Source organism: Capricornis sumatraensis, chromosome 2 (genome assembly GCF_032405125.1).
Source record: "Capricornis sumatraensis isolate serow.1 chromosome 2, serow.2, whole genome shotgun sequence".
Lineage (NCBI taxonomy): Eukaryota > Metazoa > Chordata > Mammalia > Artiodactyla > Bovidae > Capricornis > Capricornis sumatraensis.
Window position 1 is genome coordinate 33,824,767 of NC_091070.1, and position 144,179 is coordinate 33,968,945.

The 144,179-nt window shown below is 39.5% G+C and overlaps 1 protein-coding gene across 1 annotated transcript; it reads right to left on the minus strand.

Moving 5' to 3' along the window:
• Window positions 1-18,259: 18,259 nt before the first annotated feature.
• TMEM260 (transmembrane protein 260) lies at window positions 18,260-87,421 on the minus strand. The gene is given in 17 exon segments (XM_068965088.1): window positions 18,260-19,015; window positions 22,896-22,986; window positions 24,486-24,539; window positions 26,270-26,446; window positions 31,326-31,474; window positions 34,563-34,734; window positions 36,957-37,126; window positions 39,950-40,064; window positions 41,561-41,644; window positions 47,238-47,278; window positions 48,815-48,994; window positions 52,096-52,209; window positions 53,242-53,419; window positions 76,518-76,669; window positions 77,402-77,433; window positions 87,261-87,387; window positions 87,389-87,421. Coding segments are annotated over 17 exon segments (2,124 nt in total). The 3' UTR covers window positions 18,260-18,760.
• Between the last annotated feature and the right edge of the window lie 56,758 nt (window positions 87,422-144,179).

Genomic DNA, 144,179 nt, shown 5'->3' on the forward strand with positions numbered 1-144,179 from the left:
TGTGAACTCTCCATGCCCACCCCCAGGGCAGCATTTATTGCATTGCAATTACCCATCGCCCCATCTGTTTATGTACTCCGCTGGAGACTCGGCAGGGGCAGCACTCTCCCAGGTTTCCAATAGGCACGCAACTCCTGGTAGGAGGCCAATCACATATTAGTTGGTTGACAAATGAAGGCTGAAAAGAGCAAACATTTGCTTAGTAAATGTGTAAACAAGACGTATTCATAATTCCAGTCACTATATTTAAGTTCCTATGTAATTAAGTTTTTGTTGTTGTTGTTGTTGTTTGATTGGGCTACACCGGGTCTTAGTTGCAGCATGCATGATCTTTTTTAAAATAAAATTTTAAATTTAATTAATTTATTTTTGACTCTGCTGTGTCTCTGTTGCTGCATAGACTTTTCTCTAGTTGTGGCGCACGGGTTTCCTTATTGCAGTGGCTTCTCTTGGTTACAGAGCATGGGCTCTCGGGCACACGGGCTACAGGCGTATTTGACCATATTGACTCCAGCAATCATCCTGTCTCTTCTCAGTCTGATTTCTTGGAGACTTGTCCAAATCATCTGCTGAACTCCTGTCTGCATATCCTCCCTCTGACTCATTCTTCCACACTGAAATTGGACTGTCACCTCTACCATCTCAAGGCTACCATTCTTTGTCCGCTTCCTCTCAGTCGTGTTTGACTGTGGATCACTCCTGTGGAATGCTCTGTACCCTTGGTGGTTTGACACCATACCAGCTGTTGCCTCCTAGTCTCCTTTGAGGATACCACTTTCTTTGTCCTTCTCTTGAAGGTTCATGGGACTTGGTCCTAACCCCCTTTCTCACTCACTTTATGCCCTGCTCATGGGAGATCACATCCATTCCAGGAGCTCTGTATATCTATTATCTATCTATCTACCTAACTATCTGTCAGTGGCTTCCAATCCTCATCAGCCCAGAACTCACTCCTTAGTGCCAGACCCATAATCTGAAGTCTTAATGGAATCTTATTCCTTTGTCCAACAAACATTTTACTGAGCACCTCTTATCTGCCAGACTGTTGCAGGTGCTGGATATATATATAGTGAACAGAACAGACAGAAAGTCCTGCCCTCATGAAACACATATCTTACTAGAGAAATCAGAGAGTAAATTAACCAGGAAAATAAACAGTATGTGGAAACCACAGGCTTCCCTGGTGTCTCAGTAGTTAGGAATCTGCCTGCCAATGCAAGTGATATGGTTTTGATCGCTGATTCAGGAAGATCCCCTGAAGAAGGGAATGGCAATCCACTCCAGCATTCTTGCCTGGGAAATCCTATGGAACCTAGTGGGTTACAGTCCATGGGGTTGCAACGAGTTGGACACGACTGAGCAGCTAACACATACACACACATGAGGGCCACCGGAATGTGGTAAGCAGAGAAGGGATGTCAGCTGCTCAAGTATCAAAAGGCTCAACCTGGCTGCTGTGTTACAAACAGACTGGGGGAGGTGGAGAGGCAGAAACAGGGGTGCCAGTTAGCTGGCCTCTACTTTTGAATGACGCACAGGCTCCTCAGACTCAGAAATCCAAAAGCTAACATTCCCTAGACTTGCTCTTCCTCCCGTGCTCTGCAGTTCAGTGAATCCACCAAGGACCGGGGTGGGAACCAGGAATCCCTGACCACTCCAGCCCCTTCCCCTCATACCTAACTAGTTACAAATCCTCTTTTTTCTAGCTTATGAGCACTTCATTCCTTCGTTCATTATTTCACTCGGTTACCATGTATTTACTGAAACTTATGCTTCAGGCCAGTAAGGGGAGGTAAAGTGAAAGTGAAAATGAAGTCGCTCGGTCATGTCCGACTCTTTGCAACCCCGTGGACTGTAGCCCATCAGGTTCCTCCGTCCATGGGATTCTCCAGGCAAGAATACTGGAGTGGGTTGCCATTTCCTTCTCCAAGGGAATCTTCCCGACCCAGGGATTGAACCCAGGTCTCCTGTATTGTGGGAGACGCTTTAATATCTGAGCCACCAGGGAAGGTAAGCAATCAGATACGTTCCCTGCCCTCTTGGAGCTTTGAGTTTACTATGGGAAATAAATAGTACAAACAAAAGTAAGCCAATACTCACATGACTTCCTCTCATGATAAGGACTATAAAAAAATAAACTTGTTTCAACAAAGAAGAAGGTGGCCAGTGAAGAGCCCCACAGGGAAGGCTCTGGGCTAAGAAGGGATGGGTCATGTGAGAATGGGGCTGTAGCAAAAGGCACAGACTAGAGACTGAAAACAACAGAATTTTATTCTCTCCAAGTTCTGGAGGCTAGAGGTCAGAAACCAAGGCATCAGCAGGGCCGTGCTCCCTCCAAAGGCTCTAGGGAAGAGTTTTCCTTGCCTCTTCCTGTTGCTTTTGTCCACAGTTCTTGGCTTATTGACACACCACTCCAACTTCTGCCTCCATCTTCACAGGGTCCCATTCCCTCCATATCTGTATCTTTATATGCCTCTTCTTATAAGAAACCAGTCACTGGATGTAGGGCCCACTTTTACCCAGTATGACTTAATCTCAGTTAATTACATCTACAAAGACCCTATTTCCAAACAAGGTTACATCTTGAAATTCTGGGTGGACATGAATTTTACAGCCCAAAATTTGGGGCCATGATTCAACCCAATACAAATGGTGAGATCTTTTCCAGGCAGGTGGAATAGCTTTCACACAGGCCCTGCATGGAGAAAGATGCTTGGAGTGTTTGGAGCTGGTGTGGCTGAAGTAGGCATAAAGAGCAGAATAGACCCAGAGAAGCTTGGAGTAAAAGGCAAAGCTAGATCACAGATGAAAGGAGGGCGGGGAAAGGGAGAGAGAGAGGGAAAGCCTGAGGCACCAATGGTATGGAAAAGAAGTCCAAAGGATCAGCATCCTGGACAAGGTGGCCAGCACAGGATGTCACAGTTGGGACAGGGTTGGTTTGTGATAGCAGGAAGGTTCAAAAGTGGAGAAGGGGAAGATGGGCAGAGGCAGGTGAGTGAGATGGTGAGGAAAAGAGAAATCCTTTCTAATGGCTCCTTTTTGCTCAACTAAATAGGAGATAGCTAGAAGGTGGAGGAAAGGGAGCTGGAGTTTGGAGGAGAGAAGAAACTTGTGATGGTTATCTTGGGGAGAGGGAGATCAAGCTTACCAGGATGGGTAGGCAGAGTTAAGGGCCTTTTCCAGGTTCAAGGTTCTCTAGTATATGCCCATTTCCCTGCCTTTCCACAGTCACTCCCCCAGCTTATGCCGCGTTGTCGCCACTACGTGACTGTGACCACACCCATCTGACAGGTTTCTATCTCCTACCTTGCCCCTACTCCAGTCTGTTCCCAACATCGCTGTCACTCTGATCATGCTACGCTCACATGGCATCATGCCCCAGGGTGGACTTCTTTCAATAGTTTCCCATCACCCTAACATACAACCTTAACTCCTCCATCTGAGTCTTCAGCTCCTTCATGGACTGGTCCACTCTTGGTTTACATTCATCTTGCCACTTTCATTTCAAATTCTGCATTTCAAATATCCAGAATTACTATAAATCCCTTGAATGTGCTACACACTCCGAGACTTTGCACTCACCATTCCTTCTTCCTGAAATTCTCTTTCCCCTCTGCTCTCCCCTCCTCTCCTGTTTGCCTGGCTAACTCTTCTCCCCTTTCAGTGGTGCCCTCCTCATGCAGCTTTCATCTGTCATTCACCCACTCTGGGTTTGGGTAGGTTCCTCCATAACCCTCTACGCTTCCCTTTTCTTTTTTTTCAAAAGCAGGTACCATATAACAATGTAATTGCTTCCTTATTTCTATTTGGCTCTCATAAAACAACCTCCCTAAAGTACCATGCCTGTTTTTCATGTTGCTTCCTACATAGTATTTTTTTTAACTATTAAAAAGGTAAATAAATGAAAAGATTAAGATGAATTAACGTTTGTGCTGAAGGTTGTGAGTAACTCAAAGCTTTCGAGCAGATGACTGCTTCCCCTCAAGGCACGACAACGCAACTGGACTGTATGCTGGTGACATCAGGGAACCGCACTCTGCACGGCCATTGCAGCTCAGCTTCCTGTCTCACGCTCTGGTTCTCAGTTGGACTCCTGACTTTCCATCACAAATTGCACGCGGCTTTGTAAGGGTTCCCCACAGGATAATCTCTACTGTGTCTTTTTGCTCTTTCCATCTCCTCCTGCAATCTGAGGTCTCTGTTATTTGGTTATAGGTTATGCTTTTCTTTATAAGTGGTCTTCCGGCTTCTTAAAGCCTTGGGACAGTGTGTGTATTGTAGTCTCTTGGGTCATTGGATTTTGAGTTCTCAGAAATTCTTTTTTTAAGCTGCTTTTTTCTTGTAGCAAAAACAGCTTTGTCCTCGTTCTAACTCTTGAGTAGTACTTCCTGCCCTGCCTCCCAGCAGTGGCCCAAGGATATACTCCTACTCATGCCCAAGTTGTCCTCAGATGGCTTCTCAAGTGACAATGGAAAAGAAATACAACGTGTGTTTCTCTGTGATCGGCAGGCTTTCTGATCTTGTTGGAGGCATGTTGATTCCACTCCTGCGTGCAGATGGACCATGACCAGTTTACATCTTTAACCCACTCCACTGATGGTGCAATAGTTTCCTTTCTCAGCTGTAGACGTCACAACAGGGGCGTCTATACCAGTCCCTGTGCCATTACTCGGTGAATTGGCTACTATTTGCCCTTCTGCCCCGTCTGCTAATAATGCACTGCTTACCATGTTCCAGATATCACATAAACAGATACAGTGTACTGACCTTTGTGGATTCCTCTATTGGTAGGATAGAGGAAATAAAAGAATTCCCATCCCCTCTTTCTTTGTGTTGACCTCAATACCTGTACATTCTTGTTGGGACAATCCTGCTTTATGAATTTGTCCATTTCAGAATGCACATTTAATTTGGCTCAGAAGAAACCATTTTCTCTTGTGTAGAGTTTGTAAATAAGCCTTTTCCAAAAAAGCACTGTAGTCTGTTTGAAATGTAGTAGACATAGCGTATTGATGTTTGACATTTACTCCATTGCCTTCTGGAATGCCCTCCATACTGCAGAGGCTGGGAAATGAGACCTATGTTTCCAGACACCAACCTTGCAGCTGGGGTTCTGGGACAGCTCTGTCCAGCCATTCAGATGCATGAGGTTTGGAAGGCAGGAGTGAGACACAGCCCTCACTTCTGCCCTTTTCACTCACATTCAGTTTCACTGTGTCTGATCGCTGCTCTGTGTGTTGAAAGCTATGGTGGGTCAGCTCTTTCTGGTATGGATTCTAGTGGACACTTGGGTGGTTCTGGTTGCAGCAGATGCACGGGCTTCCTAACCACGATGGCTCCCCAAAGGCAGCAGTGGTGTTATGGTTCTGGGGTTGGGGCAAGACGTAGCTCGCTGCTTTGCCGGAGAGCTTCCTGGTGGTAGAGGCTGCAGCTCTGCTGGTGACTGAGCTCTGCAGAGCAGTGTTGAAGTCATCCTAGAAACGATCAACCTAGAGACCCAGGTTCGATTCCTGGGTCGGGAAGATCCCCTGGAGAAGGAAATGGCAATCCACTCCAGCACTCTTGCCTGGAAAATCCCATGGATGGAAGAGCCTGATGGGCTACAGTCCATGGGGTTGCAGAGTCGAACACGGCTGAGCAACTTCACTTTCACTTTCAGAGGTTGTCTCTACTAATTCGTGAGCCATTTAATGTCATGTACTAAGTCCTTTTCTGCTGAAGCTAGTTGGAATGGATTCTGGATTTTGCAAGGGGACTCTGACTGATATACAAATGGGAGTAGTTATTTGCAATATTAAACATAGCTTCTGCTTAGAAAGATTTTAGGGCAAGAGAAGCAGCTAAGGAGAGAGGCAAGAATCAAGCTTTTTGTTGGCAGCTACAGCTATGTAGGAACCAAATCGAGGCTCTTGCTGTTTGAGGTTTGTATATATCTCTCTGTGCCAATAGGATTTTGAATGATGGATGGGTGGGGTGCAGAGCTCTGGAGACCCTAACTTTCACATTAAGTTGAATTTATCCTGAAACTCACCCCCAAATGTATAAGCTTTCAGGTCAAATTCTCCTGCCACAACCTTTCTAATGATAAGCAGCCCCTCCCCATTCTCTCCCAGTCATCTCTCTCTTTCCTCCTCTCCCATCTTGCAGGAGTTCTTCAGCGCCTCCACCTAGTCACACACACACAAGGGAGGAGTCCATTTGTAAAGAAACAGATGATATAAACGACAAAGTTTCCGAAGACAAATGATACAAGATCTGCAGTAGAGTTTGCTCCTGGGAGAAAGGATCATTCTTCCTAAGTGAAAAGCACGAGGACGGGGAGGAAGTAAATGATGTGGCAAAGAGAGAGTTAACAAGAGCAGGTCTAGGAGCAGGCAAGCTCATCTATCTTAGGTTCAGGTTCTGTTTCTCTGCAATTTTAAGATTAGGCAATACCTGCTCAGGGTACAAAATTCAAAGTGAAAAATAAAAAAAGGGCACATAACAAGTCTCCTGCCAGCCTGGAGCCCAGACTCCTGGTTCCCCACTCAGAGGCCAGCTCTGTGGTTTCTTCTCAATGGGCACCTCAGATCTGGGGGTGGCACGGAAACCTCCAAAATGGTGCGGGAAAGCTCTGGAGTCAGGGAGGTGAGGAGGAAGCTCTGGGTTGGAGGCAAGGAGGGGTGATGACAACCAGGATTCCACACCCAGCCGACTGGTGCCTGGCCTAGATCTGATCCCACAGTGTGGACGGGACACCTGCGGTTGCCCCCTCCCAGCCGCCCGATCCTCAGGAAATAGCCAATTCGCTGGCAGGAGGCTGGCCTGGGACTTTTTCTTTTTAGCGTTATTGTCTGTTAGGCTTATGTTGTGGTTTATTCCCACAGCTTTCCCTTCAACTGAAAATTAGAGTGCTTCTGGATGAATGTTTGTTTATATATGTCATGTTGCTGTCCTTTCAGGGCCAGGTACGTGCATCTGAGGCAGGAGACCATGTTTGTTTTTTAAACTAAGTGGAACTGCCAAGCACCCTCCCCTAGATTATGGAAAGTTACCCTACTAGGAGTTTACAGAAGAAGAATCTCTGCCAGTTACAGCAGGTATTGAGAAAGAAGGAGGGAGGGAATGAGACAGAGACAGAAAACCTGAATAATCCTTGGCAATTCTGAGTGTGACACAGGATTCTCTTCTTTCTTAGCAATTCTGTGCCTCATTCCTGATAATTTTAGGGTCTGCTATGTCTCTTGCTATGAGAATTAGCATCAGCAGCTTTCAAAATGACTTACCAGTTAACCCCTCCAGAAATCTTAAGACATTATTCTTTTCTTCTCCAAATTTCCCATCCCTAAGCCTTCTAATTCTCCTTCAAATTTCCATCTGTAAAGTTAATACAATCCAATAAGAAAATAATGTGCTCTTGAGACGCTGACATGCTCAGAGCCATTTTATCCTGCCCTAAAGCCTGGAAAGTTTGAATTTTCCTTAGGATAAAAAAGTAAGAAATAATAGAATAATTCACTGTACTGTAACAATTAAATCCAGCAATTTAACATTATGCATTGGTAAATATAATGCTCGCTACGACCTGAAGTCTCCCATGTATTGACAGACAAAAACAAAGTTATAAATCTAAACCTCCTATTCCGAACCACATTCCTAAATGTAAATAAGCATCCAAGCATGCTGCTACATATCTTTACAGAAGCAATTACAAACAAGCCTTATCAGTCGCTAAGTCACCAACGCACACAACGCTTATCTGCTATGCCCTCTACTGGATAGAGTACACAAAGCAAGTCACGTTATTTCCAATTAATTTTTGGCATCCTCTCTCCGCATCTGCTTTAGGAATGCAAGGCGTGAAATTTATAGTAGCAGGTTTAATATTCCAGCCAGCCAAAATTATTTTGCTACAAGGACTTACCTTCGGTAGAATATTTTGGGTTGGCACATTTTTTTTAAATGCATAGATTGCTTCTCCTCTTCTTGCAACCCACTGTCCCAACTCTCAAGCTGTCACCAAACTCAGTACGTGGCAGGAATAATTTCATGCTGAGTAAAATGTGTTTAATTTCACATCCTGTAAGAATAATTACTTAGCATAATGCCACTTAAAATGTATTTCTATCTGCAAATGCTAATGAAGCTACAAAAACCTGAATCATTTTTGGAAAGAATTAGGGAATTAAGGGTGCTTCGCTTTCAGTCCCTCTTCTCCCGGAGAAGGACTGCCTGAAGAGAGAAACCCGGACCACAGCAGTAATCCGAGGCGAGACCCTGCTGTCTTCAAACTGGGTTTGAGTCCAGTGGCTTTTCGGGGAAATTAATCTCACAGACCTCTCCTGAGCTCCCCCAAGGTGCGGAACCAGAGCTGCAGGCTCCCTGTTGATGCCCAGTCCTCACCGAGGTTCCAGTGGATGGCCTCTAGAAGGGGGCTCAGGCTCAGGGCCAGTGAGGACCACCTGCCCAAATGGCAGGTCTGCGGTCTTTGCCCTTAAAAATCTTGTCCCTTTGATCATCGGTGCACCCAAGTAGTAAAGAACATGGTGTTAGCTATCGCATGTCTTGAGGTTTAAAGCTTTCAACAAGGAACGAAATGACAAGGACTAAAATAAAAAGGAGGACGTTGCATTAAAAATGTTCTTTAAACTGTTTTATTGAGAAATCATCTTAGAATTATAGAAAAGTTGCAAAAATAGCTCAGAGAGTTCCTGAGTACCCTTCCCTCAACTTCACCTAATTTAATATCTAACATGATTTCAGGGGCTTCCCTGGTGGCTCAGTGGTAAAGAATCTGCTTGCAATGCAGGAGCCAGGAAACATGCTGGTTCGATCGCTGGATCAGGAAGATCCCCTGGGGGAGGGTATGGCAACCCACTCCAGTATTCTTGCCTGGAGAATTCCATGGACAAAAGAGCCTGGTGGGCTACAGTCCATAGGGTCCCAAAGAATCGGACACAGCTGAAGCAACTTAGCACACGTGACTGCAGTACAACAAAACCAAAAAACTGACATTAGTGTAATATTATTAACTACACGGCAGACTTGGATTCCGATTCACTAGTGTTTCCACTAACACTTCTGTTCTAGAATCCAACCCAGGATCCCATATTCCATTTAGTTGTCACAGCTCCTTAGTCCTTTCAATCTGTATCATTCTCTTGCTGTGACACTTCTGAAGTGTCCTGGTCAGGTATTTTGCAGAGTGTCCTTCCATTTGGGCTTGGGTGCTGTTTTCTTGTGACTACGCTGAGGTTATACATTTTTGGCAAAACTGCCATGGAAGTGCTGGTTCCTTCCCATGGCTTTGTGGATGAGGGGCCTGTTCTCTTCCAGCAATGGAGTGAAGCAATAGCATGTGCTGAGGGCCTAAGGGAGCCACTGAACCTCTTAGAACCTGGGTGGTGGGTCCCAGAGAGTCAGGCATTGAGTCCAAAAGCACTCAGCATACTTCTGTTACCTGACTTCTCCCCTCTTGGTTACCAAGCTAGCAATGCAGAAGTGAGGTTTCTTTTGTGTAGGCAGATAGCACTAGTGTTTTTTTTTTTTTAATCCAGTACTGTTGAGACCGGCAGAAAAACAAGGTGTGGCCAAGGAAGGCAGAGCATTCTGGACTCAAGGGGGAAAAGAGGTGTGGGGAAGGAGGACCAAGGGGAAGTGTGGGGAGAGGGACTGCTCTGCAGTCCCGTGCAGCCATGTCTGGGTTCATCAGGGCTCTCTATGTCCTAAGAGTGAGACTTGGACATCTAAATGGGTGGGAAGCCTGTTCAACTAGCAGTGGCGGTGAACACTTTTCAATCAGCATTTGTTAACAATGAGAGACTTTCTCCGTGGGGCTAAATGCAGTGGTGGTGCGAAAGGAGCCTCCGTAGATTTTCAGTGCTTGCATTTGGTTTTCTCCCTGTAGATGGGAAGCTCCCTAGGGGACAGGCTCCTGTCTCTCTGGTTCCTACCTCTCCCTACCCCTCACCCCTCACCCCGCCCCCGGCCCCTCTGGAAACCTATTATCCAGGCCTGGAACACAGCAGGAACTCAAAAAGTGACTATTGATGAAATGAATTTTTAAAAATGAGTTGTAAAGCAGTGAGTGGATGAGGTCCTCATTTAGGAATCACCCTGATGGGCACTCCACTCCTTCCTTATTGGAAGTCTGTGGCCCTGCCCCCAGGATTCATTTCTTCATCCATCCAGCACTTCTTGATTACACTCTTAAAATTGCCAGGTTTCCTTATAATTTAAATGACATATTTATAATTATTGTAAAATGACACATTGTAATTTAAATGGAATTGCTTTTCAGATGCATGTTTAGTGAGAACTTTTTAATTATTCTGGAGAGAAGCAAAGCAACGGGAGGCTTTGAAGACTTGTCCTTGGTGTGTAGAGTGGATGAGCTCTGCTATTCCCGTGCATTAATGAGGACAGGCAGCACCGTGAGCAGTTGCTGTGCGCCGGGTCCTCTTCAGAGCACGCCGTCTACATCAGCTCATTTCGTCCTCACAGACGCACCATGCGGTAAGTGTGCTATAACCTTCTACAGATGAGGACGATAAGGCATGCAGACACTTGCACCAAGTTATCCAGCTACAGAGTGTAGAGCTGGGAGTCCAGCGCTATCCACTGGGTGTTCTAGTGCTGTCTAAAACAGGCCTGTGCTTTCTGGAATAGCCTGTCTCCTGGACATGTGAATGCAAGAGTTGGGAAAGATTAAGTTTCTGCTCTTTCAGGCACAAGTGTGCCCATGTGTGTGTATGCCCGTGTATGTGTGCGTGAGTGCTGCTTCATGCAGGCAAGGAGATCTTGAGTTGTCCCTCCCTCTATGGGAGGTCCTAGAGAGTTCCTGCAGAGTTTGCACACCACTGGGAGAGCTTTCAGATGAGAGGAAGGTGTTTGTTAAGGTATTTCTTTAATGCAGCAGCACCATAATAAAAAAGAACACAAAGTATCTATCTTACAAAATTTCAAGCAGGTCACATTTTTCACAAGATAGTTATTATTAGTAAGCACAATTATTATGAAATCTTATGAAATTGCTTTAAAATAAAGTTCTAGTTTTGATTCTTATATAGGCTCCCATATTTACCTTTGGACTTCCCTGGTAGCACAGCTGGTAAAGAATCTGCCTGCAATGCAGGAGACCCCGGTTGGATTCCTGGGTCGGGAAGATCTCATGGAGAAGGGACAGGCTACCCATTCCAGTATTCTGGCCTGGAGAATTCTATGGACTGTATAGTCCGTGGGGTCTCAAAGAGTCAGACACGACTGAGCGACTTTCACTTTCACATTTATCTTGTACAAATTAGCTCATAGTTTTCGACAAGTTTAGGCTCTGTAGATGAACTATTTCATTGTTCACAAGGGGATATGTGAAAGGAGAAAAGTATTGTCACGTAAATTCGTGCAGAGTGGCTTGTGTGGTCACATCAGGAGTCTTTGTCTTATGAGCACCACTAAATGTCTTTGCCTCCCAAAGGTGAAAAGCCAGACTACTTCCAATACTGACAGTAAATGCAGAAATGAAGCCATTCAATGGATAGTCAATGGACTTACCTGTTATGACAATAATTATTGTTATCATTTTTACAAATCACATACATGACTTCAGAGCCAAATTTGAAATAAATCATTATCATCTAGACACTGAATTGGTAAGGCTCATATTTAGGAAACCAGATATTTAGTTCTTCAAGAGGCCTCTGACCTCATGGACACTGGTTTTTAATAGCGTGGCTGAACCAAATAGAATAATCATGAACACTGGCTCTAGCTGGTTTTAGTTTCTGGGAGGCAAAGTATAATTCCCAATGAACACTCCAGTGGAGCTAGGACATAGTTCCTCCTGCAAAACATAGAAATACTATTATGTTTTGAACCCTGCATATGAGTGGGAAGGAATATATAAACTACTGGGGCATTTTTCAAATGGAACTTTTGTAGCTGATTCAGCTGGAATGTAATTTATGCTAATAAGTTCCTGGGTTTCAAAGTGACTTTTTCTTATCACACTAAAACCTTTTAATTTGGATATATATTCCTAAGTCCAGAATGGTAGAAAAATTCTCTATCAAAAGCCAGGGATACAACTGGCCCTGTGTAAAAAGAAAGGAAAAAAAAATGAAATTATATTCCACAATTTTGGAGGAGGGCAAGAAAGAAGTTCGGTGTATGGCTTTTAAACAATTTCTTATGACATAGTTCTTGATTTCACACACCATTTACTGCAGGAAAAGTTATCATAATTTTAATATGACTGCATAATTTGGGGATTTCAGTGTGACACAGAGTTGAGAGTAGAATGTAACTAGTTTCATTTAACTGTGATGGAAGAAGGGAAAGTATACCAGATTGAGCCAAGAAGCTTGTGCTCTGGTTCCTAGCTAGGTTAGTTGCACTAGTTACATTAGATGATCCCTTCACCAATCTTTTTGGCATTAACATTCAATGAATTTGGATAAATTCTCTGAGTCCAGTGGTTTTCAGATTTATTCTTTACTGTGATCCACAATAAGAAGTACATTTTATATTATGACCTAATTTACCTACCTTTTTAGATTTATATGTAAATGTTATATCTACATCTCTGTATATTAATATCACTCATTTTAAGATATGCTGGACATAAACCACACATACATATATGGGAAATGAAACAAAGTTTTATAAAACAATAGTTTACCCTCCTTACCTCTGGTGCATTATGATATCTTTTATTCTATTTCACTAAGAAAAAGCATGTCAGTTTCCACTAAACTGACTTTATGACCCAGTTTGACAGTCACCTTAACACACACAATTGGTGACAGTCATAATCTCCTTAACTAGGCAGTCTTGCACTCTGAAGAACTGCCTCCAGTTGAATGCAGGTAACTGATTACTGAAAGAGAAATTTTAAAATTATGTAAATACAAGTCTACATATTGAAGGAATATGCTCTAATTTTAGTGAAAAATTATGACACACTAAATAAAAACAATGCCTTAACTACAAGTACTCTCTATTAAGCTCTGCAGAACTGAACTTTGGTTTCTCATTTTTCTATAAGTGAAATTATTTTTGAAACTTCTTTTCACCTGTTAGATTGGCTTTTAACTCCTCAAGCAAAGGAATCTAGTGTTTTGATAAATGAATCATATTTTTTAAATTAATTTTTATTGGAGTAGAGTTGCTTTACAATATGGTGTTTATCATCTTGTTTATAAACAACGCTTTTAAAAGTTCCTGTGGCTTTAAAACAGCCTTTGATTTTTTCTTTAATATTAACTTTTAAAGGCACTGTTAATAATAAAGCAATTGTAGGGAATTCCCTGGTGGTCCCATGGTTAAGACTCTGTGCTTCTACTGCAGGGGGGCCTGAGTTCGATTCTTGGTCTGAGAGCTAAAATTCTGCAAGCTATGTGGTGCAGCCAAAAAAACTTAATACAATGCTTTCCTTCTACTTTCAACACCCATTTGGGGGAAGATACCATAACAAGATTTTAGTCCTTGCATCTTTTACCCTGTCCTCTAATCCTCTGTTGCAGTTTTTGAGTTCAAGTGTTAGAATGCCAGGGATTTCTTGTGTTTCAGACAGTACACAAGGATGTAGGGTAATAAGTGATTTATTTAGGTTCCTTCACACTACAGTCTAAGGGAGGGAAAATTGAGTCTAACTTCCCAAGCATTGTTCCCTTTGTGGCTTTAGTCACACATTAGTTATTTAGTTGCTAAGTTGTGTGCGACTCTTCGAAACCCCATGGACTGTAGCCCTTCAGGCTCCTCTGTCCATGGGATTTCCCAGGCAAGAATACTGGAGTAGCTTGCCATTTCCTTCTCCAGGGGATCTTCCTGACCCAGGGTTTGAAACTGTCTCCTGAATTAGCAGGCAGATTCTTTACCACGGAGCCACGAGGGAAGCCCCTTTAGTCACACATACTTATGCATGTAAGTGACAACCACAGGTATTAAGGGTATTTCCAATGGTTCAACCATTAGGGAATATTTTATTTATATGCGAAAAGCTCCAAAAAGATTTTCTTTAAAAGGTTACATTATTTTAAAACACTCCTTAAACATTTATTTATTTGGCCGTGTTGGGTCAGTTGCGACACTCAAGATCTTCCGTTGTGTCATGTCAGCTTCTCTAGGTGTGGCACCTGGGCTAAGTTGTCCTGCAGCATGTGGGAATCTTAGTTCCTCCACCAGCGATTGAACTTGCGTCCCCTGCATTGGAAAGTGGATTCTTAACCACTAGACTACCAGGGAAGTCCCCAAATAACTCCATTTCAGATAACATTTCTAAAATAGAAGATGGTGATGGTTTGCATATTTTAAAAAAGGACAATCTCCATTTATTAGTTTATCATATATAATATATAAAGAACTTGCCAATATAAGAATTATACTTCATCTATTCTTACCATCTCATACTACTTATAACAAATTCTAAACAACATTCTGAATGGGTTAAAACTTAGACATGGCTTATTTCTATTTATCTATTAGACCTTTGTTTAACATAAACCTCATCTAATGGCACCAAAAAGACCTGTGACTACTTGGGTGCTCCGTGAAATTGGAGCACGTGGATGGCAGCATGGTCCATTTATTTGCCTTTGTGTTCGATCTATATTTTGAAACTTTCCTAATCTTATCAACTTAAAAAAAAATCATCACATTATCTGTGCTATTGAAAATCAACCCTCACCAATAACACTTGGGATTGGCGGAAGAGATCCAGATAATTCCATTTACAGGGCAACAATTTCAGGCTCTATGTTTACAGTTTTGGAACCTCTACCTGTCTTTCCCCACCATCTTTTTTTTTGTTGCAATATGATATAAGCTAATCTTTCCAGTATATGCAAATATATATTACATTGTTGAAGAGCAATCAGAATTTTTTCTTCAGAAAAATCCCTTTCTCAAGATATATTCCTATTAGTTTACTTTCCAATATCCAGGTAAGCACATCGTGCTATTCCTGAGGCTTTTTTTATATCGTCCACACTGATCCAGATCAAACAGACCTTTAGAGAGCACTGACAATGACGTCTTCATTGAATATGATCGCTGCTAGGCTTCAGCTCCCTGTTTGCTCTGTAAGGCTGTGCCAAGATCTTGGCCTTTAGATGTTCCCAGAATCCCTGGAAACATTAGTTATTTGTTTGTAAGTGTAAGTCTTAGGATGGGCTTGCATCCACAACAAGATATGAGGATGAACAAAGCAGTGTGAATCTCCTACTGGGTTAGAATTTCTTTACCGTTTTACCATAGGGCTCGGAGCCAGTTAGAAGAACAGAATTTTAAGTATTACTCCTCACTGGTGCTTTCATAAAATATACCAGAATTAAAACAGAATAAAAGGATTTGCTTTAATAGGATCCATTTTTTTCAATCTTTGATATTAACTTTTTTCTTAAATATTTAAAGTATTAATATTTCTAAATTCTGAAAGATATTGATGGGAACTCTGAAAAATGACTCACATTGTTTAACTTTCAAAATATGAATTTAAAAAACTACTCTTCATATCCTAGTCTGATGTCTTAAAGAAATCAGCAGAGTATCATACAATAATCCTAACACTCAAAAAGAGCTTTATTTAAGTATCATAATGGGTATAAACATCCTGGTTCTATCATTAGAAAGTACTAAGAATGCAGGCAGAAATAACATTTCGCTTCTATTAGAAGACTTCAAAATAGGACACAAGTCATTGATTCCCTTCTATTTTGGCTACATTTTGAATCATAGAACAAAGGCATTAAAAAAACAACAAAAAAGGATCCTTTGGAAAAACAAAGAGCAAAGTCAACAGCAAGAAGCAAGTATATCTCCGATCAGCGGGAAAAGGGCTGGGGAGGTTTGTTAGGGAACATGGAAGCCACTACCCCCTTCTCCACTGGCCCTCTGGTGTGTGCCAGCCTTAGTGCTGGGCATGAGGGCACTGCAGCCTGTGGAGAGGCAGACAGTGCTTCTGGCTCCAACTTGCTCCTTAGGCCAAAGTCCAGGCAGAAGTTGGCCTTGTGGGGTTCCTGTCATTCTGCCAACCCATGGCACTCTAGGGACACTGCTAGGGGAATGCTGGCCAAATCCTGCATGAGAAGTCACCTCCTTCACATTCTCTTCCATGTCAGGGGTTAGACTGAAGGAAACCCCTTCTGTCAGATTTTATGGTGTTTGTGCACTAGCCCAGGAGAAGGAAGGGAAAGAAAAGACAGCAAATGGTTTTAACTTCACAAAATAGAAAGGAAATAATTCTTCAAAGTAGTTGATCTTGGAATGAAGCCCAACATCCCCAAATCTCAGCTCAGTTTGCTCTTTTTCCATTCACTGCTGGTTTTTAGAAATTCAAATAATTATGACCCCATCTACAGTGGGCCACCGTTATCACTGCTTTCTCAAAGAGAGTGGTCCAAAGTCACTGTTGCACAAATACCGAATAATCTATGCACCATCTGACAACAGTCAATATGCAAAGCATATTCAGATGTATATGAGGCATCATAGCATAGACAGACATTTAAAATGCAGATATTTTTTAAAAAGAGGCCTTCATTTGCCATACTTATGGCCATAAGTCGGAAATTACTCTAAAACAAGATGTGTAGGTAGATGCTGAAATGAATATTTACATATCATTCTCTATACAGAATATAGATTTCAAAACCCAACATGATCATCTCACACACACACATAGTCTCTTCTGAAAAAATAAAGACAGTGCATTTCCAGGCAATGAGTATATGAATTTTATTGCACTGTTTAAAAAGAAAAGTAGAAATCATAATCTTACATAATTCTTTCAGATGGATCAACTGAGACAATTTCTCAACGCTTCCTTAAATTTTTACACCACACTGAACTCCAACAGGTTTTTTGTTTTAAGGTAAACCAGGTTTTTGGTTCTTCCCTGTGGAGAAGTTACTTTCAAGTCAGTGAAAGTTCTTGGCCCATGATTAAAAGTCTTTGCCAATTAGTACTCAACAACTTCAATTCATTTTTTTCTGGTTCAAGATGAGTAGGAGCCTAATAAGGCTGTGATAAAAGGGCAAAAGGCACTGAGAGCCAAAAGCGGATTAATGAGCTCCTCCATTTATTTGTCTTCCTAACAGCTGAACTGTTACAACTATTGACACTCTTCAAAAGGTTCCGCTCTGAACCCTGTCCAGGCACTGCAGGCTCCGATGGACATCTTCAAATCCAGAGAATGGAGGGGCAAGGGCTTCCCCTGTGTGGTGCCAAAACCAACAAAGCCCCATGGATCAGGTAATGAAACTTCAGCTTTTCCCCCTTTGAGATTTATTTACTGGCAGCTGACAAGGGGCAAATTCAGCTCGAATTGTGCAGTCAAGGCCCTGTCAAGCTTTTAGAGGCACCCTTGTCTTGAAGCACCTTCATGACTGGCATTTCACTCAAAAGCCCTCGGCACTGGTCCTTAACAGCTTATGACATCACAAAGGACACTCCAGACAGATGCCTACATGGCATCCTGCAGCATTTTAAAAGAGAATTAGTGGTTTTAATTATGGTCGTAGTATGAAAGGGAACCATGCAAGCTCCACAGGAGACCTTTGATCAGACCCTTTCGCTAGTACAATGCCACGGAACTGTGACTATTCCTGGTAAGGGGCCTTTTCTTGCTGAATGACTCACCAGTGATCTTTGAATGCAGACAAGCTTCTAGCCCTCCCTCTTCATTAGTGAGCATTTCTATACAGGGGCCTATATAGTGCTTGGAGTTTAGGAGCTATACAATTGGGGGGAAAAGAATCCCTACAGATTCAGGCCTCTACTTAGGAAGTGCTGAAGGACTCTGAGTGACTTTATTCATTAAAACAGGTTGCTATTAATTAACTGTCATAATAAAATAAAGAACTATTATTTGCATTTCTTACTATGTTCTCTTTAGTAATATGTATAAAAGATGCTTGTAACAGAAATGAATTTATTGAGCCACTTCCCCACACCCCTGAACCCCCCTTGCCCCCCTTTTTGGCAGCAGGAAGCCTCCTAATTATTGGGTCCAGATTTATGAGCCCAAATAGAAGTAAAACATGAATATAAAATTAATTAAGGAAAGACAAAATCCTTTTTACTTGTCAGTTTAAGCAACTGGAAAAAAAAAAGCAAACAACAATTCGCTTACTTTTTTAGTGATTTCAGAGAATGATCGAACACAATAAAACCTTAACTTCTTTCCAAAATATCATCTGGTTGCTATTTAGTTTGAAGTGTGAGATTATGTAACAACTACAGCTACTCAAAAAAAAAAAAAAAAAAAAAGAAAGAAAACCAATGCCCCCCCATCCCCCGCACCCCAAACTCTAGCTTGAAGTGTAACAAGATTCATTAAAAAAAATAATAATAATTTCATTTCTGGGAGCCAGAGAATGTCTTTGGTCTGGTATTAACATTTTAAGAATTTAATTTTAATACCAATCCCAATAAGCAGGTCCCTTAAGATTCATGGTCTATATTTTAAGTATATGAAAATAGTTCATTCTCTTCTAGAATTTAATCAAGCAAGTCATTTGATGAAAGGTTGTGGAAGTAGGAAGATTTTTCAAAATATTCTCACTGAAATGCTAATTCGGTAACACAGGCTAAATAGAATTTGTGGAAATAGCACATCTCAGTTTCTAACTCTGCCATAAAACAGTACCATGACACCATGTTACTTCTATCTGGGAGATGACCTAGTCTTCCATTTTTTAATGGCATTTCTTTTCTTGGAGGAAAGCTTCTGGACTTGGGAATTTTGGAAGCTGAAAGCCGAGCCAGTTTTTCACAGTTTGCTGTCTCAGCCATTTTTCATGTTTCTCAGACTTTGTAGTTCCTTTCTTAGGTGCTTTAGAGCAACTGAAATATCGGCCAGCTGGGGATCATTCTGGGCCTTGCGAGTGTAGAGACGGAAGTGTCTGATGGTTTCAGATAACAAGACTTCAGGGTCTGCACTTCTTTCCTGAAGGCGCAGCATCCGTTCACAGGAGATGGCATAGTTCTTGTGCCAATTCACCGGGTGTTCCTTTCGTAAATAGACAATCTCTTTATAAAGCTGGAAGACAGCAAAAACATTGGCATTCCATTGTTATCCCTTGACTTTTTAAAAAAGACTAGAAAACACAGAGGAATTAATAACACAAGGGAAAAAATAATGCAAGCAGCCTGTAGTAAAAATCTAATCGTTGCTAGGCCATGCAGAAAATGCAAGGATGATACTGTAATCATTACAGTAGCAGGAGGCAAACGCACTTCATATAAAACTGTTTCTGGGGTTTTTTGGATGTTGCGGAGGAAACTTAAGACACACTATGTCAGGACAGAATGCTCTTCCTCCATAAAGATGTTCTGGGAAAGGGATTTGGTTCTAATTCATGGAAAGCTATTTATGCAACAGGCAGAAAGGGTGAAACTCTAAATTTAGCTATTAAAGAAAAAAAAAGTAACTTTCTTTAGAAAACTGCATGGAAAAAGAACTTGAAGAAATTTAAATTTTGTCCCTCATTTTTACATAAAATTCTCTCTACATTATAAACAACAGTATGAACAATAGCAGCAATAGAAAACCTCTAACAAACCCAGCATCCAACAGGCTGGGCATAATATAATTTAAGAGACATCCTTAAAGTGAGATGTTGAAAATCTCCAGTGTCCTGAAATAACAATTTTCATAGTTAAAACTCTGCCCCCAGGAATTCAGAATTTTGTTTTTCAATATCAGAGATAGTGTTGATTGGACAGAATTAGAATCTTTAATATTGTGTTTTCTAGAGGAAAAAGATAAAAATTTAACAAATAAACCAAAAAAGTAGATGCAAGTCACAAAACAATATTACACTTGCTTACTGGGGACTTTCACAGCCTTCTTGGGGATTATCAAATTGAAGTCGAATCCACAGGCACTTGAGTTAGCCGGCAGCTCCCGCCATGAGAGCACAGGACAAGTAATGATGCTTTCTCCAGGGACAAGGGCTTTTTGAATTAGAACTATGCTTATTACATCATTCAGTTGAAAGGGACCCAATTATATTATCTATTTCCCCAGCTCCTACTCTAGAGTAGACAAACGCATACCCAATCTTTTTCAAAACAACATCCCCATGAAAAGTTCCCCAATCTGTATTTTTTATGTCATTTTGATATTTAATAACCCTTAGTCCTGAAGCTGCCTTTTAAAGCTCTTTTCCCCTTGCCTTCACTCCATAAAATAGGAAAGAGTCACCTCGTACTTTTCATAGACTTCAAAGCTATTAAGTCAGCATTTTATTTTCTAGGTAAAATGTTCAAAGCTTCTCTACTTTTTCTCATAGTCTTTTTTATTTTCCCTATCTGCTGCTCCTCTTCTTGAGCCTCCTTCCAATGAGGGACATGCGTAAAATGCATGGCAGGCTGCCCTGCACAAAGTCAGTGCTCAAGAACTGCTCAGGTTCTTTTCTTAGCCGTTTTCAAAATCCTGATTAGATTTTGGAGTGCAAGATGGATGCCAGTAGCTCAGTAAGCACTTTCCAATGGCTCAAGAGAATAAAAGGCTCCTTCATGACCTCCCTGCTACGTCTTTGGACATCAGAACAGCCATACTACCCTTTTCTAAAACATTCTGATCCTGATGTCTTATCAGCTCATTCTGGATGGCCCATTAGTCACCTGTGCTGAATCTTAAGAAGCTGTTATCTTATCATTTTTCGTCATGTGGGAACTGTATTTCCTCCTCTAAGCGTGAATTTTTGTGACATTAAGTTTAGTGAAACTTAGTCTAGTTTGGGGGGACATCTTCAGTGTATCAACTGTATTCCTAAAGATAACAGATCATTCTTGCTTTCCCAGTACACCTGAACTTAAATGTTCTGGATAACTATTGAGCAGGACAATGTAAATAATAACAAAAATATCTTCTATACCTAACAAGAATGTTCTCAAAAAACCTGTACAAGGAGGTGATTTGTGTTGACCCATCAAGTATTTGAGCTGCTTTGTCTTGCAAATGATGTCACACACCTGGAGACATACGTGAAGGAGATACCTATAGACTATGTATAGATTTGTGTTCACTGAACAGAGTAATGCCTGCAGGCCCCAAGGGACAATAAATCCATGAACTGGCTTTAGTGGTGGCCTAAAGACTGACCATGGAACGGATCACTGATGAGAACATAAAATATTACTAAGTCTCAGACTCCTCCCAACTAAATACAACTTGTTTTTCACAGAATCACAGGGTATTAGAGATGAAATGGATCTGACGTGGCCAGGATATGAGAGATAATCTATAAAGTTTACAATCCACTATTTTTTTTTTGGAAAAAAAAAATAGAAAGGTTAATTGGCCCACAGTTAACAATGAATGGTGGAGCAGGCCTTGAACCGGGACTCCCTGACTGCCAGTCAGAACTCCAGAACACTGCTTCCTGTATCTAGTCCCTGGCTGTCCTTGATGGGCACCTCAGAGGTGTGTACCTTTATCCCTGTGGTCTCCTGCACCACATGTGTCTGGCTGGCTTCCTCTGATCTTTCAAGATGACACTGCAGTGACACCTCCTCTGGCAGCTTTCCCTCCTTCCATGCCACCTCTCCCCGGGAGGCTGTGCTCATATGCCTCTCTCTGTCCTGGCACCTCTGCACACCTCCTGTATCTCTCACTACTAGCTGAGGACTTTATCTTCTAACTCCCTCTCTGGTGTGTGCCCATTTGACAGCAGGGCCAATGCCTGATTATCTCCATCACAGTATTTGGTACAGACTGGGTGCTCCATAAATGCTCTGTGAGTAAATGCATACATGAGTAAACCATGGGCCAATAAGCATACAATTGAGGAGTGAAATCTGTCACACTAATTGGTCACCATGCTATTTTGACTCAGTCCCAAACAAACGCCCTGGCTCAGCAGATCCACAGCAGCCCAGAGGCAGCATAAACAACCACTTGCTTAGACATACAGCTCCTGGCTCATTGGCTTTTCCCAGGAAGTCTGTTTCCTATACTGCAGGCTCCAAGACTATCTCAGAAGGTGGGGAAGAGTCCAGTGCTATAAATCACAGAAAAGCAGGGCCTTGTTAACACAGTGCTACAGCAAAGCAAGCCTCTGGTCTGTACCCTCGTTTCCATCCAGAGGACCAGCTAAGCAAGAGCCTTAGCATGGCTGGATGTGAAGGCTGTCTGGCTTCCTGGGGTTATTCTCCACGACCCTTTATCTCTCTCATGAAATCTCAACCAGCCAAGGTCCAATCGTTTCAAGTGTTGCCAGGGTCATGACTTCTGTATAGAGGGCGACCCATCAGAACTGCTTTTTAAGAAAATAAAGCCATCGTTATTAGTTTCCTATTACTGTTGTAACAAATCACCACAAATGTAGTGGTTAAAACATAGCAGTTAAAACAATATAAATGTATTATCATATATTTCTAGAGGATCTAGAATCTGTTTTTTTTTTTGCCTTTTCTAGCTTTCAGAGGCTGCCTGCACTTCCTAACTTGTGGCCCCTTCCTCCATCTTTCAGGCCAGCTACCTGGCAATCTTCAAATCTCTTTCTGACCTCTGCTTGCAATGCCACATCTCCTTCTCTGACTCTGACCTTCCTACCTCCTTCTTCTAGGGACCCTTGTGATTACATTAGGCCCGCCTGGATAATCTAGGATAATCTCCCCACCTCAGGATCCTTAATCACATCTGCAACGTGCCCTTTGCCATGTAAGGCCACATATTCACAAGTTCTGGAGATGAGGACATGGACTTCTTACATTATTTTGTCAACCACGGTCATTTACTTTAAATATTATTTGAGAGACACATGACTCTTTTTCCATTTGTATTGTTTTATAATGCCAAATAAAGCTGGAAACAAAAAAGTAAAAACTCTGTGATACACTCTCTTTACATCCCCAAAAGTCACCACTACCCTCCCACCAAATGTATTTATATATGTAAAAGTGCAACATACGTTATAGGCGTGAGTGTAGAGTTGAGCTTTCACATTTGAAGGCAAACTTGCACTTTCTGCCAGGTTGAAGATGAAGAACGGTGTTTTCATCCTGGGAGTGGGAGGGTGTTCGCGTCAATTTCACATTCAAAACTAAATCAGCCAGACTCTTCCATTGATGAGGATCATACAGAATCCTTTATTATACTCTTTTCACTTCTTTCATATTCACACAAGTTTACTCTGAACCAACAGTAACCCTCCCCCCACCCCAAGACACTGCATTCTGTTCATCACCACTATTGTGCATCACCTTCCCTCTAGATCTTCACTGTGCAAGAGCAGCTGGGAACGGGGCCATGGTGGGGGGGGGGGGAGGGTGGCGGGGAGACTTGCTGAGTCTGTCAGCACATCCCTGAAGATACCCATCACGACGGCTCATGCCGTGTGACCAGCTCTTCAGAGGTGGCTGGACTCTTTGACCACATGAACTCATCCCAATTGTATTCAGCACTCCAATTAAATCAATACCTGCCCGAATAATGACCTGCTTTCTTCCTTTATGTGATTTCTCCCCCAGCTTTCCCACACTGTCACACTCAAGAATCGTGTAAACATTTGGTATATCTTTGATTAGTCCCTCAAAGCAAGTATTTGTTCTTATAACAAATTTTCTGACATTTCCAATGTCAGAAATGCAATTTTCTGACATTTCCAAAACACTACTACAAAGACTATCTTTTTTGTAATTGTTATTTTGTCAAGAACCATATTTCTTGACAATTAAAACAAAAACCCTCTTTAAATGTATTACACCCTAACTCAATTCCTGGTGCACTCAGCCCCTGGCCCAGAGTGGGCATCAATCCATTTTTCCTGGAGGAAGTACTTCATACTTGGTACCCCTGTCTGCATCACTTAGGCCTTTTACATTTTAGGCCAAAGTCTGTTAGTGTTAGATATTTTGAATATTTTAAAATAATGGCAGGAACACAGAGAGACAAGAGCATCACTGTGAAGTGTTCATTTCATATAGGAACAGGGAAGTCCAGCATTCAGCACATGAACAGTCAAATCTCTTGGAATATGTCTGTCTACTCCACTGACAACAGGAACTGTGTCATATTCCTATGTGTAGCCAACAAGCCTGGCACGGTGCCTGGTCTCTAGGAAGTTTTCAATAAGTGCTTAAATAACTAGCTAGCACATTACACATGGGTCAGGGTGGTAACTATCAATTTCTCCTCAATCAATTACACTGACTTTGGTTCAGTGGAGGCAGGAGAGCACAGGAGTCAGGGAGATGGGAGTCAGAGAGATGGGAATTTTGGACTCTACTGGTAGAGCTATGTGGCCTTGGACAAGTAACCCCTCTGCTTTCATTTTGTTCTTTGTGTAAAATGGGGTAAGACTGACTTCTTCACAGGTTGTTGTATGGATGAGACGAGATTATGCCTTAGTAACAATTAGTACAATGCCCCAAACAAAATAATTGCTCACAAATATTGCTTTTATTGTCACCATGCCCCCCTGCTCCCCAAATGAAAAGTGCCACAAGCTACTTCTACTACATTAAAAATAAACTGCAAACCGAAAGCATAAATTAGTCACCTTGCTTGCCACATCTCTTCATTGGCCACAGATTCCCAGGAAGAAGGATCAAACCTGTAGTTAGAAGAAAACGGTAACATTTTCCTGCCAGTTACCTTTATTGTTATGGACATGTCATTTTTCTTTTATAATCTTACAAGGCAAATAAAATATGTTGCATCTTGAAGTACGGATAGAGACCAAAATAACAAACTTATTCCCCTAGAAATATTTGATGGTTAGGAATTTGAGGTTTTGGTAAATGTATTCTTAATCTGCATAATGAGCCCCACTGCCTCACAGGAGCACACGAAAGCTCAGTGGGAAGAGGCTGGAGGCTTCCCAAGGTCTGTCAGGTGGGCAGTGGGGTGCGGGTGAGGCCTGGGCCCCTCTGTGGGCACAGCTGAAAGCCACAGAGCTGTGAGGACAGGGGACTCCTGGCTTTGATGAATCGTTGTTGGAGCTAGGATGCTGCTCAAAGAGCACTGGCTAAACCATTCACTGATTTTTTTCCCACTTAATTAAAATTTCTCTTAGCATGTATCTACTTTGATAAAATGGAGGCAGTGAGTGATGCTGTGTACTGTATCAGCTGTTGGGAGAACAGGGGATTTTCCAGCTTTTCCTCACAATGGTCACAGAGTACTTCGATACACAACTACTTATCCAGCTCTGGCTGGAGCACAGCAGCGGGGCCTGTTTGCTCACATTAACTCAGACAACTTTGGCAGTATTTGTTCATTTGATTTTGAGTGTTGCTCTTGAATTATAGGCTTCCCTGATAGCTCAGTTGGTAAAGAAACTGCCTGCAATGCAGGGGACCCCAGTTTGATTCCTGAGTCAGGAAGATCCTCTGGAGAAGGGAAAGGCTACCCACTCCAGTAGTCTTGGGCTTCCCTTGTGGCTCAGCTGGCAAAGAATCTGCCTGCAATGCAGGAGACCTGGGTTCGATCCTCGAGTTGGGAAGATTCTCTGGAGAAGGGAACGCTTACCCACTTGAATTATAAGCAGTAATGCTCTAATCTTTCCATAATTCATAATTTAATTTTAAAAATGGGCAATAGAGAGCCTATCTTCAGATGGTGATTCATTTTCCATATGGGAGAGAGTCAACTATAGGTAGAGATGCTTCTAGGAAGACTAATCAAAACAACAGAACGAGGCTAACGCCAAACAGTTGTGAAGAAAAAGTTACTTAAATCCCAGTCTTCCTATAGAGAAGTGATCCGCCATTCTTTTTTTTTTTTTTTTCTTGTTTTGGTCACACCATGTGGCATGTGGGATCTTAGTTCTCTGACCAGGGATGGAACCTGAGCCCTTTGCTATGGAAGTGGGGAGTCTTAACCACTGGACCACCAGGGAGGTCCCTGATCAGCCATTCTTGAAGAAGAAAAAAAAAAAAGTGACAAGTTTATGTGGTTGGGGACTATTAGGGACAACAGAGTGAGTTTTAAAGCTCTGCTTCAGTTCATGAATCTCTCCCACTTTTAGGGTCTAAGATACAGGATGATGGACCATGTAGCATTACAAGAGCTGGACGTGGATGGTGGCACATATCTAACTACATGGTGCCCGCTGAACCATCACTGCCTTTCCTCCACCTCTCCATTGTTCTTCAAGCCTGAGCACAAGAAATATATGTTTTCCTTCTCTATCACGATATTCTGTGGGCAGCAAATAGCAATATTAACTACTAATAAAAAACAAAAAAAAATCAAAAAAATTAAAAGGCATTTCAAAATTTAGTAAGTGTTTTAGGCAAACAAAACAGCTACACACTGATGGGGAACAACTGCCCTCCATACCTTCCATAGTCTTCAGTCCAGTTATAAATATTTCTCGTAAGTTTAATCCACTCCTCAGGGTTGAATACAATCTCTGAAGAAACTAATTTGTCACAAGAACCCCATGGCCAAAGTGAATAATTCTTTTTCCAGGTTGGGTCGCCTTCGTGAATTCCTATGCAAACAAATGTTTCTTTTCTATTGAAGACAGAAAAATATGTATTATCAGCTTAAAGTTCTAAAGGCCAAATACATATAACTCAGGAAGGGTCATTTTTGACTCTAAACCTCAGTTACCAATAAACCATTTGTGAACACTTTGGTTTCTTTAAATCTCTGCCAACAGGTTGCTTTAAATTTATATTAGTGGGGAAAAAAGCTGTCTGGGGATTGAAGGGAAGCACACAGACATAAATAATAAAACCTACCTGTTTGTGACATGGTAAGAAATCAGTTGGGGATAAACACAAGGAAAGAGTCTGTGGTTCTGTCTCATGTGTAAATATACATATTTGCTACCTTCTAAATTTTATAGGTGGAAACATGTCTTCATATTAGTAGTACTACTAATACTAGTAGTCTTTCTGTCCTCCAATTTCCATTGCATTTTACTTTTAATCTCTTTTAGCATTATTTTATTGAACCTACTGTTTTCATTTACAAATCCATCTGAGTAGCCCAGAAGTATCCTGAGGATAGGCACTTTATCTCTAAATTAATTCTGAAATCTAAACATGGAAAAACTATCTGAAGATTCTGAACAGTAAATGGTAGAAAGAAGACTGAGGGAAGAAAGCAGAACTCTGCTGCTGCTGCTGCTGCTAAGTCGCTTCAGTCTTGTCCGACTCTGTGGGACCCCAGAGATGGCAGCCCACCAGCCGTCCCTGGGATTCTCCAGGTAAGAACACTGGAGTGGGTTGCCACTGCCTTCTCCAATGCATGAAAGTGGAAAGTGAAAGTGAAGTCGCTCAGTCGTGTCCAACTCTTCCCGACCCCATGGACTGCAGCCTACCAGGCTCCTCCGCCCATGGGATTTTCCAGGCAAGAGGACTGGAGTGGGTTGCTATTGCCTTCTCCGAAAGCAGAATTCTGTGTTCCACCAAATCTGTGGTGAGTTTACTACTTTTCATCTTCCAGGATTACCTGGCCTGAACTCAAAGGAAGCCTGAAACCCAAAATACATACCAAGTGAGAACAAAACGATCTCAAGAGAAGCCTTCCCCTCGCTTTTTCCCCGAGTCCAAGGAGCAGGAACAGGAAATTGTAAGGATTAGAAGAGCAGAGGAAATCCCCAGAACTTTTTCCCTTGTCTCCTTCCCTGGGCACCAGGCAACACTGTGTCAGCAGCAGAAGCAGCAGCACAGGGGCAGCTGGGCAGGTTCCTGTACCTCTGTGGAAGTGGACACTTCTCGCTAACCAGAGGAGCCGTGGTTCCAAGAACTGGGAGCAAATTCCCATTACTCCTCCACTGGATGGGCTTCATATAATTTTAGAAAGAGAGAATGTGTGTCAATGAGCTTGAAGCTAGATCAGGAGAAACTGTATAATTTAAACAAAGAGGAAAAAATATTGAAAGTATAGAGTCTTAGGTACCTGTGGAACAATATCAAAAGGTCTAACACTGGAGTCATCAGAATCCCAGGAGAAGAGAAAAAAGGTGGAGCAGGAAAAGTACTTAAAGAAATAACATCAGAAAACTTCCAACTTTTGTGAAAGACATAATCTTTCAGATTCACGAAACTTAGTAAATCCCAAGCAGGTTAAACTCAAAGAAATTCATGCCCAGATATATCATAATCAAATTGCTTAAAATTAAAGACAAAAAATCTTGAAAGCAGTCAGAAAAAAATAACACATTTCACACAAGATAAACAATGATTTGAATAACTGCAGATTTCTCAACAGAAGCCATGCATGGCAAAAGGATATAAAATAACACTGTTAAAGTGGTGAGAGAAAAAAAAGAACTATCCAACCCAGAATTCCATATCCAGAAATATCCTTCAAAAATGAAGGTGAAATAAAGACATTTTTGGGTAATTAAGAGAATTCACTGCTAACAGTCTTGCTCTCAAAGAAATGCTAAAGGACTAACTTCAGAAGGGAGAAAAATGATACAAGATGGAAAGCTGGAACACCAGGATTGAAGGAAGAGTAACAGATCTGGTAAATATCTGAACAAATATCTAAGACTACTTTTTCTCTTAAATTTAAAAAACATGTTGAAAACAACAATTATCATATGTCTAATATAACATGTTTGACAACACAATCAAAAGTGGAGTAAAGGAACTAACATGCCACTAAGATTTCTACAGTTCACTTGAAGTAGTAAATTGGTTTAGTCACTAAGTGATATCCGACTCTTGTGACCCATGGACTATTGCCCGCCAGGCTTCTCTGTCCGTGGGATTTTCCAGGCAAGAGTACTGGAGTGGTTTGTCATTTCCTTTTCCAAAAGTAGTAAATAGATTGTGAAAGTTAAATATGTCTGTATACTGTAATTCTAAGAGCAACCACTGAAAAAATTTACCAAGAGACACCGTAACATGGAATGCTAAAAAAAAATCAAATTTCCAAAAGAAAGCAGGAAGGGAAACAGTGGAATGAGAAACAGAAGAACAAACAGAAAACAAATAATAAAATGATAGCTGTACATCTAAAACATGTCAATATTTACATTAAATGCAAATAGTCTGGATATAAATGAAATGGTAGACAAATTGTCAGAATGGATAATAAAACAAGAGTCAAATATGTGCTATCTACAAGAAACCCACTTTAAACATGACATAGGTGGCTAAAAGCAAAAGGAAAAAAAAAAAAAGATATGCCATGAAAACACTAATCAAATTAAAACCAGTAAAAAACCCCAGAAGTATTTTTTTTGGTAAATACAGAAAAAGGTGCAAATGCAATTAAATGAAGAAAGAATAAATGTTTCTAAGCAACCCCCTTGCAAAAATTAACTCAAAATTGATTTTTGATCTGAAATATAAAACATAAAACTGTAAAACTCTTAGAAGAAAACACGAGATAATCTTTGTGACCTGGCATTAGGCAAGAGTTGTTTGACCAGAGATCAAAAAGTATGATCCATAAAAGAGAATATGATAATTGGATTTCATCAAAATAAAAAAAAATTACCTGCAAAAGACACTCTGAAGAGAGCAAAAAGACTGGGAGAAAATATCACATATTTAATAAAAGATTTGAATCTAGAATATACACGGAACTCTCAAAACTCAATAGTAAGAAAACAAACAATCCAATAAATCCAATAATCCCATTCCTAGGTATGAAAACACATTCATACACAAACCTGTACATGAATGTTTATAGCAGCTCTATTCACAAATAACTGGAAACAGCCCAAATGTCCTTGAATAGATGAATGGATAAACTGCAGTACATCCATACAAAGGAATACTACTCAGTAACAAAAAGGAATAAACTATTGATACACAACAATAACTTGGAAGGATCTCAGAGGCATTTTGCTAAAGTAAGGTATGCTAGTATCAAAAAGTCACATACTTTATGAGTCCATTTATATGACATTCTGGAAAAGGTAAAACTATAGTAACAGAGGATAGATCCGTGGTTGTGAGGGTTAGGGGTCTGGGGACAGTACAACAAAGGAACAGAAAAAGGGAGTTTCTGGGGTCGTGGATTTGTTCTGTATCCGAACTGTTCTATCTACTTGGCAAATTCTTTCTTAGTCTTTAAGTCTCCAAATTTCATCCATACCAGTATTATCATGCTTACCAGCTGATACTATAACTTATCTGTTTCACATTTAAGGCATCACTTGACATCTGTCTCAAAGATGGTAACAGCAGGGATCACACCCGTCCATCTGCAGCTAGTACAGGTGTTGGGACATTTTGAATACCCAATATTTATTAAATAAATGCTGAATGAATGCCCCTCAGCAGAATTAATTGCTTCCTCATCCATGGTCCCAGAACATTTGGCTTATACTATCAATTAAGTCATCCATTTAGTAAACACACATTGAACATTTACTGTGTCTCAAACTTTACAAGGCTTTGTTAGTACAGAGCTTACACCATTATGGCCAACTGTATTCATATCTATGTATATATACAACTAGATTGTAGTCTACTTAAATCTGGAACTGAGTCTCACTTTATTGCCTAATACAAATTGGTACATAGTAGGTTCAATTAATGTTTAAGAGGTTCAATTAAATAAACTGCACCAAAAATGCCTATTTGGAGATGTTAATATTTTATTCCAAAATAGAACAATTAATTATTACTCTCACAGCACGTTTATACCTATTACCTTCATATTACTTCATGAGCCACAGTAAACTTCAGGCTCTGAACACCAAAGTACCACTTAATTATGTTCTTAGTCAGGGACAGTTTAACTTTGGAATTTACAAAAATTTCTGAAATCCCCTTTATAAGAGAATAGAAATTATGAAATAAGTTTTCTTCTTCAGGCTCTGGACAATCCCAAGTACTTCACGGACAGGAAAAATATTCAACAGTATACCACTGAAGGAGTTATTTATTCTTGACCTTAACTATGAATAATTTTATGTTCTGAAGTATAGAATTCACAATTCTCATATGTTATCTCAGTCAGCATAACTGTAGGTGTTTTTCTTATTTATAAAAATGCCTTATCCTTTAGAAAAAAATCCTTAAGCTATTTTTATATAGTGATTATTCCCAGAAAACATTTGCATTAAACTTAAAAGGGGGCCATGGTGTTGATCAGGGGGAAACTATAATTGCTTGCGATCTACCTGCAATGATTTCAAGTAGGCAGGCACATCTCCAATTTCTCTGAATTGTACTAAGATCTTATTTGCTATTCTTGCTAATCTGTCTTTATTTTTCTTTTACCCAGAACAATAACATTTATTTTTGCCTGGTATCATTTATGCACAGATATTCCATTTAATTACAAAGATAATCTCACTGGTGACAGGGAAATAGGTGTAGAAAATTGGTCTTTTGGATGAAGCACAGCTGCTACATAAACAATTTTAGAAAAGCTTAAGATTTTAGAAAAGCTATTATATGAAAAGAATGCTTACTGTTTATTTACTTCAAGAAAATGATAAAGATTAAATGTGACCATTCCACTAGGTAATATTCCTTCCACAGGATTCCACCGGTTCCCAGGAAACTTGACGCCTGGTAAATGCTTTGCCATCTTGGGTAGATACCACTCATAAGTCATCATCTGCCAGAAAGATAACATGTGACATCATGCTTTTAATATGTTTCTTTAAAAAGAACCAAGTTTATCAAGGATGATGAAAAAGTTACCAAATGTGGAGTTACTCATTAAATATAAACATAATTGAAAAATACATACAAATGCAACCAAGGTATGTGCCACTATTCTAAAGATCTTAGATTTTATGTCTTAAGTTATAATTATCAGCTATCAATACAATCAGCACCTAGTTTATGACCAGAAGGACCTCCTGTTCTTATACCTAGGGAGTGTACTGAACACTTAAGCATCACTTCCTCTAGGATGCCCTCCCCAGTTTTCACAGCAGAACAAGATGCTCCTGTAGCACTATGTACCTACCTTGATTATGGCTTCTAGCCTATTCCTCACTAGACTGAGAGCTCCTATAGGAAAGGGACTGTATCTTTTCACCTCATTGCCTCTGCACCTAGCACAATGCCTGGCACAGAATAGTTCCCTAACTATGTTTGCTGAAGCTGAAATGCCTTTTTGATAGCCAGACTAGGCAACCTAGGCAAAATAAAGAGATGTGTCATTACTCTGTTCTTTCATTCATTTATTCAGAAAACAAAAACAAGTAGTGCTTAACCTATAGTGAAGAAGATATAATCCCTGCCCTTGAGAAGTTCAATCACATAACCTAGGTGTCAAAGTTAAACACCCCTTGGCTAAATAATCTGAATTTATTAATAGCTCCAAATTAATTACATGTCCTTACATATTCTTTTGGTTAAAATAAATCATTAGTATTAAATTTTTTCTTAATTCTACACTTAATATATACTTCATTCTACAATTTTATATGTACAGATTTCATTTTTAAAAGACTTCATTAAAGTTTGGATATTATCACTTGAGCAATTATGTTTATGTTTTACCTGTCTCTACAAGTCATTTAACTAGAAGTAACAAATTAATTTTAATCTAAGTATGTAGAGGGTGCTTCCCTGGTGGCTCAGTGGTAAAAAAATCCACCTGCAGTGCAGGAGATGTGGGTTTGATCCCTGCATTGGGAATATCCCCGGGAGAAGGGCATGGCAACCCACTTCAGTATTCTTGCCTGGAGAATTCTATGGACCGAGGAGCCTGGCAGGAAGCAATCCACAGTGCTGAAAAGAATCGGACATGACTTAGCTACTGAACAACAACAACATATTGGAAATACTAAAAAAATACTTATTGAATTAGAGTTTATTTCCCAATAGTTTCAGTATTTGAGAATCAAAAGTCAAAGTCGCTCAGTCATGTCCGACCCTTTGTGACCCCATGGACTATACAGTCCACGGAATTCTCCAGGTCAGAATACTGGAGTGGATTCCCTTCTCCAGGGGATCTTCCCAACCCAGGAATCAAACTGGGATCTCCTGCATTGTAGGCAGATTTTTTACCAACTGAGCTATGAGGGAAGCCCCTATTTGGGAATAGTAACATTCATTAAATAACCACTTTGTACTAGGACCTTAATGTTTCTCACTCAATTCTCATAATAACCTTATGTAAGAATAATTATTTCTGATACTGTTGATTGCCCACTCAACAGCCAATCCTTCTTTCAACTAACACAATCCTGGTTTTAATCAGGGAGTTACAGTCATTCTCCTTTGCTAGTGAGTAGTTTTTGGAGGAATTATATGACCCAATACTGGTTAGTGCGGCCTGAATCGGGTCTGGTGGGGGCATCTGGGGCGCATGTTATTCCCAATACAGAAAGAGAGAGAGAGAGAACTCAGAAGAAGCACTTTGCATGCAATGTTTGGAACCAGGCATCCTTCAATTCAAGAGACCGGCAGAAAAGCTGCCCTAGAACACGGCCATCATGGAACTGCTTGTGTTATCAATCCTAAAAGCTCCTTTCTCCAGACTACTTGTTTTGTGAGATTAAAAATTCCATAGTTTAAGCTACTCTTAGTCAGGGATTTTGTTTCTTACATTCAAAAGCATCCTAACTTACTTATCTAATGATTATTTCCATTTTATAGACAGGGAAACAGAAGTTCTGAAAGGAAAACTCTTAAGCCCTAAGTCACACATCCAGGAAGTGAGAGGATAAGGATGTGAATTCAGGATGAATTAACTTTGAAATCCAAGCTTCTCAAACATAGTACCTGTATTTAAAATCATGGTATACCATATCATTAACAAATGATCTACCTTTTGTCAGATTCTAGATCATTATAATCAAGACCAAATGAATCATCAGTGTACATGACATAAATGCAAACTGCTTATAAAAATATGTATGATTTTCAAATTTCCCTATATTTGCAAATCTGTTTAAAGTGTTCTCAAAATTTTTCATTATTTATTAATTGAATGAAATTTATTAAATAAGTATTGTTTCTGCAAAAAATTTTAAAAATCAGTATTGTGCCTATAATTTGCTCAATCAAACTAACAGTACTTTTTAGAGGTTAAGAATTTCTCTTTTCCAGATGACGGTTCTAAAAAGACCAGAGATAGATTTGTTCCCTTTAACTATTTATGGCTTAAATGATAAATCCTATAGTTTAAATATATTTTTTTTAGTTCCAGAAGATTGTTTTAATAGACCTTGAAATTTTCACAAGTCCTTTCCCAACATACTTTTGTTATAAGATCTAAAAAATTTACAAATTCTATAACAGAATTGTGGTTAATAATTTCTATTTTGAGTGAAATGTTTACTTACTTGCAGTATGACTTATTTTATAGTCAGCCTAATTTATTTTAATCCCGGGACCAGTGAGCAGTGTTAATTTGAATGGCTGAGCTGACTGGATGTAAAAGAACAGTTTAAAAATAAATTTACAACACAGTATTGTCATGGTCTACCATGTGAACTAGAGACCTAGGATGTTGTTTGAATCTGAGACATATTAATTCTTAAAACACTCAGTTTAAAAAAGAAAGAAGAAACACATGACTTATCCTATTAGTTACAGTAAAGGAAAGAATGTGATTTATATTTTATCTCAGAGTGATCATGAAAACTGTACCCATGCACCGTTAAAAAAAAGAAATAGTTCTTTAAAATACACGTTTTAAAACAATTGCTACTACTATATTTTAAGTTTCTTTCTCACATACTTACTTCCTGATCCACTAATGAAATATCTGGCCTCAGTCCCTCACAATAATGCATGTAACGGAGAGAATTCCCTGGTAGATCTCCTCTGAGTAAGATAATTGCATCACGAGGCATGGAGGATAGAAGGTTCTTTGCAAATTTATCAATCACATAGTTGGTCCTTTGGTCACAAATGCTAAATAAAAGGATTTAAAAATATTATAATAGCAACACATTGTTTTGGTTTTAATAAGACTAGGCTTATTCCCCACTCCATTCCTTTCCCATTATACAATCTACACTTAGTGTTTTAAATAGTCTAACATATCTTCTAAGAGGACACATATATTTCAAAGGGAACACTACCAACTGGGGAAAAAAATGTAGAACTAATTGTGTGAGTGAAAAAAAGCAGCGTACTGCTTTACTTCTGGAATTTATAATCATTTCCATAAAAAGGGAACCAGTTAGTACTCAATAATGAGTACATGTTACCCCTAAAAAACATATCCAATTTCACTAAAAAGAAGTAAGGTTTCTGATTCCACTTGGAGTATAAGGTAATTTCATGTTAATTCCATTTGGTTCAAACGGATTTTCAGAAACTCAAAAGGAAATTTGCCAGTTTCTGGCACAAATTTGCACATTTGTCTGACTCTCTTGCATGTAGAGGTTGATCCTTTCTACCACTTCCCTGGATCACTGGCTCTGTGTTCCTCTCTCCCTTCTAGACTGAAGTTGATTATCACTAGGGGATGAACCCAATGAGAAAGAAGGGAAGGAATAATTTGTTGAGATATTTACTTCTCTTCAGGCATTATTTACTGTTGCCAACAACAGCAGTATAGCTCTTTTCAATGATGAAGTGGACTTTATAACTTCAAAGGAAAAACTGGCATGAATTCTCAGAGCCTTCCACACAAAAAGAAAACGAATACAAGAGAGAAAAAGCATCAAAAAACTGAACAAGCAATGTCCTTCCTCTTATTATCAGGTCCATTACATGTAATGGTGATAAGAAACACAGCCTAAAGCTGAATGACTGAGTTAGCATCACAAAGCAAATTAATACTTCCAGGAACAAAATACTATCCCTGCCTTTGTAATTGATGATGCAAATGTTTCCTACTGTGATTCCCTACTTTGCAGGGTGATGCCTCACCTTTTGCCACCCAGCAAAGTTCCATTCACCTGGGGGCAAAAATAATCCAAACCAAACCAAGCTACCCAGTCTGTGCAGGCATCCCTGGTGTGGAAACTGAGTTGCCCTAAAGACCTGAGCCAGAAGAATGGGATAAAAGAGGGGTGGGAAACACACTATGGGCCTGGAAAACCCTTCTTGACCTAGGTATGGAGTTGTATCAGGAATTTGCCTCCCCTTCCCACAAGGCCCCTAACATGGCTGCTCCTTGGCATTATGAAGTACATTGGCTTTTAAAGTACCAATCAAATCTCACTATAACAAAACTCCAGCGGACTCTTCCACTTCTATAAAGTTTATTCAATATTACTGCAAATAAATGAACTATCATCCAAGCCTTTACATCTTTTACGTTTGACTGACATTTACATTATAATGGTCATTAAGCAGATTTTGAAAAATACAAACAACACTAATAATGCATAAGGGTTAAGAAACTTGCAGAACTTTGAGTATTCAAAATATTTAATATATACTACTACACAGTATACTAGATAAGGGCCAAGGATTACTCAAAAGATAAATTCTTTGAAGCACAAAGTGAATTATTTTAGGGCATACAAAAAAAGCCCAAATTGGGACTTCCCTGCCAGTCCATGAGATGGTTGGATGGCATCAATGACTCCATGGACATGAGTTTGAGCAAGCTCCGGGAGTTGGTGATGGACAGGGATGCCTTGCCTGCTGCAGTCCATGGGGTCACAAAGAGTCAGACATGACTAAGTGACTGAACTTAACTGCCAGTGCATTGGTTAAGACTCTGTGCTTCTACACAGGGAGTGCAGGTTCGATCCCTGGTTGGGGAACTAAGATCCCACAAGCCTAGTGGTATGGCAAAAACAAACAAAAGCAAAACTTCAAATGTCTTTAGTCTTCATCTAAGTGGTATTTTAGATCATGGAATTTTACATATACTCCACAGAGCTTGCTCAAACTCATGTCCATGGAGTCACTGATGCCATCCAAGATTCTACAAAGTAGCTCTAGGATCCAGATAGTTTACAAGCACCACTTGAACCCCTGTTTGCAATGCCCTGAAACTACACACCACTCATGCCGAGATTCTTGTTCAAAGGTTTAACATCCACTGCATTCAGATCAAGCTATCTCACTTTGAAAGCTAGTGGAAGGTAAAGATAAAACAAAGCCCTAGAATCTAAATATCCCAAATGTCTCTGGCTAGAAAGCTACTTTTCATAAAAATAACCATGTATTACCTATAGTTAGAATATATTTGGCAAGTTACAAAAAGAATTGCTGAAAGCCATTCCAGATACTGAAGCCCGTTGGTGTTGAGCAATCGGTTGCTCTCAGATGCAAGGGCAGCCAAACCGATGCCAGCAAGGACAGCCACCACTGCATTGCTCTGCATCCAGAATCGTTCCACCTGTGAACGAGGCATGGGAACAGTGCATCCAACTGTTTTATGTAATCAATCAGGTATTTAAATATTTTAAAAATATACTGCATGCATCTAGTTGCTTATGCCTGTGTCATTTATGTCTTCTTAACTGACTTCCCCAACTCAACTCCATGTCACTTGATTTTTCCATTTTCAAGCATTCTTCCTTCCCTGTTTGACATGTGGATCTCCCTTTTTGGATCCACAAAGTCTTTTCTATACTGCATATTTAACCTTGAATTCTTTATCCTAACGTGCAAAGTTGAAGAGGTAGAGAAATGCTTTTGCTTAACTCCTGATGTTTCCTTCCATGAGAGTGAAGTCGCTCAGTCGTGTCTGACTCTTCGCGACCTGTGGACTGTAGACCACCAAGCTCCTCCGTCCATGGGATTCCCCAGGCAAGAATACTGGAGTGGGTTGCCATTTCCTTCTCCAGGGGACCTTCCCGACCCAGGGATCAAACCCAGGTCTCCCACATTGCAGGCAGACGCTTTAACCTCTGCGCCACCAGGGAAGCCCACCAGTACAACACTCTTTCCCATCACTTTATTTCTTCTGGAAGGATTGTAGGGACTGAGCTTACTAGAGAGTTTGGGAGTTGGGCCTGAAGAGCTCTCCTCTTTCCTCTCTCTTTCTCTTGGAAGTGAGTTGCCCACAGGAAGTACTTGTCCAGGGGCAGACTCTGGGGTGAGGTGAACTGGGGAGGGAAGAGGCCTGTCCTGAGCAGCACTGCTTGTGACTAGATTGTTTAGGGATACAGGATGAGGAGGCTCCATTGCCCACAGATATTAACCACATTCTCCAGCCCCATCGTTATTGGTAACAAAGGTGATTCTCCCACCCAATGTACTGGTTTATCTAGTTCTCAACTGATTCAGAACTCAGGTACTCAAATAAGGTATTATTCATCAGGTCTCTTGGAAATACACACACACAGTTGGTTTCAGCTGCTATCTACATTTACATAGTTTCTCTTATAAGGAGAAGAAATACTTTAATTTCAGATATCGTAGTCAGGGAAAATTGAAATATACTTCCTGTTTCATGCAAGTGTGGACCGGTGAGGTAAGAAAATAAGGGAATATGTTGCTAGAGACCCTAAGTACAACCCATATTTCTTTGCTATTTAAAAAAGTTCCAGAAGAAATGTGAAAAAGAAAGGGAAAGTGTTAGTCACTCAGTGGTGTCTGACTCTTTGTGATCCCATGGACTGTAGGCCACCAGACTCCTCTGTCCATGGGATTCTCTAAGCAAGAATACTGGATTGCGTGCCATGCCCTCCTCCAGGGGATCTTCCCAACCCAGGGATTGAACCCGTGTCTACTGCATTGCAGGCACATTCTTTACCAGCTGAGCCACCATGGAGGCGCAATCCCCTAAAACATTAAATTTAAATACAATTTCCAACTTCTCATCCTTCAATGTGAAAAAACCATTGAAAACACTATAATTAAATCAGAAAGGAATATTCCTAAGACAGTCTTACAGGATACTGCTCAGAAGCCATAGCCATTGTATAACCAAATACTACCAACATCCCCCACTAAAAAAATTAAAAACACCATTAATCCTAAAAAAGAACCACCAAAATTTAATACAATACCACAACTAACACCGCCACTTACAATTAACATGAGCCCCCCATAAATAGGTGAAGGTTTTGAAGAAAACCCCACAAAACCAATCACAAAAATAGTACTTAAATATGAGGGATGTTATCATTATTCTTACATGGAATTTACCACAAGTAACCAATCCATTCTGAAGGAGATCAGTCATGGGTGTTCTTTGGAAGGAATGATACTAAAGCTGAAACTCCAGTACTTTGGCCACCTCATGTGAAGAGTTGACTCATTGGAAAAGACTCTGATGCTGGGAGGGATTGGGGGCAGGAGGAGAAGGGGACGACAGAGGATGAGATAGCTGGATGGCATCACTGACTCGATGGACGTGAGTCTGAGTGAACTCCGGGAGTTGGTGATGGACAGCGAGGCCTGGTGTGCTGCGATTCATGGGGTCGCAAAGAGTTGGACACGACTGAGCGACTGAACTGAACTGAACTGAATGATATGAAAAGCCATCATTGTTATTCAACTATAAGAACACTAATGACCAACATTTGGAATCACACCCACTAATAAAAATCATCAACAATGCATTCATTGATCTCCCCACACCATTAAACATTTTCATCAAGCTATTTAGAAAAATTCCAGAAGAAATGTAGTGGTTCCTATTAACATATCTGCAAGCACACATATAAAATGACTAACTTAAATCTACCTTACATTTATTTTCCTATTTAACTATTGTGCTAATGAAACAATTCTTCTTTCCACCCCCAAAAGAGGCCTTAGCCTTACTTATTCAATAATTTAATTTTGATTTGTGATCATGTATACACAATATCAGGGCTTCACTGATAGCTCAGTTGGTAAAGAATCTGCCTGCAATCCGGGAGACCCTGGTTCAATTCCTGGGTCATGAACATCCCCTGGAAAAGTGACAGGTTACCCACTCCAGTATTCTTGGGCTTTCCTTGTGGCTCACCTGGTAAAGAATCCACCTATAATGCTGGAGATCTGGGTTCGATCCCTGGGTTGGGAAGATCCTCTGGAGAAGAGAAAGACTACCAACTCCAACATTCCAAAGAGTTGGACATGACTGAGTGACTTTCACTTCACTTCACTTCATGTACAATTTTAACTATTTCTGAGACAGCTTGCCCTTCTACAAGATTCATGAAAGACAGATTTGTACATTCTTCACAAACTTTCTGGTCAAAGGATATATCTAGGCAAAACTTACCACACCCATGAAAAGCGGTTTTGAAATATCTAAATTTGCCCTCCAGGCAAAGAACAATGAATAAATGCAAAACATTCCAGTAAAAAGCCATATTAATGATGGGCTTTGTCTGTCCCTATAAAAAAATTAAAATATGTCCAAAATTACTTATGTGACATGAATATTAATAATATTAACAGTTACAAGCTATAGGAAAAATATTTGAAACTAAAAACCTTTCCATTTTTAAATAGGAACAAAGAAAGACCTTAAGCTTAAAAATGTGAGTTGGAATAGATAACCAGAACATAGTAATATGCCACACTGCACTACATATTATAAGCATAACTTGGAACTATGCAGCAAAAAATATGAGATTAAAATCTGCAGAAGAAATATAAATTAGTAATCCTATTAAATTTAAGCTTAATTAAACATATGTAAAACAAAAGAATAATTTCATGCATCAAAATAATAAAAAATTAAAAAATGACAAATCTCAATGCAAAGTTGGATGAGAATGTATGTTAGTACAATGTTCAAGAAAAATTAATTTGATAATATATCAATATATCAAGAGCCTTAAAAAATATCCACATTCATTGACCCAGTAATTTGATATGTGGGCATAAATCTTTAAGTAAGAACCAGAAATACTGGATAAGAATTAATCTATAACAATGCCTTGGTATTTATTTACAGTAGTGGAAAAAGTAGAAGCAATCTAAGACTCTTAAACAGGAAAACATTTAAATTAATTATCCCAGGTTTTAGAATGGACTATTATACAGAAATTTAAATGATCCTAAGTATTTGTTATGGTATGGAAATATGCTCACTATAATGTTAAGGGTTAAGGAAATAAAATAATAAGTATATATTCAAATATACATTTATATAAGAATATACTCAACAGACTAGAAAGTCAGTAAACGAGAAATTAACAGAGGTTCAGTTCAGTTCAGTTGCTCAGTCGACTCTTTGCGACCCCATGAATCGTGGCACGCCAGGCCTCCTTGTCCATCACCAACTCCCAGAGTTTACCCAAACCCATGTCCATTGAGTCAGTGATGCTATCCAACCATCTCATCCTCTGTCGTCCCTTTCTCCTCCTGCCCTCAATCTTTCCCAGCATCAGGATCTTTTCAAATGAGTCAGCTCTTCACATCAGGTGACCAAAGTATTGGAGTTTCAGCTTCAACATCAGTCCTTCCAGTGAACACCCAAGACTGATCTCTTTAGGATAGACTGGTTGGATCTCCTTGCAGTCCAAGGGACTCGCAAGAGTCTTCTCCAACACCACAGTTCAAAAGCATCAATTTTCTTTATGGTCCAACTCTCACATCCATACATGATCACTGGAAAAACCATAGCCTTGACTAGACGGACCTTTGTTGACAAAGTAATGTCTCTGCTTTTTAATATGCTGTCTAGGTTGGTCGTAACTTTCCTTCCAAGGAGTAAGTGTCTTTTAATTTCATGGCTGCAATCACCATCTGCAGTGACTTTGGAGCCCAAAAAGACAAAGTCAGCCACTGTTTCCCCATCTATTTGCCATAATGATATAGTGACTATATTAATTCAATTAATGAACATGCAAAAAATAACAGAAAAAGGAACTACTTTACTCACTTTCTTGTTAAACATATATTTGCCCAAACTGCAAGGGCTTGAATGTTGAATGAGAGTTGGGTCCTCATATTTGTCACTTGAGAACTGTAAGAGACAATTTAATTTATTATTGGCAGAAAACAAATTTGCTAGTTCCAAACACAGCATTCTTTACATACTACACCTAATTATGCAGTAAATAATTTTAAGACTGGGAGTCAGATTTTAAATTATTTTGTGTTCTTTTAAATTTGGGAGAAAAAGTACCACAAGAAAGAGCTAAACAGTTATAAGATGTTTTTCAGTTGTAACACTGAATTACCAACTTATACTATTTGAGCTAAGAACAAATAATTATTTGGTGTTTTTGATATTGGTCTACTATAATGATTTATAAACCAATTTGTATCTCAGATTAGTTTGATAAGAAGTCATGTGAAACTGAAAACAAAACTAATTCAAATAATTTTCTGGAGATCCAATCATGGAGAAAAAAGGAAAGAGAATTGATCTCCAACCATGCTTTTCGAGGTTATCTCCTTTCTTAAAAGTCTTCCTTGTTTTCTGTATTATTTGGTACAAAAGTGTTTAAGCAATCTCCAAGAAATGTATTTCCCCTTTATAATTAAATTCTTTCATTAACTAATAAACATTTTCCAAGTATTATCTGAGTTTTCAAATAGCTCTGGCAATCTCCAACTTTTAATGAAAAAATGACTCTAAACACTATCTCAAAGAACTTTCTTTGCCCTACTGGCAATTTTATTGGAGAAAATGTAATGCCATAATTATGGAAACCACACAATGTGTATTTTACTAATGGAGACTCATCTACTATGAGAAGATAGCCTTACTCATTTTCAAATACACTTGAAAAATTGATTCCAGCATGAGGCCCATTTCAAACTATCCTTCAAAAGGACCGAAGTCAGTCTCAAAATCAATTTGTAGAGATCTGTTGCTTAAATGTAAGCTTTTGAACATGGTCACTGCCTAGGGTTAGACTAAATAATTTCCATTATGTAATCCAACAGGATAGCAATTTAAAGATACGCATGGAGAAAGAACACAATTTGCTTGACTGGAAGAGGGTAGATGATTAGGTTATATCATGTTCAAGAATTTTTTAGTAGGTTAATTATGAGTTGCCTTTCTTAACACTCCTGTCCACCGAAACAATTAAAGACTAGGAATTCTCTCCCTCAGAGAGTGCTAGGATTATATCCCCATTCCACATATGACTTCATTGGAACAAACAGTGTGGGTGTGCGTGGGCAACACTTTGGTCAAGCCTTTTTTTCTGAGTATGTGACCTAACTGCTATTACTTCAATGTAAAGGAGACCTTTGAGTTCTCCCATAGATGACTTTTACATGCAGCTAATGAAAGTTAGATGTATGGTCTAGGATTACTCTTGAGGCATCTCTGGAGTTCATGTGAGGTTTGTTAAGACAAAATATATCAATGATCCTGAATGTGAAGACAGTTTTGGAAGGTAGGTAGAAAACAGCAGGCTGGGAGTCTTGGCATGGAGAAAATCCCCAAACGAAAAGCCGACAGACACTGATAAAGCTGTCTTTATCTTTAAAAGGGGAACTGAGCTTCTTGCTACCTTCTCCCCGACAGAAAAGAAAAAGAAGCCACAAGTCTTCATCAGACATAAACAGAAATATTTAAAGTCAATTGTAAGAATCCTAAAAGGTTATACAAGAATAAATGGTGGCAGGGAGGTATTTTCAAGATATAGTATTAAGTGAAAAACAGCAGGCTAACAAAACAGAGTGTATATTATGATTCCATTTTTAAAAACAAGCAAAAATATTAAAAATATTGGAAGGATATAGACAAGAATGTTAATGGATTAAGAACAGTAGTTATCTCTGCATGCTGGAATTATAGGTAATTTTAATTTTCTTGGTTTTCTTACCTGTATTTTCTAAATTTTCTATAATAATTATGTATCATTTATTTAGAGTAGAAAGAAAGTAATTTAGAACTTCCCTGGTGGCACAGAGGATAAGGATTTGCCTGCCAACGCAGGGGACACGGGTTTGATCCCTGGTCTAGGAAGATTTCCTATGTCTTGGAGCAAATAAGCCCATGCACCACAACTACTGAGCCCAAGCTCTAGAGCCCAGAAGCCACAACTACTGAGCCCATGAGCCGCGACCACTGAAGCCTGTGCTAGAGCCTGTTTTCTGCAACGAGAGAAGCCAATGCAATGAAAAGCCCGTGCACCACAATGAAGAGTAGCCCTCACTCACTGAAACCGGAGCACGCTCACACAAAGCAACAAAAACCTACCACAGTCAAAAAATTTAATAAAAGTAATTTAAAAAGAAAAGATCAGAGTATGGAAGGAAGCAAGAAAATCAGCAAATGAACAAGATAGAAACTGCGAGAACATGTCAGCTACCTCACATATAGATTTAAAATATTTTCCCCATATTTTTAAAAGTTTGCAAGTTGTCCTGTGAATCCCATATTAATACTGAGATCACTTTAGTGTCAGGTAAACCTATTCATACTTAATTTTATATTGAAATACTGTAATATTATAAAACTGCTATAGATAATTTTGTTATCTTAAACTCCATAGGTTTTAAAGCAAATATTAACCCATTTTTCAAAGAACACCGAGAGATAATATAGATGAAAATATATTAAGCTGGTTCTAATAAGGCTGGATTTTTAAAAATGTGTAAGTCAAAAACAGAGCTTAAGGACAGCTTACAGGAAGTCTTAAAACATTAAATAAATAAATATTTGAAGAATTAAATGAATATTGTTGTTCAGTCGTTCAGTTGTGTCTGACTCTTTGTGACCCCATGACTGTAGCACACCAGGCTTCCGTGTCCTTCACCAACTCCTGGAGTTTGTTCAAATTCATGTTTATTGAGTTGGTGATGCCATTCAACCATCTTATCCTCTTTCATCTCCCTCTCCTTCTGTCTTCAACTCTTCCCAGCATCAAGGTCTTTTTCAATGAGTAGGGTCTTTTCCAATGAGTCGGCTCTTTGCATCAGGTGGCCACAGTACTGGAGTTTCAGCTTCAGCATCAATCCTTCCAATGGATATTCAGGACTGATTTCCTTTAGGATTGACTGGTTTGATCTCCTTGCAGTCTAAGGGACTGTCAAGAGTTTTTTCCAGCACCACAATTCAAAAGCATCAGTTCTTCAGTGCTCAGCCTTCTTTATGGTCCAACTCTCACATCCATTCATGACCACTGGAAAAACCATCAGTTCAGTTCAGCTCAGTTGCTCATTCATACCTGACTCTATGATCCCATGGACTGCAGCATGCCAGGCTTCCCTGTCCATCACCAACTCCTGCAGCTTGCTCAAACTCATGTCCATCGAGTCGGTGATGCCATACAACCATCTCATCCTCTGTCATCCCCTTCTCTCCCTGCCTTGAATCTTTCCCAGCATCAGGGTCTTTTCCAATGAGTCAGTTCTTCACATCAGGTGACCAAAGTATTGGACATTCAGCTTCAACATCAGTCCTTCCAGTGAACATCCAGTACTAGTCTCCTTTAGGATGGACTGGGTGGATCTCCTTCAGTCCAAGGGACTCTCAAGAGTCTTCTCCAACACCACAGTTTAAAAGCATCAATTCTTTGGCACTCAGCTTTCTTTATGGTCCAACTCTCACATCCATACATGACTACTGGAAAAACCATAGCTTTGACTGACAGACCTTTGTCAGCAAAGTAATGTTTCTGCTTTTTAGTATTCTGTCTAGGTTGGTCATAGCTTTTCTTCCAAGGAGTAAGCATCAGCTAATTTCATGGCTGCAGTCACCAAATGCAGTGATTTTGGAGCCCCCCAAAATAAAGTCTCTCACTATTTCCATTGTTTCCCCATTATTTGCCATGAAGTGATGTGACCAGATGCCACGATCTTAATTTTTTTAGTTAGTTTTTTGAATGTTGAGTTTTAAGTCAGCGTTTTCACTGCCTTCTTTCACTTTCATCAAGAGGTTCTTTAGTTCTTTGCTCTCTGCCATAAGGGTGGTATCATCTGCATATCTGAGGTTATTGATATTTCTCCCAGCAATCTTGATTCTAGCTTGTGCTTCATCCAGTCCGGCATTTCACATGATGTACTCTGCATATAAGTTAAATAAGCAGGGTGACAATATACAGCCCTGATGTACTCCTTTTCCAAGCTGGAATCAGTCTGTTTTTCCATGTCCAGTTCTAACTGTTGCTCCTTGACCTGCATACAGATTTCTCAGGAGGCAGGTCAGGTGCCTGGTAATTCCATCTCTTGAAGAATTTTCCACAGTTTGTTGTGATCCACACAGTCAAAGGCTTTGGCATAGTCAATAAAGCAGAAGTAGATGTTTTTCTGGAACTCTCTTGCTTTTTCTATGATCCAGTGGTGTTGGCAACTTGATCTCTGGTTCCTCTGCCTTTTCTAAATCCAGCTTGAACATCTGGAAATTCATGGTTCATGTACTGTTGAAGCCTGGCTTGAAGAATTTTGAGCATTACTTTGCTAGCATGTGAGATGAGTGCAATTGTGTGGTAGTTTGAACATTCTTTGGCATTGCCTTTTTTGGGTTGGAATGAAAACTGACCTTTTCCAGTCCTGTGGCCACTGCTGAGTTCTCTAAATTTGCTGGCATACTGAGTGCAGCATTTTAACAGCATCATCTTTTAGGATTTGAAATAGCTCCACTCTAATTCCATCACCTCCACTAACTTTGTTTGTAGTGATGCTTCCTAAGGCCCAGTTGACCTCACATTCCAGGATGTCTGGCTCTAGGTGAGTGATCACACCATCATGGTTATCTGGGTCATGAAGAACTCTTGTATAGTTCTTCTGTGTATTCTTGCCACCTCTTCTTAATATCTTCTGCTTCTGTTAGGTCAGTACCTCTTCTGTCCTTTATTGTGTCCATTATTGCATGAAATAAAAACCACAGCTTTGGCTAGATGGACTTTTCTAGGCAAAGGCAAAGTAGTATCTCTGCTTTTTAATATGCTGTCTAGGTTTGTCATTGCTTTTCCTCCAAGGAGCAAGCATCTTTTAATTTCATGGCTGCAGTCACTGTCCACAGTGATTTTGGATCCCAAGTAAATATAGTCTTTCACTGTTCCCACTGTTTCCCCACCTATTTGCCATGAAGTGATGAGACTGGATGCCATGATCTTTGTTTTCTGAATGTTGAGTTTTAAGCCAGCTTTTTCACCTTCATCAAGAGGCTCTTTAATTCCTCTTTGCTGTCTGTCATAAGGGTGCTGTCATCTGCCTATCTGATGTTATTGATATTTCTCCCCACATTATAGTTCAAAGCAAAATAACAAGAAAATGATTGTTTAAACTGTGCTAAATGCAATGTTCTAAAATGTCTCCAAAAGCAAGAAGATATAAACAAAGAAAAAGTTATTTATAAAGCCACAATATATTGGGTAATTTTGTATTCAACTGAAAGTTGAAACATTTTCATTTTATTAGTCTCCTAATAGTCTTATTCACTGTTGTATTTAGTGCTCATTTCAAGCTTTATGTTATTGATGGGATGCTAGAATATTTGACATTATACACAAAAACTGTTAACCACAGAGGTGAGAACTACTTCTCAGATGTACTGCTTCACAAAGTGATAAATTCAGAAATCCCTAAAATCATTTAAAGGAATTAATAAAGAATTCATTTAAAAATAGTTTAAAATATTTCATACTCACAGCAATATTTCAGACATACTGGATCCTATTTCAGATTTGGCCTGAACATAAAAGAGAAAAGTTTATTTGCACAAGTGTTAAACTGAAACTTTGGAAGGCTATTGTATTTTAACTACCCTGATTTAAAAGATACATGTTTTAAATATATGATGCAACTCCTCTTCATTCAAAGTGTTTATTTCAGAGTCTATTTGGATTTTTTAAGAGAAGTCAATGAAAACTAAACACAGACATCCCTTAGGAATCATTTCAGAAATAATAATTGGCTAAAAATCAGTTAAACTCTTCCAGCAGGAATGATTAACACATTAATGAATTAACAGACTTTACACTTTCATTACAAAGTCTCTTTAAGCTCTTTTTTGGGCACTTTGATTAGAGCTCATTATCACCTGCCTATAATTTCACAATTATGTGTGAATTATACACGTTTTCAAATCTGCAATGGCCCTCAAGCAATATTTCAATGGAATAACCAATGTAAGTAAACCAGAGTATAAATTTAAAGCACCAAACCTTCTCAGTCAAAGAATAATAATTATCCTTTTATTAAATGATTTTTAGGAAATATCTCTCATATATAAAAACATATATAATCTATATTTAGGGGATAGTTTTAAAAAAACCTATAGACTCACCATTCATTGAAGAAACAGAACTGCACAAATACCATATTTCACAGAGCCCTTGAAAGGGGCTTTCTTATCCCCTAGTGGTAACTATTACCTTGAATTCTGTGTTAGTTATTACCCTATATTCTAAAACTATATAGGTTCACTACCTTTTATGTATTATTGAGTAATAGATCATTAGTTTTGGCATGGTTTAAAATTTTGTATAAATGGTATGCTTTAATATTATAGTCATCTGAGATTTGCCTAATTCAAGTAAGACACAAAAAGCACAAATCATGAAAGAAAAATCGGATATAACTGTCTATTTAAAAATAAAAACCCATCTGTATATCCTTTTACTTTTCAGATAACCATTACTCACAAGCGCATTTAGCGTTTTACCCTAAACTATGTCTTAGGGAAAGCAAAGTCTTTTGAAATTCTCTGGAACATACTGTTTCCATTGAGTGAGATCATATTTTATGAAGCATTAACATATTTAGGTCTCCTACTAAATACTAACATGAACACTGTTCATCAAATATTTGAAAAAAAAAAAAGAGATGTTTTGGTCAAGGCATATTAAAATTTTTGAAGCGTTTTTCCTCTAATTGTTTCCAGATATTTTTAATCATAGACCAAGGGCCCAAAATGATACCCGATGATAAAAAGACTGAAAAGCTTTCAGCTCCTGGGAGCAGAGGCTTTTGACTGCTTGTTATCTTGAAAAATATATTCAGGATACACAAAAGGATGATGTCAGATTAAGTGAGTCAGTTTTTTAAGTGAGTTTTTTCAAACTCATGTGAAAGACTACATTCCAAGGGGCAAATCTGCTAGATAAATAACAAAAGAAAATTCCACATGCTGTCATGTGTCATTTTTTTTTTCCACTCATGGTCCATGCAGAACACTGAAGTTTTGCCACTTATTTCCTTAAAAGTATTTGAAATATAAATTTACCAGACTGAATGTTCCATATTCTTCCCTGAGAAAATGTGTCAAAAATCCTAGCAATGTTGTCTGGTCTCCCCAGGTCCAACGAGCTTGACTGAGGTAGGATGAGACAGGCAAGTAGATATAGGGCAGCAGACCAGCAGAGAAGCACAGACTCAACTTCAACAGGGAGCCTGGGGAGAGTTCCTGCATTAGAGCACAGGGAGTCACATGTATCACAGTGTTTATTTTAGTCAGATTCATCCTGGAACTTCAAGAATATATTGAGGAAAACATCAAATATGTTTACTCAGAGCTGATCTCTCAATTTATATCAAGTCACCACGGAAGATGATGTTAAACCTTCTGATTACTGTGGATTACTGGGAAATTGCATCAGCCTGAACTCTTTTGCATGGCAAGTGAAATCTGAGTGAAGCAAATAATATTAGCAAAGACATGATTTTCATGTTTATTGCATCCTCTACACTTAAAACCATGTCATGACATGCAGCACTGCACAGCTGAGACTACCCACTTGGAAGTGATTAGTGTTGATTATGGTGTTTGACTGTTTTCAAAACTGCCCAAGATATTGTTCTAATACTGATTCACTTCATTATCATCATCAGGAGCAGGCTTTAACTATATATTATATTATGACTGCACATTAATAACATATTGTTTCTACAAGGGTTTTGGACATTTCATGGAAATCAGCACAAATGAAGCTAGTTTTTAAGTAACACTCAAGTTCATCCAAATGCTATTTTTTTTCTCAATTTACAAAGGAAGAAGGAAATCTGTTGTTGAATGCAACAATCTTGCCTCAAACAGAATATATTTCTCATCTGCAAGTTTCTTCTTTGCTTTTTTCTTTCTTGGCATGTCATGTGGTATGCAATTTTAGTTCCCCTACCAAGGAGCAAGCCTTGAAGTAACTGAAGCACAGAGTCTTAACCACTGTACTGCCAGGGAACTCCCGCTTCTGCACATTTCTAAAACCAAGGGAAACTGCCAAATTTTTACAAAGATTGAGGCCAAAAGATTTCTATGGTTTCTTTAGTAATTGGAAATGTCATCTCCTACAAATATCATGATTGGAAACTGCCAATTTTTTCTTTACAAAAAAGGGAAATTGATAGGTGACAATGAATATGAGAACCAAGATTTCCATTCATCAGAAGTAGAAAAGTAGTTGACTTACACTAGCATTTTCAAGTAAGCATTCTTCATTGAAAATGGAGTGTTTTTATTACAGTAGATTTTGTTTGACATTTCTAAAGTGGTAATGAGATTCATACAAAATGATGGGATGAAAAAAATGGAAGAAATAACTAATCGAAGAATATGCCTTTGCTATTCTTAAAAGTAGCTTTAAAGAAAATAAATGTTTAGATTTTAGCAGTTTCTGCACACTATAAAGTTCAGTTTAGAATGGCAAGATATAGTTGCTGCAGAATTTTCCTTTTGTGTGGGAAATAGAGAAATCAACACATGAGAACTATTTCGGAGAGTGCAGGAGAGTGGCTCTGAGTCCTAGCTGCATCTACACTGGAATCACCTGGGGAACTTTTAAATCTATCAGTCCTAGGGCCTCACACCCAATCAAATAAATCAGAATTATTTTAGGGTAGTGAGAGCACACAAAGGTATACACACACACAAACACCCATTTACTTTCTTAAATCTTTCTAGATAATTTAAGTAAGCAGTTGGGATTGCAACCAACTAATTTCGCCTTAGATCACCTGAGCAGTCAGATCCAATTCCCTATCACTTCACTGGTAGATCTTATTTTCTAGACTCTGCTCTTTAAATAATAAAAATAAAAGGTGCTCTGAAGAGTCACACTTTCCCAAATTTCATCATTCATCAGAGGCTGATCTAAGTACAGGGTAACAGGCTCTCAGATCAGGTTCCTAACTTGTCAGCTCTGGGTCTTGTATGTTTTACATGAGAATATGGCTCTCCCTCCAAAGACTTAAAATAAAAGATTTGCTTTTTAAGTTCATGCCAGAGAATGTATATCTAGCTGCACCTTCTCTGCTATCAGAAGCCTGGCTAAGAGTGACACCATCAAGATGGCAACATAAGTAATCCCAACTTCAGCCAGCAACTACCTGTAGACAAGATACTGTTGTGCAAATCCCAGACAATGGGGTTGAGGCTTAAGTCCTGGACCACAGAGACCAAGAAGGACTGCACTTGAAGTTTTGAGGGGCACTCTGACTATTTCACTCCTCCCCTAGGCCAGCACAGCGGTACATTAGAGGACTCCCCTTGGGGTACACTTTTTCCAGTGGGAAAAGAGCCCCCAGGGTGGAAATCCAGCTCCCCAGGCATTGCAGGATGCTCCCCAGGAGACTCACTCAGTTCTCACTCACGGGGACCACTGCGGCAGGGGAGGGGGTGGGTAGCAGTAGATCTCTGGGGCTCAACCACTGGGGATCAGACAGAGATGGAGAAGGGAAGCAGGGCTTATAGCGACCGGTCTCCAGTCTTGGGAGAACACATTCCTGTTTGCAGCAGTGCCAGAGCAAAGATTGATCAGCCAGCAGTTCTGAGCATCTACAGAGCTGAGCCAGTGGCTGATCCTACTCGAAAATAATTTTGATTTAATTGATGTGGGGCATATATTAACATGATGAAAGTCACATATGACAAGGCCACAGCTAACACAGTACTCAATGGTGACAGACTGAAAGCTTCTCCTCTAAGATCAGGAATAAGACAAGCATGCCCACTCTCACCTCTCACATTCAACATAGTACTGGAAGTCCTACTCAGGGTAATTAGGCAAAAAAAGAAATAAAAGGAATCCAAACTAGAAAGGAAGTGAAATCGTCTCTGTTTGCAAATTACATGATCTTAAATAGGAAATCCTAAAGATTCTATCAAAAAGCTGTAAAACTTAACAAATTTAGGAAAGTTACAGGATACAAAATTAGTTGTGCTTCTATATACTAACAATGAACTATCTTAAAAAGAAAACTATTTCATTTACAATCGCATAGCATCAAATATAAAAAATTGCTTAGGAATATATTTAACTGAGGAGGTATTAATGAAATATCTGTATACTGAAAACTGTAAGACATTGATGAAAGAAATTGAAGAAGACACATATGAAAAGATGTCTCACATTCATGGATTAAAATAATTAATATTGTTAAAATGTTCATACTACCTAAAACCATCTATAGATTTTACAATATCCCTATTAAGCCTGTATGAAACTAATAAATAAACCTCATGTTTTCTGATGCCATAAATGTCATATTGGGCTTTTTTTCTCAAAAACCTACCTTCTCTTTTAAAAGTCGAAAGAGAATCCATGGTATTATGCACAGAACATAGAGTACTATTGTGTGCTGATTACATAAGCTAAGGCCACAGCATAAAGCACCAATTTTAGCTATCTGAAAAATAATAAAAGAAAATAATCCAAGTTAAAAATTCACTGAAAACTAAGAAAGCACAATAGTAAAAAGCTATTCTTTTTACTAAAACTAAGCATTTATACAGTAAGCCAGGCTAACATCAAACTTTTAATGCAAACAATCAGCTTTAATACTCACTAATATCTATCACCATTATTTTATTAATATTAAAGTTCAGCAATTCTTTGTTTTAGATTTTCTTCTATTAAATTAATTAAATATAACACTTTTATTTAGAAACCTGGTTCCCTATGGTGGTCTTTTTGCTATTTTTGAACATGTGTTATTTTCATAATCATAAAAGGGTTTATGTTAAACAAAAAATAAACTCTAATATCATCACAGGTTTGTTTATGGAAACCACAGATAAACCTTGATGTTCTTTTGTTTCTAAATTCTTTAATACCACAAGCTGCCCAAATATTAAGATAATCTGGCACTCTTCAATGTGTAGATGGTAAGCCCTTAGAAGACAGGGTTCCCCAACACTGCAAATTATTTTGATGATTAGTCATTATAATCTCTTCAGAACTACTTCATTTTACATCTGATTACTTTCCTTTTAGTGAAAAAAAAGTTCAAATTATTTGATCTTTTGTGAAATTAGAGAATAAGCTAATGCACCATAATGGTAAATAATTTAAGGTGGTCACCCTAGAGCTTGGCATCTTAAGATCACACACACATACGTACACACATATATGACAGTGGATTAGCTAACAAGCCTTTCTTTCCCAGTAAGACTCAAAGGGGATTTTGTAACACCCTCATTCTCCAAAAAACTTTTGAACTCTGAGACAGAAAAAAAAATTCTCATGTTTTATAAAGGCTCTCATAGTTTACAGTAAAAAAACAGAGTGTTTGGAGAGTGCTTTTTCTCTCAACATGCCTAGATTACTTTGACAGTAATCAGAATAGATAAACAGTATCTAAACCAAAGTTAAAAAGAAATAGAGCATCTGTCTAAAAATTAAAACAAAAAGTGATTTCACTTTGATCAAAATAGGTTACCTTTGATCTTTCTTGCGCAGTTGCTGCCTCCTCAAAATGTACAGTAAGAGCCATAAGCAGGCCCACAAACAGATTGTTTAAGCTAAAAACCTCTGCTGCAATGGACCACTGCCATGTTAGACGAGAAAATGAAAACACCCCCGCAGCAAGGATTCCTCCAGCATATGAGCCAGAAAGCCTGCAAATACAGATAACATGAAATCTTCTTTCTCAACAAAAAGAACTGACTTTATTTTCCTTTTTATAAACTGTAGCAGCAGAAATTATGACAGCCGCCCAGCACTATCCCAACACATTAGATGGTTAATACATTACTTCGTGTAATAATTCCTTTCAACAGATTTTAATTACAAAGTCCATATATTAACCTATTACGAAACAAATGAACAAACCTGCTTGGTATCTTATGAACTGAATGAGGTTTAGTTCTCCAATGTACTCGTTAGGATTCAAGCCATTTCAGAAAGCCTGAAGAGACCGAGACTAGAGAGATAACAAACCTGGGCCACTTTTCTTGCTATATCTAAGAAGAAAAACGATCAGGACTGATTAAGACTGAAAAATTAATAAAATGGCAGAGTATCTGCTTGGTAGAAACAGCCTTACAGACTTAGAGAATGAACTTATGGTTGCCAGTGAGGAAGGATGCGGTAAAGGGATAGTTACGGAGTTTGGGATGGACATGTACACACTGCTATAATTAAAATGGATAACCAATAAGGACCTACTGTATAGCACAGGGTACTCTGCTCAATGTTATGTGTCAGCCTGGATGGGAGGGGAGTCGGGGGGAGAAGATACATGAATGTGTATGGCTGAGTCCCTTTGCTGTTCACCTGAAACTATCAAAATATCACAACATTGTTAATCACCTATATCGTAATACAAAATAAAAAGCTTTTAAAAATGAATAAAAGAATAAACAGGAATATCTGTTCAGGAACACTCACTCTCACTCCTTGTGGAATGTGTGGGTCTAGGTACTTTCTACATTTATCTCCCAACATATGGCAAAGTATGTCTTGGTCACAATATTTGGTGATTTTAAGATCTTGTAAGCTAAATTCTTAGTTTCTAATGATTTCTTCTTCACACAAAGTCAAAGTTAAAAATGATATTTTTTTTTTAAAGAGAAGGGTGAAAGTGTGAATTTTAGTAACACAGAAGAATCAAATGCTATACTTGGAAACAAATTCCTCACTCCCAATGCCAACAGAAGCCCATATTTCAAATTAATTGAGGAATCTGGATCTCAATTTAGAGATATGATTTGAGAGGTCAAATCATAGGTCATTACTTTTTAGCTGTATTGTTTTGCATAAAAATTATGGAGTAACTGTATAATCAACCTTAGTAGGAAAAAAAGCTAACAAATTTCAATATCACCAAACCTGTTTTTCTCTGAATTTCTGTTTACAATTTTCCTGTTCTCTTTCCCTTATAAAAATCATCAGTTTCCTATTTCCTGCAGAATACTCCATTCTCCCAGTTTTCCTGATTCAAGAACCTAAAGTTATTTCTTCCTTCCAAATTCCTTTTCAGATTCCTTTCCATTTGTATTCCTTTTGCCTTAGATTCAAAGTAATAGTTTCCTAACTTGCCTTACATTTTCTAATTCTTCTGCAATATAACATCAGATTAAACTTTCTAAAGCATACTCTTTGTGAATACTCTTTATTCCTACAGGATGAATTAGAGTCAACCTGGAATCCAGGCTCCCAATAAACTGGGCCCTCTAAACACTAATTACCAACATGACCTCCTACCAAGTAGTCAAGCTCCTTAAAATTCCCTAATAAGACTCTCCTATTCCTAGCTCCGTACGTTTGCTCCCTGAATTGAAGGTCCTCCCTGCTCCTTTATTAAAACTCTACTCTTCTCTCAATTTTCTCTTCAATTCCCAGGTTTTTAGCCCATCTCTGCATATCAATGATTTTTACATTGTTTTTGGAAATGTGAACTGTAGCTAAACTTCACTTAATTGGAAGCATCTGGCCCCAAGCACAGAAAGGAAACTTAACAAATAAAAGAATGAATTAATCTTAAAGTATTAGTAACAATTTAAAGAAACTTCTAAGTTCCAGCTGTCAATATGACTTTGGAAAGTCAGCAAAAGATACAAGATTCCTTCTTCTACTTAAAACATAAATTAGCACCCTTGGAGAAATGGCTGATTCCAGGGTTGGGAAAGCTCAAGCAGCAAAAGAATTAGAAACATTTTGGGACACAAAGTAAGGAAATGTTCAAATGGAGACATTAACAAAGAGCATATTAGCCAGCTTACAGGACTCTTATTGGCCAAATTGGGGAAAACTTGAGCATAAAAATAATTAGAGTAACAGACTGTAACCCAATGAATAAACAAGAATCTATGAATGTAGAAAAAGAAAAGCTATGGATCTGCAGTGATATAAAAAACTGGGTGAGAAGGAAAAGTCCATGGAAAGTCAACTAATAACTATAGAAGAAATTAGAAGAATTAGAAATCCCCACTTGACAATTCATAATAATAATCAATGGATACCAAAGTAGAGGGTAAAGTTCGGAGTAACAGAAATATGTACACTGTCTAAAGGCATTTCCCTGTAAATAATTACAAAAGAAGAAACTGTAATTACAGTGGCAAACTGGACCAACAGTCTTAATCACATCATCAAAGTTAACGCCCAGTAATGGGACAAAAAATCATCATATGCTTCTTTATCTATTGCAAAAAAAAAAAAAAAAAAAGAATACAGCATCATTTCTGTGGTATTCCTACCAAAAATGCATTACCTGAATTTAACCAAGAGGACAGACAAACTCAGACTGAAGGACATTCTACAGAATAACTGACCTGTATGTATCAAGAAATGTCAAAGTCTTGAGAATAAACAAAATCACCATGAGAACTGTCCCAGATTAGAGACCAAAAGGATGACAATAGAATAAAAGGCATGATCTAGGACTTCTACTATAGTTCAGTTCAGTTGCTCAGTCGTGTCCGACTCTTTGCGACCCCATGAATCACAACATGCAAGGCCTCCCTGTCTATCGCCAACTCCTGGAGTTTACTCAAACTCATGTCCATCGAGTCGGTGATGCCATCCAGCCATCCCATTCTCTGTTGTCCCCTTTTCCTCCTGCCCCTAATCCCTCCCAGTATCAGGGCCTTTTCCAATGAGTCAACTCTTCATATGAGGTGGCCAAAGTATTGGAGTTTCAGCTTTAGCATCAGTCCTTTCAATGAACACCCAGGACTGATCTCCTTTAGGATGGACTGGGTGGATCTCCTTGCAGTCCAAGGGACTCTCAAGAGTCTTCTCCAACACCACAGTTCAAAAGCATCAATTCTTCGGTGCTCAGCTTTCTTCACAGTCCAACTCTCACATCCATACATGACCACAGGAAAAACCATAGCCTTGACTAGACAGACCTTTGTTGCCAAAGTAATGTCTCTGCTTTTTAATATGCTACCTAGGTTGGTCATAACTTTTCTTCTTAGGAGTGTCTTTTAATTTCATGGCTGCAATCACCATCTGCAGTGATTTTGGAGCCCCAATAAATAAAGTCTGACACTGTTTCCACTGTTTTCCCATCTATTTCTCATGAAGTGATGGGACCAGATGCCATGATCTTCGTTTTCTGAATGTTGAGCTTTAAGCCAACTTTTTAACTCTTTCACTTTCATCAAGAGGCTTTTTAGTTCCTCTTTACTTTCTGCCATAAGGGTGGTATCATCTACTATAAGCATGTGGAAAAAATTGGATCAAGTCTGAAGATTAGGTAACAGCGTTGTATCATTGATAATTTGTTTTGAGACCTACACTGTGTATATGTAAGACAATGTTGGTTTAAACATATCTTGAAGCATTTAAGGGTAAAAGGACATCATGACTGCAGCTTATTCTTAATTGGTTAAAAAGCAAAATAATACATACATATCCACTGAGTCAAGGATAAAGCAAATGTGGTAAAATATTAATATTTGGGAACCTGAGTAAAGGGCAAACAGTGAACCATTTGTGCCACTTTTTTATAAATCTGAAATTGCATCAAGATAAAAAGTTTAAAGAAATCAGCAAATTTCCAAGATAAGTTAGTTGCTGACATTTGTTGAGTTTCTTGTTAGCCATGTTTCAGGTATTGTTCTATGGCCTTCTTTATATTCATCTAATTTTCACAATAACCCTAGGAGTAGATGGTGGTTTGTCTCCTTTTCTCAAATGAAGAAAATGAGGCTCAGGGAGGCCAAATAATTTTTCCAAGGTCCTATGGTAGGTAATTAAGTGGCAGAACCAGGATTAAAATTGTTAGTCTGGCTATTTAAAATAATTACATTATGGGTAAGAGATGGCTATTTTAATGTCAAATCGTTTATCCCAGACTAATGATATACTTCCCTGGTGGCTCAGATGGTAAAACGTCTGCCTACAATGCGGGAGACCAGTATATGATCCATGGGTTGGCAAGATCCTCTGGAGAAGGAAATGGCAACCCACTCTAGTACTTTTGCCTGGAAAATCCCATGGACGGAGGAGTGTGGTAGGCTACAGTCCATGGGGTCGCAAAGAGTCAGAAATAACTGAGCGATTTCACTTTCAATGATATATTGTACATTTATTTAGTTAAATATGCACCTCTTTGAGTGAAGAACATAAGTTTTGTCAATTATTAGAATTGTATTTATGTCTATGTGTTATCTAAACAACACACTACCAACTTGAATTGTACATACCTCTCAAGACTGATATTAACCTTTTTTTTTTTTTTTTGAAAGGGCAGTTAAAGTTTAAAACCAGCAAACAGTTAATTAAAGAGAACTGATATGTACAAATCCTCAGGAAGAAAACTCAAGACTCACTAATCTACAATGATTTTTAGCACATTATTATGCTCAGGAAGACATCCTAAAGCGTTTGAATTATTGACATTATTGGAATTATGAACTATGTTAACTACCTTTTCAAATATTTCATAAGGTTTTAGAAATTGAAGACAGTATAAGTAAAATTATCAGTGGTAAAATTTATCCAGTCACCTTAGACTATTACAGATACTTATGTACATTAGCATTTTATTAAAGACTAATCCTACATCAGAAAGGTCTAAAATCTGAATTTTTCCCACCTCACTTCTGTCCCATATCACCCCCCCACCCACCCCCGCCAAGGACAAGATTGTTTTACAATGAATAATCCATATACTCTTTCACCTGATTTTTCTGGGTATAAGGTTATAGAAGAGAAGGTAACTGATTATAAAGCCAGTAAAGAAAATCAAACCTATAATCTTGATCTTTTCAGCATCTCAAAACAGCTTGCTTAAAAATCAACTCAGTCTATAGACTGAAAACAAGAGTATTGGACCTTCTCTTTTCTTTTGCTACTCAACATCTAAAATCCTTTCATATGCCTGAGGGATACAAGCTTATGAGGCAAAGCTCTTCTTATTACACACACTGAAATACAGAATATTTTTCTAGTCTCCAAGCAGTTAGAGAATGGGTATATGACCTAGGCTCTGCCTGTCAGAATCACCTGCTCCATTCTTTGAACTGGAAATTCATGAGGTCAAAAAGCAGGTATGGAGACAGAATCAGACATGGTGGGTGGGATTTGTGCATCATTTTCACAGACAATAATGGCAGCACTTTCAGGGTTAGTGCTCAGAATCCAGGTCAGTGTCAATGATGTGAGCCGGGGTGCCTGGGGCCCACGGATGGCAGCCACAGTGGTTTCACCAATACATACGTGACTGGGACTCTGAATATTTTGGGATCAGAGCCTGCTAATCCAGCCTTCCCAGAAATTCTGCAAGCTTTCCAACTTCCTTCTCTCTCTTTTTTAAATTCTAGATTTGAATATTTCCTCTTTTAAAAAGCTTTCCGTTCAACTCAGTTCAGTCGCTCAGTTGGGTCTGACTCTTTGCGACCCCATGGCTGGCAGGCGTGGCAGGCCTCCGTGTCCATCACCAACTCCTGGAGATTACTCAAACTCATGTCCATTGAGTTGGTGATGCCATCCAATCATCTCATCCTCTGTTGTCCCCTTCTCCCCCTGCTTTCAATCTTTCCTAGCATCAGGGTCTTTTCAAAAGAATTATTTCTTCAAATCAGGTGGCCAAAGTATTGGAGTTTCAGCTTCAGCATCAGTTCCTCCAATGAATATTCAGGATTGCTTTCCTTTAGGATGGACTGGTTGGATCTCCTTGCAGTCCAAGGGACTCTCAAGAGTCTTCTGCAACACTACAGTTCAAAAGCATCAATTCTTCGGGCTCAGCTTTCCTTATAGTCCAAATCTCACATCCATACATGACTACTGGAAAAAACATAGCTTTGACTATATGGACCTTTGTTGGCCAAGTAATGTCTCTGCTTTTTAATATGCTGTCTAGGTTGGTCCAGAAATAAAGTCTGTCACTGTTTCCATTGCTTCCCCATCTATTTGCCATGAAGTGATGGGACCAGATGCCATCATCTTAGTTTTCTGAATGTTGAGTTTTATGCCAACGTTTTTGCTCTCCTCTTTCACCTTCATCAAGAGGCTCTTTAGTTTTTCTTCACTTTCTGACATAAGGATGGTATCATCTGCAGACCTGAGGTTATTGATATTTCTTCTGGCATTCTTTTTTTTTTTTAAATAAATTTATTTTAATTGGAGGTTAATTACTTTACAATATTGTATTGGTTTTGCCATACATCAGCATGAATCACCACAGGTATACACGTGTTCCCCATCCTGAACCCCTCTCCCTCCTCCCTCTCCATACCATCCCTCTGGGTCATCTCAGTGCACCAGCCCCAAGCATCCAGTATCATGCATCAAACCTGGACTGGTGATTCATTTCATATATGATATTACACGTTTCAATGTCATTCTCCCAAATCATCCCATCCTCTCCCTCTCCCACAGAGTCCAGAAGACTGTTCTATACATCTGTGTCTCTTTTGCTGTCTCACATACAGGGTTATCGTTACCATCTTTCTAAATTCCATATATATGTGTTAGTATACTGTATTGGTGTTTTTCTTTCTGGCTTACTTCACTCTGTATAATAGGCTCCAGTTTCATCCACCTCATTAGAACTGATTCAAATGTATTCTTTTAATGGCTGAGTAATACTCCATTGTGTATATGTACCACAGCTTTCTTATCCATTTATCTGCTGATGGACATCTAGGTTGTTTCCATGTCCTGGCTATTATAAACAGTGCTGTGATAACATTGGGGTACACGTGTCTCTTTCAATTCTGATTTCCTCGGTGTGTATGCTTAGCAGTGGGACTGCTGGGTCATAAGGCAGTTCTATTTGCAGTTTTTAAAGGAATCTCCACACTGTTCTCCATAGTGGCTGTACTAGTTTGCATTCCCACCAACAGTGTAAGAGGGTTCCCTTTTCTCCACACCCTCTCCACCATTTATTGCTTGTAGACTTTTGGAACACAGCCATTCTGACTGGCGTAAAATGGTACCTCATTGTGGCTTTGATTTGCATTTCTCTGATAATGAGTGATGTTGAGCATCTTTTCATGTGTTTGTTAGCCATCTGTATGTCTTCTCTGGAGAAATGTCTAGTTAGTTCTTTGGCCCATTTTTTGATTGGGTCATTTATTTTTCTGGAATTGAGCTGCAGGAGCTGCTTGTATATTTTTGAGATTAATTCTTTGTCAGTTGCTTCATTTGCTATTATTTTCTCCCATTCTGAAGGCTGTCTCTTCACCTTGTTTATAGTTTCCTTTGTTGTGCAGAAGCTTTTAAGTTTAATTAGGTCCCACTTGTTTATTTTTGCTTTTATTTCCATTACTCTGGGAGGTGGGTCATAGAGGATCCTGCTGTGATTTATGTCAGAGAGTGTTTTGCCTATGTTCTCCTCTAGGAATTTTATAGTTTCTGGTCTTACGTTTAGATCTTTAATCCATTTTGAGTTTATTTTTGTGTATGGTGTTACAAAGTGTTCTAGTTTCTTTCTTTTACAAGTGGTTGGCCAGTTTTGCCAGCACCACTTGTTAAAGAGATTGTCTTTAATCCATTGTATATTCTTGCCTCCTTTGTAAAAGATAAGGTGTCCATAGGTGTGTGGATTTATCTCTCAGCTTTCTATTTTGTTCCATTGATCTATATTTCTGTCTTTGTGCCAGTACCATACTGTCTTGATGACTGTGGCTTTGTAGTAGAGCCTGTTTCCTGGCATTCTTGATTCCAGCTTGTGCTTCTTCCAGTCCTGCGTTTCTCATGATGTACTCTGCATAGAAGTTAAATAAGCACGGTGACAATATACAGCCTCGACATACTCCTTTCCCTATTTGAAACCAGTCTGTTGTTCCATGTACAGTTCTAACTGCTGCTTCCTGACCTGCATACAGATTTCTCAAAAGGCAGGTCAGGTATCTGGTATTCCCATCTCTTTAAGAATTCTCCACAGTTTGTTGTGATCCACACAGTCAAAGGCTTTGCCATAGTCAATAAAGCAGATGTTTTTCTGGAACTCTCTTGTTTTTTGTATGATCCAATGGATGTTGGCAATTTGATCTCTGGTTTCTCTGCCTTTCCTAAATCCAGCTTGAACATCTGCAAGTTCACAGTTCACATACTGTTGAAGCCTGGCTTGGATAATTTTGAGCATTACTTTGCTAGCGTTTGAGATGAGTGCAATTGTGTGGTTGTTTGAGCATTCTTTGGCATTGGCTTTCTTTGGAATTGGAATGAAAACTGACCTTTTCTAGTCCTGTGACCTAGTCCTGCTGTTTTCTAAATTTGCTGGCATGTTGAGTGCAGCACTTTCACAGCATCATCTTTTAGGATTTGAAATAGCTCAACTGGAATTCCATCATTTCCACTAGCTTTGTTCATAATGATGTTTCCTAAGGCCGTTGACTTTGGATTCCAGGATGTCTGGCTCTAGGTGAGTGACCATATCATCGTGATTATCTTGGTCATGAAGATCTTTTTTGTACAGTTCTTCTGTGTATTCTTGCCACCTCTTCTTAATATCTTCTGCTTCTCTTAGGTCCATACCATTTCTGTCCTTTACTGAGCCCTACTTTGCATGAAATGTTCCCTCAGTATCTCTAATTTTCTTGACAAGCTCTCTAGTCCTTCCCATTCTATTGTTTTCCTCGATTTCTTTGCACTGATCACTGAGGAAGGCTTTCTTATCTCTCCTGGCTATTCTTTGGAACTCTGCATTCAAATGGGTATATCTTTCCTTTTCTCCTTGCCTTTCACTTCTCTTCTTTTCTCAGTTATTTGTAAGGCCTCCTCAGACAACCATTTTGTCTTTTTGCATTTCTTTTTCTTGGGTGATGGTCTTGATCCCTGCCTCCTGTACAATGTCATGAACCTCCGTCCACAGTTCTTTAGGCACTCTGTCTATCAGATCTAATCTCTTGAATCTATTTCTCAGTTCTACTGTACAATCATAAGGGATTTGATTATAGGTCATACATGAATGGTCTAGTGGTTTTCCCTACTTTCTTGAATTTAAAAGTAAAAAGCTTTATTGAGATATAATTCATATACTATATAATTCATTTATTTAAAATGTACAATTAAAGATTTTCAGTATATTTAGAAATATGCAACTATCATTATAGTCAATCTTATAACATTTTCATCACCTAAAAAGAAACTCTATCTCCTTTAACTATCTCTCCAATCTCACTGCCAGACTTAAGTAACCACCAATCTACCTTCTGTCTGTGAATTTCCCTCTTCTGGGTTTTCATATAAGTAAAATCATATAATACACGGACTTTTATGTCTGACTTATTTCACTTAACATGATGTGTTCAAGGTTCATTCAACTTGTAGTATGTATCAGTATTTCACTTCTTTGTACAGCTGAATTAATATTCCACTACATATCTATTCCACATTTTGCTTATTCATTATTCCATTGATGGACATCTAGACTGTTTCCATCTTTTGCCTACTACAAATAGTGCTTCTGTAAGTATCTGTGTACAAGATTTTGTGTGGACATGTTTTCATTTCTCTAGGGTATATACCTAGCAGTGGAATTGCTGGATCCTAAAACAACCAATTTAATCATTTGAAACTGCTAAACTGTTTTCCAAAGTGGTTACATAATTTTACGTTCCCACCAGCAATGGATGAGGGTTCTGATTTTTCCACAACCCAGTGAACACTTGTTATCTTTTTGATTCTAGTCATCCCATTGGGTGTAAAAGGGTATCTCACTGAGATTTTGATTTGCATTTCCTTAATGGCTAACAATGCTGAGCACCTTTGCAATTGCTCATGGGTCATTTCTACATCTTCCTTGGAGAAATGTCTTTTCAAATATTTTGCCCATTTAAAAAATTGCTGTATCTTTCTTATTACTGAGTTGTAGCATTCTTCCCAACTTCCTTTCAATATTCTTCTTTTCTGCTAAACATAGCCAATCACTTGCCACTGAGAATCCTGACTAAAACTATCTGCCTTCCTTCTTTATTATTTCTATTGTCTTCAAGAAACACTGTGTGAGGAAATTCTGAAAATAAATGCTGCAGTTGTCAAAGCTTTGTGGAACATAGAAAAGAAGGCAATATGCCTAAGGGCAAAAAGTTATGCATGCATTCATATAGAGAATATAAAACATTTTGGAGGCCTCATTTTATTAATACTATCTCTGATTTCCATAAAATGATGTATATAGGCTATACTTTTGAGAGTCTCTTTGTTTCCAACAGCCTTTTATATATCAAACTGTTCATGTTCCTTCAAACGCACAGGTTTGAACACACTGCGTTTAAAAGCTTGTTTCGTGCTAAGACTCAGAATCAGTCAACATTTACTGACCATGTAACATGTACAGTCTAGTGGATTAAGAAAAGTGGAGATAATCTGAATCGTCTGCTGTGAGAAAACTCTGCAAGCTAAGGAGGGCTACAGAACAAGGACTTGTAGATAGCAAATGTGTAATAATAAGCACTCAGCTGAGGCTGGAGACTGTAGAAGCTGTGGATGTGGGGTGGCAGCCTTGGTCCACATGGCTGTGGCAAGGTCTGTGGCAGCCTGACCTGGGCTGGGGAAGGCTGTAAGGAGCCAGGTTGAGTTTTACTAGGTAGGTAGGGCAGAAGGACAAGAGGAAAAGGTGTTAAAGCCATGAACTACAGGGTCTACACTTTATGGGGAAGGAAGCAGAGCCAGCAGGGGGCTGATGGAGGAGATCAAAAGGATGAGCAAAGGGATCTAGGTCTCAGTTCAATGGAAGACAAGTGTGGGGGCACCAAGAAATTGAGCAAACTGAAAGCTCAAATCAGGCAGGGAGTGGGAAGGGAGATGGAGGAGTTTAATAAAGCTGTTCTCAAAATCATAAGATACCCATTAAAATTAAGCATTTGTCTCAAAAGACAAGCAGTACATGGTATATTAGTAAGTCTGCAGGGTGAGTGCAATGTAGGAAGAGAAGTGTGTGGTCTAGTGCCACAATGTCACAAGCAGGCAAACAAGCAGATGTGACATCCCACATCAGCCTACAGCAAGCTGGGTCTGTGACTGGCTGACAGGTCAAAGGATAATGCCAGCAATGGTGAGGATGAAGAGCTTCTGAAGACTTCAGAGATGGTCTCCAGTTCATTCACTGGCTCTGCAGGTCGGCAGTCTTATTACATTGTTCACGGTATATGACGATATCTGTGCATGCTTTGTTTCTACTTACTGAGATGGAAATAAAAATGACTGGCGGGCAAGCTGATGTCGAGAACACTTTCCTGAGGGCAATTTTCAGGGTCACAGTGACGTTCAGGATTGGCCTCACATTGTCCACATCTGCAGCATCCATCCTCTGTTCTCACCCTAGTTCTCTATTGGAATTGTTCTCACTGGGGTCTCCAGTGACTGTCTAACCACCTAACAGGGCAGGCTCGAGAAACCTCTCTACTGTGTTGATCGCTGCCCCAGCCACACTCTACCTACCAAGTTGACCATGTGGACTTCACATCCTCTGGTTTTCCTTTTATGGCTCTGTGTCTTCCTTCTGTGTTTTCTCCAAATGGCTCCTCTTCTTGCATTTAAACACCTTTCAAGCCAGTGTTTCTCAAAGATTTCATTCTCAGGAAATTGTTCTCACTCTACTTTGCCTGGGGGACTTTATTCACTATCTTGACTTCACGCGCCAGCGACAAACTAAAGAAAACAAATCTGTCTCCAGCACCGCCTCTCCCTTAGTTTTGAACTTAATCTTATCCCCAACTTACTGTTGTACCCTCACCACAAAGCCACCCCAACTCTGGATGTCCCACAGAACCTCAGGGTCAGTACATGCAAAATTAATTTCTCATCCTCTTCCCTGAAATAATTTCTTGTGTTCCCTTAGTGAATTTCATTATCTTCCTTGTTTAGTTATCTAAATTAAGAGCCCTAGGAGTCATCATCAGAGCTCCTCTCCCTTTCCAACATCCTGCCAATTGGACTTCATCAACAGTTTATAAAATCATACTCTTCTCTCTACCCACACTCACTTCCCCAGGCCAGCCCATCTGACTCGCCACCTCAGGCTCACACAATGTTGTAGGTTTATGTGCTGCCTGCTTCCAGCCCTGGGCCCACCACTGCCACCAGAGAGAGGGATCTAAGGCATACCTGACGTTGTGCTTTTGTTTCCAACCCTTCAAGGGTTCCTCTTTGATTATAAAACATACTCTAAGTGTCCCATGACAACAGACACGAATTTTCATGATCTGGTCTCAGCCCACCTGTAGCTTCATTTTCGATACAACCTATTTTGAACTGTGTTCCAGCAACACTGAATGACTTGTCCCTGTGCTTACAGGCTGTTTCTCTTTCACCTCAGAGTTTCTTAGCACAAGAGATTCTCTGTATCTGGAACACAGCTTTGCCTTCACTTGGCCACTCCCACTGACTGATTGTTTACAACTCAGCACAGGCTTCACCTTTTCAAGAAGTTTTCCCAGAAGTACTTTTGTGCAAAGACTAGGGTAGCCGCCCCTTCTCCAGACTCTCATTAAATTAAACATATTAATAATCTTTTTTATTATTAATGATTATTAATTAAATGTATTAATAAATCTGAATAGGGAGATTTTTCTATATTTCTTAGTAAAAACAATCTGAGGAATAAAATATTTTAACTGTAACTTAATCAAAACATAGTTAAGAAACCAAATGTGAGGAACTTAAAACTCTCTAAATAAAGTATTAACAAAGCCAATAGAATTTTTTGGACTACTGATACCACTAGATAGCTGTGTCAGTATATTAGCACATTTAAAAAAGAATATCTCATTTTAGAAATATTTGCATGATCTCCTGGAGGTGAAAATGGCAACCCACTCTAGTATTCTTGCCTGGAGAATCCCATGGACAGAGGAGTCTGGAGGGCTACAGTCCATGGGATTGCAAAGAGTCAGACATGACTGAGTGACTGAACACACATACACAGAACAAAGCTATGCAACTTTTGGAAACTAAATGTTTATATAATATATATATAATTTCAGACATACTTTACCTTCACTTTTTATTGTTGTTTTTCTTTATTCATATTGCCTTTCACACTGATGTGTAAATGGGATTCCTTGTATTTTCTCAAATTTTTGTAAATCTCAAACAAAATACCTCAAAGTTTCCACTTTTTATGTCTTTTTGAGCCAAATATCAATGAATCTTTCATATGGATAAGCCACTGTGAATTCTGGACAAAGACATTAAATGTGCAAAAGACTTATCTAAGTGATGCTGCAAAAATCACACTGACAAATATGTCTGAAGGTGAATCTGGTCTTAGACTTGTTAAATAAGATGACTTAGCAAGCACTTTTATTGTCTGTTTATCAGTTGTTGTTTTTTTTTAAGGCATGAATTCTATGCATCTGCTGACTTCTGAAAAACTCCAATTAATCCATTATCTGTTTTGATTGCTAGGGTCTTTGTTATTTTATGAGTTTGACCAATAATATTCCCAATGTGGGTGACTGAACAAATTAGTTATAATTTGCTCTTCTGGGCAATAATTCTATCCAGAACACACACTCTACAATTTTTTTCCCCTGAAAAGGCTACAACATACCTTTGCAATTTTTTGGCAGAATTAGATTATATAAGCATAGTGAAACACTATGCATGAATGCTGGTAAATGAACTGTAGTCCAAATTTCTGGCTAAGCAATATTTCTTTAAAAAATATAGGGAAGGAATATTTAATCTGACCTTGTTATTTAAACATGAGTGTTAAGTGAAAATGTTGTTCTGAACCCACAAAACAAGCTGTTTGGTATCATCCATAAAGTCAAATGAATAGATGGAGAGTAAATATAAATAACTCTCAAATAAGACAAAACAACTGTCTTCTGCTGCTGCTGCTACTGCTAAGTCGCCTCAGTCGTGTCCGACTCTGTGTGACCCCAGAGATGGCAGCCCACCAGGCTCCCCCGTCCCTGGGATTCTCCAGGCAAGAACACTGGAGTGGGTTGCCATTTCCTTCTCCAGTGCATGAAAGTGAAAAGTAAAAGTGAAGTCGCTCAGTCGTGTCCGACTCCTAGCGACCCCATGGACTGTAGCCTACCAGGCTCCTCCATCCATGGGATTTTCCAAGCAAGAGTACTGGAGTCCTAGAGACTAAGCCTGACTTTTTTTCAAAGAAAAATGACATAATCAAAAAACACCAAGGTGTTTTCACTTGGCAATCAAGGAGGCCTACTTTTAATTTTCATTTCATTCTTTTAAATAAATATGCTTGTACACCCATGGCAGATTCATGTCAATGTATGGCAAAACCAATACAATATTGTAAAGTAATTACCCTCCAATTAAAATAAATAAATTTATATTAAAAAAATAAATATGCTTAAGTAGTTATTTTTTATAAAGCAACTGAAGAACTGATATATTCATTTACATTTAATGTGCTAAAAGTGGTATCTTAAAATTAGCTCATTTAAATTTAAAAGACAAACAGCTTTCTACTGAAATTGATGAACCTGCTACTAATAGGAACCTGGAGGAAAAAAAGAAATTCAATTGAAGTTGTGAATAAAATGAGAACTGTTTTCTGCACAACTCACTAATAAATTGCAAATAATCTAAAATATTTTCCACTTTAATTAAAGAGTGACTTATGATAAATTTTATATATATATGAGACAAATGTTTTCTATTCTCAATCTAGAGGCTCACAGAGCCTCACAGAAGGATATCAAGGGAGCTATTTCTTCAAGTAAAATATGTATTTTACAATCTAACATGACTTATAGAAAGATAACATCTTATGAGGCCATATAAAGAACACACACTTACTATGAAATTTCAGTAAGACAGCCATTGTATTTTAAAAGATAGTCACATGTCAACAATCAAAATCAAGTTTTTACACTATTAGGGAGGCATGCTTAATTTTCAAGGTCTCAAACTAACAGAATAATATAATAATACAGATGATTCAAAATAACAAATAATCTAAAAGTTACTGAAGTTTGTTTTGTATAAATAAATATGCATTACATATATGTGACACCTAAAATGTATTTTGCAGTATATTTGCAATAAATAAATTTTCCTCATTGCCTTTTACTTGGGCTAAGGCTAAAACCATGGAGTTCACATTCCAGGGGATCACAGTGGTCAGTCACTGAGGAAAGATATTCCAGGAGTATGACAGATAGGATAAGAAGGGTTGCCAAGTATTTAAAATTTCACCCAGAGAATGGAAAAATTCTCTTCTAGGGTGAGAAATATGTGATGCTTCTCAGAGAATCCTAACAAATGTGAGGCTCAGAATTCTATGAGACCTAAACGAGATTCCTAAGAAAGGTACTGATTGTGCCATGGTTTTCTCACTGATGGAATGCTATTCATCTGTTGACACAATGGATAAATTGGTGGGGGGGTTACAATTTACACCACTGACACAGGTTTGCTACTGATGATAAGGTATATTTTTCTTTCTGCTACACAGTATTTGATTTTCTTGTGTAGTCACGTTTGTCTAACCCGCAATCAAAAGACAAATAACAGAAAACTGAAATTCTTTCAGAACATATATTTGGCGTGCTTCATAAAATTCATGAATGTATTTGTCTTCACTGTGCAAAGAACCCAACATGGAGGGTACACTATGCTCCTTGAACATATAAAACTCCTACTTGAAGTAAGTACAATAGAATCAAGTAGGAAGGCCACAATGCATCTGAGCATTCTTGTTAAAAAAAATTATTTTTAGTGTCAACTCATATTGATGACTTAAAATGTAGCAGATTACAGGGAAGAGATACAGTAAAGCAGCGTACAATCAGTGGCAAATCTACTGCCCCCATCCTCCCAAGCTCTTATCTTTCTGAGTCTTGTTCATGGAGAATAGACAAATGTTACCTCTGGCTCTCATTCGCAAAATCATCACCCATAGATTTCTCTCTTCAATGTAGCTGGAGATGTCAAACTGGGAAATTAAGCTATTGACAGGAAAGATATTCAGTTTCAGCTGAACTTCTCTCATTCAGTGGCAGTTCACTCAACACTCTCAACAAATATGTACTAAGTATCTAATATGTGCCTGGTGCTCTATGGGCAGATTATGCACACATGTGCTAAGTCGCTTTAGTCATGTCTGACTCTTTTCCACCCTATGGACTGTAGCCTGCCAGGTTCCCCTGGCTTTGGGATTCTCCAGGTAAGAATACTTGAGTGGGTTGCCATGCCCTCCTCCAGGGGATCTTCCCAATCCAGGAATAGAACCCACATCTTTTATATCTCCTGGCAGGCGGGTTCTTTACCATTAGTGCCATCGGGGAAGCCAGGGCAAATTATAGTCAGTGGGTATTTGGAGAGCAGTAGAATCTAAATGTTTTTCTTGTCATTTTCAAGTTTAGATCTAATGAATATCAATCAATAATTTAGGGTCTGGTATATTAAAGTTCTATCTCTAAAGCCACCACCACCATAAGTAAAAAAATGTAAAACATTTGCATCTTTAATAAATTTGTAAATAAGTCCATTTTCTCATATTTTATAAAAATTTACTTTCACTCTGGGTGAAATCCTACCAAGATTTATTCTATTCCATGAGACTCTACCAATAGGAAAAAGACTGTTCTACCCCGAATTTTCAGCTACATAAATATCAACTACCAGTACGCTGAAAGGAAAATTACAAAGTATTAGTCTTGATTTTAAAACCACTAAATAAAGTTGGGAAAAAAATGGGAAAGCTTTCATAAAGGAAAAGGGCACAAGTTAAACAGAGGGAACAAGAGATGAATAGTTCTTGTAAATAAAATACAATCATGCAATTCCCATTAGAATTAAAATTTGTAAACTAACTAATAAATGATGAAGCTATTCGAGGCTTAGAACAACTCATCTCATCAATTTATACCTAAATACCTAAAAGAAAAACACTGAACTGAGCCTTATAGGAATCACCATCATTTACTTTACATTTGACCAAGTGTCCATAGTATGCCAAATAACTTGCACTATGCAAGGCAATATCCTCTTAAGGTACAACCTAGCTTAAAATAACTCCCAAACTACAGATTTTCAGCAATTTTGCTTGAAATCTTTAAAACCATGCAAGGCCTCAAGATGAGCTTATTACTCAATCTTGATAGTATATTTTGTATTCGGTAGCAAAACTGAAATTGGTTAAGGGTATAGTTCAGAATTATTATCCTCAAAGTTCTTTTAAACCGAAAGCTTAGAAGTTTTAAAATGTTAAGATTCTAAAGGTAAATGAAGTAAACTTAAAAGATCCAAATAACTAAGATCAACAGAGTGGGGATATTCAACTATTTTCACTAGAAACACTAACCAACTTACTAAACAATAGAGATTTAATACAAAGTTGTCTTATTATGCAAAGTTATAAAGTATATAGTAATATTTCAATTTGTTGAGTGTTTTCTACTTTTTATGGCTTTGAAAAGCAGGAAATCTATGAGTTATGATTTATCATTTTATTTGCAGCTTTAAGAAATGTATACATTTATTATTATAGCCATAAAGACAGATGACTAGTTCCAGTGGCAAAAATCTCGGCAGGAAACAGATTTAGCAATCTAAATGTTTTATAAGTTTTTGTAATTGGGGAAACTTTTCATAATCTGACATTTGTTAAAACCACTTATTAGAAATTATGCAGCACAGTAGCTGTGGAAATATGAGCTAGCTTCACAATTATAAAGTCAGCCTATGTAGCCCTTTCCTATTGTATATAGTGGCATAAACCCCACGGCGGCCTATCAGCTAACTGGCAGGCAGGGGGCTGCTCTATTCAAAGTGAGAGATACAAGCTGCAGGGCAAAAACCTGGCAGCTCCCATCTGACCCCACAATCCCCTACTGGTGACAGCTCCAAGCTCCATGGCAAATTAGGCCTTCTCATATTACAATTGGAGAAGACAGATTCCATTAGCAGTATCTGAAATTGAGTGGAGAGCTGCACTGTTATCAGACTTGACTCATAAGCACTGCTATTAATCAGAGCTATGATAGCATTTATATATTTCAAGCTATCTGCTGCCGCTGTGATATTCTGCTACAAAGGGTTGATGGGACTTAGGAAAGTGAACAATAGAGCTTTCTGGGAAAAGCAGAGTAAATCAAGAAAGTCTATGACTTCCGCACATTCTGAAGGGATTGTGGTTTACATAAATTTTCTCCCAATTGGAGATTGAGCTCTTCCTCATCTTACACATGGGATTTAGTTGTCACTCAATGGTAACAGCTGTGAAAAGGTGAAGCGGCCCACCGCTCAGAATATTGCCTTTGCTTTTAAAGCAATTAACCCATGAACAGGAGGATACCTGGTGATATCAAAGGGATTAGGCCAGGCAGTGCATTATTAACATTTCCTTGAACTAATTCTAACTCTTGACTAGCTGTCAGAAAAGACTCTACAGTCTTAAAAAAGAGTTTTTGCCCTGCTTTTTTCCCTTCAAAATGAAGTGCTGCTATTTGAGCCTAATATGGCCCTCTACTTATAAGAAAATGCAAATGAACCAAGCTCTTAATATGCTTAGCCAGTCTGAGTCAATGCAATTTTAATACAAGTATGAGAGAAATATATGATCAATTAACCAGGGATCAAGAAAGATATTCTCCTGAATGGAAATTAATGCTCCACTACTTTCCATTCTTCTTCAACTACAAAAACTTGGCGACTATTTGTTACTTATGCATAGTTACCTCTGAAATTAGGAAGAGCTTCACATTATTCTCTATGGCAATAATCTAAAATACTCTTTGAGCTGGAAAATCCAAATGTCTCTTAAGCAGGAGATTCTACATACTCTAAGGTATGGCATTTTAATTTTCAGTTCTTTATTGAATGGAATCTTAGCTGAAACCCTAAGAATAGCAGACACAGTGCTCAGAATCAAGTGTTCCTATTCCAAAAGTTTAATCAAATTAATTTTTAGTAGTGGCAGAATGTTTAGAAATGTTTACATAACTTATAAAAAAATAAAATATTGCATAAACAAAATACTGGCACAAAACAATCTACCAGGAGATATTTAAATATCACTGAAATTGGCTGTAAGTACTTTGTAGCAAGCAGGCAGTTTCAAGGTACCTTTAATTATAATTAATATTCACATATTCTAGGGAACCTGCTTGATATTAAGAGATCTGATTTCTTACTGTAAAACCTTAATGGAGTTATAAAGTTTTTAATGCAAGCTTCCTAAAACAATGCCTTTTAGAAAAAAAAAATTTATTAAAAAAACATTTTATCTAAGAGTAACTTTGCCTTTCTCTAAAATAAGTACTGAATTTGATTATAAAAACTAAAAAAATTTTACTTTCAATTCAAATGAGTGCACAACAAATGTTGCTGAATGAGTTCTGCTACATTTCCATTTGGCCCATACTAGTTTGAAAAGGATATGCTGACTCTCAAGCCTGTTAAGAACATATTCCCTGCCCTGGAACTTATCAAAAAATAGGACACTAGAGATGCTTTCATCTGAGATCATAAGCAATTTAAATCTTCCCTCAAGTAAAGGACTGTTATATGATACTATCAACAGAGTCCATTCTCTGCCAGTGATACCAGAACATATACAATGGAAGCATGTTGATATTAATGACAGTGAGTTCAGTACTCCTTCCTTACTGAGAACATGTTGATAGGATCTAGTTTGAGGTTTTTAGAAAATAAGTTTGAAATTCATGTACTAAACAAAGCTAAACAATGTTCGTATTAGTGATTTATAGGACCTATAACTTTTACATTTTTGTATTAATAGGATTTGCAAATTTCAAATGTAACACTTTTAAATACCCTTCTGTCAAACTAAAAAATCATTTACTTCATTGGCCTTCAAAGAAAAACAAAATCCCAGTTCCTCTAAATCACTTAACTGTAGTACAGAGTCTTAAATGCACAGATGTACACATTAATAAAATGAATACTATTTCCTATAAATGAAATGTATTAGATTAAACTCCTTTAACATAATCATGCTTTAAAATATCCCCAAAGGGGACAATACATAAATAGATACATGCAGAAATAACTGCCCCAATCTTACTATTTTTAATTCAATAAAGTACAGTGACACATACAGCTTTCAATGTACTGTTTTACTCATATCCTTTCTACCTCACTAAATATAAAAGAATTCTTGACAACCATTAGGAAAGATTGACAAAAAATGCAGTGTTAATGACATCTTATAGGCTTTTAAAAGCAAAAGAAAGATGAAAGAAAAGCAAAAATTACATAGTAATTGGAAACAACGAAGTAACCGGTCTTTCAATCCAAGTCATGTTTACTGGAAAAAATGGAGCTTTTTACATCAACATATTTAAACAGAAATTTGCTTTTGAAATACAATCTTTGTTTAAAAGGTATAGAAGGTCTTTATGTCCACCCCAAGAGCTAAATATAGTGAATGCTCTGTGAACAATTACCTGAAAAAAACCTAAACCTGTTAAAAGAATTAATTTCCTGCACACCAGTCAGCACTAATCCTACATGTACAGTAATGTTCTCTTAAGTGATGGGGTTAAGAAAGAATACAACTGTCTCCAGGATCAAAACCCCTCAATATTCAACAAGAAAATGGAATGATGACTTGGTCGGTAGATAAATAAAGTAGTGAAATGTCTTCTGAATGAGTTCTGATGAAGGAGTCAACCTGTGAAGGAATACATTTACTGTACGCTAGGACTGGAAAAAAGCCGTCACTGTGCTGCACAAAAACCGCGTCCTGCTGTTGGGTTTATATTCACAGAAGGAAGGTTTTAAAGGTTAAGTTCAGGTCATTTGACAAATGAAATTGTAACAAGCCAGCTGACATTGTATAATGTCTTCTTCCACTCGATCAATAGGCTACTGTTAGTCCTATTACCATAGAGATGGCTTGCTCTTTCCTGAAGGGTGGCCATTGTTTGACAAAACAGATTTGCCACTTGAACTAGGTTGTTCCCAAAGGACGTGTACCTTGTCAATTATTTGTATTCAAAATAATGAAGTATTTTCATATTAAAATTACATGAGAGATAATATTGTTAGGACACATTTCAGAAGAAAGTAACTTTTCCAAAGTACTAGATTACTAAAACTAAGCAAATATCCAGTCTATAAAGAGTTTTTTTTTTTTTTAAGAGTTTTTGTTTTAAAACATGTCAGTAAGTATACGAATTTATCATTAAGACCATATATTAAAATAAAATGGTCACAGGTCTGTGTGCTGATCCATTATAATCAAGCATAATAATTAAAGCTATTTTAAAATGCAGACAACTCAAAGGAAAATTACTGTCCCAAATTATTCGGATTCTGGAAAGACAAAGAATTTATATATGACTTTTGCAGTGGTTTTTATGTGGCAGGGCATCAACAATTAATATAACAAAAAACCATGGTAAAGTTTTAGAAAACAAATAGCTTTACTTGCTTTAAGAGATAGCTACAGCATTTAAATATGTGTATATGTTGTAGAAATGATCTAAAATACAAATGAACTAGCAAAACAAATATTAGTTTTTTTAAAAAAATGGCTTTGTCTTAAATGTCTTATGAAAATTAGAAATTCATACATTTAATACAGAACTGGTAAGTTCTAAATTTCATCCTAGATATTTTAAATAGTTTTTCTCTCAATGAAAATAATGATATAGCCTTAATTATAAAAGACCAGAAGGAACAATTCTAATAATAATTACTCTAATCATTTAGAAAAAGTATTCATAATACTAATTAATCCACACAAAAATGTTAAACATTTAATACTTAAAGATATGGCTATCACTGAAAACCTGTAAGACTGAAATAAAAACAAATTAAATAATACAGATAAATGTTTAGTCAATGATCAACAATCACAATTTTGAATTTGGAACTTTCCACAAATAGATTTAATAGTAAGTTTTAGCCATAGTTAGTAACTTTTACCTTCTTACAAACAAGCAAAGGAGAATTTAGAAAGAATTTAGTCAAAGGGCAGTAATATGACAAATGTAAATAAAACAGTCTCCAAAAATGACATTTGAAATTTTCTATTCAAATTATACTACATTTACATACAAAATTATTTGCTTTTATAATAAAATCTGCAATACTTTTTGAAAGAAGTGTTTTAACTTGGTTTTCCCTTTGCAGAAAGTATAATTTGTAGTTTTGACTATAATCCTTTCAGGCATAAGTCAGACTGAGTTAGTAGTGAAAGCGAGAAACAGCAAAGACAAACATAGATTACCAATATCCTAAACTAATAACCTGTTTTTTTTAAAGCAGGGTAGCCTTCCAAACTAGGAAAGCCTTTCATTATGAAGTGGTGTCTCATCTGCTTGTTTTCCTTACAGCTATACTGTAACAAAGTGAAACCTGAGTAAAACCACATTCCCAAATTGATTTCCTTAGTTAATAGCCTCGTTTTAAAACGTATGCATGTGCATATTTAAAATACAATATAATTAGGTATTAGCTCTGGACCTGACAGGCAGCTGCCTATCAGCAATACTGTGAGTAATTAAATAATATTTACCATTTACCAAAAGAAGAACTTCATACTGTTAAATTAAACTGGCCCATCTGCATCTTCCTAAAATGACAAACATTATTAATTCTGCCTAAACAGAGAATTGTGATAATGAACTGGTGACATCTTCTCTCCACTGATGAAGCAGAACCAACTGTGTAATCATTTGAGGGTCAAATCCATATGAAATTACTGTAAATTGAGAAAGTGAAATCACATGAGTGATTAGGAAAACCGTTCAAGCAACAAAAGGTGTTTTTTTTGTGTGTGTCATGTATGTACATGGGCCATAAGAAAGCTCCATCTCCAATTAGTCAAAATTAATTTTAACTAATCAACTACTTTACCTGAAAACGGTGAAAAAAAGTAAAGCTGCAGCTGCTGCTCCAAATAAGCCACACAGCAGATTGACTCGATAGGCAACCGAACCAAAAGGAAATAGTAGAATTGCCAGTTTAGCCACCAGAGTAAACAAAGGGTAGCCAGGAGGGTGGGCGACCTAAGGGAAAATTAGCAACAGTTAGAAGGTTTCCATCTAGTTTTAAAGGAAGAGTCACACTGGCTTTCATTGAAAAGTAGCCCTTTTCCCAGGCAAGTATGAAGATTAAGAGACAATGACTAAATGTTTGAATAGTGGTTTTCTATTGTAATCCTCTCGTGCCAATACAAATAAATATTTTCTTTAGTGGATTTGGCAGCGTCTATCACATGGTGTGTCACCTAGAGAAAGGGTGACATATTTCATTGTCAGTTCTTAAGCAGTTTGTTCTCTGGGTTCACAGTACATTAGGGTCATTTAAAAGGCTATTGAAAAAAAAGCCGGTTCTGAAATATCACATTGGTTAGAAAGTTGAAAGACCACACTGCTATCGGATTACCACCATGCTGACAGTCCTAAGGTCTTGCCTAAAGGGATCATACACCATAATAAAGTTTATTAAATAATAAACTTATTAAAACTGTTAACCCGATTTATTTTATTCTCCATAGCTTATACAAAATTTGGGGTGATAATAAGCCAGCTACTGTATATATAGTAAAGGCTTTGCTTTATAATTTAGTTTAATTGGATTTAAAACTTAAAGTAAATTGTCACATACTGTACTTATAAGTTACTAAAAACTGGGGTTTGAAAATAAATTAATCTACTTTACTCCATGCTTAATTAAACTTTCTTAATTCCTAAAACTGTTAATGAGAGCATTGATTAAACAATAAAACTAATACTTACTCCAAGCTCATGTGCGGCTGTGATCAGTTCCCCTGTGAAAAAAATAATGTAAAACCAATAATTACTATTAGAAAATGACACTCCTCCAAAGTTTTCAAAATCCAAATGCTTGCATTGGGGTTTTGCATTAATTTGACTGGATAAAACTGTAAATCTGTAGAGATTTAACAGCATGAAATAGTCTCAGAGTATTTTCTCCCTTAGGTCTCATTGAACAAACTATCTTTGACAGTTTTTAATAACTGGTCAGTGGAAATATAGGTGAATTCTAGTTTCTAAAAATGCTTATTTTAAACAAGCTCCTACTATAGGAGGGAATAATATTCAATATCTTGCAATAACCTATAATGAAGAATATGTAATATGTATAACTAAATTACTTTTCTGTATGCCAGAAACACATTGTAAATCAAGTATATTTCAATTTTTAAGAAAAGCTTACTTTCCGTCCTGAAGGTTGTTTACACTTGCAAATATATAAAAACTCTTAACAGAGCATTAGTGTAAAATGCTATGTTATCCCTCAAGAATTTAGTGCAAAACTGCCTGTAAAAATGCAACCTTATATGTAATATGTGCAGAAGCTGGATTTGAACAGTCTATAAAATGTGCCTTTCCGTCCTAAGCTGGCATTTAGATACCTTCTCTACATTAATTACATTGGATATTTTTAAACAATTGCCAAATGCTTATTAACTGCAGGTTATTTTGGCAAGCTTTGATTACCAGAGCACATTTTTTTTCAAACCATTAAATCACCATGTCATTTACATAGTTCTTTGTAACTCCTCAGCATTAGCAATTACTTCTAAAATTATGACGTAGTAGTTCAGTGCCTATTTGATAGTCCTTTTAGTATCCAGGGACTATTTCTGACTCATTCCTATATACATAATACTGTACAGCTTAAGAAATCAATCAATATCAATATTAACTGATTTATGAAAGTTAAAAATTATCTATTGGAAAATGTATTAATGTCTATTTTCTATCCTTCAGTGGCTATCAATTTCCTTCATTTCTAGAACCCTGATCCTATTTTAGACCTTTTCTCTTGTCCTGGGCTATGGCAGTAGCTTTCGACCAATATTCTATTTCAATTCATCTTCCTACTGAAATCACTAATTACTGCCACCCCCCAACCCCCCAGAGGTCAGATTGTTTTCTTAGTCTAAAATTTCTCAATGGCTGGTCTTTGCCCACTGAATGAAGTTGATTTCTCATCGTGACACTTAAGCCCTCTACGGCTTCTGGTTCCTTTCCCAAGGCTTATGTCCATGAAACTTAGGCTCACCTCTGTCAGATCAGACTCCCCACTGTTACTCTGAAATGGTCCTCTTTTGCACCTCTTATCACTCACTTTCTCACCCAGCATTCACTCCTAAATCCTTCAAGACCTGGTTCAATTGTTACCTTCTCAGTGACACCTTTCCTTACACATACCCCTCCCCAGCTTCACCTATCAGAATTAATCACTTCTGCCTCCTTCATAGAACCTGCCTGAAGCCTATTAAGCACTTCTTTAGATTGCTTTCTATTCTGGTTAGTTGTTTTCATTTGTCTTTTCCACTAAGTTATCCATTTCAGGGTTCTGTCAAGAAGACATCAGCACCTCTCCCTCCTTGTGCCACCCAGAAGAGTCTTGCACATAGAAGACGACAAAAAGACCTATCATGTTGTCATCCTTGTTACTTAGACATCCCCATCAGGTGCAATAATCACTCACTTCAGAGAAGCCCCACAAGGGCATGACAGACAGATACTACTTACTTAAGTCACTTATTTAAGGACATCTTTGAAGCCTTCCAGAAAAATTCAAGAACATCTTAGAAGACAAAAGCCCTTTTTGTATCTTACACAAATCGTTCATGGTTTTAAAATGTTAAAATAACTTTCCCTTTGTAGAAACTGTTACCAAAACTGTATTTATCATTTTATACTCTAGAATGGGTTTGCTCTTATGTTTTCAGTCCCAAAAGGTTTTAATTAATTTCTGATTCTTACATTTCTGTAGGTGCAATGAAGCAGAGTTCAGTTCAGATTTTCAAGGTCGCTATTCATTCTCCTCAAATAAAAATGTATTTAGAATTACATTTAACATTAAGAAAAATGCCCTATTTTCTCTTCTTTTTACCACTGAAAAGTCAATATACTGTTATTCTTTGTGGGAGTTGGTAGAAAGATGAATCTTGAATGTTACAAACCTCCATCACCAACTCTTTTCGTATGTAAATTAAAATCTAAATAGAAAAGATGCTAGTATTCAAAGTCTATTATGTACCCTTGATAAAAAGCTAAAGAGAAGCACTACTGTTAAAATTGAACATGATAAAAAGAGAAATAGTTAAAAAAAAAAAAAAGCCTTCTGGCACCTTGCTTTCCTTCAATCAACCCTTTACACCAGGGTTGGATGGCTCAGTGGTAAAGTGTCCACATACAATGCAGGAGATGTGGGTTTGATCCCTGGACCAAGATCCCCTGGAGAAGAAAATGGCAACTCACTTCAGTATTCTTGCCTGGGAAATCCCATGGACAGAGGAGCCTGGCAGGCTATAGTCCATGGGGTCCAAAAGAGTTGGACAGTGCTTAGCAACTAAACAACAAACAATTTGTCAAATATAAGTCCTACTATAACCTGAATCAGAATTAACTGGATGCCTTTTAAAAATGAAGATTCCTTGACCATAACCCAAATCTACTTACACGACACCCTCTGGAATCAGGGCCCATGTTTTCCAAGCAGTCCTCAAGTATTCAATATAGTCAAGCTTGAGAACCACAGCTTTGTCTGGGACACAAATGGGTGGCAAACTCAGAGTAGTTAATAGATGCTTCACCTTTACATAACCCAGATCCCTCTATATGTTAAAAATACATAAATACCCATATAAGCGAATTTATTTTTCCCAAGAATAACAAACACAAGTGAAGGCTAGATTCCCAACCTTTCCTCTAAATGACCAGGAATGCTTTTGCCCATAAATCAACAATGTGTATCAAGTGGTACAAAAAGTAGTTTTGGCTAGGCCGCACAATGTGATGGATTCATGAAGTATAATGTAAGACTTATCAGGAAGAAGAGTATATACTTTATGTTGGTCTTGAGATGCATTCTGCTTATTGGTTAAAAAAAAATTCATTAACATGAAATTCAAAGAGAACAGTACATTAAACATATAAGCAAAATTATCAAAGATGTGATTATACAAATTTTACTGGCAACACTGGAAAAGTTTATTTAGCATTCTCAAAAAATGAACATAAAAATATTAGAAGCAACTACTAGCCAGCGTCAAATTAAACAAATCAGAATACCTAAAAAAATCTGATAACTCTAAGTGAATAGATAACTTTATTCTTTTTGGGGAAAAAAAAAACACACATTATTAATGAAAACAAAGCAACAATTGTAATGGTGTGGGGCAGGCACCAGATATAGTAGCCCTGCTCAGCTACTGGTCAGCACCACAGTGGACCCTCCCCCTCTTCTGTATAAAAGGAACCCAAATTCAGGTTGTTTGTGTGTGTGTGTGTGTGTGTGTGTGTATAAACTTTTTATTTTCTATTGGGGTGGTGGTGGTGTAGCCCTCATAATCAACTAAAGAGTACGAAATTGTACTTATACAGTACTTGGGTGTAATCTCAAAAATGACAGAATGATTTCAGTTCATTTCCAAGGCAAGTCATTCAACATCACAGTAATCCAAGTCTATGCCTTGACCACGGATGCCAAAGAAGCTTATCAGTTCTATGAAGACATAGAAGATCTCCTAAAACTAACACCGAAAAAAGATGTTCTATTCATCACTGGAGATTGGAATGCAAAAGTAGAAAGTCAAGATATATCTGGAGTAACAGTCAAGTTTGGCCTTAGAAAACAAAATGAAGCAGGGCAAAGGCTAACTGAATTCTGCCAAGAGAACGTACTAGTCATAGCATACACCCTTTTTCAACAAATCAAGAGACTAGTTTTACACATCGATATCACCAAATGGTCAATACTGAAATCAAATTGATTACATTCTTTGTAGTCAAAGATGGAGAAGCTGTAGACAGTTAGCAAAAATAAGACCTGGAGCTGACTGTGGCTCAGATCATCAGCTTCTCATAGAAAATTCGCTGGTGGCTCAGATGGTAAAGAATGCCCCTGCAATGTGGGAGACCTGGGTTCAGTTCCTGGATTGGGAAGATCCCCTGGAGGAGGGCATGGCAACCCACTCCAGTATTCTTGCCTGGAGAATCCCCATGGACAGAGTCCACAGGGTTGCCAAGAGTCGGACACAACTGAGCGACTAAGCACAGCACAAAGAAAACCGGGAAAAACATTAGGCCAGTCAGGTATGACTTAAATCAAATCCCGTATGAATTCGCAGTAGAGACAAATAGATTCAACTAGATCTAGCTAACAGAGTGCCTGAAGAACTAAGGACAGAAGTCCACATATCGTATAGGAGGTGGCAAACAAAACCATTCCAAAGAAAAAGAAAAGCAAGAAGACAAAGTGGTATCTGAGACTTTACAAATAGTGGAAGAAGGAAGAGAAGCGGAAAGCAAGGGAGAGAGGGAAAAGTATATCCAATTAAATGCAGAGTTCCAAAGAATAGCTACAAGAGACAAGAAGACCTTCAATGAACAGTGCTTAATAATAGAAGAAAACAGCAAAAGGGGAAAGACTAGATATCTCTTTAGGAAAATTGGAAACATCAAGGGAGTATTACACCCAAAGAAGGGCACAATAAAGGATAAAAATGGTAGAGACCTAATAGACCCTGAAGAGGCCAAGAAGAGATGGGAAGAATACATGGAAGAACTGTATAAAAAAGATCTTAACAAACTGGATTACTATAATGGTGTGGTTAGTCACCCAGAGCCAGACATTCTGCAGTGCAAAGTCAAGAGGGCCTTAAGAAGCACTGCTGCTAATAAAGCTAGTGGATGTGATGAAACTCCAGCAAACTATTCAAATCCATAAAGGATGATGCCATCAGGTTTTGCATTCATTATGTCAGCAATTTGTCACCGTGCTTACGTAACTTATATCAGAGTACATCATGCAAAATGCTGGGCTAGATGAAGCACAAGCTGGAATCAAGATTGCCAGGAGAAATATCAATAACCTCAGATATGCAGATGACACCACCCTTATGGCAGAAAATGAAGAACTTAAAAGCCTCTTGATAAAGGTGAAAGAGAGTGAAAAAGCTGGCTTAAAACTCAACATTCAAAAAAGTGAAGATCATGGCGTCCGGTCCCATCAATTCATGGCAAACATATGGGGAAGCAATGGAAACAGTGAAACTTTATTTTCTTGGGCTCCAAAACCACTGCAGATGTTGACTGCAGCCATGAAATTAAAGGACACTTGCTCCTTGGAAGAAAAGCTATGACAAGCCTAGATAGCATATTAAAAAGCAGAGACATCACTTTGGCAACAAAGGTCCATCTAGTCAAAGCTATGGTTTTTCCAGTAGTCACGTACGGATGTGAGGGTTGGACCATAAAGAAAGCTGAGCACCGAAGAATTGATGCTTTTGATTTGTGGTGTTGGAGAAGACTCTTGACAGTCCCTTAGACTGGAAGGAGATCAAACCAGTCAATCCTAAAGGAAATCAGTCCTGAATATTCATTGGAAGGACTGATGCTGAAGCTGCAACTCCAATACTTTGGCCACCTGATGCGAAGGGCTGACTCATTAGAAAAGACCCCGATGCTGGGAAAGACTGAAGGCAGGAGAAGGGGATGACAGAGGACGAGATGGTTGGATGGCATCACCGACTCAATGGACATGAGTTTCAGCAAGTCCCGGAAGATGGGGAAGGACAGGAAAACCTAGCATGCAGCAGTCCATGGGGTCCCAAAGAGTCAGACATGACTGAGCAACTAAACGTCAGCAAATCTGGAAGATCCAGCAGTAGCCACAGGACTAGAAAAGGTCAATTCTCATCCCAATTCCCAAGAAGGGTAGTACAAAAAATGTGCTAACCATCGGACAAGTGTGCTGATCTCTCATACTAATAAGGCTATGCTTAAAATCCTGCATGCTAGGCGTCAGCATTATGTGAACCAAGAACTTCCAGATGTCCAAACTGGGTTCAGAAAAGGAAGAGGAACTGAAGATCAAATTGCTAACCTTAACTGGATTATAGAGAAAGTAAGGGAATTTCAGAAAAACATCTGTTTCATCAACTACACCAAAGCCTTAGACTGTATGGATCATGACAAACTGTGGGAAGCTCTCAGATGGGAATACCAGACCATCTCACCTGTCTCCTGAGAAACCTGAATGTGGGTCAAAAAGCAACAGTTGGAATCCTATATGGAACAACTGATTGGTTCAAGATCAAGAAAGGAGTACAACAGGGCTGTCTGCTGTCACCGTTTGTTTAACCTACATGCTGAGCACATCATGAAAAATGCCAGGCTGGATGAGTTATAAGCTGCAATCAAGATAGGTGGGAGAAACATCAACAGTCTCAGATATGCAGATGATACCACTCTAATGGCAGAAAGTGAAGAGGAACTAAAGATCCTCTTGATGAGGGTAAAGGAGGAGAGTGAAAGAGCCAGCTTAAGACTAAATACTAAAAAACCTAAGATCATGGCATCTGCCCATCACTGGATGGCAAATAGAAGGGGAAATGGTGGAAATAGTGACAGATTTTCTCTTCTTGGGCTCCAAAATCACTGCAGATGGTGACTGCAGCCATGAAATCAGAGGACAATTGCTTCTTGACAGTTAAGAGATGACAAACTTAGACTGTGTTGAAAAGCAGAGACATTACTCTGCTGACAAAGGTCCGTATAGTCAAGGCTATGGTCTTCCCAGTGGTCAGGTACAGTTGTTGAGAGCTGGACTGTAAAGAGGGCACAACGCCAAAGAATTGATGCCTTCAAACTGTGGTGCTAGAGAGGACTCCTGAAAGTCCCTTGGACGGGAGATCAAACCAATCTTAAGCAAGATCAACCCTGAATATTCTCTGGAAGGACTGATGCTGAAGCTCCAGTATTTTGGTCATCTGATGTGAACAGATGACTCACTGGAAAAGTCCCTGATGCTGGGGAAGATTGAGGGCAGAAGAGGAAGTCAGAGGATGAGATGGCTGGACAGCATCACTGATGCAATGAACAGGAACTTGGGCAAACTCAGGGAGATGGTGAGGGACAGGGAGGCCTGGCATGCTGCAGTCCATGGGCGTAAAGTCAGACATGACTAGGTGACTGAACAACAACCTTTTTATTTTGTATTGGGATGGTGGTGGTTTAGTTGCTAAGACGTGTCCTACTCTTTTGTGACACCATGGACTGTGTAGCCTGCCAGGCTCCTCTTTTCATAGATTTCCCAGGCAGTACTAGAGTGGGTTGCCATTTGCTTCTCCAGGGGATCTTCCCAAATCAGGGGTCAAACCCTTATCTCCTGCACCTGCAGGTGGATTCTTTACAGCTGAGCTGCCAGGGAAACCTGGTATAGTGGGTTAACAAGGTTGTGATAGTTTCAGGTGAACAGCAAAGGGACTCCACCATATGTATACATGTATTCATTCTCCCCCAAACTCCCCTCCCATTCAGGCTGCCACATAACATTGAGCAGAGTTCCATGTGCTATACAGTAGGGTTTTGTTGGTTATCCATTTTAAATACAGCAGTGTGTACTTGTCCATCCCAGACTCCTTATCCACTCCCCCTGGCAAACCAATAAGTTCCTTCTCTAAGCTTGTGAGTCTGTTTCTGTTTTCTTAGTAAGTTCATTTGTATCATTTCTTTCTAGAGTCCACATATAAGGGATGTTATGTAATATTTCTCCTCTAACTTACTTCATTCAGTATGACAATCTCTAGGTCCACCCATGTTGTTGCAAATGGCATTACTTCGTTTTTTAATGACTGAGTAATATTCCATTGTATATGTACCAAGGTTTTTCTTTTTTTGAGATGCTAGTCTGTCATCTTTTCAGTCTGCTAGCTTTACAGTTAAAGTAGTTATTCCTTGCTCCAACAACTGTTTTCCCGATTTACTGGCCTGCTGTGCAGAGAGCAAAATGAACTTGAGCTTGGTAACACAATCTTAAATTTTAAATAGCCTTCATCACTAAATACATAATGATAGATTTAAAAGAATTTAGAGCATAGGCTAGTTAAGAGAGCATGCTCTAAATTCAATCTACTTGGGTTTTTTCCTCTTGACTGCCTCTATCTTCTACTTGTGTGATTCTGGACAGAGCTTAATCCTAGTTTTGTCATCTATAAAATAAATGAGTACCTACCTTACAGGGTAGCAGCTGGGAGAATTAAAATGGCAATCTATGTAAAGCACTTTGAACAGTGCCTGGCACACAGTAAGTGCTCAACAAGTATTATTATTCATTCTAATCTCATCCTTCAGGCTCAAACAACCATAGTCAAGAAATATCAATGCTTTTTTTCAAAGGTACAGAACTATTCAACCTGTAAGTAATACTCTTCAATATCAAAGCTCTCACAACTATAAAGTTATTTCTATTATTTCGTAGAAAACTTGAAAATAACTCCATTCCTCACTATACTAATGAAACACTGCTCCTATTCAATAGGATTTGAAAGAAAAAATAAAGGTAATGATGTGTAAAAGGAACATCAGGGATCTTTAATGTGGTAGGCAGCCTTGAAGACAACCTCTGAAACTCCAAAATTCCAGTATTCTCACTGGATAACCCTCTGCCGCTGAGTATGGGCTGGACATACTGACTCACTTCCAAGAATAAAACAGGGCAGTGGTCTGCCACTGCCAAGACTTGGTTACAAAATGACAGAGCTGTAGGCAGTGGTGCCATCTCTCTCTCTGTGAAACCCCAAATCAAAGAGCTGGATGAGGTTTAGAATTTAATCCTTGTTAGGTTGAACCTTTGAGTTGACTGCACCCCAGCCCACACCAGGACAACACACTTGTTCTGGATAAGAGCACCCACTTAAACTCCACCCAAATTCCTGATCAACAGAACACGTGAGAGAATAACCCTTTGTTGTTTTAAGCCACTCAATTTCGGGGTGTTCTGTTATGCAGCAACTAAGGTGTTCAGTTTTTTCAGTCTATGGATTCACTACCCCAAGTTTCAGCACCATTCTGACAAAATTACTGATCACTATTAGGCAGTATTAGATGATCAGTTTGACAACAAAACAAAACCTACATCTGCCTCTCATCCCAAATACGCAACGACTATTCATGTTAAATAGCCCCCGAGTCACACTTCCATAGAAGCAGTTTCAAGCCGTAACTGGTTTCCACTATTTTAAGTGTTCTCCCGCAAATAGTCTGCAAGGCTGGTTGCTTTTCAACGTTCAGATTTCAACTAAATTATCACCTTCTTAGAGGCCTTTCCGGACTAGCCATCCGGATAGAGCCACTGCTTACCCCACTATCAATCCCATTTTCCTCTTACTGTCTCCAATAACTTCTCCTCCCAATACGTTGTGTTTATTCAATAGTTTGTGTATTGTCTCTGCCCGCACTGCAACACTCTCCATGAAACTTGTTCGCGGCTCCTGTCCTCCCTTTTGTCTGGCACACGACAAAGACTCTGTAAGTAACACTGGTATCTGTGGACGAAAAAGGAATGTAAAGCTAGGAAGATGATCTGGAGAAGTGGAGCGGCCAGTTAAGTCCCATCAGGCGAAACCAACCAGCCCTGTCTCGAAAGGCTGAAAACTACAAGAGACCAGAACTACAGGAAAATTACAGAAATGAAAACACACAAAGTGGTTTTGAAACGCAAAACCCTGCGGGGGGCCCCGGCGGGAGGATGGAGTGGGCGAACTGACCAGACCTCGTGGGAACGGTGAGGATCAGGGAGGGGGCAGGATGGACGACCTTGAGAGTACATTACCCGAGTCGCCCCCCGGCAGTGAGGGGGGCAGCGTGAGGGTGAACACGGCGGCCACAGCGGCGAACACGGCGACGCCGCCGCAGAGGCCCCCAGCGCGCCGCGCCCCCGCTCGGGCTGCCTGCCCCCCCAGCCGGGCCCCCGCCGTCGCCATGGAGACCCATGGGCCAGAGGGGACCAAGGAAGGAGGACGCGGCGGGCCCCAGGAGTCGGGGCGCCAGGAGCCCAGAGGGCGAGAAGCGAGCTCTGCACTACGCGGCCGCGGCAGCTTCCGGGTCGGGCCGGACCGCACCTTTCTGCGCCGGCGCGGGGGTAGAAAATGCGGGGTCTCGCGGGAGCCAGGCCCGGGCAGCCGTCAGAGTGCCCGGGGTTTACAGAATTACAGTGTGCTTTCCACTAGCGCATCACAGGGGACAGCCTTGTTTTAACAGAGGAAGCCTGGGCCGCCGTCGCTATGGCCTCCCCCACTTCCTGGCCACTTGGTCGGGTCTGACAGAGACGGGAGCCAGGTCGCCGATCAGGCCGAAGGAAGGGTAGCGACTTCCCCCTGAGGTGTGGGGTGGAACTGCACGAGGGGCCTCAGCCCGCCAGCCCCCTGTGTGCGCCTAGTTAGGTCAACATACACCTAAATCACGTGTTTACTGCGAGTAATTATATGCCCGTGTGCTAATTGTTAAATCGCCGTTATTTTCAGAGAGATGAAAGAAAGCTAATTGGTCTTTTTTTTTTCTTTCTTATAGGGTGAGAAAAACTTGGGAGTTGAAAACTTGAGTTTCTGAGGTAATACAAATAATTTATATCATGATAAAATTGTCTCCTACATTGATAAGGAGGAGTGTTTCTGTGAAGCTTTGACCACGCAGTGGAAAATGAAATGAAGTCACTGCATTTTCCAGTCGGCTGCAATACCAAAAAGAATGGGGACTCTTGCACCAGCACAGAGAATGGTTCTTGGTAAGGTCTTTAAGCTTACTTTTTATAGTATTGTAGCAACTATTCTGGAGTGGGAGGGGAGGTGGGATACCTCCCTGGAACGCATCTCAAAAGACACTGAAGATCAGTGATGGTCTAAAACGTGTTATAAGCAAGCTGACAGGAACATAGAGTCTCGAACGTAGAGTGACTTAACACACCTGTGTAGACCAGCAGCCATGGCGCCAGCATTACCTTGGTCTTTCTCAAATATTCCATAAGGCTTTCTCTGCAGAGTTGCGAGTACCTGGAGAACCAGTAGGAGGCCTCTAAAATGCTCCCCATGATCTGACTCCCTGTATTCACTCCCTAATGTAAATCCTCTCCCCTTGAGTGTGGGCAGAACCTAGTGACTCACTTCTAGCAATAGAATAAGACAAAAGTAATGGAGGTCCCTTTGGAGAGGAGGTTATAAAAGACTGACTTTTCATCTTTCTTGCACTCCCCATCACGGGCACTACCTTGCTGCCCTCCCACTTGTTCACTCTGATGAAGCCACTTAACCAGGTTATGAGCTGTCTTATGGAGCCATCCACATGGCAGGGAACTGAGCGTCACCCCCAGCCAGACAGCCCACACAGAGCTGAGGCCCTCAGTCCAACAACCTGTGAGGAATTGAATCCTGCTAATCCCTCCTGAGGGAGCTAGGAAGCCCATCCTGCCCCATGGGATCCTTGAAGTAATGACTTGCCTCCGCCAAGGCCTTGATTGCAGCCTGCTAAGTCTCACACAGATTGCTGTCCTGCAAAAACTGTGAGATAATAAATGCTATTGTCCACTAAATTTGGGGATACTTTGTTGTTCAGTAATAGGTTACTAAGACAGCCTTCCTTCCATTTCTTTTTTTTTTTTTTTCCTTTCTTTATTTTTCTGCACTGCATCTTGGTTGCTGCACAGGGTTTTTTTTAGTGGCCAGGAGCAGGGGCTACTGTTTTGTTTTGGAGCTCAGGCTTCTCCTTGCAGTGGGTTCTCTTGTGGAGCATAAGCTCTGGGGCTCCCTGGCTTCCGTAGTTGCAGCTCAAGTGCTCAGTAGTTGCAGTTCACAGGCCCTAGAACCCGGGCTCAGAAGTTGTGGTGCATGGGGTTTAGTTGCTCCAAGGCATGTGGAATCTTCACAGACCAGGGATGTCCCCTGCACTGCAAGGCAGATTCTTTATACCAGGGAAGTACTGTTCCATTTCTTTTCTGAAAGAACACGCTAGTGAGTAATACTGACTGAGCCAAGCATATGCTTCTTTCCCTTTTTATCCATTTCATCTTTTGCTCAGGAGCTTTATAGAATGATAACTTTTTATCATGGCAAATTCCACAAGAGCATAAGTATTTGCCCATATTTGAGAGGTAGAGCTCAGTGTTGGAATTTGAATTTGGGAATTGTCACATAAGAATGAGATGAATGAATAAGTTCACAGAGTAATAATGTAGGGAGAACAGGTTGAGGTCAACTATTCACCATCTTCATTTAGAGCATGGCAGGAGAAGAAAAGAGAACAGTGGAAGAGAGGAATGCACCACAGGGAACTAAGGAAGAAATGACATCAGTGATGTTTACCTGGGCAAATTGTTAGAGAGAGGAGAAGGATGGTGAGGAGAACCACATCTAGGTTTATGGGGCTTAAGTTTATCAAGTTGGAGAATCCTGTAAGCAAAAGGATACAAAACTGCAGATACAAAATTAACTATGGGCATTGGAAGGAGCTTATGCTAGTGACAGGCTGTGAAGTTTTTTTTAAATTAAAGTATGGTTTATTTTCAATGTTGTGTTAGTTTTAGGCATATGGCAGTTTTTCAGATAAATATATTAGTGTGTATTCTTTTTCAGATTCTTTTCTGTTATATATTGTTACAAGATATTGAGTAGAGTTCCCTGTGCTATACGGTAGATCCTTGTTGTTTATTGATTTTATATATAGTAGTGTGTTATGTTAATCCCAAACTCCTAATTTATTCCTCCCTTCCCCTTCCCTTTCGGTAACCATAAGATTCGGGCTGTGAAATATAAGCTTTGTTAGCTTCATGGCTAATCTCTTTTGAGGATGGAGAGCAACCAGTTCTCTGTGTATCTGTGTCTGACTGCCTCTCAGTAAGCATGCTGACTCCTCTCCACCCTGAAACTGTTTCTCCTTCAGGTATCAGTGAGAGCACAATTCTTTGACTTTCCTTTTACCCCTGACCTCTCTGCCCTGGATCACTTCTATCAAGCCTCCACCTAATGAGAGTGCACCAGGCCTTGGTTGTAGACTTTTCTTTCTCTTTCTGCCTTCTTTCCCAAGATAATCTTATTGAGATTTTAAATAGTAACTCTAGGCTGATAAAGGGCTTCCCCAGTGGCTCAGCAGTTAAAGAATCCAGCTGCAATGCAGGAGACATGAGTTGATCCTTGGGTGGGGAATATCCCCTGGAGAAAGAAATGTCAACTAACTCCAGTATTCTTGTCTAGGAAATCCCATGGACGGAGGATCCTGGTGGGCTCTAGTCCATGGGGTCACAAAAGAGTCAGACATGACTTAGTGATTGAATATCAGTAATCAGGTCCTAACTGTGGTCCTAACTGGTTGACCTGCTTCTTGAGAAACCTATATGCAGGTTGGGAAGCAACAGTTAGAACTGGACATGGAACAACAGACTGGTTCCAAATAGAAAAAGGAGTACGCCAAGGCTGTATATTATAACCCTGATTATTTAACGTATATGCAGAGTACATCATGAGAAACAGTGGGCTGGAAGAAGCACAAGCTGGAATCATGATTGCCGGGAGAAATATCAATAACCTCAGATATGCAGATGACACCACCCTTATGGCAGAAAGTGAAGAGGAACTAAAAAGCCTCTTGATGAAAGTGAAAGAGGAGAGTGAAAAAGTTGGCTTAAAGCTCAACATTCAGAAAATGAAGATCATGGCATCTGATCCTATCACTTCATGGGAAATAGGTGGGGAAACAGTGAAAACAGTGAGAGACTTTATTTTTCTGGGCTCCACAATCACTGTAGATGGTGATTGCAGCCATGAAATTAAAAGACACTTACTCCTTGGAAGGAAAGTTATGACCAACCTAGATAGCATATTCAAAAGCAGAGACATTACTTTGCCAACAAAGGTCCATCTAGGCAAGGCTATGGTTTTTCCAGTAGTCATGTACGGATGTGAGAGTTGGACTGTGAAGAAAGCTGAGCGCGGAAGAATTGATGCTTTTGAACTGTGGTGTTGGAGAAGACTCTTGAGAGTCCCTTGGACTGCAAGGAAATCCAACCAGTCCATTCTAAAGGAGATCGGTCCTGGGTGGTCATTGGAAGGAATGATACTAAAGCTGAAACTCCAGTACTTTGGCCACCTCATGTGAAGAGTTGACTCATTGGAAAAGACCCTGATGCTAAGAGGGATTGGGGGGAGAAGGAGAAGGGGACGACAGAGGATGAGATGGCTTGATGGTATCACTGACTCAATGGACATGAGTTTGAGTAAACTCCGGGAGTTGGTGATGGACAGGGAGGCCTGGCGTGCTGTGATTCATGGGGTCGCAAAGAGTCAGACACGACTGTGACTGAACTGAACTGATGTTTTGGGCAAATCATGGTCCCAGAGCTTGAATAGGTGGTTGTGTGGGTGGTGGGGGTATGTTGGAAGGACTGGATTCATTCTATCAGTGACTTCAGCTGTTGGGGGCAGGGAGTGGTAGGAATCCAAGCAGTGGGAAGAATGATGGGCTCCCAGTGGAGGAGGGACTGGAGGACAGAGGAGGAGCAGAGATGTATATCTGTGAGCACAGATTCATAGGAGCACATCATGAAACCCCTCAGCAAGGAGTGGGAAAGTGATGGAAGACACCAGGGTGAATTTGAAGGAGATTCCTTTAATCAGGGTGAGAAAACAGGCTCGTTAAAGAAAGACCAAGAGTGGCCAGTTTTCTGAGGTAGTCTTTCTTAAACATGGCTGATCATCAGAAACATTTGGCAGTGCTTAAAAAAAATGTACATTTCTGGGCCCACTCCTGGAGATTTTAATTAGTAATTCCAGGTAGGTCTTGGGTATCTATACATTTTCAAACCTTCCCAGGTGAACCTGTTGATTAGCTTGGTCTGGGGCCCACTGATCTAAAGTTACAAACCCTCCGTTTACAGATAAGGAAGCAGACTCTAGGGAGGTTAAGCGTCTCACCTGAGCCACGCAGCTGGTTGATGGTAGAAGCAGTGGAACTGGGCTTTAATACAATGTTCTTTGCACAATACTCTACCCTCCTGTCACTATATTGAATGGGTAAAATCCTTCCGGGGGAAAACTCTGAAATATAAGGTGTTTTGGTATGCAGTTATCAAATAGTATTCATCGTTTTAAACTGCAAGTAACCATAGTTATGCACAATAAAGTCAATGGACAATCTGTCTTCACAACTTCATAGTGTTAGTTCTAACTCCAAGTGGAATGTGAGCGGCTCAGAAGTTGGAACCATATATTTAAAAATTTTTATGTCATCAGTGTCTCCCATGTTAAATAATTGCAACTAGTTTTAAAAAACCAACATATATTCAGTGGTGAAAGCTCTATAAATGTAGGAAAACATTTATTTTTGTGCAGATCTCAGAGGTTTTTTTTTTTCGAATCTGTCAAAACTTTGTTGCTTTTGAAATTACAGCTTATTTCGTAAATAATATAAACGCAAGAAGGAGTAATACTCTTCTTCCTTTTTAAAGGCAGTTTTGACAAATGGGATTGAGTAAACCCTTCTGTAGATTGAAGAATTCTGAGTTAACAGCACCAATTTTTCCTTTTGGTAGTGTTATGCTACACTCAACCTGCTTCTCATATCACCTCTCTTTTACAAAGAAGGAAATTGAGCCCCAGAAAGTTTGAGTAAACCTTGATCACACAACTGATGAACTAAGGAGTTTGAGGCCCGTGCTTTCTCCATACACAACATCACACTGTGAAATTTGTGTTTATTTTTCCAGGAATACAAGGCTGAGGAACCCAGAGAGCAAGAGAACAAGCAAGACCTGCCGGGGGGCCTTTGCTCTCACACAGATCATTCTCACGTGTGTTCTCAGAAGCCAGTGAGGTATTTGAGGGGCTCCTGGCCCTCCCTGATAGAATCTCGGGGTCAGGAGTAGGACAGGTAATGCCCCTTGAGGTTTAGAGACCATCGGGGCTGGCTGCCCCAGGTTTCTGGAAGAGGAGTCTGAAGGACTGACTATTCAGAGTTGCATTGGAAGATGGCTCATTGGTGTCTACATTGATGGGGCTTTGTTTAGAAGCTGGAGAGGCTGCTCATCATATAACTCAGCTTAAAGCTGTACTGATATAGCAGCAAGTGCACCGCCTTTATTTAGATTCTAATTTTATTTAGGGTGGTTCTTTTTAAAAAGATATATTTTTATTTATTTGGCTGTGCTGGATCTTAGTTGTGGCATGTGGGATCTTCAATTTTCGTTGTGGCATGTGTGATCTAGTTCCCTGACCAGAGATCCAACCCAGGGCCCCTGCATTGGGAGCACAGAGTCTTGGCCTCTGGATCACCCTGGAAGTCCCTATTTGGGGTGGCTCTGAAAGGGCCTTCTCAAAGAAGTGCCATCTTACTGGCTTCTGTGAGGTTCTTGTAGCGAGCCCTTGGTTGGTAACATTTATTGCAGGGGAAAGGGGGCCTGAAACCTTCCAAGCTACTTCTCTGTGACTTCATTGTGCTGCTGCTGCTGCTAAGTCGCTTCAGTCGTGTCCGACTCTGTGCGACCCCATAGACGGCAGCCCACCAGGCTCCCCCGTCCCTGGGGATTCTCCAGGCAACAACACTGGAGTGGGTTGCCATTTCCTTCTCCAGTGCATGAAAGTGAAAAGTGAAAGTGAAGTCGCTCAATCGTGTCCGACTCTTAGCGACCCCAGAGAACTAAAAGAGCATTCACCACCACCTCCCAGCTGAAAAGGGGGCTGGAATACTATTTCAAATCTGAAGTTCATAGGAAGAAGCATAGGGGTGGTTAAACACCTATGTGGATCTCTCCAGGGGCAAAGGAAGCCTGGTGCACTGGGAGATCTCAGATGGTTCTCTGGGCTGCGATCTCTTTATGGCCAGTCTGCTTTAGGCCTCCGGAGCAGGACCTGAGATGAGTCTCCAACTGTCCAGGCCGACCCAGCCACATAATGCTGTGAAAGTGGTCCTGAGCTGTCCTCTGGTCAGAAGGGGAGTGTGAGCCCCAGAGTTTGTGGTCACAGAACTCTGGGCTACAAGGACCTTGTTGCAGACTTTGCAGAAGCAACTATACTGATGCCCAAAGAAGGAAGTTGTGTTGGGTCTCAGGTTGTTCAAAGACCCTGAAGCAAGAGGGATCAGTGATGATACAAGGGGGACTAAGGGGCCACTTCCTCTGGGGGAGAAGTAAAGATGAAAGCACCCTGTTCCAATGGGGGAGTTGCAGGGGGAGGGGGTGCTGCTGAAACATGCTAGAATCACCCTCCAGCATGACTGGCCCCCAGTGAAGACTGAGACTGTGCTCCCATCACCAGAGGAGCATCCAGGACTAGGGGAGGGGTCTTCTGCCAGAGACTCAGAGTGTGAATTCTTCCTAAGTCCCTGCCACTATGCATCCATGCCCTGGGGCCATAGTGATGGTTATTTTGTAAATCAAAAGAGTTATTGCCTGAAAACATAGCTTGTAGATGGACAGGGAAATATTTTTACCATTGAACCTAAACAAGGCTAATTCAGATACAAAAAATGAACTCACCCAAAACAGTATACATTAATATTGAAGATAAAGTCTCCAGATCCACTCTAATCAACTCCACGAACATAATCCAGCCTTACCAAGACACTTAAAAGGACGCTTGTAAAATTAGATGCCAGAGGTTTTTTTTTTCCCTAGGTGGTTCATCTCTGAATCTCACAGCACTAGAGCACACTCCAGTGGTGGTGAGCACAGCAAACACTTCCACACTGTTGAATTTATCCACTGCGAGGGCACACTAGATAAACATTCCTTGTTTGGAAAAGGTTATGTAGGCTTGCCTCAAAACAGCCAAGGGAATTAATAGAACATTTACAATGACTCCAAGCCTTCTAATTCTCTAAGAATAGGGCAAGTTCTGTTTTATCCAGTGTTCAATGCCAAAGGCAAACAAATAAGAATTATTCAAAATCGTAAAACAATCTGAAATAACACCTTACCCAGTGAGGTTTTAGGAAAGCTTTTGTTTTTCCTTCTTAAATCCAAGCCACATGCAGACTTTCTCCTTGGAGATTCTGTTTAAAGAAAGGAAAGGAAGCAGATAATAGATATAATACCTAAAACAAACTCCCTTCAGCCATGACAGTGTTATTACAAACTCGAGTGAGTACCATTATTGCAGATAAATAAAAACAATGGACCAGAACCAATTTTACATAAGGAAATATTCAATTTGTTGCAAGCCTTGGTTTAGACTTTTCTCTGATCTGTCAAGTGATGGTTAATATAAATAAGAATGTCTGTCTTTGCTTATAGATAGCATTCTTAGAAAAGAGCTCAAATTCATTTAGCCAAGTAACAATGTTACCATTTTTTATGTGTGTCTCTCAACCAAAAGAAATAAGATTCACTAGTTTGAAAGGTAAATTATACTCTTAAAATCAAACAAACACAAACTGGAGGAAAACATACACCACATATAAAAAAAGAAAAACTTTTTTTAAAAGCCAGAAGCTTTGTGTTCTATTGTGTTTAGACTTAAAATATGGAACTATTTAGAAAGAATTAAAGAGATTATGTTTATTTGATTTCAAGTTATCTCAGCAAGAAACACATTTTTCCTACCTCTTTGGAAGAACAGCAGGTCAAATGACACATTTGTGAGTGCCTGCTTGAAATATTGCAGCCACGCTGCAGGGTCCACCTGACCTGAGCACCATAGATTGAGGGAACAAAGGCTCGTGTTTTAAATGTTCCTTTAAGAGCCTTTCTGGGGAGTGGAGGGAAAGTGGGAAGCTGTCACAGGCCTTGCTTTTTATTTTTATCCTATGACACTAATCAGTTTAATTGTATTTCTAACCCATGACTTTAGGATCATAATTAATTTTTCCAAATGCAAACATTATATAGCATAATTCTGCAACTTTGCAAGAATATTACAGTCCGTTTCAAAGTCACCCACATCCTTAAACTCCAAAGAGTTTCCCAATATGTGCACATTCATTCCCTGCTTTGAGTAGGTTTTGCTTGTGAATCTGTTCAATAGCAAAGGTAGGTCTTTTATTCTCAATGCTAAAACAAGGAACAGAATGGGTTTATGAAAGAAGAGATCTGGGATCTGAGAATGTGATTCCCCTTATTACTTGACTAAATGAAAATTGTATCCATGTCAGGATCGGTGGGGCTGCGGTTCCCTTATTAAATGGAACGATTTAATAATTGTGTGTCCGAAGATCATGCTAGAGAGGACTTCTCTTGACATTTCGAGAGTTATCATTCCAAACACAGAGCAGAGGCAAGCCCTGTTTACTGTGTAACTCAGTATAAGGACTTGTGAGTCAAATGTTGAACCCTTTAGAACTACAAACCTTTGTCTGTGGCCTTGGTAAACAAATTCTCACATCTCCATTTAAAGAGATAGCTTGCCAAGGCCTAACTAAAACGCTGGGACCTAAAATGAAAATGGTTTGACCTTGCTGCTACACTTGATACTTCCAAGGCTGATTTCCTCCAAGCTCCCCTTTCTTCACCTCCTTTGCCCTAGGCTTTCATAAGCCAGAGAGAGAAAAAGGAATTTCACTTCCCAAATGCAAGAATTGCTTGTGCAGAACGTAACTAAATATCAGCAGCTGTGCCAGGGCACCTGGGGCCATATAAGGAGACTGACAAAAGACTTAGTTATGAACAAGATCCCAGTTTTCTGCTCATCATGGCTTCATGTGCTTCAAGAAGGGCAGGAAGAATTGGAGATTTGCAGCTATGCTTTTTTTTTTTTTTAAATGTGTATGAGAGACATTCTTAGGAAAAAGGATAAAACAGATATTCCTAAAGCAACAAAGTGGGACAGACGTAATGTCAATATTGCTCCTGACTACTGCTTCCAAGTTTAATGTGTAAATAGTCTATCACCTGGGGATTGTGTAAGATACAGATTGTGAACCAGTAGATCTGAAGTAGGGCCTCAGACTCTGCATTTCTGACAAGCTCCCACAGGATATTGGTGCAGCTAGTCTGAGAACCATATTTTATTTAAAAAAAAATTTTTTTTTTGATGTGGACCGTTTATAATGTCTTTATTGAACTTGTTACTCATGTGTGCTACCTGTGTGTTACAGCTTTTGTTTTATGTTTCGGTTTTCTGGCCGTGAGATCTTAGCTTCCAGACCAGGGATTGAATGCATACCCATTGCATTGGAAGGCAAAATCTTAACCACTGGACCACCAGGGAAGTTCCTGAGGACCTCATTTTAAATAATTAGGGGCTAGAGCAATTTACTGGCCTTTCAAATACTTGCCCTTCAATACTATTTCAAAGAAGTTGCATTTAAGAATTGTTACTCAAGTCAACAACAGCTCTCCTGAAGACAAGCACTGCATATTCTAGCTCCCAGGTAGATCTCTTAGCACCTAGCATGGCACCACCATCAGAACAAAAAAGATGAAGTAACAGTTTCAGAAGCAGACCTTTCCAGAGGCAGTGCAGCACAGATGCAAGGAAGAAGACCTAGGTTCAACGACAGTTTGTGATATCGTCAGGAAAGGTATCAGAGAGCCCTCTTGTCTTCACAGTCTCTCATGAAGAATGTTTGAGAAGAGCATCTCTGGTCTCTCTCTACTTCTCTTTTCAGTGTTTTAAATATGGTACTATCCTTCCAGGAGAGCATCAGTTAGACCAGGAAAGGATGAGGTTTGGGAGCAGGCAGATGGGCTAGACTACTGATTTGAGTGTACTCACAGAAGGAAATGGCAACCCACTCCAGTACTCTTGCCTTGAAAATCTTGTGGACGGAGGAGCTTGGTGCAGGCTACTGTACATGGGGTCGCAAAGAGTCGGGCAAGACTGAGCGACTTCACTTTCACTTTCACTTCTCAAAGGGGGATGAGCATACCTATCTGCAAGTCAGATGTTAAGGCCTGGAAAGAATCCGTGTAAAGTGCCCAGTGCAGTGCCTGGGGATAGTAGTTGCTCAATAAACATCAGGTACAATTAACTCCCATCAGGGCTTGCTCTAGTCCACAGTTTTCAAACTTGGCACCTTGGCAGCTGCATGTAAGAATCACCTGAAAGAGTTTGTAAAAATCTCGATTTTGCCTCCCCACTTCTACCATACTGCAGTCCAATTAAAAGATACTCCCTGAGGGGGTCAACGAGGCAGGGTATTTTAAAGCCTCAGGTGGTTTAAATGTTCAGCCTAGACTGAGAATTGCTCATCTAACTGTAAACTACGGAGCCTAGTAATAGGTACTGGCTAATTAACCATCCCTAGGGGTGGTGTAGAGAGAGGAAGAGGGAGAGAGGCTGCCCCTCTCCTCCCATACACACCCCTAAGGCTTCTCTTTCTTCTTCTTGATCTTACCAGAACAGCAATCTGCCCGCCATCAGTGCTAATCAGTATCTCCCTAGTTATATCTCTGCTCTGGGGACATCAGCACTGCACAGCTCCATCTCTTTGGATATTTGAGCTAGAACTACATTGTTTATTTGTGATTTGTGATTATCTTCTCCTTAACCCAGTATGGTTATTATATTGTCACCCATGTTTTCTGAGGTTTGTCTAGCCAATGAAATCAAATGGGCTTTGATTAAAATAGCAGAATTTTCTGCGGTTTCTCCCGCTGATGAAATTAAATGGGCTTTGATTAAAATAGAAAAACTTGCCCCAATATTTAGCACCTGGGAGATCACCCCACAAACATGTTTCCTGAGGATGGGGTTGGGGGCGGTGCTCATGTGTGTTCTTGAACAAATCCAGTCTGTTACCTTCCTTGTTCTGTTGCATTGTATCTAAGGCCTCAGGCTACCTCAAAGCATGTGAATAGTAAATAAATAACATACCTAAATTACATTAGCCTAGTGTTTGGAACAAGGTATGTTTTCAGTAAATGTTAGGGTTTTTCTTTACCATTAATAGGTGACACAGGCTGGGCTCAGCCACCCGACAAGCCCTCACTTGGTTGGCAGGCCCCTAACACTGCTGTTTCTCCCCCATCAGATCGTTTCCTCACGATGCTCCTGCCGTGGTCTGGAGACCACACTGGGGCTCATGGCAAAGATGGGCAGAGTCCCAGCCTTTTGGGAGATGAATTTTGTTACACTGTTCTTATGGCAGCACTGCATGGGCTCCAAAGTCTCACTAAGCTTTTACTTTCTTCCTTTTCTCTTTCTGACCCAGGCGCAAGTCCTTACCTTGTACTCAGAACTGTATTCCGCTCTTTATTCCTTAAATGTTTTTACCAGATCATATTTAGTGGCCTGACTTCCTCTTTGCCCCACCTGCAGTCATTAGACATTGCTGGACACGCAGAGCTGAGTCTCTGTAGGGAACACAGCTTGGGTCAGGCTGGGACGCTGATGCTCTTTCCCTCTGCAAGAGGATTAGGGCCTCTGGGGGCATTGGTCTGCACGTCGCCATCCCCACCTTCTTCCACCACCAGCTAAACAGTAACTGTGCACCAGTTAGGTCATTCAACAAGTGATGGATGCTGGACCCAGACCTGTCCTTGTTATGTTCTTTTTGAGGAGGAACAGGATGTATAGAAAGGAGTAATTAGCATTTAAGTTTGTGTTTAGATAAGGGCTAGTGAAGATGGACAGAGTATGATGGCTACAGAAGATCTTCACAGACTAGGAGTTGGCTTGACAGGGGCTGGTCAGAAAGGTGTGAAGATGAGATGAACCTAAGAAATTAGTTGAAGGAAGAGCCATGGTGTACCAAGGGGCAGGGAGAGTGGTTAGCCTGGAAGGTGTGTTCTCTGGAGAAAATCTAAAAACAATAAAACCAACTAAAAGTCCACTCTTTATTATCACAGTGTATCAGCGATTCTAGACAATAAAAGACTGTCTGGTAGTAGTCCTTTATTGCCCTAGTAATTTTCATGAAACAGTACGAGCTGTGTGCTTTATATTACTCTCAAAGAAATCAGTAGTCTTTCTTAAGTATTTGATTTTCCAGTTCCTTCTGTCAGAAAGTTAAGTGTTTTATTTTCAATCTCTCACCTCACCTTTTCTTGAAAAGTCTAGTGTAAAAAGTCAGATCATTCGAAGTTAGAATGAAAATGTGACATCAGTGAGAGGACTGTGTATGTAAGCAATATTCAGGGAATGGGTGATGGGTCTAGAATCCTATAATTTTTCTTTCAGTTTTACTTTCGGCTCCCTTATATAAACCTGCTGTACTATCCAAAAATCAGTAAGCCCATGGTGTTGTGGATAGCGGGGATGTAGCCCCATGTGGGTAGGTGTCCTTTGTATTGTTCACTTGTGTCCCCAAAGCATCAAGGTTGGTGCTTGGCCAGAGGAGATACTCAATAAATATTTGTTGTGTTGGAGGGAAAAAGAAATCGTTTAAGTGACCCAAACAGAGGTTAAAGGCTTTGTTCAGCTGATGCAAATCTGGCCCTGAAGACCCAGAAACTCTTGAAAATGAAGCAGTATTGGCATCTTATAAATTGAGAAGCAAGGAGTTTGTGGTCCGGCCCAGGTTGCCATTTTCTTGATCTCTAACTGTTGCAAAATTTTCCTTGCAGCAAACGGTCAGAGATTGCTCTGGGTGTTCCTGATTCTTGCTGGAGATCATTGAGCAGTCTCATCCCAGCAACTATCAGAATAGTTCTTTCAAGAGCTGTTTTTGTAAGCTTAGAGGTTGTCTGTTAGTCAGTCATGAATAGGGGAGGTAGCCACAACGGGATGGGCTGGAGAAAACAAAAGGGATAAAAGGGAAAGAAAGGAGGCAAAGTTTGAAGCAAGGAAAATGAAGTCTGTTCTAATCCTTTTAGAACCAAATGAATGACTTGCCTCTTTAACCCCTCAGCCATGCATTTGCACTTGGAAAGTTGCTAGAAGTATCTGTTAGGTTATTTTTTGGATCCACATGTATATCCAAAGCAGCTGGTGCAGAATATCCTCCTATGAGCTCTGATTTCACATAGGAAATTGCTACTCCTTTAGTTTTCAAAGCCTCTGTTTTAGCAGTCATGGTGAATTAAAGTCAGATTCACTAGAGGCATTTTAACATTTCCTGAGTGATGAGATCAGAACTTGGGGTCCCCACCGAACACTTCAAATGTACAGCTGAGAGAGCAAATTAGCCAAGTTCTACCAAGTTTTAAATCCAGTCTAATTTTGTGGTTGTGTGTAACTTTGATCTGTTTTAGGAACACAGCCTGCACTTCTAATCTGGGCCCCATGGCCCTGCTAATAAGAGATGCAAAATATGTGTCCTGTTCATAAGAGATACTGAGAAAGAAGGGGTAAATCGATCAGGGCAAGACTACCACCATCACGCCTGGGAAAAGCACCTCAAAGGCATTGCTGGTGATAGGTCAACATTGCACCATTAATAGGAAAGACCCTTCTGTAACTTTCAAAAGTATTCAATTTATAATTAGGTCTGTGCTTTAATTGGAGGTTGATAAGGGAAAAGAGGGAAAAGGGAAAAGGCTTCTCCGTCCATGGGATTCTCCAGGCAAGAATACTGTAGTGGGTTACCATTTCCTTCTCCAGGGGATCTTCCCGACCCAGGGATCGAACCCAGGTCTCCACCGTTGAAGGCAGACGCTTTAACCTTTGAACCACCAGGGAAGCCCAAGAGAAAAGAGATAGGCAAAAATGCTATTTTACTTTTTAGGAAGACCTCAAAAAGCACACCAGCCTTTTCCTTTTGTCAGATACTTGTTGAATGAATCTTCATCACTTGTAGATGTATTCGGTGATATCAATATCAGCTTGCACTGGCTCACAAGAGCCAGTTGTGAACATTTTTTTCCCACCTCACTCCAGTATTCTTGGGCTTCCCTGGTAGCTCAGATGGTAAAGAATCCGCCTGCAGTGAGGGAGACCTGAGCTTGATCCCTAGGTTGGGAAGATTCCTTGGACGAGGACATGGCAAGCCACTCCAGTGTGCTTGCCTGGAGAATCCCCATAGACAGAGGAGCCTGGCAGGCTACAGTCCATGGGGTCGCAAAGAGTTGGACACAACTGAGAAACTAAACACAACACAGCACTCTCCCACTTCACATCCAGTAAAATCAAGTTGGTAGCTTTCCCAACCATGGTGGGAGTACTTGTGGAAATCACAGATGCTACAAGTCAGGCTACCCCACCCCACCCCACCAGCACACCCCTCCTCCTATCCATACATCTTCCATGAACCAGCTTAATACTCATAAAGCTTGAACTCCCTGCCTGCCATGGCTTGAGAGCATGTGTACAATCTATTCCATTTAACACTTAAGCAATATATTGTGGCTTAGGATATTTCAGAGTTATCTTCTTAACATTTTTCCACTTAACCTTAAAGGATTCTTCATGTGGATTGTAAGCTCCATGAGAACAGGAAGAGTGTGCTATCTATTTACCACTTGGGGTTTGTCAGCATGAAAGTGAACAGGTGGTGCTCAAAATTGTTGTTCAGTCACCAAGTTGAGTCTGACTCTTGGTGACCCCATGGACTGCAGAATGCCAGGCTTCCCTGTCCTTCAGTGTCTCCTGGAGTTTGCTCAAACTCATGTCCATCGAGTCAATGATGTCATCCAACCATCTAATTCTTTGTCACCCCCTTCTTATCCTGTCTTCAATCTTTCCCAGCATCAGGGTCTTTTCCAGTGAGTTGGCTTTTTGCACCAGGTGGCCAAAGTATTGGACCTTCAGCATCAGTCCATCCAATGAATATTCAGGTTAGATTTCCTTTAGGATTGACTGGTTTGATCGCCTTGCTGTCCAAGGGACTCCCAAGAGTCTTCTCCAGTACCGGTTAGAAAGCATCAGTTCTTTGAAAGTCAGCCTTCTTTATGATCCAACTCTCACATCTGTTCATGACTATTGGAAATACCCGTATCTTTGACTATATGGAACTTTGTTGGCAAAGTGATGTCTTTGCTTTTTAATATGCTGTCTAGGTTGTTCACAGCTTTTCTTCCAAGGAGCAAGCATCTTTTAATATCATGGTTGCAGTCACTGTCCACAGTCATTTTGGAGCCCAGGAAAATAAAGTCTGTCACCATTTCCATGTTTTCCCCATCTACTTGCCATGAAATGATAAGATCAGATGCCATAATCTTAGTGTTTTCAGCTCAAAACAAAATATGTTAAAGAAATGAGTTACTTATTGATAATTACATGCTAGAAAAACCGAGGCAGTTGAATGGAAAATGAATACATTTTAAACACATAAAATCATATTTTCAGATGATAATTTAACCATATAAATAACTGTTGTAATGCTACTTCCAATTTGTTAATAGAACTGATTTATGCATTTTTAAAATTCAGTATTTCTTTATAACTATCTCTGTCATTACAGTAAAAATTGGTTTATGCTTTTTGGAGACTTTGACACACCTTTTGTGCTTATTACCAAATTGTTTGGTCATGAAATCTGAACACTGGTGTGTTGTTTGATCATGGCAGATGTCCTTCACTGCTGTTGAACACATTCCAAGGCAGGGAAGCAAAATATGTCACAAGGTACTCTCTTTTTAATCTATTGACTCGCTAATCAGCTCTTAAATGCCCATCAAATCTTTGCTACTAACCGAAAAAGTGATGTAAGTCATAATCTGTATCCCCTACCCAACTTCACATATAGTCATGATTTCTACTCAGTGTTTTGGGGGTCAGGATATGTCTTAATACCAAGAAATAAAGCTCCATACATAATGTACCAGTAATGGATACACATGTTTTAAAATATATTTTAATACTAATGTCAGATTATTTAGGTCTAATCTGTCCTATTGATTGGACCTAGTATCAGTGGAAGGATAAAGATTTCTATCCCTACATTAACACATTTTATGGGTTGCAAAGCCACTTTTTCTCCACTAAAACATAAGGTCGTGAACTAATAGTATCCTCACTTTCTGAGGGTTTCATTTGGCTTTAAAAAACATTTTTAGAAAAGATTAATCTGCAGAATAGGCTTGTAGAAGAACTGGATAAATAAGACATCTGAGTTTTAGGAAATGTTGCTCTTAAAGTAATGTCTGCTCTTCAAAATATTTATGTTAAATGGAGTAGTGTTAAATGGAGTAAGTGTTAAGAAGCACTCTGCTCAAAGCTATTTATGTAACTGTGCTGTCACAGATTAGAATTGTGACTCGAGGCAGTCTCCCCAAAACAAAACAAGACTAAAAGGGAAGACTGGATTTTTCCATATCCTTTTTCCTTCTAAATGGCTAAAGTGTCTATCTTAGGGTCATTAATAAGTTATACTACTATATGAGTGATTTTACTGATTTCATTTTTCTTTTCAGTTCCCCCTCTATTACATCAGTCTTCTCTATGTGTCCATTTTTACATCAGTAAATGACAATTTTATGGATTAAAAGAAAAGCAGGACAACAGTATAATTAGCACAGTTTCCAAAAAGAAGATGGTCTCCTCTCCTTTGTGAGCAGTTACTCCCAATCTCCCAGCTGACATTACAGAAAATTTTCTTTCTTTTCTCTGTTTTTTCCCTTCCCAATTTCCAGAGTTCTACTATAGTCTACTAGTTTCTTGTCTCTCCAGAAAGACCCATTTGTTCTTTTCCTTGGGGACTAGGAACTGGATGACCTGACTCTGTTTTACCACTGGTCCTTCCTATCTGCTGCTCAGGCTTCTGACAGCTGGTTTGGGACTCACATTCTTAGACCATCCAAGTCCATCTCCCAAGAAAACCTGGGGCCAGGTATGTCTGTGCTTTATCAATTTGCTCTGATTGTACCAGGATGAATAAATTGCAAACTTTTTGCATCTGAGGTAAGAAAAGGCTACTGTAGGGCCATTACCACAGCTGAAACAAGTTTCAGGTGCCTAAGAAATTTTATTTTCCCTGTAAGAATTTAGTAAACACTGGATTTTAGTTTTCAAGGAAAAGGAAACCCTTTACAGTTTTCTCCCAGAAGTAGTTTTCCCAGTGAAACAATGGAGATAGAGAGACATCCTGTGATTTGTCCCAGTAGCTTTGTGTTGCTATTTTTCTGTGAACTGTTATGCAGCACATTTTCTTTTCTCCTAAAGCATCTGTTAGCAGTGCTTTCCTCTCTATCCCCATTCCCGGGGCATTTTCTTTACTCCTGTTGGACCACCTATATCTGGTCTTGCCACATTCAGAACCTTCCTCTGCATAGCCACCTGAGGGATCTTCCCCACACAGAAGATCTTTTAAAACTTTTAAAAACTCCTTAACATGTAAGTTCTAGCTCCTTAAAATGGCAATCAATGGCATGGTTGCTTGAGAAAGTAAAAACATGTGAAGCAGCTCACCTGTGATGTTCTCAACTGTACATAAACTGCTCACAGAACAGTAATAAGCTTCCCTCTATGACCTTGTCTAAAACAGGCAAGGATGCTTTGCAACCACAGAGACAACTAAATATCCCCTTTTCCCAGCTAACATGGAAAACTTTACAACAACAGTGTTAACTCTGATTTAGTCCATCCAGCTCCTTGATCACATTATCAAATACCCAACCACCGAATAGCCCCTGTTCTGGATGGCATTCCATCCAGAACAAGTCTGCACTTTCTTACTCCCTCTGTAGACCTGCTCAGCAGAAGCCAGAGTGAATCCCTCACAACTTCCTTTTACCTTCGCTGATCATTCTCTCTTGCTGCAACAAGCCTGATAAATTTGCCCTTTTTGCCCAGGTTTAGGTTCTCGATAATTTTGGTCCATGGCTTTAACACATCTCTCCCTGCCACAGCAGATGCTCTCGTCACAGCAAGCCCGCGTGCAGTTTCTCAAACTTGTGTCGTTTAGCGCAGGCAGCTCCCTTGGCTTCTAGGAACTTTTTTCTCCCTGTCTCCACATAGAAAACTCTATCTTTTCAAAATCCAGCTCCCATGTCAACTCATGTGTGAACACTGCCAAGAACCAACATTCTTCCTTGGGTCAGGTTCCCATTGTTTGGTGTTGAGTCTCAGCCAGAGCCTATGATGGAGAGGCTCAAAGTCTGTGGACCTTGAAATCGAGGAAGACCAGATTCAGGTTCTGGCTTTGGCAATGCATGACGTTGAGAAGCTTACTTATTACTCAAATCAGGGCTGAACTAGCAAATGCTATTCCCCCAACAAATTCTGTTTGATATTACCACCATCATTGACACTTAGTAAATGACCCTGAAACCAAATGCACACATATTAACAGTTTTGAGGCTGAGAACACTACATCTTTTTCTTATTTGGAGTTTAATAAGACAATGCCCAAGATGGCTAAATAAATCGTGTTCCTTTTCTTTGCTTCTCTAGTTTGTGAACTGGGAATTATCAATTTGATTTATTCTAGCACACAGGTGTTGGAGAAGGCAATGGCACCCCACTCCTGTACTCTTGCCTGGAAAATCCCATGAATGGAGGAGCCTGGTAGGCTGCAGTCCATGGGGTTGCTAAGAGTCGGACACAACTGAGTGACTTCACTTTCACTTTTCACTTTCATGCATTGGAGAAGGAAATGGCAACCCACTCCAGTGTTCTTTCCTGGAGAATCCCAGGAATGGTGGAGCCTGATGGGCTGCCATCTATGGGGTCGCACAGAGTCGGACACGACTGAAGCAACTTAGCAGCAGCAGCAGCACACAGGTGTAAAACAACTATGAAGAATTGGCTCTTAAGAGGCATCAGTAGAGGGTCCGAGGATTACACCCAGGTCTTAATCCTCAAATTCTGTCCTGACCACATGACCAAGCCAGAGGGTCGCCACCTGAAAATTTGTGATAATACCGTCTTCCCCTGAGAGTTAATCGATGAGCTGTGTGAACTATCTAAATCAACTTGACCTGTGGTGCACATTAGGATCACCTAAGGAGCTTTTGAAACATGCCTGGGTCTCCCCTCTAAATTCTGGAGGGTTACCTGGGCATGAATAATGTTTTAAAGCTTTGTAAGTTTAATTTATGGTCAAGGCTGAACATCACTTATCTAGATCTTGGCAGGAAAGTTCCTCTGAAAACATAAAGCATTTACTAGGACTGGGGAATGGATAATAAAACAGGCATGAAAATCTATATCCAATAAGTGATTGATAAATGATCAAATTTTATGAAGTCCCCAGGCACACCTTCATAAAGGCAGTGCTCCTTCAAACTAAAAGGAAGTAAATGATGTATAGATTCACAATGAAATACAGGTGGTAGAAATTTAACACTTTAACAAATTTGGAAATGTATACTGTTGCATAGATCAGGGAATGTTGAAATGAAATGGGGCCAGAAGCTAATTACATGGAAATATTCTTATTTGCACATTTCTCCAGAAGGCAAAGTAGAGATTGTAACCAGTATATCTATACAAGTGACAAGAATATTAAGTTTTCTGTCATACCCTTAGTACACTACCTTTCTCAGCATGTATTCTGTCCTAGTTCTTGTGAAGGTGAGAATAATATCAAACTCATTAATTGTCTACGTTTTAGATATGATAAGACTTTAGTGGATGGTGTTAATTAAACTACAAAACAACTCCTCTTGCTGTGGTGTGCATTCCAAGTTAGAGCAATTAATTCACTCACTTAAACTGATCAAGATTTAATTACCATCACTCTGTGCAATTACTCCATAATTAAAGTAATTTGGTTCATTCCACTTGCTGACAGTGTCATTGAACAGCCATTCACAGAACCAAACGAAGTGATAATTAACTTAAAGAATAGCTCAAGGCAGTTTTACTCAGACAAGTTCACTGTTAGTTTTTCCTATAATACCTAGAATGAGATAAAGTGTGGAAGGAAAATCCTGTAAGAATTTTAAAATAAAAATAATGATAAACAATACTTGAGGGATTTTTCTCTCCCGCAAATGAAGTCCCCAGCAATTTAAATAGCCAGTGTTATATAACCTAACCATAAATTAGTGTCATGGGCAAAACAAACAGAGCTTGAAAAAAATTAAGCACTTAAATATTGGTTAGGGCTAGTCACTGTGGGGGATTAGTACCTACTTGGGGGTTGGTAGGTGTGGTACAAAAAGAACACCTAGAATCTTTACAGAAGTACTGAGAAGGAGTTTGAGACTGGCAAGACTCAAGTTTGAAAGCAGCAGCTTTGGCACACACACACACACACACACACACACACACACGAAGATCAGGAAGATGAACAATTGTCTCTGCTCAACCAAAAGAGTCATTGTTTTATGGGGACTTCCCTTAACACTTGTCTCAGCCTTCTCTCAGAAAAATTCCTCCTGAAATCCTTTCTCTTTTCTGATCTCATTTGAAAATATTAGAAGGGCATGATGTTAAAATATCATTCAGAGGATAAAATATATACCCTTGGAGTTTTACTCACAAATTAATTAAGTCATCTATTTATTATTAATTTTTTTCCTGAATATAAGGAAAAAGGTTTTAGGAATCTATGTAATGATAAGAAAGGAGAGTGGAAAAGTTGGCTTAAAACTCAACATTCAAAAAACTAAGATCATGGCATCCAGTCTCATCACTTCATGGGAAATAGAAGGGGGAAGAGTGGAAGCAGTGACAGGTTTTATTTTCTCGGGCTCCAGAATCATTGCAGATGGTGACTGCAGCCATGGAATTTAAAAAATGCTTGCTTCTTAGAAGAAAAGATATGACAAACCTAGACAGCATATTAAAAAGCAGAGACATCACTTTGCCAACAAAGGTCCATATAGTCAAAGCTATGGTTTTTCCGTTAGTCATGTATGGATGTGAGAGTTGGACCATAAAGAAGGCTGAGCACTGAAGAAATTATACTTTTGAATTGTGGTGCTGAAGAAGACTCTCAAGAGTCTCTTGGACAGCAAGGAGATCAAACCAGTCAATCCTAAAGGAAATCAGTCCCGAATATTCATTGGAAGGACTGATGCTGAAGCTGAAGCTCCGATATTTTGGCCACCTGATGCGAAGAGCTGACTCATTGAAAAAGACCCTGTTGCTGGACCAACTCAGGTCTCCTCACTCTAATCCAGGATACAGTGGTGAAAGTCAGATGTTTGAATTAAATAAAAAACTTCAAGTTTTCTGAGGAAATATGCCCAGGCTTCCGTGTGTTAAAGGCACAGGCTCTTCAGCCAGACCACTGGAGCTGGACCCCAGACCCACCATTTCCTGAGCTTTGTGTACCTCAGTTTCACCACAGGTAAAAAAGGATAAAGACAGCACCTCCTCACAGAATTACCATCGTATTAAATGATTTAATTCCAGCAGAAGGCTTAGCAGACTGCCTAGCAGACTACTGGCACCCAGTAGACAGTGGCTACTCTTCTCACTCCACCTTGGTGAAGAGAGGCTGTCTCAGCAGCTAAGTGCTGCCTCTGTGCTGGTGTCTCTGGCTCACTCCAGCTTTGCTATTTTCTAACATAGACTCCTGAGCTTCTCAATATTCTGACACTTCTGGGTTGGAACACAGTGTACTAGGAGAATGTGCCAAACAGAAACCTCAGATGTCAGGTCAGCTTACTCATGAAATCATTAACCCAGATCCACTGATATGGCCACGGTTCCAGCCAGGTTTATCCATGATTGAAAAACCACAGCTGTTTTGCCACCAACCTTAATGGGCCTCCTAGCTAATGAATTCTCTTCATGTAACGGTGCATGCATGATCAGTTGCTTAAGTCATGTCTGACCCTTTGCGACCCTGTTGCTTGCCAGGCTCCTCAGCCCATGGGATTCTCCAGGCAAGAATACTGGAGTGGGATGCCATGCCCTCCTCTAGATGGACTATCTAATCATGACTTGAGTTCTAAAAGTATTTCCTGCTACTTATAAAAGCAAAATTCTCATGGAAGTACGTTGCTTCCCTTTTTAAAATGTGTGTGAATGTGCCAGTGTGGAACTGTACACATGTGTACAGTGTGCAAGAGCACTGAAGGTAGGAATTTAGGGACTTGGTTTCTGGTACTGATCCATCCTTGACTGGCTGTGTAACCTTAAGCAAGTCACTAATCTCTCTTCGCCTTAGTTGATTCAACTCCAGAAAGAGGAGGTTGGATGAAAAGCCTTCTGTATTAGTCAGGGTTCTTCAGAGAAATAGAACCAATAGGATGTTTATTTATTTATTATAAGGAATTGGTTCATGTAATTATGGAGGCTGGTGAGTCAGCAGGGAAGTTGATGGCATAGTTCCCATCTGGAGGTGAGCAAACTTGAAACCTGGGAAGAGCTGATGCTTCAGTTTGAGTTTGAAGGCAAAAAAAAAAAAAAAAAGCTGCTCATTTCTAAAGCCTTCAGACAAAAAGAAGTCTGTTCTGTTTAGACCTTGAACTGATTGGATGAGGCCCACCCATATTATGCAGGGCAATTCAGTTTACTCAGTCAACTGATTTAAATGTTAATTGTATCTGAAATTTCCCTCACAGAAACATCATCATGTTTTACCAAATACCTGGATACCCCATGGCCCAGTCAAGTTGATACATAAAATTAACCATCCCACCTTCTGAAGCCTCTTCCAATGTAAGCCTCAGTGATACAAAATTATACTTATCACTAGTGAATAAGAAAAAATCTCTCTTATAAGCAGAATCGGTGCTGTGTCTCTCTAGCCATTCCCTGTGTGCAGAAGGGCCAACAATTACAGTAAGGCAGGTGCATATAAAACATGATGGGGAGGGAGAAGGAGCCCTTAGTTCTGAGTAGGGCACTCTTCATAAAACAGGTAAATGGCTCAAAAGTAGGAAATATTTCCTTCATTTTTTATAGTCAGTATTAAATAATACATATTTATTAAATTGAAAGATATAAAATGAGTAGAAATTAGCTTGGGGAAGGAAACACTTTGAAACATTGAAAATGGTATGAAATTATCTGGTCAATAGGATAAGTTGGACTGGGAGAAAGAAAGTCTGGCCACTAATGGCTATTGCGTATTGAGATGTACTGTTGTATACAAGACATACTGGAACAAAGACTTAATCTGAAAAAGAGAAAGTAAAATACCTAAATTTTTCATATTAATTATGTGTTGAAATAAAATATTGAGTTAAACATAATACTAAAATTAACTTTCTCTTAAAAAAATTTTTTTATTTATTTTATTTTTGGTTGTTCTGGGTCTTCATTGCTAAGCACAATGAAGGGGGCTACTCTCTAAACGTGGTATGTGAGCTTTTCGTGGTGGCTTCTCTTGTTGTGGAGCATGAGTTATAGAGCGCAGGTTCAGTAGTTGTGGCTCGAGGGCTTAGTAGCCTCTCATCATGTGGAATCTTCCCAGATCAGGGATCAAACCCGTGTCCCCTGCATTGACAGGTGGATTCTTAACCACTGGACCACCAAGAAAGTCCAAAAATTTTATTTAAAAAATCATTTGTGTGCATTCATGTGATCAACCATGGCATGAAATTTAGTTTCGCTGACATAATACTCTAACAATATGTGTTTCATTTGATTTCAAATTGAAAATGATACAGAGAAGCATATGGGCCTGTTTTCCTTCCTTTCTCCCTTTTTTCCTCCCTTCCTACTTTCCTTCTTTCGCTGCAAAGTAAATGGGTATATCTTAGCACTGATTTTCTTTTAATTGGAAGGGAAAAGAGCAGGAGGGGAGACTTGAAACTTTTCTAGAAGATAGCATTTCCCCAGTGATTACAGTTTATTATCTGTAATAAATGATAAACTACCAGGAACTTATATCTTCATCCGGTTGACTCAGTTGTATAGCCCCTCATAGCATGGACTTAAGTACTGATTTGTATCAGGAAACTTGTGTCCACAGGTATACTAGTCTATATTTTAAAGGCTTCAAAGAGTATTTTAGAAAATAGAAAAGATGATTCCACTGAATCGATTCAATAAGCTTTCACACAAGAGAAAGGCACCTCTAGTAATAGGTGGATGTGGACATAATTCACACTAACCTTGCACATTTAATACCATTAATTTGTCAAAACTAATAATATTAATTAATTCAAAAATGAGATTAAACCCAGGCACCCCTTGCAGCCCATAATCCATGACTGATGGCTCTGTGACACGGACAGCACAGTGCCTCCAGCAGAGCGAGCCACACACATGTGGCCAATTGCGATGGGAAGCCATCTAGTAGCTCCTGTCTTCAGCTAAAGCTTTTTTTTTAAATTGCCCCTCTCTCTGCACTCCTTGAATGTTGTATTTTAGCAGCCAAACCAACGATTTATATTTAATGCCAACAGGGCAGAGTCACACAATTATTTTTCTAAACAGCATTTAATGAAAATCAGCAGGTATGAAGAACCCGACCAGGCTCACAAAATGATAGTTGCTGCAGTTGACTTTATTTCTGACCATGTAAATCAGGTGTGGACATCATTAAATGTAGCCATCCAAGGACGGTGCGGAGTGTTCTGTGGTGTCACTCTGAATTATGAAGGACAGCCACTTGTCCCTTCTCTGAATCCCTCGATTGCTTCTTTGCAACACCCTGTACTATTCTCCAGTCTTTTCTCTGCTATTATTCACTCTATAAACATTTACTGAGCACCTACTATGAGTGAGGGACTCCAACTAGGACTGGGTATATGAAAGGTAATAAGAAAGGGCAATCCTTCCCATGGAGATCTTTGCCTTCTGAGAGGTATTGTGGTGCCTGGAAAGGAGCACAGGTACTGAAGTCAGGTGGCTCCAGCTTCTATGTTCCAGATGCTGGAATTAGGATGACTAGCTATTTGACCTAGCGTAAGTGACTTAGCCTTTCTGAGCTTCTGCTTCCTCCTCTATCTATTTCCATCTCCTATAATGCTTCATAACATTGTCATGAGGATGAACTGAAAAAAATAGATGTAAGACAATTAGTACAATGCCTCAGTTCAGTTCAGTCACTCAGTCATGTCTGACTCTCTGCGACCCCATGGACTGCAGCACACCAGGCTTCCCTGTCCATCACCAACTCCCGGAATCTGCTCAAACTCATGTCCATTGAGTCGGTGATGCCATCCAACCATCTCGTCCTCTATCATCCCCATCTCCTCCTGCCTTCAATTTTTCCCAGCATCAAGGTCTTTTCCAATGAGTCAGTTCTTTGCATCAGGTGGCCAAAGTATAGCAAATGCTTAGTTTTTAAATGATAGCTAATATTGTTTTTAATTATAATAAAGTACTAGCAAAGTATATGTGTGAGGTAGATACTCAATAAATATTCACACCCTTTTTTCTTGTTATTTAAGATGATAATTTTCTCAGTGCCAGCCTTAGAGAGGGATGAAGGGGGAGAAATTTGTTTGGGCACATTCCCTCTTCTCGTGCTCCTCTCCCTCCCTGGTGAGCCTCTACACCCCTGTGTCTTCTGTTTAAAGCATCTATTTTCAGGAAGAAAAATCTAAACTTTCTCTAGGCTGAAATATGTAGGTAAATGACTGTCAAGGGGAAAGAAACTCTAACAGTAGCCTAGTTACCAGGCTATATCTAAGGGAGCTTCCTGCTTTTACTAGATGCCAGGCACTGGAGATAGCAAAATACCTCTACCCTCTGATTCTAATCACTGGTGGGGTCATCACAAATGATGTATTCTTGTGATATAAAAAAACAAGTTAAAAAAAAAAGAGGCTTTTGTGGTCCCATATTCTATAGTAAAAAGTGAAAGTGAAAGTCACCCAGAATACCGGAGTGGGTAGCCTTTCCCTTCTCCAGGGAATCTTCCCATCCCAGGGATTGAACCCAGGTCTCCCACATTGCAGGCAGATTCTTTACCAGCTGAGCCACAAGGAAAGCCCAAGAATACTGGAGTGGGTAGCCTATCCCTTCTCTAGGGTATCTTCCTGGCCCAGGAATCAAACCGGGTCTCCTGCATTGCAGGTGGATTCTTTACCAACTGAGCTATGAGTGAAGGCATAATCTATAGTAGGTATTTATTAAAGTATGTTTTCCAGTCAAAGAGAGTTTTCTAAGACAAATTCCTGTGATAGTTGTTAAAATTAAATATAAGCTTATGAAATTACATAATAATACTACCATTTATATGTTCTGGGTATGTATATAGTGTGGAATTTTTCATTAAATCCTTCAGAACTTCTAGGAGGTAAGTAACTTATCATCTGCTTTTTACAGATGAGAAAACTGAGGCAAGAAGCAAAATCTCTCTTCTAATTGAAAAAGCTAGGATTTCCAGGCCCTTTTGAATGAATGCAGAGGTGGTGTTCTTTATACTGTCCTAGGAGTCATTCTCACAAAGCTGAGCCTCAAAAGACTATATGAAGTGAAATTCAACTTTTATTTCATGTTGTGTTATGGATGAACTTTTCTTTATAGTTACTTTTACTGATTAAGCAGATCACACAAATAAATTGGTTGGGAGCAGCTGAGACTCAAAAGCTACCTGTTATGTCTGGCATGGCTGATGGAGGGGATTGTGCACGCCCCTGGAGGGAGAACTTGTGGACAGTGTCCTGCATAGTAGTGTCATTCAATAAGTTCAATTCAGTCTATCGTTTCTTCTAGGTAGGAATCAGGGGCAAGCCATGTAGAGAGTAGTGTCCATAAAGGTACCATAGAAACTTCCCTGGTGGTCCAGTGGTTAAGAATCCTCCTGCCAACACAGGGAACATGGATTCAATCCCTGGTCTGGGGAGACTCCGCGTGCCACAGGGCAGCTAAGCCCTCTCGCCACAACTACTGAAGCCCAAGCACCCTAGAGTCCAGGCTCCTCAACGAGAGAAACCACCGCAATAAGAAGCCCACTCATCACAACTAGAGAGTAGCCTCCACTCACTGCAACTAGAGAAAGCCTGCACAGCAACGGAGACCCAGCACAGCTAATAAATAAATAAATAGATATTTTAAAAAGAGGTACCATGGCATGAAGGTGCTAGGTTAATGTGGGGTGTATGGTTGGAAGGAAAGTTATGACCAACCTAGACAGCATATTAAAAAGCAGAGACATTACTTTGTCAACAAAGGTCCGTCTAGTCAAGGCTATGGTTTTTCCAGTGGTCATGTATAGATGTGAGAGTTGGACTATAAAGAAAGCTGAGTGCAGAAGAATTGATGCTTCTGAACTGTGGTGTTGGAGAAGACTCTTGCGAGTCCCTTGGACTGCAAGGAGATCCAACCAGTCCATCCTAAAGGAGATCAGTCCTGAGTGTTCATTGGAAGGACTGATGTTGAAGCTGAAACTCCAATACTTTGGTCACCTGATGTGAAGAGCTGACTCACTGGAAAAGACCTGGATGCTGGGAAAGATTGAGGGCAGGAGGAGAAGGGGACGACGGAGGATGAGATGGTTGGATGGCATCACTGACTCAATGGACATGGGTTTGGGTGGACTCCGGGAGTTGGTGATGGACAGGGGGGCCTGGCATGCTGCAATTCATGGGGTCATAAAGAGTCGAACACGACTGAGTGACTGAACTGAACTGAACTGAACTGATGGGAAATAGTTTGGAATGGGGATACATGAGATTAGGTGAGTGAAGACTAAAATGAAAGGACAGATTGGGGCTTGATTTTTAAGGGTCTTGATTACCAGTCTAAGGGATTCAGGTGTTACCCCATAAGAGTAGTGCGCAGTTGGAAATGTTTAAGACAAAAAGTCATAAATAAACTCTGAGTTCTATACTGCCTGGGCAGCAGAGTGGAGGATGGAGGGAAGGTAGAGGTATTGGAGTCTGAAAGACCAATTGCACCTTGAATCTGATGGGCTACCTTAGACCTGCCAAAGACCTGGATGAGAGTTTGCACAAGGTACATGAAGAAGACAAAAATATATATTCAAAAGATGTTTTGGGAGTAGAATGGTGGGAGAGAGGGAGGCAGCCTCCTGATTCCTGCTTAGAGTTTGGGGATCATGTAGAAGGCTCAGGATAGGTCGGAGTTTCTAGACCAGAAATGACAAATCAGATTTCCTCTGGAATGCTAAGAGATTCTGAGGTGGAGAACTGGCTTAATGATCTTGCCACAGGCCCAGGAAGAGCAGTGGCAGCACACTTGCCAGGCATATGTCATCCTTTCCAGCCTAAATGAGTGGTTTGCCGTGGAGAAGGCCTTTATCTTTGAAGGAAACTCATAATATTGCCTAATGATGTTTTATTGGTCATCTTCAGCATGAATGCTAAAAACCAGAAGTTCCAACAAGATAATGCAGAACCAACACATATAACTATCTGCAAAGCTGAGTTAAAGATCAGTGCCAGGAAATATAAAAAATATTAACCAAGTAAGAAAATATGTTATCACCAAACCTTTTCAGGCAAGGTAAATGTAAATTACAATGTGCTATAAATAGAAATGTTGGAAAGCTAAGAGCTGACTCCAAATCCTTCCAGATATTTTGAAAAATTGACTATAAAAGACTCATGCATTCCTATTATACAGAGCGAAGTAAGTCAGAAAGAAAAACACCGATAAAGTATATTAACGTATATATACGGAATTTAGAAAGATGGTAATGATGACCCTATATGCAAGACAGCGAAAGAGACACAGATGTTAAGGACAGACTTTAGGACTCTCTGGGAGAAGGTGAGGGTGGGATGATTTGAGAGAATAGCATTGAAACATGTATATGTTTCATATGTATGTATATGTTTCATATGTAAAATAGATCGCCAGTCCAGGTTTGATGCATGAGACAGGGTGCTCAGGGCTGGTGCACTGGGATGACCTAAGGGATGGGATGGGGAAGGAGGTGGGAGGGGGGTTCAGGATGGGGAACACATGTACACCCATGGCTGATTCATGTGAATTTATGGCAGAAACCACCACAATATTGTAAAGTAATTAGCCTCCAATTGAAAAAAAAAAAAAAGAGAGACTCATGCTATTGTTTTGCTCGTCTTCTCTTAATCTCATGGGTAGGAGAGAGAGTCTTACCCCAAGGTTCCAGGGAGGGCTGAATATGTGATACTGGACAGCACAGATGATGCTGACCGCAGTTTACTGGTCCCATATACTCACAGCCTGGGGGAGGACACCACAGACCATGCAGCGCCACACACAGGTTGCAGAGCGAAGCAGCAGGAGCCGTAGGAGGCTGGCTTTGTAGTAACAAGAGGATGGGATAAGTCTGGTTCCCACAGGAGGATTGTTTGAAAAATGCCACAGGCTTGCAGAAAGGTGAAACTTATTAGGTGGAGGACCATGTGGGGAGCAGCTGGTCTGGCTGCCAGGGGAACTAGCTGGATAGGAAGCCTCTTCCCCCGAGGGGGAGAGAGGCATATCTGGCAAGAGCAGGAGAACTGAGTTAGGACTTGGCCTGTGAGGCTCAAGGAGATCAAGGCAGCGCATGAAATTTTAGTGCTTACAATCTAAGATGTTAGCCACTGGCCACCTGTGGCTATTGAACACCTGGAATGTGACTAGACTACACTGAGGTGTGCTGTAACTATAAAATACACACTAGATGTTAAGTATTTATTACCAAAAAAGGTTTAAAAAAATCTCATTAGCTTTTTTATTGATTACATGTTGGAATGGTAATATGTTGGATATATTTTTAGGCAAAACATATTATTGAAATTAATTTTACCTGTGTCTTTCTATTTTTTAAAAAATATGACTACTAAAAAACTTAAAATTGCATATGTGGCTGGCATTTGTGGTTCATACTGTTTCTGTTGGACAGTGCTAGCAGTACAACTTCCTCTAGGAAACTGAGCAGCTTAAAATACCTCAGAAGAGTGGACTGGAATTTTTATAGTATGCAACATGGAGAGACTCATTATAGCTTTTTTCTCTAGTTCAGTTCAGTTCAGTCGCTCAGTCGTGTCTGACTCTTTGCGACCCCACCGACTCTTGGTGACCCCATACATTCCAGGCCTCCCTGTCCAGCACCAACTCCTGGAGTCCACCCAAACCCATATTCATTGAGTCGGTGATGCCATCCAACCATCTTATCCTCTGTCGTCCCCTTCTCCTCCTGCCCCCAATCTTTCCCAGCATCAGGGTCTTTTCAGATGAGTCAGCTCTTCACATCAGGTGGCCAAAGTATTGGAGTTTCAGCTTCAACATCAGTCCTTCCAATGAACACTCAGGACTGATCTCCTTTAGGATGGACTGGGTGGATCTCCTTGTAGTCCAAGGGATTCTCAAGAGTCTTCTCCAACACCACAGTTCAAAAGCATCAATTCTGTGGCGCTCAGCTTTCTTTCTAGTCCAGCTCTCACATCCATACATGACCAATGGAAAAACCATAGCCTTGACAAGATGGACCTTTATTGACAAAATAATGTCTCTGCTTTTTAATATGCTGTCTAGGTTACCACTCCTCAAACAGGCTGCCTAGCAAATAGGTGCTCTTTTATCTGTCTTAGACCAAATCTCACCCTTCTTAATTCACTTAGCTGAAGTTCAGAAAAAGAGGTGTTACTCTTATTGGGCTAAGTTGTAGGGATGTTCTATATCACCACACATGATCTATTTTTGAGTCCCTTGTAATGTTTGTGCTAGTCCAAAAATCAACATCCGTCTCCTAAAACTAATTTATACTAGTTGAAAACGCCACAATTGATCATTTTGTCCTCAAAATTGAAACCAGGAGGCCAAAAGCATATTACATTAAATAAAGCAGAGTTATGGCAACTGTACGTACTTAAGAAAAAAAAAACAAAAAAAGAAAATGTTATCTTTAGAGGCAAGAATCTGTGGTCCAGAGAATATTTCTCTGGCTTTTAATTGAAATGCCCTATTAAATGTTAATTTTGTAGTTTGCTGCTGTGATTATTGTGTCAGGAATGAAATATAGTCAAGGAATTTGGTTTCACTATAAACAAAGCAACAGCTTGCTCTCTGAGTGTTAGAAACAGCTAGTATGCATTAGCAGTAAGCCAGAAAAATCTCCTAAAGTAAGAACAGAAGGATGAAGTTTTTGGATATTGACTATTTATAGAACATCCTACTAAACTAAGGCTTCCAACTCAATATGACCTCAACTTTTTGCCCAGAACAGTCCCCAGGTCAGGGAAAGCTGAGCTCTGCTCCTTTAAGTTTCTGGAAAGAAAAAGAAATACTCATTTCAGTCTTACCAATAAATAATAATAATAACAGCCTCTAACTATTATGAGTTAGGCATTGGGCTAAGAATTATAGATATATCAACTAGGGCTTCCCCGATGGCTCAGCGGTAAAGAATCCGCCTGCAATGCTGGAGACGCATGAGACTTAGATTTGATCCCTGAGTCAGGAAGGTCCTGGAGGAGGGCATGGCAACCTACTCTGGTATTCTTGCCAGGAAAATCCCATAGACAGAGGAGCCTGGCAGGCTACAGTCCATGGGGTCGCAAAGAGTCAGACACAACTAAAGCAACAGAGCATGCATGTACAATGAGGCTTTACAGTGAATCTTCAAAGTTGATAAAGATTAGATCCCCATTTTATAGATGAAGAAATAAAGCTCCGAGACACTGGTTTATCACTGAGAAATGCCTTGGCTGCAAATACTAGAACACCTGACACCTGGTGGCTTATGCCAGTTGGAATTTATTTGGCCTATGCAACAAGGTATTGTGGGGAGGCCATCTAGCATTGCTGCATTGGCTCAAAGACCCAGACTCTTTGTGTCTTTTCTCTCTGCCGTTCAGAGTAAGTTGGCTTCTGTCTTTGGATTCATCATTGCTGTATGATTGCTAGATCTCTAGCAGGAAGAGGGGAGAAGGATAGAGAGGTGAAGGACCTTGCCAGCTGAGACTGCCCTTCTTATAATAATTTGAAAGTTTCCAAAGAATCATATCCAGCATCTCATTGGACAGAACATGTCTCATGGCTACTTCTGTCTGCAAGAAAAGTCCAGGGCAGTATTTCTTGTCTGAACAATGAACTTAAAGCTGAATTCTTTAGCAAGAAGTAAGAAGAGACTGATTAGACAAGTAATTTAACACCTGTCACTTTGGGGTTGGATTCCAGGGTTATCTGTGTCCAAAACCCATACTCAGGTCTTAAGTGTTTTGCAGGCTCCTAAGGATGCTGCCACATTCCCACGCTTGACTGGCATAAGTAGCCACACAGGTTTTGTGACTTCAGGCACCATGTTGAAATCCTACCAGAGAAAGTTTAGTGTCTCACCTTCCTTATAATCTCCCTTGGATGATGATGAATGCAGCAACATTGGCTATATAGTTCAGTTGTACAATATTAAGATAGTCTCTGTTTAGAGATTTTTTTTTTTAAGGTAAGAATGCTAGGACTTCCTTGGCAGCCCACTGGTCAAGACTCTGCTTCCAGTGCAAGGGACGCTGTTTCAATCCCTGGTCGGAGAACTAAGATCCCACATGCCATGTGGTGTGGCCAGGAAAATCAAATAAATAAATAAAATAGTCTTTTTCTTTTTAAAGCAGGAATGCTAAGTGATTTTTTTTTAAGGTTTGGAAACTTTCTACATAAAAAGATTTTTCTCTAGCTAGATAGAGAAAACAATTCCAAAGCTAACTTTTGTTCCTTATTTTGTCTAAGCTTTTAGTAATATGTTTTTAGCCCCAAAGAGCTGCCTCAAATCCTTTGCCTTTGGGTGGCAAGTTACTGGAACTAAGCTTCACATTTTTGGTAAAATAGCATTTTCTTCTTAGGAGACATGGGATGCTATAGATAAAAACAAGAAGTATTTTAATAATTAGGAAACAAGTGGGTGATTATTGTGAGCCTGTGTAAGCAAACATGTAGACATGGAAGCTGTGGAAGAGAGATTTTTACAGAGATAGCAGTTGATGAGTTAGACCCTGGATTGCAGAACTCAGGCAAGAACAATAGAAATCACCATAAATATGACTTTCTTCTAAGACAGCAGCAGAATCCATTATAGGGAAACTCACGGATTAGTCAGACCTTCTGTGGCTGTCCCAGTTTTAAGTATCCTGTCCTGTTGCAGATCGAATGCTTGATAGTGTGTCCTGATCAGTCGGTCGTGTGTGAAATACGGCCCCTTAGCTGATGATAATTGGGACATTTTCAATTAAAATGATCTGAACCTCTTCAGGCTCAGTTTCTGTGAGGGATTCAAAGTTTGACTATTCCCTCTTCTTTGTTCTTTACTCTTTTCCTTTTGTTGTAATAAGTTCCCAGGTGTAAAAGCTGCATTTTCAGGTCAAGGCAGTTCTGCAGTTCAGACCACAGAGTTTGCTGTGGCCACAGTGCCAGGCAATCTTTTTGAATGGAGGATCATCTTGGAGTCGCTAGTCATCAGCAAACTCACAGAATGTTTTCTCTGAAGTCACTGTACCTGGTTGCAGATATGCTGATCAAATGGATGTAGTTATAGCTTCCCCCCGAAATAGAATAAGCAAAACATAAATAAAAGCAAAAAATAAGCAAAAATAAATAATTATTTTAATTTAGAAGTTAGCCTGATGAAATGTTTGAATTTTTTCATATAAGAGCATGAGAATGCACATTTATGGGCTGTGTGGCTATTAACTAGAATATTACAACCACTATAGGAATTTTGAGTATTAATTCATGCTTACAGGTCAACTATATTCATTTGAGATTTGCTTCTGATTTCATTCAGACTATGGTATTTTATATTAAAAAATGCCCACATTATCTTCATATAGGGCATGGAAAGGGCCATTTTATGATAAACTGATAAAATTTTATTCCACAGTGGGTTTTTTTGTTTGTTTGTTTTACTTCAGTTTTTTTTTTTTTTCCCTTTTCCCTCCCACCCTGGCATTCAGGAACTTGGATATTTTAAAGTGCATATTTTAAAAGGTACTACAGTAATTAAGGCTTTCTTTCCCATTGTCTGCTGAAAATTACAATGAACAAGACTAAAAAGAGCAGTTAATCAGTGCTATGTCTCATCTTCTGGCTCATCACTACCAAATTTTCACTCCAGCTAATATCAGTTTGGGATGTTTCTTTAAGTTGGAATATAGCTGAGGGTTTCTGGAGACTCTTTCTCTAGTCAGAACCGCACCATCTCAACACACTCTCATCCATAATCCAAGGGTGGGCTCAAATGGGACTAGACTGTGTGAAATGTTTTCATTTCCTATTGACTGGTTGTGTACTTCCCTTGTGTTAATCCCTTGTTAATGGACACTTTCTTTGAGCCAGCTGAGATCGGAGTTGTGTTGTCTTTGTGATTCTGGCAGATTTTATTACTTGGATATCTTTGTTTTCATTATTTTGAGATTTTGGGATTTTGTCTGTTTCATTGATATTGATTCTCTCAGTTAGAGATGGCCTGGTCTCCCGCTGTTTCTGTTTGTGTTTGATCTACAAACAGTGGGAGGGAATCCTTAGGCTGCAAATGTTTTGGTTCTGTGCTTCAGCTGGGAAAGGTAGGGTAAGAGCCATTAGCAGCTTTCTCAACAGAAAACAGATGAACGTGGCTTTATGCCTAGACGGGGGACTTATATTTTGTCATTTAAATGATCTCAGGTCATTGTTCTAGGGCATTCATTTTAGAGGGCAATGTGGAATTTTGGAGAGCTCTGACTTTCTGAGAAATCCAAACACAAATACATACAGTTCCTTTATTTATTTGCTCTGCCTCTTCCTAGCTATGACTTTGGGCAAGTCATTTTACTTCTCTGGATCTCAGTTTCCTTATCTTTAAAATGAAAGATAGATAGACTGGATAATCTTTAAATTCTTTCTCCCCTTGATTAATAGATGGAAAAGAAGTAACATTTCTTGATCTATTACTTAATGCTTAGGTTATTTAAATATTTTGTTTCAAAGATGTATAGTTATTTTGCTTAGTAGCAGCCCAGTGTGTAAGAATCATTATTTTGCAGATAAAATAACTGAGTTAAAATGTAGGTACATGGTGTATCCTCTAATCTATGCTGAGATAGACTTGGCTCTATAACTACTTAGGGCTTCCCTGGTAAAGAATCCACCTGCCAGTGCAGGTGACATAGGAGATTTGGGGTTGATCCCTGAGTTGGGAAGATCCCCTGGAGAAAGAAATGGCAACTCACTCCAGTATTCCTGCCAGGAGAACCCCATGGACAGAGAAGCCTGACATACTACAGTCCTGGAGTCGCAAAGAGTCAGACATGACTGAACACACACACATACAGTATAGCTGATTAATGTGGATAAATGTACTTTCTCTCCCCATCAAGATTTTAAGCTCCTAGAGAGAAGAGAAAACACCCGCTGAATACTTTCTTCAGGGCTTGGTTTCAAATAAAATTAGTTGAATTAGTTTGCTTAGTAGTTTATAGGTAAGGATAAGGGACCTCTTTGGCAGCATCCCAAGCAAATGGGGTCATGACATTGAAAATGCACTAGCTGTGTGGGTGCAATCAGGTTGACTTCAGCTGGTTGTTGCAAGACTCCTGATGCCCCCTCGCTGGGAACTCCAGCTGTTTATCACCTTGTCATCCAACCAGTTGCCAGAAAGATGGCATTTTCTGCTCAGGATCCCTTTCCAGGCAACCTATCCTTTTACTTTTGTGCCTGTTAAGTAAGATTAATAGTTGACTAAGAAAAGAAATAAAGTTTTAAAAAATGCTTATTAAGTACCAGCATTAGTAAGGATTTTTTTTGAAACACTGAAACATGCTCACAAATGTACTTTATAATTGCACAATTAAAAAGGTAATCTCAATTGGCTAGAGGTTTTACAATAGCTGTAATACAAATGCTATCTCAGAAGGAAGAATATTTTGATATTTCCTTTGTTATCAGTGGCAGTCTCAACAGGTTGTCACTGTTTGTGCCGAGGCAGGTCCTGGACCGGAGCCTTTTTTTCAGGGAGGTAGAGGAGATGATGGGCAGATCCTACCCCTATTTCCAGGAATGACAAGGAGCCATGGAGTGTGAGCATTCCCTTGTAAGGACCACTGCATACAGCATGCTGATGGATGTAGTTCCTCCAACACTCACCGTTCCAAGAATATGTGTGTAATAGGAATAGCACAACAGGGCTGTATATTGTCACCCTGGTTATTTAACTTATATGCAGAGTACATCATGAGAAATGCCAGGCTGGATGAAGCACAAGCTGGAATCAAGGTTGCTGGGGGAAATACCAGTAACCTCAGATATGCAGATGACACCACCCTTATGACAGAAAGCGAAGAGGAACTGAAGAGCCTCTTGATGAAAGTGAAAGAGGACAGTGAAAAGGCTGGCTTAAATTTCAACATTCAAAAAACGAAGATGATGGCATCTGGTCCCAACACTTCATGGCAAGTAGATGGGGAAACAGTGGAAACAGTGAGAGACTTTATTTTCTTGGGCTCCAAAATCTCTGCAGACGGTGACTGCAGCCATGAAATTAAAAGACTCTTGCTCCTTGGAAGAAAAGCTATGACAAACCTAGACAGCATATTAAAAAGCAGAGACATTACTTTGCCGACAAAGGTCTGTATAGTCAAAACTATGGTTTTTCCAGTAGTCATGTGAGAGTTGGACCATAAAGAGAACTGAGCACCGAAGAATTGATGCTTTTGGACTATGGTGTTGAAGAAGACTCTTGAGAGTCCCTTGGACTGCAAGGAGATCAAACCAGTCAATCCTAAAGGAAATCAGTCTTGAATATTCATTGGAAGGACTGATGCTGAAGCTCCAATACTTTGGCCATCTGATGTGAAGAACTGACTCACTGGAAAAGACTCTGATGTTGGGAAAGATTGAAGGCAGCAGGAGAAGGTGACGATAGAGGATGAGATGGTTGGGTGGTATCACTGACTCGATGAACATGAGTTTGAGCAAGCTCCAGGAGCTGGTGATGGAAGGGGAAGCCTGGTATGCTGCAGTCCATGGGGTTGCAAAGAGTCAGACACGACTGAGTGACTGAACTGAACTGAATTGTGTGCCTGGCCTGTCTCTAAGCACTTATACTAGTAACTCATGGGCTCTCCTTGTCAGGTGAGGAGACCAAGGCACAGAGTGCTTACTTAACTTGCCCAAGGGCACATAGCTTGAATCAGCAGAACTGTGATCCAAGTTCAGGTGACCTGACTCCAGAGTCTATGTTTATAACCACCACATTCTTGTGATTCTCTCTAAATACTGAAAAGTATTCATTTCAGGGCAGAGAGGGTCATCACTTGTGGGGGACTCAATGTTTTCATTTTATTACATTTTTATATCACTGGAAATCATTTAATCCCATTTGCTAATGCATCTATGGCAGTGATTCTTCATCATCTTCAGGTATTTAATGCCTCCCCCAAATCTATATTAATTCACTAAGTTGAGACTTTCAGAATTCAACATTTTTGCTTACCTCTTCAGCTGGTACACGAGAAAGAAAATTGACCATGCAGAATCCTTTCCAGTACTTCATATGATTTAATAGAATAAATTATTTTAGTTATTTAAGCTTAAATAATTTTTAGTGATAATTGCCTAATACTCTCCACGGAGCTTGCCTTTTTACTCTTTTCATTGCTTTCAGGTATCCACTAAAAAGGATTTAAAATTATTGCTTAGAAGGCTCTTTCCCTCAACCAAGAGTAAAGGGCATTATACATCTAATAACCTGTTAACTCACCTTTTCTATTTAACTTTTCAGAAAAGTTTCCTTGTGCTGAATACTTGCAAGCAGTCAAATTAAAAAAAAAAACAACCTTAGATATTGATGATTTTTAGGAATCAATGCAAGTGAGTTCAGGGAGAACTGGCAGGAGCACAGCGCAGCAGAAAAAAACTCTTCAGAAAGGCAGATAAGTGTGCTATTTCTGAAGCACCCTTGGCTGGCAGTGGGCTAGGGGCAGAGGTCTTGGAGGAAGCCTGCATGGGAGGCCTGTTACCAGAGCCTGCATCAGATAGCTGTCTCCTGCGACCCTAAGCGGGCCACTCTGCTTCCTCAGCAACCAAAGAACCAGAGATTTAGAGCTTTTGCGTTTGTTGGGAATTGTGTACCAACTTTGAGTCTTTTGTGATGATTTAAAGATGGGAGGGAAGGAAGAAGGAAGAGAAAAGAAAGGATTCAGGATGGTAGAGAAATACACCACCCCCAAAAATAAATCAACTACACACACTCACAGATGGCAGAGAGAAATGACAACTCTCCTAAATTCTACATTTTATCTATAATGACTGAACTTCTAAACTTTGTCAACAATTAGGTAGAAATTTGCATCACTTGGTTTAAATTTGCATCACTTGGTTTTTTTTCCTTTTTAGTGTTAAAAGATAAGACATAATGGATTCTTAGTCTAGAAAGTTGGGGTAGGAGGACAGGGATGGTCTGGGACTCCCCGGGAAGCACAATAAAACAAACATTGCCCAAGTGTTCTGAATTTGCCTCCTTGAAATAGTTGAAACATTTCACATTTGATAGTGAGAGTAGCAGCATTAGTGCTCTAAAACAAAATTCTAGCAAAGAAACTCTGACTGCATTCCTCCAAGGATCCACTTAAGTATATATGTATTCTCATAGTGTCAACAGGGGAATTTTGAAGGTAAATACAAAGATTACCTTCTCTTAAATTGACCTCACAGATGATGAATATTCTTTTGAGAGCAAGAAGGTTCTTTACCTCTAATATTATCTTTAACTTCTTTAAAAAAAAATTAAGGCTTTATAAAAGAGCAGTTTTAGGTTTACTGTAAAAGTGAGAGGAAGATGCAAAGACTTTTCCTATATTCCCTGTACCCCCACTGCACAGTGTACCCTATTGCAAAGAAACATTCCCCTTTCTTTGACTTCTTTTATGAGAGGAAGAAAGATACCTCTATCTTGTTTATGCCTCTGTTTGTTTTTTTGTTTTTTGGTTCATGCTATTATTGGTTAAAGCTAAACTGAGAAGATATATTTGCTTTTTATACCTGTTTATGGTTCTGTTTTCTATTAAGTTACACAAATATGCTCTTTTTAGATGGGCAAAGATTTTCTTAGAGACCTAGAGCTAGAAAACCTATTGATACACTGAAGTATATCTAATAGCTCCATTTTACACAAAATTGACAAACAATAAAGACAACACACTTGGCTAAAGAGATAAGGCATGAAAATGATAAATAAAAGAAATTTCTGAAAGGATGTGTGATTTGACAGTTTTAAATTTCCCTTTTTTCCATCAGCAAGTCTCCAGAAGAAGAACCCATTCTGATACCCTGATGCTTAGTAACAAACATGATAATGCATCAGACTGATCTTCTATTTCTCAGCAATATCTGGTGAAAGCATCAGTCTTAACTATTTCATGATATTTTTTTTGCAATCAATGCAACCCAGCTGCTGTTTCCTCTTGCACCAAGTGAACTGCACCTCAACTGGTGCACATCACACTTTTAGATGTGTGGAAAACTGACACCTGTAACATAAATCACCATTCCTTTCTTTCCTGGGACCATGCACATGATTCAACATCCACATTTGGGTTGTCAGGAGCATGCCAGCTCAGTGTTGGGAAAATTATCCATCACCTCTCCCCAAAACAATATGTCATTCCTCAAAACATCTTTAAAAAGAACTTTACACTTTCTTTAAGCAGGTGGATGTTTGAAGTAACAAGCTGACTAGCTTCTAAGAATGGAGCTTTTCAAAAGAAATCCAACCCAATTGTCACAATTATTGTTTACATTTCTTTAGAAAGTCGATGAGCAAATAGGATATTCTGCAGCAGAGAATCCTGGGATAGATCAGCAGGATCTGTGGGACCTAATTTACTTCTCTTACAAGGCAAGGGGTATCTCATTCTGATCATGAGTAGGTGCCTGTAGGATTGAAACGAGAAGGGTGTTTTGAGGACTTCTGCCATTTTACTTGAATAAGGTAGACTTGGGCTTAGATCTGGCAAAGAATTCAAAGAGAATAACCAGCAGTTAGAATGTCTGGTTTTTAATTTGTGCTTATCTTTTACCGGAACACTTGTGGTGAATATGTGGTACTTTTCTCACTCTTTTCCTTTCATACTCCTGGAAAACATTGATGATTCTTTGTACTCCTGCTTACTGAGTTCAAATTTAATTTGAGGCTCCTTCTCAGCTCAACACCTAAGCAGCTCCTACCAATCCATTGGCTGTGCCATAAAAATGACTGTTGGTCCCCTGCTCTGGATGCCTGAAAGTTTTGTCGAAGTTATATATTTTATCTAATGTGGTTGGATGGGAACCACGACCTTCCTGTTGCATTCAAGTTGGCTGAAGTTTCCAATCATCTAGGTTTAAAACATGTTCAGGGTTTCTCCTCCCTGGTTTCTAGTTTCAGTGTCTTTCGAGTAAAGTATTGATAAAAACATTGTAGACACCTATAAATTAACCTAAATTCAGAATTCCTGTTTATTTTTGTAATGTTCTCCTTCAATTTAACTTTACTTTGCCCACACCTAGTACATCTGCAATCTTTTTTTAGAACTCAACTTCATCAAGTTTTACTAAAGCATTCAATCCAGTTTTCATAGTAATAACTTTCTTTGTTAGCTCACATTTCATCTACTTATGTAATATTTAATTAAATTGCATAATTAAAATAACTTGATCTAAACAGGTTTGGGAACAGTCTTCACTGAATCTTAGAAGGCATTCAACAAACCAGTGGGAGCAGAATGCACAAGTATATGTAGTGGTGATAAGCATCAGCTTTTCCTGAGCCTCCATCAGTAGCTCCTACAGATGCAGAGGGTGGTGTTAGTTAATCTCCTGAGTTAGTTAAGCAGAGGTCAGTTAGAGACAGCACTGTCAAACAGAAGCCCCAACTCTCACTATAGAAGACACTACGGCATGTTTCCCTTTGTCTGTGCTTTCTTTAAAAAAAAGGAGCCAATTTGCTGTATATGGTTCAGGAAACTCAAACAGGGGCTCTGTATCAACCTAGAAGGGTGGGATAGGGAGGGAGATGGGAGGGAGGCTCAAAAGGGAGGGGATATATGTATACCTATGGCTGATTCATGTTGAGGTTTGATAGAAAACAACAAAATTCTGTATAGCAATTATCCTTCAATTAAAAAATAAATATATTAAAAAAGAAACCAATTAGCTTTAATTTTTCATTACTTATTTCTTGGGGGACTGGGAACAAATAATTCTTAATGCGATTTTTTTTTAAACAAAAATACTGGAGAATCATAACAATGCTGCCAGCGTTGGACACAAGTCTGTTCATGCCTTTGCAGCTGGCCTTGTGATGGCAGAACTTTTCACTTAACCTTTACTGTTTATTATGACTTTCACATGATGGCCAAAATAAAGGAACACACCATCTTTCTCTGGGATGACTTCCATTGTTGAATTACCACTGCTGAATGCACCTTCCTCCTGAACTCTGCTTTCCTCTCTTGACTGTGGTCATTATCATGTCTCCTGCACCAGAAGCAGCAATCTGTTCGTCTGTCCCTTGATCCACTTCACAGAGATAGTAGAAGACACCAGGAAATGCAAGATTTTGCACAGGAGGAACCACCACATCCTTGTTTCTACATCTTGAACATGATAAAAAACCACATTGCTTTTTTTTTCCATTGTGGTAAACTCTATATAACAACATTTACTCTTTTAAGCTTTCTTGGGTATCTAATTTAGTGGCATTGACTTCAGTGATGTTGTGCAGTCATCATCACTATCTTCAGAACTTTATTTTCTATGACTACTAATAAACTCTGTGCCCATTAAGCACAAATGTTTCCCCATTCCCCTCCCCTCAGCCGCTGGCAGCCACCAAGTTACTTTCTGTCTCTATGCAGTTGACTCTTCTAGATATTAATACTTCATATAGATGAAATCTACACTATCTATACTTTAGTGCCTGGTTTATTCCACAGAGCATGTCTTGAAGGTTCAACCATGTTGTCTCATTGCTTTTTAAAAAAAACATTTTATTTCATATTGGAGTGTAGTTGATTAACAATATTGTGTTGGTTTCAGGTATACAGCAAAGTGATTCAGTTATGCATATGCATATATCTATTCTTTTTCAAATTATTTTCCCATTTAGGTTGTTACGTAATACTGAGCAGGGTTTCCTGTGCTATATAGTCTTTGTTGGTTATCCATTTAACATATAGTAGTGTGTGTATGTCAGTGGTTTTCCTACTCAGATCACACCATCATAGCTTAGAGTCTCTAAACCCCATTGTACAATGATGAAGAGTTGCCTTTCTTCCCCCAATCTCCTGCAAAGTGATGATCATCTGCCCTCCCCCAAAGTGTGAATGCCACCTGTGGTCCTTTTATGGAGACCAACCACCCCACAGTCCTCCAGACTTGGTTGCTGGGCTCTATTCGTCCTTTCCAATGTTTTAGGATTTTCAAATGCCTGCTAAATCTTCTGCAACAATCAATTCAAATACACAAGTTTGGCTATTCAAATTACTTTTTCCAAAAGTACTTTAAAATGCATTAAGTTATTAATTGCCTGCTGGCACTTTAATCAAATGGGAAAATTGACATAGCCAGAGGCATGTATTTTTGTGGAAAGAAAATTTATTTAAGAAGAAACAGCAGCTCTTACTGCTTAATTTAAACTGAGAAAACTGTGGAAAATCAACTGCTATGGAAAATTAATAAAACATTTCCAGCTGCAAACAGTGACTAATTGTACAAGATGAAGACTGCCCGGAATTAATAACTTGCAGTCTTCTGTGTGAAGAACCCCCCACCACTTCAATTTACTGGGAGATTAAATTACTTCTAAGTTTGCCATATTAAAACAGAACATGAATAAAACGTTAGTGAACGCACATCTATTATTTACTGTCTGTGATATGGATATAATTATTTCCAAACAACTACAATGTGACGTGACCAGTAATATTTAAATGACTCTTTTAGCAAAAGAACCTACTGCAACATTTTTTCCCCAAAGGGGAAAAATATCCTTCTCTTACTTCTAAAGTAATAAAACAATGCCTGGACTTCTGCAGAGGGTATGTCCCTGCCCCAGTGGACTGACATGTGCTTGGTGTCCGAGTTTATATGTTTCCCTCTTTGTGTCAGATAGTACTTTGGGGGAGTATGTGCAGCAGAAAATCTCAGCAACTCATTTATGAGTTCTGATCTTAAATGGACGCTGAGCCATAGTATACCAACATAGATGCTTCAAGGCTTCCCCTGGTGCCTGGTGTGATCATGAGCACGTGAGTCTAATAGATTCCTTTATAGGAGAAGAAGGAAGGCCAAGAATGATTTCCTGAGACAAGGGGTTTCATTCAAAAGGGACATACATTAGCACAGGCCCTGTCAACATCATGGACACATCCTCTAAGTTTGATCATGATATCACATCACCTTGTAGGCTGTGATTTCCTCAGCAATAAAATGAGGAAGAAATAGCATAAACCAATGTTGTCCCTTTTCTCACTCTTTTGCCAGGACTGGATTAATTTTCCTGCCCCAAATGGCCACCAGGAGGGTCTGTCAGTGTTCCTAGTGCATCCAAACTCCGAGATCCTATGAAACAAGATACAGCAAAAAGATGCCATTCAATGACTAGGAGAGATTTAAAGTGAGAACTAGGAGCTCTATTTTTATGAAGTGACAGGATGTTTTAGAGGTTGTTTAACTTATTGGTTTGTTTTTCAAATTTTAGAGATTAGCAAATAAGAAACTGAGAGGGAATGAGCAAACTGGACATGTGTATTTAGGAGATGTCTCAGAGATGGAGATTTTCATGTTAATGTTTGACAGAAAACAACAAAATTCTGTAAAGCAATTATCCTTCAATTAAAAAATAAATAATTTAAAAAAAAGATGGAGATTTTCTCAGCGGAGAGGCCCTGCCACCCTTGGCAGCTTATCCTTTAATGCTCACACACAGGGTACATTCAGCCTCTTGCTATTTGATATTGCTGGCAGGAAGGTCCGAGTATTGGCCTGGAGAGAATAAAGGCATGTTCTTTAGAAATGCAGAGGCTTAACCTGAAGCATAACTGGTTTGTGGTTTACCACAGAAGTTATCTGGACATATCATTTGATTTCCAGGTTTTAAATGTAATTCTAAACAAGATCTGGCCACATAGCCCTCTGCTGTATGACTCAGAGAGACTTTATCTGCCACCAAATGCCATTCAGGCTTAATTCTGCAGCAGTGAATTGTATAAATTGGGACATTCTCTGAGGCCCTGGAGCATTATGGCTCTCGGAGGAGGAGAGATGAGGCCTGCTTCCTCCTCCCTGTTGCTCAGGCAAGACACTTTTTTAGGTTGTCTCTCTCTATTTGGGTTCATCTTGGTTTTCCGTTTTTAGAAACACTGAAGACTTGTGATAGCAGGTTGAGCTTTATCTACAGGCAAAATGTCCAGCTGCAGATACCACTGGATCAGAGGAGTCCTGGGCAAGGTTCCTTGACCTGGCAAAGCTTCCTCTCCCTGCTGGAAAATATTCCCTGGAGAGGCACTGAATTGATTCGTACTTTTTCCAGTGACTGCGCTCCAGCAGGAGGTGAAAGGGTAGACCTCCAGACCCTGAGTGGGAGCAGCGCTGTGACAGGAACCAGACAGGGAGAACAGGACACAGGATACAAATCAGCCTGCCTGGGCCTCGGTGGACTCTGCCTTTTGAGAAGCGGCAGACTGACCTGCCCTCTTGCTTTCACACGTCATTTCATGTTTGGAGTTTGCCCCAACCTTGAATGAAAAAAGGATATTTGAAAAACATAAATTTGCCCTCAACAGCTGTCTATACTCCGTATCTCCAGCTCCCCTCCTTTTCCTTGAACTCACTACAGTCAGAGTCTCATCCCTGCTACTCCTTCAGAACTGCCTTTGCCCAAGTCATCATGACCTTCACCTTGCTGAATCCAGCGCACGCTCCTCATCCTCAGTTTATTTGACTATGAGGAACATCCGATCCAGTTGATCTTTTCTCCTTAACACTTTTGTTCTTCAAAATTTAGACACAAAAAGAAACATCAGAGGGGCATGCACACAGAAGACCTTGTAAATGCACAAGGAGGTGGTCATCCGCAAGCCAAGGAGAGAGGCCTGAGAAGAAACCAAACCTGCAACACCTTGATCTTGGACTTCCTGCTCTAGGAGAAAATACATTTCTGTTGGTCAAGGCATTCAGTATGGTGTTTTGTTAAGGCAGCCCTAACAAACTAACACACTTGTGAAGATGCCAACCACGGATAAATCAAGGGTTAATCAGTTAGTCTTTGAAAATTATCCTCAGACAAAAAAATAGAAGGCAGACTTTGGCCTCAAAAAGCTTGTCATGTGTTGCTTGTGCAGAGGTACTTGCCTGTTAGGGGTGATTCTCCACTTCCCTCTCTAGCCCCAGCTGCCATCCCATGATGCTCTGCTTGGTGCTCAGAGATGCTGAACTGGGGGATTGCATCACCTAGGCTCTCTTGCTCTTAGGCTTCCAGCTGGGCTTGGTCAATGGAAATTAACAGCAGGGGATTAGAGGTGGAAAAGAGAGATAAATTAGTTATTGTAGCCTCTCTCCTTAAGGGCCAGTCTGTGCCAAATCCTGGGCTTCTTCCCAGCCAGAACTATCTCTAGGTCTTGTCATCTGCATCCCCTCCCCTTGTTTCTGTAGGCCTACAGTGGTCACGGCTTCTTGTCACTCCTCATCCACAGATGCTCTCTCCTCTTGTCAATTCTCTTAACCCCCTAACCATACCTCTATAAAGGATCCTAAGTTTACTAAGCTCTCTTTGATTAGACCTTTCTGGTATGCTATTTGTTTCCTATGAGAACTCTGACTAATACAGAGATATAGAATAGTATGGTGAGAAAAACCATCACTGGTCAGACAGTCCTGGATTTTTTTTTTTTTAATTGAAGTATAGTTGCTGTACAATATTATATGTTAAAGATATACAATATAGTGGTTCACAATTTTTAAAAGTTTTACTCCATTTATAGTCATTATAAAATATTGACTATTCCTTGTATTGTACAATATATCCTTGTAGCTGGTTTTATATGTAACAGTTTGTAACTCTTATTCCCCTACCCATTTATTGCCCTTCCCACCTTCCCTCTCCCCATTGGTAACCATTAATTAGTTCTCTAGATCTGTAAGTCTGTTTCTTTTCTGTTATATTCACTACTTTACTATATTTTTTAGAATTTATGTATCAATGATAGCATATAGTATGTCTTTTTCTGACTTTTTTCACTTAGCATAACATCTACCAAATCCACTCATGTTATTGCAAATGGCAAAATTTCATTCTCTTTTATGGCTGAGTAGATTTACATTGTGTACACACACACATACAGTATGTATGTATATATATATATATATATACACACACATATACATACAGGAGGAGGAAATGACAACCCACTCCAGTATTCTTGCCTGGAGAATCCCATGAACAGAGGAGCCTGGTGGGCTAGAGTCCATAGTGTTGCAAAGAGTCAGACACGATTGAAGCAACTTAACACACACACACACACACATATACGTTTACATGTGTGTGTGTGTGTGTGTGTGTGTGTAGATAGGTATTACCTGGTGGCTTCCCTGTTCAGATGGTAAAGAATCTGCCTGCAATGCTGAAGTCCTAGGTTCGACACCTGGGTCAAGAAGATCCCTTGGAGAGGGAATGGCTACCCACTCCAGTATTCTTGGAGCTTCCCTGGTGGCTCAGGTGGTAAAGAATCTGCCTGCAATGCTGGAGATCCAGGTTTGATCCCTGAGTTGGGAACATCTCCTGGAGAAGAGAATGGCTACCCACTCCAATATTCTTGCCTGGAGAATTCTATGGACAGAGGAGCCTGGTGGGCTATAGTCCATGGGGTTGCAAAGAGTTGGACATGACTGAGCAACTGACATTTTCACCACACTATAATATATATATATATATATATATATATATATATACTGAGCAACTAATATATATATATACATATACATACCACATCTTTATCCATTCATCTGTTAATGGATACTTGGCTTGCTTCCATATCTTGACAACTGTAAATAATGCTGAGTCATATGGTCAGACAGCCCTGAATTTGAATACCAGCCTATCGATAAACAGTTGCACTATTCTGTGCATACTTTTTGTCTCTCAGATCCTCAGCTTCTCCTGAGCATTATAAAGTATGTATAACAATGCTTTTCTTACAGGGTTACTGAAAAGATGAAATAAGATAATATACAGTCTTTGGCAAAGAGTAGGTGCTCAACAGTGGTATTACAGAAGTAGATGAAATAGTTGGTTTTAGTTTATAGGACATTCTTACAAATACTAATCTTAAGCCCAAAGAAATTACTTTCTCATGAGAAAGTTTCAGGTGCCACAGCAATTTCAAAGAAGAGATCAAGGCCCTGACAGGTCTCCTGTGCTGGGCAGAACTGATGGTTCCAGGCCATGGGAGACACACCCCTTCTCCTAGTTATCCAGTGCAACACTAATTAGATGATATTTTGAAGGGATTTTGCAGATGTAATTAAGGTTCCATATCAGAGAGCCTACTTAATCATAGAAGTACTTTAGAAGCAGAGATTTTTCTCAGGCTGAACATAGAAGGGGAAGGCAGAGGAACACACCTTGGCTGACCTGGCAGAAAGAAAATCATCCAAGTTGTGAACTGCCTGCAGGGGGCCACATGGCAAAGAACTGTGGGCAGCCTCGGGGAACTGAAAGAGGTTCCCAGTCAACTGCTAGCAGGAAAATAGAAAAACAAAGATCTCAGTCCTACAACCGTAGGAAGTGGATTCTGTCTCAAAAAGACCTCAGGCCCCAGATGAGAACCGTGTCCTCGGCTGACACTTTGATTAGAGCCCAGTGGATTCTGCCCTCCAGAAACTATGAGAAATAAATTTGTGTTGTTTTGAATCACCAAGTTGGTGGTCATTTGTTTCATAGCGGTAGAAAACTAATTCCCAACCTCTATGGCAGCAAGTTCCCTTTCTGGTTATAAAGAAAATGCTTTCTGGTCCCAGCTAGTCACTGCATCGCTCTGTTTCTTGGCTTTCCCATCAGCAAGTGCACATGCTTCCCTACACTTCCAGCCCACTTATCTTGAATGTTCACCCTCCAGGAACAAGATTTCAAACGACATTAAGTAATAACAGCCACACATCAAGCTTCTGCCTGTGATGGGAAACAAAATCATCTGTGCAGCTATTGGCCAAAGGGATAAACAAGTAAGGAGAAGCAACACACAAGAATAGTTTCTGATTTCAGGTGCCATTTTTAGTAGGCTCACTTAATTTCAAAAATGGTAATAGAAGCCTTTGGAAAATTCCACAGTTCAAGATAGGAAAAGGAAGGCTTACCAAAAGGTAAACACTTCAGTTCCTTTCTGCACATTGTTTCTTTAGGCTACTAAGCTTGCTCTTTCTCAGGGGGTCCATAATGCAAACAACTAAAATCTTAAAGAAACAGTCAAGTAAAATCTTGTAGGATCCTACATCCTAAGCATGTAGGAAACTTTGTTTATGTAGTAGAGATGGGCTGCTGCTGCTACTGCTGCTAAGTCGCTTCAGTCGTGTCTGACTCTGTGCGACGCCATAGACGGCAGCCCACCAGGTTCCCTCATCCCTGGGATTCTCTAGGCAAGAACACTGGAATGGGTTGCCATTTCCTTCTCCAATGCATGAAAGTGAACAGTCAAAGTGAAGTTGCTCAGTCGTGTCTGACTCTTAGCAACCCCATGGACTGCAGCCTACCAGGCTCCTCTGTCCATGGGATTTTCCAGGCAAGAGTACTGGAGTGGGGTGCCTCTAGAAAAGAAAAATTGAATTTAATTAACTGTCTTGGTTGAGCAGAGCAGATATTAGCCTTAAGAATCAAACCTACTGGTTAAGGAACTTTCTGAAGTGTGTATTTATGAGAGATTATCAGCTATACAGGAAGAGTCTTACTTTGGTGGCACATGTCAATCCACCTCATTATCTATTACACATATTTGATTTTCCTTTTTTTCTCCCATTATTTGAAAATGTGTGCTTTAGGTAGATCTTCATGATTTGGATCAATTTAAAAACATTTTTTATGAGCATATAAGGGACTCTAAATTCATTTTTGAATCCTTATTGTTTCTCTGTTCTCTGGAATAATATGCAGAATTGACTTTTGCAATATAGTGCTAAGGTCTTTGTTTTATTATGGAGCTAATTATTACCATGGGTCATTATAAGATAAGAAGCCACAAATACATTAGTGATGGCAGAGATCTAAGCAGCTAATATAGCGTACATACTTGGATAAGGATATATTCTTGCAAAGATATCTTTACATTTCAGTAATTAAGTGTGTCATATTAATTGCATGGCCCTTTCATAAAACCTTGCAAAAAAACCACACACACACCAAGAACATTTCCTCTTGATATCAGATTAGAACTGATTGCATAATTACATTACCTGGATAATTAAATACAAATCTGGTAGGTTCAGAATGGTACAATGTTGTGGTTTCATTTTCTAATAGAATTACCCTGCCTTTGGTTTAGAATCCTTGCTAAGCAATGGAGATCCAATTACTTAGTGACATGACATCAACTCCTCAGGGGCCTTTCCTCAGAGAAAAGGCTTAGATTAAAAATTATTCAGGGAGCTTCTTTCTTGTTCCATTACTGGGATCTAAATCATAGGAATTAGAGATGTGAGAGATCTATTAGGCTTTTTTCTCTCTTATCCAAGGAGCAAGGGAAGAGTGTTCATCAAACATTGTTCTTCTAGGTTTGCTAAGGTCCAATTTAGATTAAAAAAAAAAAAAAAGAACATTGTTGGGATGAGACACTCCTCCAGCCCCTGAAAGACACATCTTTTCTGTCACCTCACAGATTCTTTAATGATAATCTGAAGATACATTTACTTGCCAAGATTAGGGTGATAAAATGGCTGTATTTCTGACAGAATTACTTCATGTCAAAAATAATTTTAGGCAGAATTAAATAGGAATATCCTCATGTGAAGGTAGATACCTTCAAGTAACTCTGAAAATAATTCTGTTAGATTTGACAGACTTCATTGTTTGGTTTGATAACAGACCGTGAAGCCATGTTTGTAGGTCAGAGCCCAGTTCTTTTCATAGTTGTTTAAACTTATACCAGCTTCAGCTCTCTGAATGTTTTTCAGTCAGGTATGCAAAGAAACATCATCCTCACCTCTACCAATGGGAATGACTGGGCAGAGCGTGTTTTCCATGTTTGCTGTCTGTGTCAGTTGTATTTTAGGTCTTGCATCTGTGGCCATCTGGAGGTCAGCTTGGAAGTCCTGCTGACCTTGATCAGGCTGGCTTCCCGGTTAGGTGTTAGGCTTGCTGTCGATTGGTCTAGGCTATGTGACTGGAGTGACAGCATCAGGCTAGCCTCAGCTTGTCTCCTGGTAATGGCAGAAGTTCAAGGGAGAGCAAATCAGTGCATGAGCCCATATCAAACCTCTGCTTGCAGCTTATCTTTAACATTGCCTTGAACATAGAAAGATGTAACTCAAATCTCTAACGATTATACAGTGGAAGTGAGAAATAGATTTAAGGGACTAGGTCTGATAGACAGAGTGCCCGCTGAACTATGGACGGAGGTTTGTGACATTGTACCTGAGACAGGGAGCAAGACCATCCCCAAGAAAAAGAAATGCAAAAAAGCAAAATGGCTGTCTGAGGAGGCCTTACAAATAGCTGTGAAAAGAGGAGAAGCAAAAAGCAAAGGAGAAAAGGAAAGAGATACCCATTTGAATGGACAGTTCCAAAGAATAGCAAGGAGAGATAAGAAAGCCTTCCTCAGTGATCAGTGCAAAGAAATTGAGGAAACCAGTATAATGGGAAAGACTAGAGATCTCTTCAAGAAAATTAGAGATACCAAGGGAACATTTCATGCAAAGATGGGCTTGATAAAGGACAGAAATGGTATGGACCTAACTGAAGCAGAAGATATTAAGAAGAGGTGGCAAGAACACACAGAAGAACTGTACAAAAAAGATCTTCATGACCCAGATAATCACAACGGTGTGATCATCATCTAGAGCCAGACATCCTGGAATGTGAAGTCAAGTGGGCCTTAGAAAGAATCACTATGAACAAAGCTAGTGGAGGTGATGGAATTCCAGTTGAGCTATTTCAAATCCTAAAAGATGATGCTGTGAAAGTGCTGACCTCAATATGCCAGCATATTTGGAAAACTCAGTGGCCAAAGGACTGGAAAAGGTCAGTTTACATTCCAATCCCTAAGAAAGGCAATGCCAAAGAGTGTTCAAACTACCACACAATTGTACTCATCTCACATGCTAGTAAAGTAATGCTCAAAATTCTCCAAGCCAGTCTTCAGCAATACGTGAACCGTGAACTTCCAGAGGTTCAAGCTGGATTTAGAAAAGGCAGAGGAACCAGAGATCAAATTGGCAACATCTGCTGGATCATCAAAAAAGCACGAGAGCTCCAGAAAAACATCTATTTCTGCTTTATTGACTATGCCAAAGCCTTTGACTGTGTGGATCACAATAAACTGTGGAAAATTCTGAAAGAGATGGGAATACCAGACCATCTGACCTGCCTCCTGAGAAATCTGTATGCAGGTCAGGAGGCAACAGTTAGAACTGGACATGGAACAACAGACTGGTTCCAAATAGGAAAAGGAGTACGCCAAGGCTGTATATTGTCACCCTGCTTATTTAACTTCTATGCAGAGTACATCATGAGAAGTGCTGGGCTGGATGAAGCACAAGCATGAATCAAGATTGCCAGGAGAAATATCGATAACTTCAGATATGCAAATGATACCACCCTTATGGCAAAACGTGAAAAAGAACTAAAGAGCCTCTTGATGCAAATGAAAGAGGAGAGTGAAAAAGTTGGCTTAAAGCTCAACATTCAGAAAACAAAGATCATGGCATCCAGTCCCACCACTTCATGGCAGATAGATGGAGAAACAGTGGAAATAGTGGCAGACTTTATTTTTGGGGGCTCCAGAAACACTGCAGATGGTGGCGGCAGCCATGAAATTAAAAGATGCTTGCTCCTTGGGAGAACAGTTTTGACCAACCTAGATAGCATATCAAAAAGCAGAGACATTACTTTGCTAATAAAGATCCGTCTAATCAAGGCTATGGTTTATTTCCAGTAGTCATGTGTGTATGTGAGAGTTGGACTATAAAGAAAGCTGAGCACCAAAGAATTGATGGTTTTGAACTGTGGTGTTGGAGAAGACTCTTGAGAGTCCCTTGGTATGCAAGGAGATCTTAACCAGTCAATCTTAAAGGAAATCAGCCCTAAATATTTGGAAGGACTGATATTGAAGCTGAAACTCCAATACTTTGCCCACCTGATGCAAAGAGCTGACTCATTTGAAAAGACCCTGATGCTGGGAAAGATTGAAGGCAGGAGGAGAAGGGGATGACAGAGGATGAGATGGTTGGATGGCATCACTGACTCAATGGACATGGGTTTGGGTGAACTCCGGGAGTTGGTGATGGACAGGGAGGCCTGGCGTGCTGCAGTCCATGGGGTCAGACACGACTGAGTGACTGAACTGTACTGTAGGGAACATAGAAAGATACATGGTGTCAGCCACAGGGTGCTCTGTATGTGTGTTTCACGCTTCCCTATCCTTCACTGTCTCCTGGAGTTTGCTCAAATTCATGTCCCTTGAGTTGGTGATGCTCTCCAGCCATCTCATCCTCTGCTACCCTCTTCTCCTTTTGTCTTCATTCTTTCCCAGCATCAGAGTCTTTCCCAATGAGTCAGCTTTTGGTAGCACAGGATGCTACCATCAGGCTATCCTGCCCATGGAGCAAGGCAAAGGGACATGACAAAGGGCATGCATACAGGGAGGAATTAAAATTGGGGGCCATCGTTGCTACTCACCACACAGTTCCATCAGCAACTATGAGATTGCTCATTTATTTAATCTGGAAAAGATCTCTTTATTATTAAACTGTATCTTAGATGACCTTCAGTCCTGGAGTAAGTTTAAAAATGAGCCATTAAATGGGACATTGTAGAAAAAAAGATGTAGTGTCTTCATTATCTTTGAGTCCTTTGGTCTTTATTGAAATTGCTAATTAGATATATGAAATGACTGGATGGCATCACTGATTCATTGGTCATGAACTTGGGGAAACTCCAGGAGATAGTGAAGGACAGAGAAGCCTGATGTTCTGCAGTCCATGGGGTCGCCAAGAGTCGGACACAACTTGACAGCTGAACAGCAACAATTAGAAAGATAATCTTGCCTGCAACTGATATGAAAGTATCTCAGTCATGTCCGACTCTGTAAACCCATGGACTATACAGTTCATGGAATTTTCCAGGCCAGAACACTGGAGTGGGTAGTTGTTTCTTTCTCTAGTGGATCTTCCCAACCCAGGGATTGAACCCAGGTCTCCCGCATTGCAGGTAGATTCTTTACCAGCCAAGCCAAAGGCTGCAATTGATATCTTTATTTAAAATTAATTTTTGTTAGGATATAGTTGATTTACAATGTTGTATTTAATATCTTTTTCCTTTCAAAAATTTTTATTTTATTTATTTATTTAGTTTTGCTGCGCTGGGTCTTCATTGCTGCATGTGGGCTTTCTCTGGTTGTGGCAAGCAGTGTGGGGGTAGGGGCTACTCTTCTTTGCAGTGTGAGGGCTTCTTATTGAGGTAGCTTCTTTTGTTGTAGAGCACAGGCTCTAGGGTAGGTGGGTTTCAGCAGTTTCATAGAACTTTTTAAAATATGAAATAATGCCCAGTTGGATTATAGAGATTTCTCATGGCTTTGAGTATTTTGGTCACAACTTTCAAGGTCATATTAATGGCAAAGGTGTTTTTCAGATGAGTCTGAATGCTATCAGGCTATCTTCATTTCAAACCACTGATGGCATCTTCCAGATGGTGTTTTTCACTGCACAGCAAGATCACAATATGATTTGAAGTTTTGTGAAGTATTTAGATGTAAATGACAAGTAATGTTTCCATAACTTTATTTAAACCTTGTGAGTTGACCTAGAAATGTTGACTCTTCATTAGCAAACTTTGAATATATTTAAATATGGAAGTTTTTATGTTTATGTGTTATCTCCTCAAGGAAATTGTAAGCTCTTTAAGGAGAAGCACACATTTATTATATTTATTATATTTTATTTTTATAATAAAAGTCTTCCATTTATTACCTGGAGAATACTAATTGCCTAGAAAAGACTAGTTATTTGATCAGGACCTGCACTTTTGCCTCATAGTACAGAAGGGATATTTTTGTTCTTTTACTGAGATTCTCAATCCTGTAGCAAGAGAATGAATTCTGGGGACAAAGACACTGATTAGCATGTAAAATTTATTTAGAATCCTTAAATCCAGGACCAAGTACGTATTCTCATGGGACATTTCACTGTCTATAAAAAAAATCATTGACTTTATGTAAAAGACAGTTTTTTAAAAATGTCGTGTTCTGGACCATCTGGATGACAAATATAATGAAGTCCTGCCATGTAATTTCAGCACCAAAGTCTGTGATTGTAGTATTATTGGAGTCTAGTAGTACTTTCACAGTTTCAGGCTAATGAATAGAGCTCAATACATAAATCACATATTAGATTTTCACAATTGCATCAGAAATATGCAATGTAGAATGTATATTGTGGTTGAAAAGAACATTATGGCAACAGTTACTCAGAGAAGTGATGCTTTGATCAGTAAGTAATAAGGATAAAATGATGTCAAGGTATTTGGTTTGAAAAACATTTCCAGGAATTCAGGTAGTTTCACTGGTATGCCCAGCTCAACAGAATGAGCAGAGGGCAGGCAGCACATAGTCATGTTGTAAGTGGTAATTCAATTTCAGGGGAACATTATGTATCTGTTACATTAATTTAATGTTGTTAATTTGAATTTTATTAGGTTTGCAATTTGTTTGTAATTAGTGCACAGACTTTGGCTTTATAATTGAATAAGAACTGCAATAGAGTGAATTCATCACAAGTTTTATGTTCATACATGTTTAAGTAATATTATTATAAACATAATTGAAGTCAACATCTGGGCATCAATGGAAGCTTCTTTGAAAGGGATTTTATGGTACTCACACTGAGGAAAATTTGATGCAACATTTATATACTAGGACAATTTTCATTTTTATCCCAGAAAACTTAGGTATTTTAAGAGTAATTTGAGCAAAATAATTGATTAAAGAAAAAGAGTATATGTGTGTGTGAACGTATACTTGTATATATCTTACCCAAAACTCCAAAATGCTTTGAAATCCTAGAAGATAAATTATATTTATATATATACTCTTATAATAAAATGTTATTATAACATTGCATCAGGAAATTGAAAATAAAGCCCAACACGGCTAATCCCAACCTAGGACTCTTTAAGTCTGTGCAGTTGAACTGTGTTATTAATAATTCCTGTCATGGAGTAGAATTATATTAACCCATTAGGATACCTTGTTTCTTGTTTGCATTTTTCTCCCTGGAATTTTCATGCCAAATGCAAGCACAGGAATTGGAGAGTTGAGTCTGCTCTGCTGGAGAGATGTAAATGGCACTTACTATTTCACCTGTTCATTGTCACTGCAACACTTCATAGGGAAGTGCCTGAACCTGAGAATCATTTCATCAGGGAGATGCTTCATGCCTGGTCTTTAAAAACAAGCCCCACCCCCCATCCCCCCCCCCCCCCACCTCCTCACCTCCTCACCTCCTCACCTCCTCACCAAAGCATTTTCAATCTGATTTTCTTAACCTGGGGTTCTTACTCTGGGTAGAACTCTGGGAGCTGGGGGGAAAAAGAAGGGGGGAAAAAAACCCTCCCCATACAGAGAAGAGCAAATTGAAAGTCACCAAGGGGTGTGCCTTAAGGCAGTTGGTAAATCCACTTCCTTTGTCATAACAAGAACAAATCCCACTTTGAAGTTTTTCCTTCTTGTCACAAGGGGGATGTCTGTTGTTTAATCCATTTTAGCCCTTAATACCTGACCGGGATCAATCCTGTTGGCTAGATTACACAGCATTCATGCTGACTTTAAACTGGCCGGGAGTGGGGGCGTGGGAGGCAGAGGGCACCAGGTTCTGACTCACTGGTGTGAGAATCTCAAAAACAATCAATGTCTCTGTACAGACCACCTAGATTTTGATAAAATGTCCTTTTACACTTAAATACATAGTCATAATGACCATTGTTGTACAGATTTTGGTGTGTTGTATAAATGGTATATTTTCAA